At 37.3% G+C, this 144,179-nt stretch overlaps 1 protein-coding gene across 4 annotated transcripts; it reads left to right on the top strand.

Annotated features, from left to right (window-relative positions):
• Window positions 1–29,272: 29,272 nt before the first annotated feature.
• UBE2E3 (ubiquitin conjugating enzyme E2 E3) lies at window positions 29,273–121,729 on the top strand. 4 transcript variants are annotated; one of them, XM_058712455.1, is made up of 6 exons: window positions 29,273–29,419; window positions 30,904–31,122; window positions 32,936–32,986; window positions 115,438–115,570; window positions 118,949–119,096; window positions 121,091–121,729. In XM_058712455.1, exons 2-6 carry the CDS (start codon window positions 30,929–30,931, stop codon window positions 121,186–121,188), a joined length of 624 nt encoding a protein of 207 aa, XP_058568438.1. In that variant the 5' UTR covers window positions 29,273–29,419; window positions 30,904–30,928; the 3' UTR covers window positions 121,189–121,729. The 4 variants fall into 4 exon arrangements, with proteins under 4 accessions (XP_058568438.1, XP_058568417.1, XP_058568426.1 ...); XM_058712434.1 differs by lacking the exon at window positions 29,273–29,419 and adding an exon at window positions 29,507–29,866; XM_058712443.1 differs by lacking the exon at window positions 29,273–29,419 and adding an exon at window positions 30,160–30,272.
• The last annotated feature ends 22,450 nt before the right edge of the window (window positions 121,730–144,179 follow it).

The raw sequence follows: 144,179 nt of genomic DNA, 5'->3' as shown, positions 1-144,179 counted from the left end.
ATTGTAGAAAATGAATAATAATGCAATAATTCTTTTCCATAGAAATGCAAATTGTCTGGTAAAATGCTATATTGATTATTGCTCTCTAGACATTGACTTCTTTTAGCCTGTGTTTTATTTATATATATATTCATTTCAGCATTTCTCATCTGACTATAAGTTGTCTTTTAAACTACATAAAATCTTTGACATGTGTTCATTTTTGTTTGTATGAGAGACATGATTTTGTCCTTTAAAAATCTATCCTTTTGGGGAGTCTGGGGGCTCAGTTGGTTGAGCAACCAACTTCGGCTCAGGTCGTGATCTTGCCATTTGTGGGTTTGAGCCCCGTGTCGGGCTCTGTGCTGACAGCTCAGAGCCTGGAGCCTGCTTCGGATTCTGTGTCTCCCCCTCTCTCTGCCCCTCCCCTGCTCATGCTCTCTCTCTCTCTCTCTCAATAGTAAATTAACATTTAAAGATTGTTTTAAATCTATCCTTTAATACATATATATTATAATTTAAAATAATTCTAAAAATATATTACCTAACAGAGCAAGCAACTTACTGAGTTTAGTGATCTCTTCCTAACCCCGTCCAACCACCAACCACGAAATTCCCTTTGTATATACTTTCAATGATTGTGAGGATTTCAATTCTAATGTAAGACAATGGTGAGCCCCTCCCATTGCATCTAACTACATAAAGTAAAATTGGGGAAAGGAAAATAGAGACTAGACACAAAATAGAGTTGGAGAAGTAAAAATGGGCTTCCCTTTCCATAATGGGACATAAAGTTTAAAGAGAAGAGGAGGAAAAGTAAATGCAGATTTTAAGATTGCCTCCTTGTGACATCTGTAAGGAGAAAGGAAGGAAGCCAAATACATGTTCTTTGGCTTGAGGTGATCATAGAAAGAGCTGAGACCTTATAAAACTGAGTATTTGGAAAGAAAGTAAGAAATACCTGCTCTATGATGATGAATATATTAAATACAGATGACTCACAGTTTTTTCCAGTACAAATATCCAAGTTGTTCTGCGTCCCTTAGTTAAGGCAATAAGGTGGTAAGACAAAGCAGATGAGGAGGCCTGACAATGATGCAGGTGCCTGGAGCATAAGAGTAAATAACGATAGGCACAGAAAATCAAAAAAGCATTGGTAGGTCTAGAAGTGAACAAAAGCTTGTTATCCAGGTTATCTACCATAAAAGAAAATAAATGTATGGATATGGGGTTAAAACTAAAAGAGGGAAATTTTGAAAGTTTTCTATAAGAACAGTAAGTGGGAATTGAATACAGCATATATTATTTAAGGTTTATAAAATATCATTGATGCTGTTCTTATAAATAAATCATGTTTTATCTAAGATGACATTAAAAATATTTAACAACCTTAAGGCAGAAGGAAGACCTATATTGAAGGATGCATGGCCCAGTGGAGCAAGGTTCTGGAGGTCGTTTGCTGTGCCTGACATTGAGCTGAGATCCATGGGGGATGATAGAGAATCCAATAGCCCTCAGGGAAATAACCAAGATTACTAGGGCAGGTGTCTGGCACTTGGAAGGCTTGGGGTAGTGGCTATTTACAAATTGCATAGAATTGTTTTCTATTTTAATTAAAATGCCTCTCTCTTTCTCTCTCTGTCTCTCTCTCTCATAAGTATACTTGGTACTGCTCATCTAAACAGAAAAAAAACAAAGAACTCTAAAAGAACTGGTCACTGCATGCGTTAGGAATGTGCAGAGCTACAAATAAGAGAAACTCTACCACAGGGGCTTAATAGAAATGTTTTTAATGTCATTAAAAAAAACAACAAAAACAAAAAAAAAAACCCACTAAACCAGACTAGATATGAGCATTCCAAGGCTTGGGTATAATGATGCATAGTGACATCATCAGGGACCCAGTCTCCTTCCATCTTCATGTTCCCCTATCCTTAGCCATTCTCATCATGCTTGTTGCCTCATTGTTGTAAGATGATTCTTACCCCACCACACTTCACATCTGTTTCAGGAAAGAATGAGATGGAAAGGTGAAGGAGTAGTACCTATCTCAGGAAATTAGGTGCACAGCAGACACTTGTCTGCCTTTGGCCAGAAGTGTGTCACGTTATCTACCCTACATGCCATGGCAGCATCAGGAAGTCAGTATTTTTAGTGATGCACTTTGTTACCTTGAACAAAATGAGAATTCATTAGTAAGGATTAAGGGGAAAATAAATATTGGTTGGATAAAAATATACTACACTCATCTAAAACCTTCATCAAAACTCGGATAGAATTGGCTCTACCAATGAATTCTTAATGTTTACAAAAAAGTCTTAAAATAGCAAAGTACAGTTCAGTCTGCTACGGGTTTTTAAATAATGTATTGTGTCATTCAGTAAATGTTGTTATTTTTAAATTTCACATCTGCAGGGATGTATGTAATCACAACCTCATGTTTAAGTGGAAGCCATTGTATTACACATAAGCTGTTTCCAAACATGTATAACTAATCAAATTTTTAAGCCAAATTTCTTCATCCATGCAGAAAAAACACTCCTCATTGATGTTCATATAAAAGCTTTTCATGAATGGAAGATTAATTTTGTAGTGTTTGAGGAGAAAGGGCATAATTTAAAAATTGTAAAATTATCTTAGTTGAGGCAATAAAATGTAAAGGAATTTTCAACTTAAAAACATTTTAATTTCAGAGTTACTTGCCCCTTTAAGTTAGTTTTATTTTGTTCTTTGATTCTGCTGCTTTTTAAGGTGATCTTCAGTTTCCATTCTGTCTTTCTCTATTTTTGTTTGACTTAATTTTTTTCTCCATTTCAGAATGGAATTTTTATAAGAGTGGCAGATTTTTTTTTTCCCAAATTGCCCAACATTATGTATCTCTATTCTAGAAAATGGGATTCTCATTTGTCTCTGCAAAGAGGCTTTTCATGGTTTCTAGTGCAGCAAATGCAATTCAATAAGTTATGCTCCCAGTTTAAAAACATCTATGATGAAATAATGTGTAAGAGTTCATTGGAGAATAACCCTTGCATAAAACGTTTGAACATCGCTTATTTAGTCTGAATCCCAGTTTGGGAAGAAAAATGTTTTCAGAATAGATTCCTTTTGGTAACTGTTAATACTGCTGGATCCTCTCCTTTAAATGCAGCAGAGGGTAGAGGGGAATCCAGTAGAGACCAACATACACAGTTAAGACCCTGATACTCACCTATAGCACATCTAGTGCTGTAATGCCTCAATCAAAAACTGAACATTTCTCTGAGAAATAAAACTGGAGGGCAAAAAAGTGACATTTCCAAGAGAGATGTTGGTTCTATATTCAAGCTATACCTATGTTCAATTCAAATCAACTGAAGTAAGTAGACTGAAATATATATTACATTGCTTGAAGTCCATTTACCCTAAATTTATGTCACTAATGACCAATGTGTGGTGGCGATCTCCTTTCCGTCTTTTCCTTCTCAAGCCCAGACAGTGCCTATCTGACATTGAATGGACCCAGTGAGTCATCGAGGTCTGATCAGAGATAACTGTAAACTTGGCCAGAGTTTGTTATCACTGTAAAATGTCCTATCCTGCTAGTGTGAGTATAAGTTGGTTCAACTTTTTGGAAGATCATTTGACGATGCATCAAGAGTCTTTAAAAAACACAGCACTTCTACTTTGTGCTCACAGCTGATCATCTTTGGGTACAGTAGATTTGTATACAGATGTTTATCATAGTATGTTTACAAAAGAAATAATGAAAAAAACCTCTAATTATTAGGTTATTATGACATAACCTAATATATGGGATTATGACCAAAGATAGGGGGGAAAGGTAAAGTTTGAAATAGTATGTATTGCACGATCTGCCTGAGTTTTTATTTTTTTTTTATTTTTTATTTTTTTTAAAATTTTTTTTAACGTTTATTTATTTTTGAGACAGAGAGAGACAGAGCATGAATGGGGGAGGGTCAGAGAGAGGGAGACACAGAATTGAAACAGGCTCCGGGCTCTGAGCTGTCAGCACAGGGGCCCGATGCGGGGCTCGAACTCACGGACCGCGAGATCGTGACCTGAGCCGAAGTCGGCGCTCAACCGACTGAGCCACCCAGGCGCCCCTGCCTGAGTTTTTAAAACTATTCATACAGTAAGACCCAACATAGAAAAATGTTTTCCTGAAAGAAAATTCAACCATGTCATATCTAGGTAAAGTGAGTGCAAACCTTATACACATAGCTGATTAATTGTTTTGATTAAATTCCTAAACATAGAGACGATCCAGTATAGTTATTTTTAAATGGTTTATATCACATTTTCAAACGACCATTCATGAGTGTTACACCAATTTATGTATTTTTATTGTAAGCAAGCCAATTTTCTACTCAGGTGTACCTAGCTTACAAGGTCTTTTTTATATATATATATTTTTTTAAGTGTATCTATTTATTTTGAGAGAGACAGAGATGGTGCAAGTGGGGGAGGGGCAGAGAGAGAGGGATAGAGGGAATCCCAAGGAGGCTCCTCACCATCAGTGCGGACCCCAACACAGGCTGGAACCCACAAAACCGTGAGATCAAGACCTGAGCCAAAACCAAGAGTTGAGTACTTAACCAACTGAGCCACCCAGGCACCTCTATATTTTTCTTAATTGCCCAAATTAGCTACATTAAAGAACATCTTAATAATAAAAAAATACTTATACACATATGAAGATACAGTATTGAAAATGCAGATCAAATAAGATGGAACATCTTGTCCTTCAAGAGTGATTATCAAGTGTTTCCTGGAATCTGCCTGAGACGCACACATTAACCTCAAGTATCTGTCTACCTTCCTTTTTTGACCAATTGGTGTTTCTACTTGCGTCTCATCATCCACCTTACATTAAAGGTGACAAAGGGGCACCTGGGTGGCTCAGTTACTTGAGTGTCAGACTTTGGCTCAGGTCATGATCTCACAGTTCATGAGTTCAAGGCCTACATTGGGCTATGAGCTGTCAACACAGAACCCCTCTTTCTCTGTTCCCCTCTTTCTCTGCCCCTCCCCCGCTCATGCTCACTCTCTCTCTCTCAAAAATAAACATTAAAAAAAAGAAGTGCCAAAAATGGGACTCCCAGGCTACCTCCCACTAGCATCATTTCTATTACCAGCACCATTCTTCTCTCACACTTGAAACCTTTGAGCAATCTTTGACTTCTCCTTTCTTGCCTACCATATCCAGTTACCACTGAACCTGTTCTCTGTCCTTTTCTATTCCCATGGCTCCCACCCTAGCACAGGTTTTCATTACCTCTTTCCTGCGACAAATACGTATTTAGTGCCTACTGTGCACAAGGCTATGATACTGGGACAGAGGCTGTTCCTACCCACATGGAATGTCTAGTCTAGCAGGGTGGATAGATAGTAAATGACAAATTACAGAATTAATCTTACAACTACAACTGTGGTAATGCTTGATGGAAGAAAGTCTGACAATTGTAAGAACAAGTAACTAGAGAGAACATATCTAGTCTGCAGAGCTCAGGTTGAAGATGGCTGGAGGAAGTGCCCTTTTTTTTTGAGCTCTGAAGTGGAGGCATTAACTAAGTGAAGCAAGGAGAGAGTAATCTAGGCGTAACGAACGCGGTGTTCAAGAAAACTGAGGAGGAAAGGACTTGGGGCGTTCAGAATACCGGGACAAAGCCAAGTTAGATGGAGGGCAAAGAGAGGAGGAGAATGGTTTGCCCTGAGGCTGCCAAGGTAGGGTGGCCAGATCATCCAGCCCTTTGTAGGCTATGTACTACATTGTAGACATCAAACAGGATAAAATTTGCCTCTCTGCCTCCGGGTTACAGCCTCTTCAATTATTCTCACCCACTAGAACTAGATATATCTTTCAAAAAGATCTGCTGGAACACATCAGTTTCCTAACACAAAGAAAACTGGAAAAAAAAAAATCACTTAGTAACTCACCACTGCCTATGAACTCAGGGAGACTCTTAGGCTTTGGTGTAGGCTGAATTGTGTCCCCATCAAAATTCATATGCTGAAGTCTCTACCCCTAGTATCTTAGAATGTGACCTTATTTGGTAATAGGGGACATGGGATCATTGCAGGTGTAATAGTTCAGATAAGGTCATTCTGGAGCAGGGTGGGGTCCTCATCCAGTATGACTGGTGTCCTTATAAAAGGCGAAATTTGGGCCCAGACATATGCACACGGCAAGAACAAATCAAGGAACTACCAGAAGCTATGAGACAGTCCTAGAATAAATCATTTGCTATCATGTCCAGAGGGAGCATGTCAGACTTCTGAACTCCACGTGAGGCAATAAATTTCTGTTGTTTAAGCCATTCAGTTGGTGATGCTTTGTTACAGCAATCCCAGCAAACTAGCACCAACTTTTAACTTGAAATTTTTCATTTGAGATAAATTGAACTGTTGTCCTCAGACATACAAGAGGAATACCATCTTTCTTGTTTTCCTTATTTCCTGACTAAAATAATCTCTCTCTCTGCTTATCTGTATCAGTTTTTCCTTATAAAGCCAACCTATGGGAACCCCCTTCTCTTCTGAAGCCTCATATAATTATTTTTTTAATGTCATATTCATGCAACTCTTGTAAGCTACCTTAAATAATTTAAGGGACATAATGAAGTAAAATAAATGGATAAAAAGTTAATGTGGTGTCTAATTGCAATGCGGTTCATTATCTAGTATATGATACTCCATATTGCCATTTTGTTATGGCTTTGTCTTGTCTCTACAACCAAATTGTGTCCTTCATGATCTTTCTCTACTTTTTTGAATCCCTGGAAGTAATCAACCAAACCCTACTTGTTTACCTGAAAAAGGAGCCCCTGACTGACCTCTTGTGAAAGGTGATCTAGCTGATTTCCAGGTAGTAGTGACCGTGATGCTAACTTGACTCTGGGCCAGGTGCTCCAATGCTTACTCTCAGTATTCACCTTCAGCATCCTCTGGGACAATTACAACACTTCTTCTCCAAAGGTCCCCCAGGGCTTTGGAGAACTAAAACTAGATCTCTCTCAAGAAGGGTAAGCTCTCGGGGCGCCTGGGTGGCGCAGTCGGTTAAGCGTCCGACTTCAGCCAGGTCACGATCTCGCGGTCCGTGAGTTTGAGCCCCGCGTCGGGCTCTGGGCTGATGGCTCGGAGCCTGGAGCCTGTTTCGGATTCTGTGTCTCCCTCTCTCTCTGCCCCTCCCCCGTTCATGCTCTGTCTCTCTCTGTCCCAAAAATAAATAAAAAACGTTGAAAAAAAAAATTAAAAAAAAAAAAAAAAAAAAGAAGGGTAAGCTCTCAAGAAGTGTAAGAAAATGTAGGCCTGAGAGGTACATATATTAAAGTGTATTTAATTTCAAAACCATTATTTAAGGAAGAATATTGAAGAATGGGTATGTGCTTTTCATGTTGTAAGTCTAGTTCTATTAAATACGGATAAAGAGCATGGAGCCAATAACATACAATTGCTTTTAATCATGACTGGAAATTTTTGGTATGAGTCAGACACAGGCATTTGTTTATTGCTGCTTTTTCAAGGCACATGAAATTCAAAGTCTTGTGTTCTTACCTATTTCTTTGTTAAAGCCCATCAGAAATAGAAAGAAATTACTATTTCATGATAATATTACCTTAACTGCTAGTTTATTTTAAGGAATCACACCGAACCACCTAGAGACATATGTGAGTGTTATAAGTGGAATACGGTTAACCTGATAATTAAAAGAACATTATTTCCCCTTCAGTTAAGAGATGAAGTCAGATGATGCTAATGGTAATAGTTAAATACAATATCCATAGCAAATGATTGTTTTCGCTTGTTATATTTTGATGGTAAGGAACTTCTGGTTTATGTTGGGAACTAAGGCATTAACCTGACTCTAATTTCAAAATAGGCATAAACCATAACTATTAATTTTTTTTAATGTTTATTTATTTTTGAGAGAGAGAGAGACAGAGAGAGACAGAGAGAGAGAGAGAGAGGACTAGAGGGAGAAGGGCAGGAAGAGAGGGAAGCACAGAATCCAGAGCAGCCTCCAAGCTCAGAGCTGTCAGTACAGAGCCCGATGCAGGGCTTGAACTCATGAACCATGAGATCATGACCTGAGTCATGACCTGAGCTCAACCGACTGAGTCACCCAGGTGCTCCCTGTTAGATAGATTGTGCCCATAGTATATTGTCTCAAAAGCCACCTCTACATAATATACATCCATTTTAAGCATTGAGTTTAAGGAGACAGATACTTGTCTCCCTTCTATGTAGAATCTAAAATAAAAACCAAACTCCTAAAAACCAGAGAACATTTGTGTGGTTGCCAGAGGTAGGGTGGCAGGTGGGGGAATTAGGTGAAGGTGGCCAAAAGGTACAAGCTTCCAGTGATAAGATGAATGAGTTCTGGGGATGTAATGCACAGCTTGATGACTATAGTTAAATATACTGCATATTTGAAAATTGTGAAAAGAATTGACTTCATCACAAGGGAAAAGAAATATAACTATGTGAGGTGATGGTTGTTAACTAATCCTACTATGGTGATCATTTTGCATGTATACATATAGCAAATCATCATGTTGTATACCTTAAACATATACAATGTTATAGATCAGTTGTATATCAATAAAACTGGAAAAAAATAGTTTGAACATTATTTTAAGGGCTTTCTTCTTTGCTATGTATTTTCACCACTGTAATTTTGTGCATTTTAAATATGCTATTTGGTTCTGTTTAAAATATCCTTCATTCATTCCCTTTATCATTAATTCAGGTAGAAAGCATCTGTTGAGTCCCTGTTATGACCAGGACTTATATTAGGCAATCCAGATACCAAATGGAATATTACTAATCCTGCCCTCCAGAAACTTAAGGTCTAACAGGGTAGACAACAAATAACAGTGATAACAGAGGGTGGTGATTGAAAGAAATAACATTTGGCCCTAGATGCTGGTGCATTGAGGAGGGGCATTAGGGTGATAAAAGAAAGCTTCCTTTAAGAAGTCATGACTGATTTTGAGTGATAAATGGGATTTAGTCAATGAAAGGAAAGCATGAAGGAAGTATTTCAAGCAGAAGGAAGATGTATGTCACAGAACAGTAGAAACAGAGTTTGCAATTTTAAAGGCACTTCAAGTTGTTTATTGTAGCTGTAAGGAAAAAGGTGTGTGGTGACCGGGAGAAAAGAAGCTGGAAAAGTTGGCAGGGGCAGACATTAAAAAGATTTGTGAAACAATTTAAGGATTCAGATAAACCCGTTTGTTCCCAGAAGACTAGCTACATTAGGATCACCTGGAACATTTATTGAAGTTATAGATTCCCACATTCCCCCAGAGACCCCTTTAATCAGATGCTGGAAACAGAATTAAACATTATAGTAAGCTGGTCAATGTTTCTAAAATTAGTGTAATATAGGGACTGTTTTTAATAGGAAAAGCAAACTGGAACTGGCCACCAGTATTTCCAAATGAAATTCAAAGAAAAATTGTGGGGACACCTGGGTGACTCACTCGGTTAAGTGTTTGACTCTTGATTTTGACTCAGGTCATGATCTCACAGTTTGTAAGATTGAGCCCTTCGTTGGGCTTCACACTGACAGCACAGAACCTGCTTGGGATTCTCTCTCACTCTCTCTCTCTCTCTCTCTCTGTCTCTCAAATAAAGAAAATAAATGTAAAAAGAAATTGTGAAACCAATAAAATTTAAATCTAATAACACTCATTTCAATTGTGGGATGGAGTTGTTTATTGAGCTCAATTGGAGCTTCCTCATTGACTATGACTCTGCCTCCTGTTGCAGCACTAGATCTTCAGAGTTCAGCATGTCGATATGATTGTGCATCATGTAATGGCTTTATTTATCCCACACTTTTTCCTATTTGAACTACTATGAATTCTAATTGATATGACCCATTTTGATGTCATTTGACCCTCACTTAAGAATGTTTTGAGTATTGAATCTATGTACTCATTAGGATTAAGTTCATTTACAAGTGATCAAAATCCAAATACTTAATTTAAAATGGATAGATGTTTATTACTCTCTTGTATATGTTTGGGAAGGTGATACAGTTTGGTATAGTCTCTACAGTATCAGAGACCCAGGCTTCTTTTGTACTATCATTTTGCCGGCCCTAAATGGACCTAAATGAGCCCTAAATATCTCATCAGCTAAGAAGAGTTCAGGCATGAGAATATATTCTACACTGCAGAATAGAGAAAAATGAAGGAAAAGGATGTGCATTCTCTCACTAAGGATGCTCTCCAGTGGCTGCACATGCCACCTCCAATTATGTCCTGTGGTCACACCTAGCTGCAGGGGATGGTGGGAAACAAAGACTTTCTTAGAGGCTGCCTTTTGGTTCTGTTACTGAGGAAACAGGAACAACTGATTATTGACAGATTATTGGTAGGCAACTTGCAATCTTTGTTATACTTCACTTTTTTTTTCATCTTTAGCCCACAACACAAATAGTTATACTAGTCTTCTTGCATGTTATCATAAACATAAAAATAGACAAGGACACTGAATAAGGTAGTCATTGAGATCATCCACATTACACTTGTTTAAATTGCTCTAGATCATCACGAAAGTAAAAATACAAATGCAAACATATCTTATTCAGTTATGAAAATGAAATGACAAAATGAGATCCAGCTTAAGCAAAACTACCAGTGTTATGAAAATCACAGACTTGAAAATCAATGCTAGACGATGTAGAGCCATTGAAAATTTTTAAGTAAGCTTATGTTAACAACAATATTCTTTCTCAAAATGAGAGAGGCTATGGAGAGCAAGGCCCAAATCTTGGAGGATTTGCTTTTTAAAAGCATATGAGTATAGCTCCTGATTTTGTGATATAACAGCAGAAAGTAAAGTTTGATAAGATCTCTGGAACTTCACAGAAGGTAAAGGAAGAAAGCATCTTAGAAGGCATAGGTTGCAAAGTTGACAAATACTGCTTTAGGAAGACCACTCTGACGGGAGTGTGAAAAATCATTTGAAGATAAAGCCAGTAGGAAGGAGTCCAATAAAGAGGCTATAGAAGTTATACAAAGAGAAAATAAAAGACCTGAATTGTCACTAAAGTGGAAATGAAGAAGAGCGAGTCTTTGTTGACTTAACATTTTCTGGCTTGGACCATGTGAATGTGGATGGTCTTGGTATTTGCCAAGTCCCTGAACACAGGAGGCGATACAGATTTCATTTGCTCTTGTACTAAATGACCTTTGTTTGTTTCAACTAGAAATCACTCTAGTGATGGAGAAAAACATATGACCAAATAAATATGAATTACAAACTGTGGTAAAAAGAATAAAGGGGAAAACTAGTATGCTAAGGGACACTGAGGGGATTTATATATAATAGTGTTGTTGGGGAAATTGTATTTTTAGACATTTATTTTTTAGATAATGACGGAATATCTTCTTGGAAAAGTTCCAAAGCAATGTATGCAGAGAATGGAACTAGGAAGAGAAACTGGTCTTAGGGTTAAAGACTTGGGTTTCACCAGTGGATTGGCATTAGTTAAAACCGTGGATCTCAATTACAACCCAAGAGAAAATGTGTAGGGTTATCAAACTGTCAATTAGTTAAAGAAGAGTGTTTTTTCACTATTGACAATAGCCAAAGTACAGAGTCCACATGTCCGTTGACAGATGAATGGATAAAGAAGATGCAGTATATATATGCAATGAAATATAACTTGGCAATCAAAAAGAATGAAACCTTGCCATTTGCAACAACATGGATGAAACTAGAGTGTATTATGCTAAGCTAAATTGGTCAGTCAGAGAAAGACAAATATCACAAGACTTCACTCATATGTGGAATTTAAGATACAAAACAGATGAACAGAAAGGAAGGGAAACAAAAACAATATAAAAACAGGGAAGGGGCAAAACACAAGAGACTCGAATTTACAGAGAACAAACTGAGGGTTGCTGGAGGATTTGTGGGTCAGGGGATGGGCTAAACAGACAAGGGGCTTTAAGGAGGACACTCACTGAGATGAGCACTGGGTGTTATATGTAGGGGATGAATCCTTGGACTCTACTCCTGAAATCACTATAGCACTATATGCTAACTAACTTGAATGTAAATTTAAAAAGTAAATTAAAATAAAATAATAAAATAAGATGAAATAATAAACTAAAAACAAAACAAAGTAAAATAAAATAATTGTGGAAGAAAGCCATAAAAAAATAAGAAAGAGTGCTTTTTGAGGTAGATTTTAAAAGTATCTACACTGATTAATTTTAATCTGCGAATGTTACTTTTTACATCAGTACAGGGTTTAAAAATAATTTCAGGGGCTCCAGGGGGCTCAGTTGGTTAGGCATCTGACTTCGGCTCAGATCATGATTTCACAGCTCTCATGAGTTTGAGCGCTGTGTCAGGCTTTGTGCTGACAACTCAGAGCCTAGAGCCTGCTTTGAAATCTGTGTCTCTGTCTCTCTCTGCCCTTCCCCCGCTCATGCTCTCTCTCAAAAATATATAAACACTAAACGTTTTTTAAAAATAATTTCAAAGAATTTTCATTATAATATTAGCAACCACAAAAATTCTTACTAATGTAATTTGCTTTCAGATGTTCCATTTGGTAAGTTCGGAACACGGATGGGCAGTTAAGTTTAATGCTTAAAAAGCATAGAATATTAAGGGCTGCCTGGTTTCAAATGTAGGCTTCAGCACTTACTACATGACCATAGGTTAGTTACTTAAAATCTTTCATCCCGGTTTGTCTCACTGTGAAATGGTGTACATTTATGGTGAGAAAAAAATGAGAATATGCAGGCAAGTCTGTAGCACACTGTAGGTGCTCAATTTAAAAATGGTAGCAACTCCAAATATGATTCTTAATACTATGAATATCACTACATGTGGCAGTGGTGGTCATTAGTAACAGTAATAGTAAAAATTGTTCCGTGGCAACTTTCTGAAAATCTGTGGGATATTTTGGGCTATAGAATTATCAGTATTCTGATATTTTCCAGTTACTGCTGTAGTTTTTATATGACCACAAAGGAGATGTGGATTTTTTTTTCTGTGTTTGAGGTAGAGATAGGGGAAAAAGAAAAAGGATTATGGAAGCACTGAGAAAGGTCAGGTAATTGAACACATGCCCTCTGCCATGTGAACTAAAAATCTTAGGATTTTTCAGGCAACCGGGACCCCAGATGCTTGGTGTTGCTAAGAAATGTGATCATTTCTCACTCTGAATACATGTGGAGATTATTTCTTTATTGTAATACTACAGTATTTTAAATATGAAAATGTCATTCAATTTTCTCAGTTATTGACACTGATTGTGAGAGAGCTGAAGATGAGGCAGACTTTAATTTACGTTTTTCTTTCCCCTTTTATCCTCTTTGAGATCCAGATTTATTTTGGCTATATACCCTGAAGTGGGTCGCATGGTACATAGTTCTCCTTTTAATTTTTTGAGGAACCTCCATGTTCTTTTCCTCAATGGCTGTGCTAATTTACATTCCCACCAACGGGTACAGTTTCCCTTTTCTCCACAACCTCACGACACTTTATCTTTTGTCTTTTTGAGAATAGCCATTTTAACAGGTGTGAGATGATATCTCATTGTGGTTTTGATTTGCATTTCCCTGATGACTAGCAATGTTGAGCTTCTTTTCACGTACCTGTTGGCCATTTGTATGTCTTCTTTTAAGACATGTCTATTCACATCCTTTGCCCATTTTTAACTGGGTTGTTTTCATACATATTTTATAATTCACATGTTGAAATCCTGACCCCGAGTCTGGTGTTAATAGCAGTAGGGCCTTCAAGAGGTGAGTAGGTCATGAGAGTGGAGCCCGCACAAATGCGATTTTGTTGTTTGTCGTTATGCCAATCTCCCTCTTTTTAGAGGACTCTAAGACCTTCACACTGAAATCAACAAAACACAGCTAATACAGAGGTTTGCAAATGTTTGATCCTTAGAATAGTGCTGCTATGGAATATTTTTATTGGTCCTTGGATCAAGTGAGGAAGAGAATGTTTTTTCTAAATTAAATTCATTTAAATATTTGCTCCTATATGTTATATTTATCTTATTATTCTTTTGTAAAGCTATGTGACAATATGCTGATGTCATGTTATAATTCTAAGCAGTTAAGTTTAGAATAAGGCAGCAAAATTAAACACTGGGAATTGGCCCTAACAAGTTTTGGAACTTTTACTGGTCTATTAAATTTACAAGACTAGTAACTGTTTACCTAATGCGGATAATCAATCATAAAAATGTTTCTACCTTATCAACCATATTAGTTACTTATTGCTGATATAATAAATTGCCACAAATGTAGTGATTTACACCAACAAACATTTATTATCTTCTTGTTCTGTAGGTTAGAAGTCTGACCTGGATCTTGTTGGGCTAACATCAAGGTATGCTTAGATATCATCCTCCTCTACAGGCTCTGGGGGAGAAAGCATCCCCTCACCTTTGCCTTTGCCTGGTTCCAGAGGCCTCCTGCATTCCTTGATTTGTACCTCTTTCCTCCATCCTCAAAGTCACTAACAGCAGATTGAGTCTCATACCATGTCTTGTTATTCCAACCTCTTCCTTATGTTTCCTTTTCAGACCCTTTTCTTCTGCCTCGCTCTTTCACTTTTAATGATCCTTGTGATTACATTGGGCCCACCTAGATAATCCAGGATACTCTCCCTATTTTAAGATCCACTGATTAGCTACCTTATACATCCACAACCTTAATTTTCCTTTGTCATGTGACCTTAATATTCATAGGTTCCTAAGATTAGGATACGGACCTCTGTTTTTGTGTGGGATTTGGGGGCCATTATTCTATCAGATTAACAAATTTAGCCTAAACAGCAACTGAGAGAGAAGTATTCATGTGGTTTGATTTTGATTATTTATTTAGGATGAATTATCAGCAGTGAAATTGTTGGATATATGCACATTGTGAAGGTCTTTGAAGCATATTTGGCAAATTGCTGTACAAAAACCACCACAGATTATTACACAGAATATTATATCAAATTAAAGTTTAGATTCTAAAATGCATTATTATTTTATGCCAGTACTGCCAGTTAAACTATGACACTATTTTTTATCACTTAGAATTTTTACTTGATAGTTATTTAAAGAATTTTCTTAAATGTACTTGGCCTTGGGTATTTATTATGCATCACGACAGTATGAAGAGCTATGGCCAAGCTCATGCAGTCACAGGCAATGCCAGCCACATCAGAAGTGCTTCCTGGCTGAGAGTGATTTAAGACATCATTGATTGGATGGTACATTTTGATTTCAGAGATGTTAAAACGTGCACATTAGAATCAATGAAATGCAATATATATAGAATCAGGAGATCCTATACTATGATGATTTAACATTCTTGATTCCACTCTTCAGTAGTAACTGAGATAGTCTGTGATGGGAAATGATTCTGGCTTTGCTGAGACATATATTGCACGTTTCCTGTTTGGTCACAGACCCAGTACCTCAGTTTGTGAATGAGCGTGGTGGGTTATGCACTCGAGTCACAGAGCTGGGAATGCACCCATGCAGCAACTCACACTCTCCCTGCCACTCTACATCTAAATTTAAGAATATGCAAAGATTTCCTGTAACCTTCATGAATGTCAAGTCTGTGGTGGGTACTTTAAAAAAATAGCATATATTTAAAAACTAGCATACTAGCATTACTCAGGGGAAAAACAGGCCTTCAAAAAACCTGCTTGAATAATTGAAAAATAACTACCATTTATTCAGGGCTTACCATGTACTGGGTATTATGCTATGGGCTCTGTCAACATTCCCCCATTTAATTTCCCAGGACTAACAACCTTGCACAGAAGATATAAATATGCCCCTTTTATAGGAGAGCAAATTGAGTCCTGGACTAGGTGAATGATATGTTCTAGGAAATATGGCCAGGAGGGGCAGAGCTGGGTTTTGAACCCTGGTTTATTTGAATCCGATCACTGTACTATACTGCCTTCAATATTAATTATATTGTTTCTAGGCAAATAAATCACTGCTTGCAACTTACTGACATTACATTAAAGTTGGGGGAATTTTTCCGTCTCTACTGTGATTCATCCTCCTTGTAGGATAATTCTTTTAAGATAACTCAAGAAAACATACTTTATGAAAATAATTAAACTTCAAGGAGTAACATCACCAAATACAGATTTATTGTTTTTTCCCCTAAATTGAGAATGGCTAAAATCCACTTCCTAAGGACATCACTGCTAACTCCAACTACCATTTAAAAAATATTCATTTTCATCATTGCATCATGACTATACAATGTATGTATATTATATAGTTTTTTAATTAGTAAAGTATTTTTGGTAAGTATTTAAAACTGCTTCTTTGGAAAAGACACAAATTAGGAATAATTATTATACATTGAGATAGAGGGGAAACATTACTGGTATATTTCAATCTTAATAAATAGATCAACACTTCTAAAATCTAGAAATGTACCTCTCACATAATAAATGGAAGTGAAGGGTGCCTGGGTGGCTTAGTTGGTTAAGCATCTGACTTTGGCTCAGGTCATGATCTCCCAGTTCGTGAGTTCAAGTCCGATGTCAGGCTCTATGCTGACAGCTCAGAGCCTGGAGCCTGCTTCAGATTCTGTGTCTCCCTTTCTCTCTGCCCCTCCCCTGCTCACACTCTGTCTCTGTCTCTGAAAAATAAATAAATGTTAAAAATAAATAAATAAATGGAACTGAAGATACGATTTTTGAAGTAATCTGAAAAAAAAAAATAGCCTAATCTGTTCCTACATATCATTGGTGTAAAGCAGTTTGAACAATCACTTTTACTTTTTAATTTAGTAAATAGAGGTTCTTTTCTTCTTCTTTCTCCACTTCACCAATTTTCAGCATCCCTACCTCTAAGAAGTTCTCGACCTTGAGCTTATATTGGAATCGTCCAGGAGACCTTTAAAAAACTACGGATGTCTGGATCTCACTCCCGGAGCATATGATTTAATTAATCAGGTGTGTGACCTGTGCATCAGGATTTAAAAAAATATATATTTATTTATGTTTTTATTTTGAGAGACAGAGAGACAGAGAGAGTGCACAAGCATAAGTGGGGGAGGGACAGAGAGAGAGAGGGAGACACAGGATCTGAAGCTGTCTCCAGGCTCTGAGCTGTCAGTGCAAAGCCTGATGCGCGGGCTTAAATTTGTGAACCTCGAAGTCATGACCTAAACCAAAGTTGAATGCTTAATCGACTGAACCACCCAAGTGCCCCTGTGCATCAGGATTTTTAACAGCTCCCAACCATCACAAGATGATTCTAATGTGCAGCCTAAGGTGAGAATCACTAATAAAAGGGTTAGATAATAGAAAACACATCTGTGAGTGTGAGAAAGAAGGCTGACTCTAACGGCTTATAGTGATAAATTTGAATTACAGATTTTGCAGTATATATTATATCTGTTCCTAACATCATAGATAATTGAGACTTAGTTATGTTGCTAAATACTGTAGGCACTTTATGGACCAAGAAATACAACCAGATCATTACCTCATTGTAACTCTGCTCCTAAAATTATCTTATTTGTTTCTGGAATTCTATAACAAATTTGTGTTTGAATGGTAGCACCAGGAAATTCGATGGTACTACTGTCTTGGAGGAGGGGAGTGGGAGTGTATAGTAATAAGATTTAAAAATTATAACTTACCATCTTGGGCAGTAATCCTGGCCAATATCCTTAAAAGACAATTTGACACACTAATAAAACTTCTGCCAAAATAATCCTTTACAGAGCCAAAGTAAATTTAGGTACAATAAACTGGCCGCAATGCATAAATTTATGAAACAAACAATTCTAATAGGTTATGGGTACTTCTGATATTGCTGTTTTCTCTAAAAACACACACGGGGAAAAGCAAGATTTTGTACAGCAAGCGGTAGAGATGCGGCTAGGCCCCAAATAATAATAATTTCCATTCACACAGAATTTTATGATTTTTTTTAAAGCTTCTTCACAATAAAGTTCTCTATTTGGTTTCTATGGTGATTTAAAGTCACCTCACTTCATGGTAATGTTCTTTCTTAAATAAATGTTTTTACAACTCAAGCAACGTACTAATGAGGTAATTTAAAAGAAAATTCATGATTGGCTGATTAGAAGCTATCATGATGCTGTCAAGAAGGATAAGGTAAGTCACTATGATGTTTATACCTGGCGTTATCACTGTTTCTAATTAGCATATTTACCTTGGGTTCAGACTCTACATCATTATACATCAATACTCCACTTTACATCGCTCCTTAGTGTTATGTCTTCTAAATAGACAATTGGCAACCGCAATAGCAAACACTCCGTAAGAGGAAAATATGACCTCTTAAGAGGAAAGTGTCATCTACTGGGATTTGATGTCAGCGAATGAATATTCATTCAAATAAACATCTGTTACTTCCACAAGCCACTGCAGTAAATCAGTTTTAAGAAGCTCTACGGAGATGAATATCACATCCCCTTCCCTCACCCCAAATCAATCTCTTTAAAATGGGATCTCCTTTGTTTGGATTTTACATCGCACATATTATATGCCAAAACACATTGTAGCTACTTAGCTTAGGCAATGTGGAGTCTATGCATATGCTCCTGATGTCAGTCCCCGATACCGGTTTTTACTTTGTCCATGTTTGCAGCACCTAAGTTATGTAGTTTATTAAGTTATGTGGTTGTGAATGCTGCGATGTTAATCCTTATTTTTAGCCTTTAACAAACAAGTGTTTCCTCTTTTGGCAAATTAACTATCTGTGCACACATGCACAATATATGTATGTTTGTATTTGTGCTGTTTTACTAATTAGACTAAGTATGTTCAGATTAAGTCATTAATCCATACACTGTTTGTACCAGAGTAGGCAGAAATTGCCTGGTGATGGTGAGAATTTTCTCTAGACAACTCCTCTTAATGACTCACTATTATTTTCATACATGCACATAGTTAAATGTACAAATATCGTTTATCAGTGTTTTAGTGGTTTTTTTTTTTCAGAAACTGAGAAATTTCAGTGTTCTATAAACAATTCCTTTCCTGATGTTAGGCCCAAGAGAACTCTTTCTCCTGTTCTAAAAGTGATGAGTCTAATTAAAGTTAAAATATTCTTAAATCTAAATTTTGAGATACTTTTTAACTTAAAAGAAAATGTTAAATTTCAACATGAGATGCTTTGTACTTAAGATTTGGCAATCTCTTCTAATATTGAATTGATGGAGTGCCAAGATTTATTTTCATGATCTCTTGCTTTTTAAGAATTAGTCTACTTTGGGAGACTTTTCTTCTATTAAGAGTCATTGGCCTGCATTTACTGCACTAATAAGGAATAATTTTGAAATAACTTCAGTGGTTTTCACAGAAGTTCAGAGACAGAGTGGGATGATATATACATTTCATTTAATAAATACAATAATTTAAAATTTCAGCCAACATTAGAACAGCCTAAAAGGGATAGTAGAAGAAAGAGACGGGTACGGAAAAGAAAGGGTACGGCATGAAGAAGGAGGATGAACTAGAAGGAGAGAGATTGTCAGAAGAAAAATTGCCCGGAAGGACCACAAATAATTTCTGATTTTTATAGGAGCTTCTTACAAGTCTCTTTCTCACTGGGCAGTCTCTGTCAACTCCACTATCCATAGATTGTCCAAAAGTAACCCCCTTGGTATCCTAAAATCATAGCACTTCTCCATTCTTCACCGGCTATCAACGTCTCCAGCCTGTCCCAGAGGCCCCAATTCTTACCTTTCTGATTATGGGGGCAATGATGATGCTATTGATTCCTTCTCCTCCCTCCCATCCTGTCACTTGGAATGCCATTTAGTTATTTAGAAGTAGCAGAGCATAACGGTCAAGAGCGTGGGGGTCCCGGCCAGGGTCCATCGTTTAGTAGTCATATGACTTTGGGCAAGTTGCTTTAATCTCTCTGTGCCTTAGTTTCTTCATCTGCAACTTTAATATATGATAACAGTACCTGCCTCATTGGGGCTATTGGGAATATTAAATCAGTCAATGTATATAAAATACAGCATAAAAGACAGTAAGTATTATAGAAGTATTTATCATTCAACAAATTTTTAGTGAACTCCAACAGAGTGCTAGGCACTGAGGATACAGCTGTGATGGGAGGGAGTCAGTGAAAGAGACCAATACCTGAAGTACCTTAGCTGGAAGGTTGAACTCTGAGTTATAGTCTCACAAAACAAAACAAAACAAAACAAAACAAAACAAAACAAAAAAAAATTAAACAAAACAAAACAAAAGAATAACTTACTACATTGCAAAAATTAATAAAACTGTTGTTTTTTTCACCATGTAATTACCCTAAGATAGAACTTGTTTTTCATGTACTCAACCAGTGCCTACTTCTTCAGAGCCTGCTTCGTGTGTGTGTGTGTGTGTGTGTGTGTGTGAGAGAGAGAGAGAGAGAGAGAGAGAGAGAGTGTGAGTGTGTCTGTGGTGAAGGGCATGCTATCCACATTCAAAAATACCGTTTTCTTATTTGTTCAACAGGTTCGAAATGTTTGTTTGTTGAGTAAGCATATAAATCCCTCCTTTACATCCTCTGGCTTCTGGTAATGTATTTGAAGGCAGTAAAAGCACAATTCCAAGGCGTTGCTTATCACATGAAAAGTAGGTGAATGACATTCTCCTGTTATTTTTTACGCAAGAAACTTCTGCTCTTGGATTTTGAAGCCCTCCCTCTTAAACTATCGTGCTAGATTATAAACTTTATAGCAGAGATGGTGTCCTATCTTGTTTGGCACGTAACTTCTAGCACTGTGCTTTGTCCTTTAAAAGGCATATGTTCCATTTGTTAGATGAGTAAAGTTTCAGATATGCAAACGATTATATCTGCTAAGTTCAGTTTTGTGGGGGTTTTTGTGAGTGTGGTAAAAATGGCCATTGGTAAGTTATGGACTTCTTAAAATTTTTCTAGGGGCAAAAGAAAATTAATTTTAGAATGAATCTGACCAGGAAGTGGGAATCTCACCTGATGTAAACAACCATATTAAAAATAACATTGATTAAGCGTGGCTGGGTGGTTCAGTCAGTTAAGGGTCTGGCTGTTGATTTTGGGTCAGGTTATGATCTCACAGTTGGTGGGGTTGAGCTCTACACTGGGCTTTGTGCTAACAGCATGGAGCCTGCTTGGGCTTTTCTCTCTTCTCTCTATCTGCTCCTCCCCTGTGCACACACCCACGTGTTTCTCAAAATAAATAAATAAACATTAAAAAATAGATACATAAAAATAACATTGATTATTTTCTGTACAAAATTTTAAACAACTAGAATTTCAGGTATATATTTTCCCAGTGAAATTAATAGTTGCTTTGGATGCATATATATTCATATAGCCAAAGTAACTGGGGGATGTTCTGGGGTGGATGTGGAGTAGGGTGGCTGGTTACTGTAGCCTTTATTTAAGAAAGACGTTCAAATTTTTAAAAGCCAAATTGAATTTTAGCAGTTAATCAATTCGCGTGGATACATATGGCCTTAAATCACTGCTGGCACAAGTCTTGCCATTAAGCACTGTTAGTGTTTTAAAAAGCACTACCAGCTATGTTAGTTAATTTAGTTTGTTCAACAGGACTTATTTATACAATCACGTAAATCATACAGATTCCAGAATTGGAAAGAATCTCTGGACTCTTTCATTTTGCTGATGAGGAAACTGGCATCTAGAAGGCTGAAGCAATGTAATCAGAACTAAAACCTAAGATGCCAGGTTTCGGGGTCAATGACCACGATGTTCTGATTAAGAGCTAGAGAAAGTTGGACCAAATCTGTAACAGTTTTATTTTTCCATCAGTCCTTTTAAATATCTCTGCCAATGGGTCTGAGATTGAGGTTGATTGATTTTAATCTTTGTTGCTAAAATTTAGCTTTATAGAACATATGACTTGATCTGTTCTATGTAGACATTTCATAAACAGGAAGAAAAATTTTACTGCCCTACTGTATAAGCCAGTACTCCTTCTCTGACCATGGTTCTGTAAGAAGTTTGGTGAGAAAATGTGGTCATTTTTCTCCTGACATGTATTTCAGAGGTTAGGGTCACATGCCAAACACCCTTAATTTATTTGAATGTATGATCCTAGTGTCTTTTAATTTGTCTAAATACTTTTGCATTCCTCTGTGGTCGGCCTATACTACTTTTCCTAAAAATCAGATCCATAAGTATATTAGACACTGTAAAAATTTCTGTTCCTTGTTGTTGTTGTTATTCTATCACATTCCCTTCCATTGATTTTGAGTGTGAAGATATGTTGCCCATTCATCCATTCATTCAATTATTCATTCACTCAGGAATTATTTACTAAATATTATATGCTAGGCACTGTATGGGACATAAAAACCAGATATGGTCCCTGCTCTCATTCAGGGAGAGAAACATATTAAAGAAACAATCACACAAATAAATATTTATTTATAAAATGTGATAAGTATTATAGAAAACATATAGGGTATTAGGAGTGATTATAATAGGATTACCAATATTATATCAATGTGTCAGAGAAGATCATTCTCACGCTTATGAACAAGAGAGAGAAAAGGGTGTTACACTTAAAAGAACTTTCTGATGACATCTTTTTGACATCTCTACAGGAGCTGGTGACTAGGGAAACTGGACTATATGTTCTGGTGGACAGTATAGTGGAATAGGGAAAAAATTCCAAAGTTCTATCTCCAGTTCTGTCAAGAGCTACATTTAAGACTTTAGGGAAATCATATAGTATTTCTGAGTCCAAGTTGGTTGTGCTTCTTACCTCCACCAAACACTGAGTATATATTCTTACTAAAAATTAACACTTTTTTTTAACCCACTCATATCATTCTGTGATGTTTATTTTATCCGAGTTATCTTGAGACATTATAATCCAGCGAAGTTAAAATATGCACTCCGACATTTTACTAGGTATACCTTTGAGATCGTCTATAAATGATGACAAACTTCTAGAATTTGGACCCAAAAAAACCGAGGAAAACTCACAACATATTTAGTTAATATCCCCATTTAAAATACATTTATTTTCGGGGTACCTGGGTGGCTCAGTCGGTTAAGCATCCGACTTTGCTTAGGTCATAATCTTGCAGTTCATGAGTTTGAACTGCACGTGGGGCTTTGTGCTGACAGCTCAGAACCTGGAGGCTGCTTCAGATTCTGTCTCCCTCTCTCTGCTCCTCCCCTGCTCATGCTGTCTCTCTGTCTCAAAAAATAAACATTAAAAAAAAAAGTTAACAAAAAAATAAAATACATTATTTTTCTTCTTTAGTTATAAAGGCATTCAACTAAAATGTAAACTTATTTATCATGTCAAATTAAACCATTTTTTTGCAGCCCCACATTAAAGCATATCATTTCTTACTGAATCTCTTCCAAATGGATAACCACTTGTATAATATAAAAAAAAGTAGCCAGAATCACAAGTAAACAGGCCCTTAAACCCAAAATGATTGTTTGCATATTTCTTCCAAATCTCTTTTATACATTTTCCAGACAATCATATTGCACATTTTGTTTTCTGAAGCATAAAGCATACACTTAAATTGATTTTACACTTGAGATACTGTAAAGCATCTCAGAAAAATTTAAGTGACATAATGTTAAGTAAAAACATCAGTTAAAAAGTTGATGCACAACATCTTTTGTTAGTCTTATTAACTAACCAGGACATGAGCTGATCTCATAGAAAAGGATTAGCACGAAAAGGATATGACGGTAAAAATGATACAGTGCTCACTATTTTATATTCATGTATATTCCATTGAGTGAATGGACCATAATTTACTAAAGCATAGCCTTACGTTGGACAGTTTGAGTGGTTTCCATTTTTATATAGTATAAATTACACTGGGATAAACATTGTCAGGCATATGGCATTTTTTAATATTTTGGATTATTTCCTTAGGATAGATTCCCAGAAGTAGAATTACTAGGTTAAAGGGTATGAACATTTTTATGACTCTTGAAATACATTGCCAAATTGCTTTCCAAAAAAAGGTTGTATCAATTTACAATGCCACCAACAATATAGGAAAGTGCTCTTCTCATAATATTCTCACAGGTATTTGACATCATAGAATTTCTAGATTTGCAAATTTTGTGGACAAGAATGTAGTGCCTCACTTTAATAGACATTTCTTAGTGGCTTTTTTGGTGTGTTTTTAAGGCAACGTATTGTTATGAATAACTTCGAATTTCTAACATGTTCTTTAACTGTCTATACTGAGTTGATAATTTTATAAGCCTATACAGAATTATATGTGATTATATTAATCACATTATTTATAAATGTGATTTATAAATGTGATTTATATAACCTTATAGTGCAAACTATTGTGTCTATTTCGTTGTTTCAACTTGGTGCATGTATGAAAATTTTGACAAATTGTAAAACAGTCTGCTTGAATTTTCATTTCTTTTTGCTTATAAATAACAATTTAAAAAACTGTTCATAAAAATATTAAAAAAACTGTTCAAACAGGATTTTCACCAAATATATGCATCCACAATTATTCGTATCTTTTTTTTATTATAAAAGTAGTACCTGCTTATTTACAAATAATTAGAAAAATAATATAGAATGAAAAAAGTTATTCATAGTTACTCTAAAATATAATCACAGTTAACCTTTTGCAGAGTATTTCTTTCAGATAGTTTTGCCTTGCTAGTTGTAAAGATGTGGTACAAATGTATTTGATAGGTATTTATTATGCACTTACTTTGTCCCAGATACCTTAATAGGCATCGAGTCAGGCTCTGACCTCACAAAATAGACAACTCCTGCCCTCATTAACATTGTATCATAATTTATTTTTGTATTTTGCATACTCTTCATATATCTTATTTTAATAACTGCAAATTTCATTATGTCATGCAAATCAGTTTAAGTAATCATTTTCCTAGAATTGGACTTTTCCAATTTTTTAATGTTATTTTTTCCACATTTACAATGTTTCCTTAAGATACATTTCTTCAAATGGAGCAAGTTGGTTAAAGGATATGAACACATATAAGGTTCTTGACACAAACTTCCAGATTGCTTTTCAAAAGGTTAGTACTAACTTTCATTACCACTGGAAATGGACAAAGGGAACTTTTTTTAATTTTTATTTTTTTACCAATTTGCAATGATTATATCACTAAAATTGTTTTTGTTGATTATTTTTTAATTTTCCCTTTTTGATAACTAGCAAGATTTGAGTTTGTTTGTTTTTTTAATAAGGTTAAATAAATGTAGTTCTTTGAAAATTTTTCGGATCATGCTTTGGTTCTATTTAACGTGCTTATATTTTATTTTCATGTGTATGAGCTCTTTAGGGAATAAAGACATGAGCCTTTTTGGCATTTACCCTCTGTCAGAGTTCTCTCAAAGGAGAAAAGCAGGAAATGATCACTGAGGTTTTGGGCCCTGAAGTCCTTGGAGTCCAAGGAAGGTGTAAACACCTTTCCATTTCCAGGGCCCAACCTCGGGTCTAGCACACCGCAGGCTTTCCATCCATGATGCAATGGACAGAGGGCACAGATGTCAAGCAGAGTATTGGATCCTGGAGGGCCAGAGCCACTGAGACTCACAATGGCAAACAAACATGGCTTCTGAAACTAAGTCTGGGCCAAGAAATGACTTCCCTGTAAACCAATCCAGTTGTATGGATAGAAAGAAAAAAAAAAAATTATAGTCAGAGGACAAAAGGATACAAGTACCTGGGTAGGCTCTGAAACAGCCTGAGAAAAAGAAAGGGGTAAAATGAAGGGATATGGAGTGGAAAGAAACGAACAAAAGCATTCTGAACACAACAAAATGAATTTAGTTTTATCCTATCTCCATTATGTTGTGAGGTACACTGCTGGCCGTGCTGTGTGATTGAAAAAGATCAGTTACCCTCACCAAAGCTTATACAAGTCATCAATTCAGAAACTGCTTAGGTGATGCAAATGATATATTCCTGTAAAATTCTTAGTTACACACACATATACTTATGTACACATATAACACTGAGGCTCACGGAAAGGTTCAAGAGAGAGCATCTCCTAAACTAAAGGATTCTGGGGCCTGCCTTTTGTGCCCTTATAATGCCAGGTCCCTTTTGGTCACAAAAAGAGAAGGTTATTATGGCAATATCTGTTGCCATTGGATTCGGTATCTTCTTACCTCTACCTCTCTCAGGGTTGTGAGTAAGAAGTTGGCAGGACCCCATACCAACAAGAGAAAAACAGCAGACTGAGAGGAAACAATCCTCTTGTAGTAGCTGGTGTCTGCTTCATGGTACTGTTTTGAGGGGTCATATGGGACAATTTTTATTGCATACTTTATGGAATAATTTGCATTAGGTCAAATTTATATGCCCTCAGGAGTGCCTATAAAACACGATCCCTAATTTCAAGGGTAGACATGGCAAATACAAGAAGCAGATAAAATAATTACAAACAAAGGTGTCTTGTGAGGAAGAACTGTATGTGAGAAACAATTCATGATTTACAAGTTGCTATCTTACCTTGCAGAACTGTGAGCTGGAAAGAATCACTTGAATGACACGTTTAGTCATTTAGTCTGGTGAATAAAGGCAACTGGGTACCTAATAGTTTGGGGGCAGACCACTACTCTCCGTAACGTTAAGGAGCCATTCATTCTCTTTATGGTGACTTTAACAATATGGTAAATAATACTTATTGAACATCTATTACGTCCCAGTTACTTTGCCCAGAGCATTATCTATATTATCATCCATTCATTCCTTCAGGCCCAGTTCACTGTTACCTCTTTTGACCCACCCAAGATTTATAACCCCAGGCTGAATTAATAATTCCATTACCCATTAATTGATAGTAACACTCTACTAATTCTGTTAACTCCTTTAATGGGCTCCATAGACTACATTTCCGACTCTCCCACTATGTACTGGGCTCCATAAGAGCAGTGCCCATGTTTCATTCCAATTTCCCGGTATCTGGTAGTTCCTAAGTACCATATTCTGTTGAGTGAAAGTGGAGTGGAACTTCATGACTTCAAACACATTGAGGAATCATGGAATTCAAAACAAAATTTTTTTTAAAGTTTATTTATTTTTTGAGAGAGAGAGAGAGAGAGAGAGAATCCCAAGAATGCTCTGCATGGTTAGCGCAGAGCCCCCTGCAGGGCTCAAACCCACCAACTGTGAGGCCATGGCCTAAGCAGAAATCAAGAGTCAGACACTTAACGGCCTGAGCCACCCGGGTGCCCCAGAACCATGGAGTTGTTAAGCAAGAGAGTACTTAGAAACTTTGCAAACTACAAGCTTCTTTTACATGAGAAAAATTACGTGAGAACAGGTAACTTACCAGAGGTCACATAAACCTGGTAGAATGAGATTAGAATCCAGTTCTCTAGCTTTTCAGCCCCAAATAGATGCCACCAAAACACAACTAAATATCTTTATCTCCCAATCTCTTAGCTCCACCCAAATCCTATCAGCAATGGGCCTTTGGACCTTCAGGCTATTTCTGTGATACATATTTTCTAAAAGAATCCACTTTTACAAACAGTTTTTCTTTCTTTAAAAAAATTTTTTTAAACGTTTAATTTTGAGAGAGAGAGAGAGAGAGAGAGAGAGAGAGAGAATGGAGGAGGGGCAGAGAGAGAGAGGGAGACACAGGACCCAAAGCAGGCTCCAGGCTCTGAGCTGTTAGCACAGAGCCTGACATGGGACTGGGGACTCACAAACCAGGAGATCGTGACCTGAGATCTGAGCCAAAGTCGGACGCTTAACGACTGGGCCACCCAGGCGTCCCCAAATATCTTTTCTTTCATAGCTCCCCATTCCAAACAAAGCCGAAACTCCAAATTGGCTGGCTTGTCCTGTAGCATCAGTATATAAGTTGGGGGGTACCTTCTGTCTATATTTACACTAACAAGCTCTTTCCACAAGCACCCTTTGATCCACTCAAATCAAAATGCTTGTCAACACACACACCATACTTTTTATCATTTCTTGAGACATGCTGTTCATTCTGACTAGAGTATCCTTCTTCCTTATCAACCTGGGAACTTTAATGATCTGTTCCCTTTCTGGACTGGGAGCTTCTGGCACAGAACAGAGAGAACTGGCTTTAGTCTCACACAGCATTTGAATGAGTGGATTTTGTGTCCAGCACCTAGTGGCACAGCTCTCCATAAAGCTCACTGAATGGCTCTGTGTTTGGAAAATTACAGAAATGTAACTTACTCTTCAGAGTTGTAAGCAACCCTTTACCAAAACTTTTCTGTTTGGAGGAAAAATAAGTAAATATGTTGGCTCATTTAGTCTTTTTTTATTTCCTTTTTTTTCTTTTTAGTCTGGTTCATCTGTTATGACTGCCATTCTCACCCCCTCTGTGAACTCCACATTCTCCCAGCACCCCTGCCCCTGGACACTTGTGGGAGAGAAATCCACAAATTCCTCTGGGGCTCCATCACTGGAGCAACTTCTCAGTAGCTGGAGGAGATCTGGGCTGCAAACAGGAAGTTTTTGTACTTCTGGCTACCTTATGCCTGGGGCAAAAACTGCAGCGTCCACCTGGACACTGTAAAAGAGAATGGTAGAACAAAACTAACCTTCATTATCCCCATCTGAAGTTTTTTTGTGTGGATGTTCTGACCCAGTATCATCCAGGGATTCTTTTTCCAGAACTGTTGTCTAGCATGCACATCAGAATAGCCCCGCAGGAGAGTCAGGTTTGAGCCCCCCCCCCCACCCCCAACTCCCTTTCTTCACTTTAAAAAATCTGGAGCAGGACATTTAAAATAATGGATTTTGGATTTTAAAATTTTTAAAGCAATCCGAAGGATTGTTGCCTTTGGTAGGCTGAGGGCCAAAGAGAAGCAGAGATTGGTCCCCTAATCTCTAAATCCTTTTTTCCTCCTTCAAAGCCCTAGACCTCATCTTGCCCCTTTGGCTCCCAGGGGGCAAGAGGCAGTTTTCCTCCGCGGGCGTGCCTAGCCTCGTCAACGACACCCATTAGTTTCCAGGCTTCCAGGGCAGAGGTGGACTCCCGACCACGCGTCCAGGGCCCTTCTCCAAGCGTAGGGGCCTCGAGGTCCACGCCGGTCCCAGCGCAGGCAGAGGGGATGTGGCCAGTCCTGGGGATGACCTCAGCCTGCCTGCCCCTAAGGCACCCCGGCCCCAGCCTGCGGGGCGGGTAGCCCAATGGGCAGCCTCGCTCCGGAGGCGGGCTCAGGCCGGAAGCCACCCCGCGGCACAGCGGCCCCGCGAGACGGCGCCCGCGCCCCCGCCCTCTCCGGCACGGGCTCCACGGCCAAGGGCGGCAGGGGCCAGCCCGCTGGGTCCCCGCCGCGCTCTTTGTCCTGGCCGCGCGCGGGCGGACGCGTGCGCCCCCCGGGTGAAGGGAGGCGCGGAGAGAGCGCGCGGGAGCGCGCAGGAAGAGCTCGCGCCCGCCGGGCGTCGGGGGCGCGCGTCCCTCCGCCAGGCAAGCAGCGAGCACGCGCGCCGCCGCCGCGCCCGCCCCTCCCCCCCCCCCCCCCCCCCCCCCCCCCGCGCTCGCCTCGGAACTTGCTGACTGCGCGGCCGGGAGGAGCCGAGCCGGGCGGCGGCGGCGCGAGGCCACAGCGCGCGGGGGTCTCCCGCGTCCCCTCCGCCTCGCCGGGAGCTCGCGCCCTCGCCCAGCCGAGCTCCTACACCCCCCTTTTTTCCGAAGGCGCTGGGCGGCGCCACCCTCCGGCCGGAGCCCGGCACTGCACAACCCCCTCCGACTTTCAATGTTCCACACTCCCCGGCCAGAGCCTCCTCGGCTTCTTTTTTTCCCTCCCCCCCCTTTCCCCCCCCCAGCTGCCTCCATTTCCTTAAGGAAGGGTTTTTTTCTCTCTCCCTCCCCCACACCGTAGCGGCGTGCGAGCGGGCCGGGCGGGCGGCCGAGGTAAGGCGGCGGGGCCGGGGGGCCGCGTGGGGGGCGGCCGGGGCGGCGGCGGCGGCGGTGGGGGAGGGGGCGGGGGCGGGCAGCTTTGTTCGCGCCGGGCGCCCGCGCCGCCGGTGTCCGCGAGCCGCGGCGGGGCCGGCCGGGCTGCTCGCATCACTTGGCGCCCGGCGCGGCGAGCGCTGCCCGCGGCCCCCGCGCGGCCCTCCCCACAAAGGGCCGCGGAGCTGCGTGGCCGCCGCCGCCGGCCGCGGCTCGCCTCCGCGGGCGCGGAAATTTGTTGCACTTCTTGGGGCTTTGTTTGTTTGTTTTGCCTCTGATTTTTTTTTTCGTTATTTTGGACAAAATGTCGGTGCGTGATGTAAAAATTGAGCGAGGAACCTTGATGGCATTGGGAGCTTTGCAGAAGGTGCAGTTTGGATTCTGCTTTTCCCAGGGTGGCAGCTCGGTCTTGGCCGGATGAATCTTCGCTGCTGGCCGTGGAAACGGCTAGAGCAGCTTGTTAGTTGATTTTTAAATTCTTAAGTGTTGTATTTAAAGGCTTACGTGCACAGAGAAGGAATCGCCACCTTAAATAAGCATATGGGCGATTAACAGGGTATGTTTTCCTCTCGGAAAGGGAATTTGGTAGCTTTGACCAATGTCAGTGTGTAAATATTTAGACGTTATTAGTGACTTTTTAACATTTTTCAGCGAGATCTGTTATTTACAGTGTGTCATATGTTATTAATGCTCGTTGCCTAAGTTCCCTGGCAAATCTGCTTCATGCCTTCTGAGAAAGTAGACAATTGATAGATTGTCCAAGGGATGGAAAAAAATGTGAGTGGGTTTTCTAACTTGAGTTCGGTAAATCCTTGAACGCTGGCGTTGTGAGACACATCACCTCCCCTGTAACCTTGCTGTGTGATGAGATAAGTGTGAGCACTTTGAAGTGTTTATATTAAAATGACAATTTTAGGTGAATATTGAGAGAAGAAAATGCTCCTGGTCTATTTCTTGGACTTAACATTTCCCTTCTCTCCTCCTTTTCTCTTTAAAAGTTTTCCAAGAAATAACTTCACCAAGATGTCCAGTGATAGGCAAAGGTCCGATGATGAGAGCCCCAGCACCAGCAGTGGTAGTTCAGATGCGGACCAGCGAGATCCAGCCGCTCCAGAGCCTGAAGAACAAGAAGAAAGAAAACCTTCTGCCACCCAGCAGAAGAAAAACACCAAACTCTCTAGCAAAACCACTGCTAAGTTATCCACTAGTGCTAAAAGGTAATGTGTAAAAGGATTAAGCACATTATCAGGTTGTCTTCCAAATGGTTGGACGCTTTTGTTGGTTTTACATCAGTAGCAGCAGTTCAAAAATACTTACTTCGTGATCACTTTTATTTGCACTCAAATGAGTTGTCATTCTTTAGGTGGCATATAAGCCACCTCCCTAGAATTGTAATTGTACTTTTCAGCAAACTTACTCTCTACTTTGGTAACTTCAGTAAAGAAGTGTCCTTGAGTAGAGATTGGACCAGCGTTTTGACAGATTGTTTGAGGAGTTGGCAAGGAAAATTTGGTGAGCCCAAATTAGCTGGTACATTGAGGATGTTCCTTTTTATGAGTCATACTCTTCTTCATTGAAATTGACACTTCTAGAGATCAGCAGCGCCTCTCTTCATGAAACTTAATGATTAGAAATAATTATGGTTGCTAGAAAATTTGTAAATTCAAGGCCTTAACAACATTTGAGAGCAGATTTAAAATTGTGCTCCCAATTTGCTTTCAGTTTTACAAATGTGACTAAGTCATTGCATCCCAGGTTATTACTTTTTGTAGTTAACTTATGGTTATGCCTCTATATTATTGTGAGTGTAAATAAAACTGAAACATAGCCATTTACAATTTTGGGTGGCAGTTGGCTATTGAAAACTTTCATTGTGGTGGTGACTCTTCACTCTAAAACTTGTGGATATGCTTGACATGTTATTACTCAACAGCAGAAGAAACATTTTGTTGGGTATATTTGAAAGGTCATTTGTTTCCTGTTGGTTTATATTATCTTTGATGGCAAAAAAAAAGATTATGTCAATGGGACTCCATTGGTAGCAATAGGGAGGGGAATATCCATGCATTCTATTAGTTATACGTCATAAATGTTTGTAGCATTATCCAGTATTGACGTTTTGTTGATTTTTATTGATCACAATGAAAGGAAAAAGAAGTATAAAACCTGTTCAAATATTGAGTTCTCTAAGTGATTTAGAAGAACTCTTATTTTTCTGTGGGTTTTCACCTCTGCTATATCAATAATCAAGTATTAATAACTTGAGAATATTTTATTAAATAATAGCAGTCTTTTAAATAATTTAGAATCCTCAATTTGCTGTAATCGTGTTGAGGGACATATAATACACATCTTAAGTTTTGAAAGCATTTTACATTTGAATAAAATCAGAGAACTGTTTTCCCCCTCCTCTTAACTCCAGGCTATATATCTTATTATTTCTTTTCCCCCGAATGTATTCAATTTTAGTGCTGTACTTAAGATTAGGGAAAACAGAATTGGTTAAGTAAGGTCAGAGTCCTTTAGAAGTTTTTCACTGGTCAAGATGTTTGTAAATTTTAAACTTTTTTTTGACACAAAATATTGTCAAAACTGTTACTGTGCTCATGTAATAGCTTGCTAATTCTTACCTCTGTAAAAGTGACTTAAAGTCATTGTCAAAAATTCTAGTGCTTTCCCTCCTCCCTTCTTGTCTCATTTGCATATAAGCTTGAAAAGAGAATTTCTTTGGTAAAAAGTGTTTTAAAATAGATTTTATAGCCTTTATTGAGTATTAGTAGAGGACTATTTCTAAGATCTGGTGTGAATGTCATACTTATTTACAGTAGCAAGTGAGAAAAAAAGCTGCAAAGTTTCTGTTAAGGGATTTGGGTTATGCCTCTGAGAACAAAGAGGAAGCAGCCATGTTAGCATTACTGAAGGCAAAGCGAGCCTTGCATTTAACTGCATGGTGGTAGAGGGCAGTGTAATTCCCCGGTTATTCTGTAGACTATCTCAAATCCTTTTTGTCTGTTCTCATTTCACTAACAGAATTCAGAAGGAGCTAGCTGAAATAACTCTCGATCCTCCTCCTAACTGCAGGTAAGAAACAAATTTTGTTTTGATTTCAAAATGTGCAAAAATAACAAGAGATTAATGTATCGGCTTGGGATATGTGTGCTGCAGAAGAAGCTACGTTTGCTTCTTCTCAGCTTTGCAAGTGCATGAAACAAAAATTGTCTAAGGTGAATTAAACAAGTTTGGGGGAAAATACTCTTTAGCATGTATCATACATTTGGAATTTATGAATATACTGATTTTGTGCTTCTTACTGAGATTAGTGTGAATGGTGCTGATTTTGTTCTGTTGTAACATTGCTGTAGAGTGTTTATTCAGAACTATATTGCAGAAACTTTGAAAATTTTGCTAAGCTTTAAAGTTACTGCTTGTGTGCAATCTGAACTGACCTTCCAAATTTAGAAATTGCTGAATGTGGTGTTACAAAATGTAAATGCAGTAAACAAGGGTATAGTTTCTGTTTGATTTATTCAGTAATGTGTCTTAAGGACAAATTTTATGTGCTAAGCTAATGCTTCTAGTTATTTTCTGGAGAATGCATTGTTGGAATTATTTACATTTTAACCGAATGTCTTAATTACTTGGGAAAATTCTTGGTAATTTTGGTCCTTGAAATACATGTGTGAAAAGCAGTATATGAATTGGAATTTGTAGGAAGAACTCATTTCAGTGAAACTCCTGTAGGATAATTTAAGATTGTCAGTTGGCATATGGTGCATTAAAAGTGACTGGTTGATAATTTTTTCGTTAAACGTTTTTTCAGTTTGTCTTACCTAGTGCTTTGTTTTTCACCAGTGACTATATGGCTTCCAAAATATATCAGAGTTAGAAAGGACAGTTGTGTAGATAATTTGCATAGAGATATGTGCTCCAGGGTGAGAGTGGCAGCTAGAAATCAGGCAGTGTTATGGTCTGATATGAAAATGTTTTCTTGTCTTACCTATATTTTTGTTACAAGTTGTGTTCACTTGAGATGATCTGACCTATCTCCGAAGTCTACTTGAGATATAATTTGGTATAATTCAGTTGCCTCTTGTGTGTATTAACCAGATCCTTAGATAAGATGATCTGATTTATTCAGTGAATTAACAGTTTTGCTCATATTTGTAATCAGCTATGTCAGCTCAAAAGGTAAACATGAATGTAAACTAATTTTAAACAGGTAGTGGTACGTCAGATCTCAAAGTATTAAGAGCTGTGCTGTCCAGTAATGCAGCCACTAGCCACTTGTGGCTAGTGACCACTTTAATTGTTGTCCAACATGAGATGTGCTGTAAGTGTAAAACACACATCGAATTTTGGAAAACTTTGTATGAAGAAGAGAATGTAAAATACCTTACTGGGTTTTAAAAGTATCTGTTACGTGCTTAAATGATAATATGTTGGATATGATAAGTTTTATGGAATGTTTTAAAATTTTACTTTTTTACCATTTTAACGTGGTTAGAAAATTTAAAATTATGTATGTGGCATGCATTATATTTCTATGGAACAGTGCTGCTTTAGAGAATAAATAAATCCTTCCACCTTTCTCAGTGGTTTGTCAAATCTGTAGACATTTAGCGAGGTCAAGTTAAATTTGCTCTCTGAAGAATTACTTAACTTGCAGAGGGTGTTCTAATATTTCTCATTATAAAAGATACAAAGATCTATCAATTCAGAACTCTTAAATGTTTTAAAATTGCATGTAATGTCAAACATTTTTAAAGGGTTCACAAACTAGCATTCGTGCCTAAGTCTAGAGAACCCAGTAGAGAATGTGTTGAATGCCCTTGGAGCAGTAGTGTAATGTTGCAGTTGCTGAAGAAGTATGCTTTACATGTTTAACCCGGGAATGGTTCCACAAGGTCACTGAGGATTATTTTAGAGGAAGTAGAATGTTTCTAGGAGGCAGAAAGTTTAACTCGTTTATTTTTCTCTCTATATACCATATGTTGTTTCCATGAAATGCTTCACCTTTAGTGATCAGTGAAATAGTGAACAAACGTGTGGGCTTGCAAACAATAACCTGGAATACATCATCTACACTTTCCCTTGTCACAACTTGGGATGGTTGTAAAGTATGCAAATTATATATTTCAGTTCTCTAGTTCTTTAATATATGAGTTTATTTGTGGCTGTGTGACTAAAGAGAAAGCAAACAGAAAATGATGAGTCGTAACTGGGAACTGGCAGAAGTTGTGTCTTACTAGTTTGGGGACGTTCTTATTCAGGTGGCCGATGTGCAAAATAGATCCTTTTGTGTCTTTTATTTTAAGTGTCTTCAGCTTTTTGGGGGGTGGAATATGATCTAGTCCTGTCCTTGAGCAGGAATTTGGAATATTGAGTGTTTAGTGGAGGCATTTCAGGATTTTGACAGCTAAGTCTGAATTTGTATTGTATTTGTATCTTCACGTCTGATATGTGACAGATTGTGGTGTTCTTGTACTTCACAGGTGCATGGGTGAGAATTTTAGCTTTATAGTGATTGTACAGGTTAAATTTATTAATTTCTGTTATAGTTAAAAGTGGGATTCTATATTAAATTCTAAAATGTGTGAATTCATATTGCCTGAAATCTATGAAACCTAATACTTTTCTGACTTTGATGTTGGACTTTCATGTGTAGTTAATTAATCAGAATTCCATTAAGGTTTCGAAAATAATTTTTACAAGCTTGTCAGTATTTGACGGATTTAATTTTTCCTCAGGGAAGATATGTAAAGTATATTTGTGTACATTCAGGAAAAAGTTGATTGAAATACAAGAAAACTCAGCAAAACCAAAATTACTCCAATGAGACTAAGATTTCTCTTAGATCCCTTCCTCCCTTCCTGTGTTTTATTTATAAAATATTTTTTTTGTTATGTTATATATTCCCTTAGTACATAGCTGTGTCTAACATGTGTACACCATAGGTGATCTTAGGATAGACTTAACTGTTGAATTAACTGTGTGGCTTTAAACATATTTGAATATATTTCGATAGTAACGATATTTCTTTTCCTAATGGTATAAAAGTTTGATAAAATGTTATTTCCAATGATTTGATGGAATTATGGTTTTTAGGTGTTGGAGTGCCTTAGGCCAGAGCATTCAAAACATAGGGATGTAATATTTATATAGTGGCTTTAGTTTATATTGTTTGCATACTGTATTCTAGATTATGGTATACATAGTTGATACGTCAGTGAGAACGGAGGGAGGTTGTGTTTGGGCATTTTCCTGTTTTTGGAGAAAGTGATTAACTAGAATTGTTGAGTAGTGTGCTCTTAAGACGTTTATGTTCCATCTGTTTCCCAGGGAGTGCCCTTGTCTGATCACAGTAACCCCTTTTACAAGTGGCAGAAGTTTAGGAAGTTGCTGGATTTTTAACTCCACCTCTAATTCTTTCCATTTATGAGAAAGCACAAATGTATGCTCTTAAAATATTCTTTAATATGTTCAGATTGAATCTGTGTTAAAGGTAGATATCAGGGCCATTTGTAATAGTTTTTAGATGTGGGAAAAGCCTTATTTGGAGGGAGGTGTAATAGTAGCAAGTATTTATTATAATGTGTTCACTTGCAAAACCTGAAAAGTACTATAGTACTTGTAATTTTGCTAACATCCTTCTTTTAAAAACAAAATTAATAAAAGAAGCAGTTAAGTTCTAAACCAGAAGTTGGCAACCCCTGATTTACTCCTGTGCCTTACATTGTCTAATGGTGGGTGAACTCTACCTCCTTTTGAGGGTTACCACCACTTGCCACCATTTTCTAGGGTAGCTTCGAACTTTGCCACCCATAGGGTGAATCTTCTGATCAGCAGTGTCTGCATCACAGGTAAGATTGTCAGAAATGCAGAATCTTGCCTCCCCCACTGCAGAAGTACTGAGTCAAAAACTGAATTTCAGCAGGATTCCCAGGGGAATTGTTTGTGTATTAAGGTTTCTAAAGCATTGGTTTGGGTCCGGTCCCTGCTCTGCCTCTTATTATAGCTGTGTTATCTTAGATCAGTTAGGATGTATTTCTGTCTTTCAGTTTTCTTTTTTTCTTTAAATTTTTTTTTTAACATTTATTCATTAATGAGAGACAGCACAAGCAGGGTAAGGGCAGAGAGAGAGGAAGACACAGAATTGAAGCAGGCTCCAGGCTCTGAGCTGTCAGCACAGAGCCCAATGCGGGACTCGAATTCAAAAGCTGTGGTGAGATCATGACCTGAGCCGAAGTCGGCCACTTATCTGACTGTGAGCTGCGCAGGCGCCCCTCTCTTTCAGTTTTCTTAAATGTAAAACGGAGATTAAAATAATCCCCCCTCCCATAGGTTTATTGTGAGGATTAAATGTTAATATGTTTTAAAGTTTGGTAATGGTGTAAATTGGGTCAGTAAAGTGGCCACAGAATGATTAAAGGGAAAGAGGCAGTTTAGCCACATGCCCTCATTCTTGGCTAGCATTCTTTCCAGTGCATCAACATCCTACTATAGGAGTAATTTTATTTTAATCAATTTAACAGCTATTTATTTGAGAACACATAAGCAAAATTTTATATGTATATAACTAAAAGGAGTTCCTTGGAACTTAAGTAAAAAAGAAAACCTAAGAATACTGGGCAAAGATGAGGAAATAGTGTATCCCATTTAAAGGAATATGCATAAAGTTAATGATAATTCATAGAGAATGCTCTGTCTCTGTAGTAAATTGTAATGAAAAATTTTAAAATAAGGATGTTAGTTATTTTTTCTCTTTTAAATATTGTTATTAAAATTTACAGTTGAAGTGAGAATGAAATTATATCAATATTTGGAAAATTAGATTCTGAATTGATGTAGTTTACCAGTTACCTAAACAGCAATTTTTTTTTCCTTGTCTGTGGCTTTGGAAGCTTTTTGTAATTGGTATATGAAGGCAGGTAATAATAAAAATAACACGTGATATCTATAGCTTAGTTGTTTGCTTACACACCACTTGATTTTAAAGCCCCCACATATAGATAGCTTTTTTTCTTGTTTACTTATACATTTGATTTTTGTTATTGTTGATTTTAGTGTGTGCTAGGTAAAGATTCCCTATTTTATAAAACAAAGTTGTATCCCATTTATCCAGTTAATTCCTTTTATTTTCAACTCTTCAAAAACAATCCTAGAACTCCCTTTTTTTTTTTTTTATAAAAGTTAAATCTTATTTGGAAGTTTGATTTCTAAAACAGATAAATACACAGCTACTCTGATTGAAGGTGTTTTCCTTACCACCCCACTGGGGTCATTATTATCCACCCCACTGTGGATATTATTTATTAGTTAAGTTTCTCAAAAATCATGAGGATTTTTTGGAGACTTGGGCATTACTGATAATTTTAAGTGATGTTTTATGTTTCTTGAAGCTCATACTAACCAGCATAGCTGAAATACTAGAGTATGTTAATGCTATATACTGTGATTATTTGCTTGTCTACCTTCTGTAAGAGTAAGTGTTCCTTTGAAAGGAGGATGGTCTTACACATTTCTGTAACTCTTGCTTTACACAGTGTTTTGCATGTGAAGATTTGTTAAATTAATAGATAATCAAAATCTGTCAGACTAACAGGAATAGAACTTTCAGGCAAAATAGTGACTTTGGAGAAAATCAATTAAAAATCCCACATACTCTTTACTTTTTTTCATAGTTAGAATTTTTAATATCATTCAAAGGCATTTAGCTACTGCTTCTATTATAAAAGGAAATTGATAATCATAGTAAGCCTAATTTTTTCTCTCTTATATGCCAGTGCAGCAGGTAGACCCAGTGCTGTTGTGACTAAAAACTTTTTCCAAAAGAATGACGTGATTGAAAACACTATTCTTCCCCCAAAAGGTCACATTTTTATTAGGGACATATAATGTTCAAAGCAGATAATATAGTTAGAAAGTAGGTGAAAACAGTGTGGACGTTTACTGCCAATTGTTGTCTCTTTCTATAGCTAACCAATTGGTATCTCATTCCCTCCTTGAAAGAGTTGCTGTAACAACAGATGGATATGTTTAGCTATGGGAAAATCAGCAACTCTTTCTTGTTTAGAGTGCAGGGGCATTCAGATTGAGAAGGGGGAGTTTGATCCTGCCATTCTCATCGTCCCTACAAAACTGAGATTAAAAACATACGATAAAACCACTTAACAGATCTAGAGAAATAGGATTTTTTTTTTCTTCTTTTGACAGGGAAGTGTATTTGGCATTTTATTAGAATCTGGAAGAAGAAACCTTTTTTAAGTTTTTTTTTTTTTATTATTTATTCATTTTTAAGAGACAGAGAAAGACAGAGCGTGAGTGGGGGAAGGACAGAGAGAGAGGGAGACAGAATCTGAAGCAGGCTCCAGGCTCTGAGCTGTCAGCCCAGAGCCACACACGGGACTTGAACTTGTGAACCTTGAGATCATGACCTGAGCTGAAGTCGAATGCTTAACTGACTGAGCCACCCAGGCACCTCTAGAAGAAGAAACTCTTTAAACTTCAAATCTTTCTTCCGCTTCTGGATCCATGATTCTCAATTGGGGTAAATTTTGCCTCCCTACTCCTCCCTGCCAGTCCTCTGCCCCCCTCCAAAAAAAAAGCCTAAAGAAGAGTTGGCAGTGCCTGGAGACTTTTACTTTCACAACTGGGGGAAGAGGGAGTTGCTACTGATACTTTGTGAGTAGAGGTCACAGATGCTGCTAAATGTCCTACAGTGTGTAGAACAACCCCTCTACAGCAAAGAATCATCTGGACTAAAAGTCAGTAGTGCTCAGGTTGAGCAATCCTGCTGTAGACATTTATTCTGATACCTTGCCTCCTGAGTTGTTGCATAGTTTGCTTTTTACTATTTTCTTGTCTTATTAATAATGACTGCTTAGTACATTGTCCTGCACCTTCCTTAAAGCTGATGGCTCTACCTCTGCTCCTCCTGTACTGTGGTTTACATTTATTGTATATTTTTTGACATGTGTGTGTTTTTTATGTGAAACCACAGGAATGGCTACCTTGAACACCTGCTAAATTATGGTCTGTTGAGGCCAGAAATGCTTTCGGCGGTATTTTTATTTCTTTTCTGTCTTCTACCAGTTAATTATACCCCTGCATGATCTAGCTTTAGGCTGTTGTATCTGTGTTCTACCAGAAATATTGAAGTACAATGCATCAAGGAGCAACACCTTTGGAAAATCATCAAAATACAGTTTTACATTGAATTACAAACAGGTTAGAAAGCCATGCTCTTGATTTGGTTTTTATTTTCATCATTAAGACAGTACAGAGAATATTCACTTCTATTGTTGTTCTAAGTCCACATTCTTTTATTTCCAACCCTTGGGGCCAGATGTGTTTCAGAGTACAGAAAATTTTAGATTTTAGAAAGGGAATATGATGATGTGTTTGCTGTATCTTATGTAACATCCCCAGTGGGATCTTCAAACACATCATATTTCTACACCAAAAATGTATGAATATTTATACTAAATGGGATAAGTAGAAACTACAAATAGTTTCAGGTTAGTTCTTGTTTGGTGTTGCTGCTAAATTATTTTTCTCCAAACTTATTTTAAAAGTCTTTGATTTTTAGGGCTTTGGGATTTCAGAATTGTGGGCAAGCTTGTGTGGTCCTATGCTACCTCTATTACAATGACTATTGACTACAGCCAGTTACAGTGAAAAAGTGTTTTAAAGGTGGTCTGCTTTTCCTTACCTGTCTCCTAATAGTTGTTTTTAGTTTTTCACTTTTTATTTTTGGATAATTGCTTTTTGTTGTTTATGTTGTATAACTTGTATGCTTAACTAGAAAAAATTTAGACTCTTGATTTTTAGAATTCTTTCCCCTTAAGGTGAAACTATAAATATCAGTTCTTTTTAAGTTGTTTGTATATGTTGGATTCCTTTTCCAGTTTATTATTAAATATTATCTTTTAATCCTTTCCTTTTTTCTAAATATATAAAATTATACTGAAAACAAGATGTCCTTTAATATTAAACAGAGAACTTGCCTTTTTTATGTACGCATTTTGTCCTGCAGCATTTGAGTATAATTGGACTGTAAGAGGATATATTAAATTTTGCTTTGTTCACGAACCTAGGCGGCTTATAACCATAAACATATAAAGGTTTATTTCTCTTGCTCATATGAAGTCCACTGTAGGTTCAGGAGCTCTCCTGGGTAGCTCTTCCATGTGTGGACTCCTGATTCGTGCTGCTTGCATCTTGTGGCTCTGTCATTTGAAACATGTGTCCGGACAAAGAGCTAGAGGGTCATGTGCCAGCTTTTAAGTGCTCTGGTCTGGAAGGAAGACATGAATTAATCACATGGCCTCAACTAACTGCAAGGGGGCTGGAAAATGTGGGGGGAGCATATGGATATTCAATGAGAAATCAATTTTTCTGCCACAAAGGATGTATACTTCCAAGAATAGATGGCTTTCATTCTCACTTCAAAAGAGGAGATAATTGGGCATCCAGCCTGACACTGTCCTGGATTCCATAGCATAGTGCCTACTAATACAGTAACTTGTTCAATTCCCAAAAGAAGCCTATAAAGAATCATTCTTGTTAAGATTTCAAAACTGAATCTTAGAATGGTTGAGAAAATTGCTACATGTCACATATGTAGTGCATATATATAATAGATGCAGGGCAAAAATCTGGGTTTACTTTTTGATATAAAAGTAAGCACTTTTGCTTTTGTACAGTGCTGCTTGAGATATGTGGTAAAAACATTCGAGTTGATTGTGGGTCTGTAGGTGCATGCTTAGTTGAAGTGTGTCCCATTTATTCATAGTTTCTTGAAGGATCCAAGAATACACTTCATGTAGGGTTTAGAACCTGGCAAATAAGGTTCAGATGATGAGTTGGAGAAGAAAAGAATTTCCTTGGGGAGCCTGAGTGGCTCAGTTGGTTAAGCATCTGACTCTTGATTTCTGCTCAGGTCATGATCCCGTGGTTCATGATACTGAGCCTGGCATCGGGCTCTTCTCTGACAACATGGAGCCAGAACCTGGCTTGGGATTCTCTCTCCTCCCTTCCCTTCTTACATGTTCACTCTCTCTCAAAATAAACAAACATTAAAAAAAAAAAAGTTTCCTTCTTTGGCTTTGGGGTACTAGACTCTTCTTACGCTTTTTTAAATTTTTTTTTTGAATCATTGAAGCAGTTTCTTTTCAGGGAGCACTCCCCCAGTTGTCATCTCTCCTGCCCTATTCTCTTCCCCTGTAAGAAAGAAGGTCAGGGACTGAGTATGATCATAACGGAAAACGCAAATCTTTGTTCTCTACCATGTAGTTCTTTGTGTATGGCTTTCCTGTGAGCAAAGGAATATCTTCAAATCTACCTCTCCTTTTTTCTCTAGGGTATTGTGAAGCAGTCCATGTTTATGAATTGCTTTGAAGTTGGAAAAATATCCCTCTGCAGATAAGAATTTCTGGCTTTATGGAGAAAAGTCTGAATCATATAGGATTTTAGGAGAATTTTAATACTGATTTCTCAGCAGCATGTGCACTTACTATTTTTTAATACTGGCACTAGATCTCACTTTTTAACAACTTTGGCTTCATATTAGATTCCTCTTAATTTTGTCTTTTTATAGTTCATTTAATCACTGTTTTTCCTAAATTTGTGAATTTATACAGAAATTTTTCCCAGATAGTATGGGGATTTGCTTTTCCCTTATGAGTCTTTTTAGAAAAGGAGCCGGTCCAATTAGTAAAATAAAATAGACCTGATGTTCTCAGGGTGACCTGCTAGGTTTATATAGTTCATTTTAGATTAATGAAACTAATGAGTTTCATGTATCATTCTGTGTCTTGCATTTTGTCTAAAGGCAGTATTAAAGTTAAATTCTGAAGTTTCGACATATTTCTCTCTGTTGACACTTCATTGGTTTTATATATGTGGATAAACAGCATAACCTTATTTATAACACCTGTTTTGGATGTGGTGGTCATAGGATATGATTAACCTAAAAAATAATAGCAGTAAGGCAAAATTTCTAGGATCATTACATTTAAAAAAATTTCAGTCCCCTCTTGATCCTCGGTGTATATAGTAATTATTTTAATTTAATGGTTATTTGCAACAAACAAAACTGAAGGGAATTGCAGTATTTCCGTGTTCATTGTCTGTGGTTTAGCCTGCCTGCTTTGGAGGCATTTGGACCAGTTATAGCATTCCAAAGTTTCTTCGCTGCTTCACTGTCCCAGAGCAAATACACTTTGTCATTCTGTTTAACTTCTAGCTTGTCTGGGGAAAAATAAAGACATCTCTTGTCTGAAATTGCTTTTGGGAGTATAGCTCCACATGTTTTGGTCTGAATGAAAGGCCTAGGGAAACATGAATTTTGTTACCTTTTTATTTTATTTTCCTTTACTTATAAATCATCATGATGATCCTCCCTTTACATCCATGCCTCTCACTTTTTATAAACAACATACATTCCCTTTCTGAGAGTGGTTATTTGTAGTTCGTTTTGCCATTTACAATCTTATAGGTCCTTTACAAATGGATCATTTTTTCACATTAAATTTTAGTAGGTCAGGAATCCATTTATTCAGGGTCCCCAAGAGAATTGATCTTGGAAGATTGTGGCTACATATTTTTTACGGCTTCCTATTGCTTTCTGTAGTCTTCTCAATTTAAACAGTAGCAACAACAAAATATAGAGGGCACCATAAGGCCTTGGCTTTATGGTTTTATTTTTGTTACACACTTGTTTCTAAGGGTATTGGTAATATTTGTTGGATTTGTGATATATATGCTCGTAGTAAATTTACCTGCTATCACAGTGAGGAAAAATCTGGCATTTGATGGGTTTGAACATGAACTTAGATGCATGTGTTCCATGTGGAATTGAGTGACAGTTTTAATTAGTATACCTTTACATTTTCTTTATTTTATTTACACCAGTGTCTGTTTACAATTTTAAAAGATATTTCTATCTTCCCAGATGCTTATTATCCCAGTATCCGTTAGAGGACTATGCCAAGCATTCATTTTCTTATTTTTTAAACCCTAGAATAAACATGTTGCAAATGATTGCTTTCCCTTCCTGCAGAGGTTTCTTAGGTTTTTTTTTTTTGTTTGTTTGTTTTGTTTTTTAATTAACTTTTCATTATGGACAATTTTAAGCACTTCTTTAAGAAAGTAAACACCCTGGTATGATGAATCCCGATGTAGCTAGCCTTCACCCAGTTTTCAGTAGTTCCCAACCCTTGGCCAGTCTTGTTTCATCTATAATCCCATTCATTTTACCCTCCCATATTACATTGAAGCAAATCTCAGACATCATTTCATATGCATTTTTAAAAGACAAGTATTGCACTGTGCATTTTTGAAAGATAGGGACTCTTCACTTAATTCTCATTCTCTTATTTTTGCAATTTAATGAAAGAACTGGGTGGGGTTTCTGAGAGTCTGGATTTTACTCACTGAATTTGTATGGTGTAGTTTAAAGCTTTCTTTGGGTTCAGTATTTGCTCTAACTTCAGGTCTTGAGTTAGGTTAAGAGGCTTGATCCAATTCAAGTTTGATCTTTCTTTCTTTCTTTCTTTCTTTCTTTCTTTCTTTCTTTCTTTCTTTCTTTCTTTATTTTTTTGACACAGTTGCCTCATAAGTGTGCTTTTCTGTCAGGAGATTTGTAAGATCTGATTTTCTTGTTGTGATGTTAGCAGCCATTGGAATAAATCTCTGAAGAGAAACTTACCACATCATTTCTTTGTTTACCCAATGGGGTAAGTTACCTAGTGAACGTAGAGTAAATGCTTAATTTTTTCCCTTGTTTACGTTTACTAGTTTATTTTTAGTGTTTTTTTCAAAATAATAGTTGGTGTCCCTAGTATCCTTTTCAGAATCATTGTGAACTCATTATTTATTGTGTTCCAGATCATTGCAGTACTTCTGTATATTGCCATATAATCCTTATACACTGTCTTAATTTTAAGTAAACTTAAGCTTAAATTGCTGTGCCTTAGGAAACTTTGGGTGTATAAAAATTGCATGGACATATTTGGTGGTAAAAAATAATGCAAATAGATTCAACTTAATCATTGCCCTAGATATTATTTCAAAAGCGGAATGCAGGGGCGCCTGAGTGGCTCATTCAGTTAAGCATCCACTTCGGCTCAGGTCATGATCTTGCAGTCCGTGAGTTTGAGTCCCGTGTCTGGCTCTGTGCTGACAGCTCAGAGCCTGGAGCCTGTTTCGGATTCTGTGTCTCCCACTCTCTGACCCTCCCCCGTTCATGGTCTGTCTCTGTCTCAAAAATAAATCAACGTTAAAAAAAATTTTTAAAAAACAACAAAAAAACGGAATGCGTATTTTAGCTATTGTTAAACATGGTGACATTCTCTTAGCCACACTTTATCATTTGTTAATGGGTAATTAGTAAGTCTTAACGTTAGAATGACTGAAATACCCTTATTAGAACAACAGGTCTGTTTTTAAGTTCTGAATTAAAATAAATCAAGCTGGAGTGCAAGGACCTTTATTAGAATCAAATTAGTTTATCACAAGAAATAAATTTAAAAATCAACCCTGTTGTAATCTAAAATATGCAGGATAAGCAGCCTTCCTTGTCTACTCACAGTGTTTCTCCTCAGGGACCCCCTTGGCATTTTGGTTGGGATTGTGCTTTTCCTTGGAAGACATTAAGCATCCTTGGATTCTGCTGACTAAATGCTAGTGGGGCCCCTTCTAGGGTTATGGCCACCAGAAACCACCTTCTCCCGTTTCCAAATGTCTTAAGGAGGGGGGAAGGGGTTAATCACTTCTAGTTACAAATTACTGGTCTAGGAGCACCTGGGTGGCTCAGTCCAGAATTGTCTTCTATGTAAAAAATAGTAGAAGTTTTCTTCCTCTACCCTTTTTCTTTTCACAGCTCCCCGGAACTCTGAACTCTCATACTAAATTTGAACTTTGTGCCTGAGTTTAACATATGTATTAACACACTCTCTTGCAAATACATATTTGTCTCTTTGAATATTCTTTTGGTGTTTTTATTGTTCAGTGAATTTTATTTTATTTACAGGAAAACCTGCTTACCTGATGGGATTTTTTCTGCTAGCCTATTGCCTCAAACTGAATGTTTCATTTTCTTTTATTTCTAATCTCTTTCTATTAATCTTTCCTGTTTTTCAGAGATTATCTAAAAGCCTGTTTAATTCTGTCATCTTTTCTCTGTATTACCTACTCTCTGGCCTCTCATTCATCTTTATTGAGCCGTGTATACAGCCACTTTTACACTTTTCTGTTTTGTGTTTCTTTCATCGTTTTGTAATCTGGCTTTTCCTCTTCTGTTTTATTTCAGAAATGTCCTCTGGTAATCTTAGCTGTCAGTGTTTTCTTCATAAGACTTATTTGTAATTTCTTTGTTGTTGTTTTCAGTACACACGTTGCTATGTCTCTTTACTTTTCAACTTCTTTTCTGTTGTTTCTGAAATCTTTCTTCTCCTAATTACTCTTTTTTAAGTGTGTAGTATTTCCACCTACACGTGGTATTATTCTTTTTTCACGAGTGTATCTTTTTAATCTCTTCTTATCTCCCCTGGGTACTCATGCCACATTGTGTCAGAGGGCCTTTTGATTACAGAATTTCCTCAGAAATCTCCGGGATTGTCCATCAACCTTTTCTGCATTTGGCTCCTCACTTTATTTTTATCTTCTGTTTTGTATAAAAGCCCTGTGCTCTAGTGACAGTGGGTCTGTTTCCCACCTTCTGGGCATGACATGGGTTTTCTAGGCTCTTCAATCTTTATTTATCTTCTCTCATCCCCTCAATTGGCTTTCATCCTCCGAGCAGTAGTGATCCTTGAAGGCCCATTTCAAGTCCTGCATTTTGTGAAGCCTCTCTTTTAAGAGGCCTACGTATTATTATTTATTCTCTGCTACTTCCTACCTGTTGTCATTTGCCCTTTCTTTCCAACTGGGCACCAGACCTGAGTATGGGTCTCAGGTTTCTGTGTATTTTCAGCTCTTAGTGTAATATTCTTGCATTACATCTTAGAATAATTTTAATGAACTTGTTGGTTGAAAGTGGTTCTGAAACTAGCCAAATTCTCAAAGTTTGGAACACTATGGGAACCCTGTTTTGACCATACATCCTAGCTTATATCTGTTTTCTTGGTGAACTATTAATAGCATTTCTTTTCACTTTCAGAAATGCCCCAGTCAGTATGCTAAATTATTGGGTCATGCTATACTCGGGCAAGGGCATTGTTCTGGTTTGGCTTGGTGAAGAAAGATTCTTGTCATCAATTATTCAGAGCAGAGACTTTGATTTAGTAGTTCCAAGGGTGGCCTGAGAATGTGCATTTTAAGAATGTGAACATTTTAAATGTGCATTTCTTAATTAATTTTAATGGCTAGCTATTTTCTTAAGATCCCCTATACTTCAAATGCCGGTGTCATAATACCAAAGTATTGGCAAAAGTGTATGTAGAGGAGTCTGCTAAACATTAAGACTCTGTGTGTGTGTGTGTGTGTGTGTGTGTGTGTGTGTGTGTGTAACTAATGACTTGAGGACGTGAAATTTTAGTGCAAATGGCTGAAAGCAGAAGTAAATCAGAACTTAGTAAGATGCAACTTTGGAAGAAGATGACTGAGCTAATAACTCCAGAGATATCTCTAAATCTCACTCATATGGTTCTGTTTAAAAAACAAGAAAATAAAATACTTCAACAGCAGTATCTTCAGGTAATTAACAGAAGATGAGTCATTTGAAAACATGAATTAGTTTATTTGTAAAGTGGCTTTAAAAAATTCTTACTTTATACTTTTGTTAAATACCTTTCTCTATAGATTTATGGATAAGATGTTTTAAAGTCGTAGACATTTTCTTATCTTTTATTCTAGAGCATAGGAAAACATGAAAAACTACCTTAAGCCAGTTTTGAGGCAGGTATAATCTAAATCCTGAAGCACGACCCAACACTACCAAAATGACCATTGTCCAATTTCATCTAAGACCAACAGTGAAGACAAGTAGAATTCATTTATTAGGCTATACTCCTCAAACAAAGGGAGCTTGTTACAAGACTGTGCAGAGTGGTGGCTTCCAGTCCTGTGACATATTACTACAATAGGCTGCAGAAGAAAAATTATTGAACATTTTGAAATTTAGAATACAAAATAAAAGCATTTGGTATATTTTACCCGTTCATCAGTTATGGACATTTGGGTCGTTTCCACCATTTGGCTACTGTGAATGGTGCTGCCGCGAACATTTGTCTACAAGCATTTGTTTGAATACCTGTTTTCAGTTCTTTGGGTATATTTCTAGGAGTGGAATTGCCATGTAAGCCTCTGTTTAAGTTTTTGAGAAACTGCCAAACTGCTGTAGCATTTTAGTTTCCCACCAACAGTGTAGAAGGGTTCCAATATCTTTACATTCTGTCAGACACCTCTTCTGGTTTTTTGACTATACGCATCCTAGTGGTTGTGAAGTGGGATCTCATTGCGGTTTGGATTTTGTTTTCCTGATGACTTGTGGTACTGTGCATTATTTGGTATATTCTAACTGACTCCCAGTTTAAACATTGAAGTAGAAAGGTATTCTCCCTTAAAATAATAACTTATGCTTCCTTCCCTTTAGCAAAAAGCCAATTTCTGCTTATTGAAAATACTTGTGAACAGTTCTTTTAATTTGAGGGGAGTAAAGCCAAGGATGCCCCCATTATAGTTTTGTAATAACTGACTATAATGTAAAGTTTGAAAAAGAACAGGTATAAATACTGAGAAGGCGGAGACAGGTAGAACCTCTACCCACTCCCCACGCAAAATGTCCTTTATATTGTAGAACTTTTTTTTTTTTTTTTTTGAGAGAGAGAGAGACAGACAGACAGGAGAGTGTGAGCGGAGGAGGGGCAGAGAGTGAGAAAGACCAGAGAATCCCAAGCAGAGTCCGCAAGGCCAGCCCAGCATGTAGAGCCGGTACAGAGCCCGATCCAGGGCTCCAACTGACTGCCTCCCAGGCGCCCTTGTCCTTTTTAGTATATCCAGGAACTCCAAGTGACTTAGACAGATATAAGTTCAAGTCCCAGCTCCACAATGTAACTGAGATTTTGAGCAAGTTATTTAATAGAAATTAAATAAAGAATTAAGAGAACTTGTCAATGTGGGTAATAATCCTATTTCATCTGTTTTTTAGTATTAGATATTACGTACCTGGTGTATGTTGCATGTAATGGTAAATGGTAGTTGTTACATGGAAAAGTAAACCAGCATGTTTATGAAAGGACTTTGAAAAATGAGATATTTAGAGTCAATTATGTACAAAGATTTTTTTTTTTAATTTTTTTTTTTTTAATGTTTGTTTAGTTTTGACACAAGGACAGAGCATGAGCAGGGGAGGGGCAGAGAGAGAGGGAGACACAGAATCAGAAGCAGGCTCCAGGCTCTGAGCTGTCAGCACAGAGCCCGACGTGGGGCTCAAACTCATGAACCTTGAGATCATGACCCGAGCTGAAGTCGGATGCTCGACTGACTGAGCCACCCAGGCGCCCCAGTTATGTACAAAGATTTAAAAAATATTTCTAGTCCACACGTAGCAACGATGAGTGGGACCAAATTAAAAAAAATGACACACTCTAGTCATTGACTTCTGTGGTAAGACTAAGATTTTTGTGTTCTGTAACCATCTTTTACATTTTTTATTGTCAGCATTTAATACAGTTCCTGGCGTTATGTATCTTTTAAAGTTCTGTTGAATAGAAGTTCAGATTGAGACTTAGTGTATTAAACAAATACCTTTAAAAATACTCTGTTAAAGTAACTTTCCAAAACATGGAGTTAAGATTACTTATTAAGTGAAATTGGAATAAGCAACTAATGTTTTAAAAAATTGTTAATCACCACTTTTCAATATATGCTCCAGGTGGATGAAAATCTTAAGTATATTGTAAAAAGTCAAACTGTTGGAAAACTTTGGAAACCGGGCATATATATTGTTGGTTGTTCCAGAACATCCGCATTATGCAACTCCAGGGGGTGTCATTTATACTGTATTCTGTTCAACACACCACAGCACAGAGTCTAAGTCATACCCTTGGAGTTGTGCAGTGTGGTGGCCATGATTAGACCCCAAAGGTTAACTTTAGTTTTGAATCCATAAGCAAAATTAAGGACATGATTGAAATTCTAATATGTAAAGTAAGAGTTCTTGTGCTGTGAAAAAGAACAAAACTTTAAACACACAGGAAAAATACTTGCATCAGCATTGTAAAGAATATGTATTATAAGGAGCTCATGTCTATGATAAAGATACCATTCGTAACGATCAGGTGAAAGATAGGAATTCACAGAAGCTCTAAAAGAGGCAAAAACTGGAAGCGACATTGGAGGGGTTGCACTACTTGGACTACTTCAAAAACCTGTTGAAAGCTGTGAAGCAGCTATTCAGAAAAATATTTACGCGTGATATTACAGGAAGTTTAGGGGACCACGGGGACCACCGAGTTCTTTCTAAGCTCTGGAGTTTTATAAATAAATTATTACATTTGATGTCAATTAGTACAAAGAAACAAAGTAAAAGATGACACTTTTCCAAGAAAGATATGTGGGAGAGAATTAACTGTATAGCCTCCAGAAAATTGAGAGCTTGCATGTTGAAAGTAGAATTTAAAGAGCTTCTTAAATAGCTGGGGAAAAGAAAAATAAAATTATATTTTGCTTTGAGTCCTGGAAGTCCACCTGCCAGCTCTGAATGTGTAAGGGAACAAGAAGTAGAAATATAATAAAAAAGAGGATTTGGAGAAGGGGTGGGTTGAAAGAGCACCTCAAACACAATGGAAAGAATAGGCAGAAAAGTAGAAAAAAAAGTAGAGATCATGCCTGAAGGATCCTGATATGTAAGGGCCATGAGAAGTCTTTGCAGGGTATTGAAAGAGGAGTTGAGATTTAGAAGTAATGGATTAGCCTGCAGCTTGAGTTGTGATAAAACAGACTTGGGTAACTAATTGACAAATAGATGATTAGCGGCGGGGGGATGATCTGGATGCACTTCAACTTCAAATCTGTTAATATATTTTCAAATGGGGATGAGGAGATTTGACAGTTTTATTTTTGTAATCTTCCAGTAAGATGATGCTCTCCTCGCTATGAGATATTTAGTTACTAAAGAATAAAACTGTGATGTTTGTCCATGTCTCTATGTTTTAATATTGGAAGTTTACAAGGAAGTTGTTTGTACTTTTCTAGCTGCTGCACATGGAGTTTCCAGGGTTTAAATATCATAACAGGCAATACAGTAGAAACCCAGTTGGCATTAGCTGGAAGTATATGTGGCCTTCCACACCTAGCTGGTAGATGGAATTTTAGGAATTGGGTTGACTTAATGGTTGGGTTCTCTAACTACCTCTTGGAATGGATGTTTCCATGAATTTCTTTTAATGAAAATGTGTATCAGTTGTTGGCTACATGATAAAAACCACTAGTACATTAGTAACAGCATAATGTTTTCTGATCTGTTTTCAAGAGTAATCTATATCATATTAATTAACATTTATTTCATATCGTTTGCTGCTGTTAGGAAGGCATCCTGAGAGGTTGTATGAAAACGTGTGGAACAGGGGCAGGAAACATAGATTATGTAAAGTGGCACGTACATTTCTTTGTGTTAAAAACGAGTTTAGAGACAACTACAAATGAAGAAAATTTTCTGTTAAGTTTAGGTGCCATGACTTAAAACAGTGCTGTCTAATAAAAACATAATATAAGCCACGTATATAATTTTTTTTTATTTTCTAGTAACCATATTAAAAATTAAGAAATATGTGAAGTTAATTTTAATATATTTTCATTAACTTGTATATCCAAAATTATTATTTCAGCATATAACCAAGATAAAATTATTAAGGAACTATTTTAACTTTTTTTGGTACAATATCTTTGAAATCTGGTGTACATTTTACACGTGGTGTATTTCAGTTTACACTAGTCACTCTGGAAGTGCTTCCTAATAGCCACAGGTAACTAGTGGCTACTGTATCGGATAGCCTGTATTTAGAATTGTTTGTCCTGTGTCCATCCACATATTATGGATAGACTTGTCTTTTACTCCCTTTTACCTCTTTTTACTGTACATAGATTTCAAGAACTGGGGCACACCCCTGTTTATAAAAGGAAGATTAATAACCCTTTTTGGCTGCAGGTAGATGTGAAAGGTCCAAAAGTTCAGCAGTCAGTACAGAAATGCAAGCTGTTTTCCAGAGGATTTTGTTTTGAAACCCAAATCTCTCTGCCCATGATTCTTCATTATTGGTATCTTATGGTAGTATATGCATGATTGAATGGGAGTCTCTCTGTTCTTTTTTCATTGGCTTCATTGGTTTTCTAAGCTGAAATGTCATTTGTTGTGAGTATGACTTTTTTATATTAAGACCTTCTAAGCAAACATGAGCTAACATATTTATAAATGTTTGATCTTGTTGTAGATAATCTTGCCTTTAGCAGTACTCATGTTTCAGACAACCTTTAAAGAACAGATGTGATGTTCTCTGGACATTTATAGAAGTACTTTGTAAATAACTTTAATTCTAATTATTTATGTCTTTCTAAGAACTTCTAGGAGGGATGACATTGTCTCAGGATTTAAAGTTGACTTAATCTCATTATAGTTGGACTTTATTTGATATAAACTATAAATAAGATAGCATTAGTTCCATTTTTTGGTTGTGATTTTTATTCACTACTCTAATGCCATAAGGCAATTGTTGTTTTTGAACACTAAATTTTAATGTTAAAAAACTTTCTAAAACAAAATTTATTTGTTTGCACATAGTACATGATAAAACCAGACTGTATTTTCCAAGACTTCTGGTCTTCTACATTTTTATTGCCATTTACTTTTTACATGAATTATGACAAGTGTCACCTAGTTGCAGGTGTGCATGCCCATTTGAAACAATAGCTATTACTTACTATGTTAGGTACTTTGTTAGGTAATTTACAGGTATTATTTTCACTTCTCTCAGGGAGATATTATTACCATCTTTTTAGAAATCAGAATAGGGGCGCCTGGGTGGCTCAGTCGGTTAAGCGTCAGACTTCGGCTCAAGTCATGATCTCACGGTTCGTGAGTTCTAGCCCCGCGTTGGGCTCTGTGCTCAGCTCGGAGCCTGGATGGAGCCTGCTTTGGATTCTGTGTCTCCCTCTCTCTCTGCCTCTCCCCTGCTCGTGCTCTCTCTCTTTCTTTCTCAAAAATAAAAAAACATTAAAAAAAATAAGAATAAATCTTTGAGATTTATTAATCTCAAATCTTATGCAGCTTGTCTAAAGACATACTAATTAATGATGGCAACAAGATTCAAACTCAAGTGTGTCTGATCCCAGAGGTCATGTTGTTCATCACACTGCCTTAGATGTTCTGATGGCATCAGGTGTGTGTGGGTAGGGGTGAAAGAGTAAGGATAATTGGTTTAGACGGTACTCTGTGACAAGGAATACTTGTCATTTTATGTTTGTGTTGAATGCACATACTTAGGGCTTGTTTCTTTTTAAAGAGGTGAAGGCATTATAGTCTGTTGTGAAAAAAAGTAATATATATTATGTAGTAAGTGACAACCACCGCCTTTGCTTCTTGGCCTTTTGCCAACTGTAGCTTTGAAGGCTAGTGTTTGTATGTTACACCTTAAGGTAGTCTATATCTTACTGTATAGAAAATGTTTTGAAAGAATTTTAAATAAAACCCAAAGGCTTATATTTGCATATACTTGCATATTGGCAACCTGTAAGCCAAACTCAGCACTGTGTGTTTGTGTGTGTTATTTTTAAAGATTGACTTTGAATGCCTGTATGAAGACTCATTTGGTTGCAGTAGTAGAAAACTCAAACCAAACTGGCTTAAGAAAAACCTGTTTGTAGGTATAACTGAATAATGGCACAACTGAATAAGTTGTTTCCCATTACTGAAAAGTTCAAGATAGAATTGGCCTTTAAGCATGTCCCCGGCATCTGACTTACCTCTTCCATTTGGTTGACTCCATTATGAGACAGATTTTCTTGTTGGAGTCACAAGGTAACTGCTGGTATCACCCAGTTACATCCTTCAGGCTCATATGCAGTGTGAAATAGTGTGAGTCCTGGCTCCAGTGTTTTCATCACAACTCTAATTGCATCTCATTAACACTAATTGGATTCATCATTGAATCAGTCACAATGGGGTGAGTGGAGTGGAGTGAAATGTTATGTACATATGGTTCATGCCTAGGTGACTGCTCTGGCCCCGAGACTCTGTCACATTAACTCCACCTGTATAACTCCATATATAGGTTATGAGAAGGGCTGCAAGTGTGGAATGGGTTACAAGTCAAGTGAATAGAGCTGAGTAGCAAATGCAATATGCATCTCTTTTGGGGTGGCAGGCATTTTCTGTTTCACTGTAGTCCTCACTTTTCCCAGTACGCTGGCTTACTTAACTAATTTACATTACTTGCTTGGCACTTTAGAGCATTTGAATTTGATTCCCCTGATTTATAGCTTCCTGGTATAAGAACTATTGAAGAACTTGTTTTGGTTATATAAATGTCTATTTCTCTCAATTTAACAGATTTATTTTTATAGTTTCAATCTGTGGATATCTGTGTCTTAGATGTTCTTATAAATATATTTGAGTTGTGGAGCAGCAAAGATGCTTATAGGCAATACCTCTGAGATTTTGGGGATTTGGTTCCAGACTATTGTAATAAAGTAAATATCACAATAAAGTGAGTCAAATGAATTTCTTGGTTTCCCAGTGTGTATAAAAGTTCTGTTTGCACTATTCTGCAATCTCTTAAGTGTACAATAGCACTGTATTAAAAATGTCATACCTTAATTTAAAAATACTTTATGGCTTATGAACGCTGATCATCATCTAAACTTCCAGAGAGTCCTAATTTTTTTGCTGGTGGAGGGTCTTGCCTCCATGTTCATGGTTACTGACTGATCAGGATGGTGGTTGATGAGGGTAGGGGTAGCCATGGTAGTTTCTTTTTTTTTTTTCTTCTTTCTTTCTTTTTTTAGAGAGAGCATGTGTGCAGGGGTGGGGCAGAGGGAGAAGGAGAGAGAGAATCTCAAGCAGGCTCCACACCCAGGGTGGAGCCCGACTTGGGGCTTCATGAACCATGAGATCATGCCCTGAGCCAAAATCAGGAGTTGGATGCTTAACCGACTAAGCTACCCAGGTGCCCCCATTGTAGTTTCTTAAAATAAGACAACAGTGAAGTTTGCTGCATTGATCGACTCTTTCACAAGTGATTTCTGTGTGGTATGTGATGCTGTTTGATTTGATAGCATTGTACCACAGTAGAACCTCTTTAAAAGTTGGAGTCCATTTTCTCAAACCCAGCATCTACTTTATCAACTAAGTTCATTCTAAATCCTTTGTTGTCATTTCAGCAGTCTTCACATCATCTTCACCAGGAATAGATTCCATCTTAAGAAACCACTCTCTTTGCTCATCCATAGGAAGCAGCATTTTATCCATTAAAGTTTTATCATGAGATTGCAGCAATTCAGTCACATCTTCGGGCTCCACTTTTGCTGTTTTTAGCACATCTGCAGTTACTTCCTTCAGTGAAATCTTGAAACCCTTCAGAGTCATCCATGAGGGTTGGAATCAACTTCCAAACTCCTGCTAATGTTGATATTTTGACCTCTTCCCATGAATCACAAATGTTCTTGATGACCTCTACACTGGTCAGCCCTCTCCAGGAGGTTTCCAAGTTACTTTGACCATATCTATCAGAGGAATCACTATTTATGGCAGCTATAGCATTCCAAAATGTATTTCTTAAATAGTAAGACCTGGAAGTTGAAATGACTCCTTGACCCATGGGCTGCAGAGTGGATATTGTGTTAGCAGGCATGAAAACAATATTAATCTCATTGTACATATCCATCAGAACTCTGGAGTGACTACATGTATTGTCAGTGAGCAGAAGTATTTTGAAAGGAATCTTTTCTTTTTCTGAGCAGTAGGTCTCAACAGTGGGTTTAAAATATTTAGTAAGTAAGCCATGTTACAAACAGATGTACTGTTATCTATGCTTTGATGTTTTATTTACCAGGGCACAGACAGAATATATTTAGCATAATTCTTAAGGGTTCTAGGATTTTCAGAATGATAAATGAGCAATGGCTTCACCTTAAGGTTGCTAGCTGCATTAGCTCCTAACAAGAGAGTCAGTCTGTCCTTTGACATTTTGAAGCCAGGCATTGACTTCTCCTCTCCAGCTATGAAAGTCCTAGATCACATCTTTTTCCAATAAAATGTTGTTTCATACAACGTTGAAAATCTGTTCTTTCATGTAGCCACTGTCATTAATTATTTTAGCTAGATCTCATTTTCATTAATTATCTTAGCTGCGTCTCCTGGGTAACAGGCTGCAGCTTCTACATCAAGACTTGGTGATTAATTTTCCACTTTTTTTTTTTTTAATTTTTTTTTTTCCAACGTTTTTTATTTATTTTTGGGACAGAGAGAGACAGAGCATGAACGGGGGAGGGGCAGAGAGAGAGGGAGACACAGAATCGGAAACAGGCTCCAGGCTCCGAGCCCTCAGCCCAGAGCCCGACGCGGGGCTCGAACTCACGGACCGCGAGATCGTGACCTGGCTGAAGTCGGACGCTTAACCGACTGCGCCACCCAGGCGCCCCTAATTTTCCACTTTTATGTTACAGAGACAGCTTCTTTCCTTAAACCTCACGAGCCGACCTCTGCTAGCTTCCAGTTTTTCTTCTGCAGCTTCCCACCTCTCTCAGCCTTCATAGAATTGAAGAGTGTTAGGGCTTTGCTCTGAATTAAGCTTTGACTTAAGGGAATGTTGTGGCTGGTTTGATCTTCTGTCCAGACCACTAAATCTTTCTCCATATCAGCAATAAGGCTGTTTCGCTTTCTTATCATTAGTGTGTTTACTGGAGTATTGAGAGACCTGTGACTCTTCCTTTCACTTAACACTTAGAGACCATTGTAAGATTATTAACTGGCCTAATTTCAATATTGTTGTGTCTCAGGAAATAGGGAGTCTGGAGGAGTGGGAGAGAGACAGGGGAACAGCTGGTCAGTGGAGCAGTTAGAACACACAACATTTATTAAGTTCCTCATATTATGGTTGCAGTTCATGGGATCCCAGAACAATTACAGTAGTAACATCAAAGATCTCTGATTACACATCACTATAATAAATATAATAATAATGAAAAAGTCTGAAATATTGCAAGAATTATCAAACTGTGTCACAAAGACACAAAGTAAGGAAATGCTGTTGGAAAAATGGCACTGATAGACTTGCTCGAAGCAGGGTTGCTACAAACCTTCAGTTTGTAAAAAAAAAAAAAAAAAAAAAAACCACACAAAAAACACACAGCATCTGTGAAGCACAGTAAAGTGAAGTACAATAAAGCAAAGCATAATAAAATGAGGTATGCCTGTATAGAGAATTGAATTCATTAGGTTTTGGGAATGACTTTACCAAAACAAGTTTGCTTGTTGGTTAAACCTGAACTAGATGTCTTGAACTGTGTCTGACAGGTTTTTAGAAGAGCCTGTGGCCAAAATTTCGGCCTGTGTATATAGTTGCAACTAAACCAAGAGCTCTTGATCTAAATATCCAATGGATGGGCCGAGGGGTAGGTGTCTGGCATAGCTGGAATGGAGAGGGTCTAAGCCTAGTTCTTCTTTAGGAATAAAATCAGGAGACATTTCCAGAGTCCTTCACTCTGAGCTCAAGCCTGAACTGAAGAGGGTAGAGAGGCACAAGTCTGTGACACTATTTGGGATTTATGTCAACAGGATGAAATTAACAGAGTGGGAGCTGGAGTGGGAGCTAGAATTGAGCACAACTAATGTAGAAAAAATTTCTCTAACAAGATTCTCTTGAACTGGCATTAGATTCAAAGACTTAGGGTTTGCTCAGAGGCATGTTTTCACTTGTTTTAAAAGCACACCTCTCTGTAGTATCTGTATTTACTATATACATATTGATTGTGATTTCAGATTTTATCAGCTTCCACTCTGCCTTTGCAGGTTCCATGAAGGCTAATACCTTTGGGTCTAGAAAGGGCAGGTAAAATACAGTATACCTAATTTAATCTGAATTTCAAATAAATAACAACTTGTTAGTATAAGTATGTCCCAAATATACACAGGATATACTTATACTAAATATTCCTTGTTTATCTTAAATTTCAAATTTAGCCAGTTATTCTATGTTTTCCTTGAATTAAAGTTTTTATTTTGAGATAATTATAGATTTGTGTCCAGTTATAAGAAGTGATTCAGGGAGATCATCCTGTATTTTTATTTGCTAAATCGGGCAGCCCTCTCTGGGTCTTTTCATCATAAGGCAACCCAACCTCCAAACATTTGTATTTCACAAATAATACATACTAATTAGAAACCCTTTAGGGACGCTGTAACACTTCATAGGAGACTGATTTTTGAAAGAATAATCTTTGAGGAAAGATCATAATCTTTGAAGAAAGTACTACGGAAAGTACTTAAACATTTCTAAATTTCAGAATAAAATTAACTTTTAAAAGCTATGCAGAGTTTAGAGTATTTTATATTTAGTCTCCTTTCTAAAGATAATACATAGGAAAGTATTATGAAACAATGAACTAACTTAGCTTGTGGCATCTCTGAGCATGTAATATTTTGAGCCAGGTAGTCTCAGGTCTCTTTTCATCCCTCAGTGTTTCAGAATTGTTCTAACTCTCTTGACCCAGATTTGGCAATCCTATCTTTTCCTGCAGTTTGTGGTGATATCAAACTGTGGAATTATAATTTGATTAAATCAGATCCTATATGCCCACCACCCCTTTCAGTAAGATGAGAAAATGAAGTGATCCTTCAGTTTTTCAGAGTTCTTGAGTCAAATGGGAGCAGCTTACTTCCTTGCCCTTTTCCTTCATCTGGACAGTGGGTGGTATGGCATGGGGAGAAACATGGCCGACCTGTTTCCCACCCAACTGCTTAGTCAATTCCAGCTGTTAGCTCTCCATTGGTAAACAAACCTGATTAGTACTTCTGTTTTGTTTTATAAAGCAAATAGACTGAACTGGGAAAAGAAGAGGAAGTAGAACTAAGTAAAACTGAACTAAATAAAAATTGATCATCTCTTTTTCCTTTGTGCTTGGAAACACCTGGGCTGATAGGTGTAGAACATTGTTCTCTAGTGAGGAGATGGAAATTGGAGCTAGAATTAGGTAGGCCACTGGACCTTCCATTGGATCAGTTTTGGTCTCCAGCTTTACTCCTTCTGCAGGAGCAGCACTGCATCAACCTGTTCTTTGCGCCACCACTCAGTGGTAGGCAGGAGCAGGAATGGAGGCCGGTGGAGCAGGTGGTAGCGCTTCAGGGCTTGGTCTACACCAGCGTTGTCCAAAAGAACTTTGTACAGTGATAGCAAAGTTTGATATCTGCCACATGTGGGGAGTGAGCGCTTTAGATGTCACTAGTATGATTCAGAAACTGACCTTGTAATTTAATTTTACTCACTTAAACGTTTAATAGCCTCATGTGGCTAGTGGCTGCCATATTGTGAATGGAGTCTTGAACTTTTATCCAAACTCCTTACAGGAATGAAAAAGTTATTTTGTGCTTATACCCCAAGCATACACTGAAAGTAGAACCATACAAATACAGTATTTTGTATTCTGAATAGTCTGTAGTCTGGCTTTTTAAAGTAGGACTTGACAAATACCGAGGTAATCCATTAAAGCTTTGGCTTTAGTGATAATATTACTGGTTGTGACGTCATGGGGTCTCTACAGTATAAACGAAGGTGACTGCTATGCCAAACAGGCAGTTATTTTGCATAAGGGTTTTATTTTTCTACCTGAGGTTTGGCTGGATGCTTTGCAAATGATTCTGCTAATATTTATTGAATAATTACTATGTGCCAGGCATTGTTCCAAGTCTATAGCAGGAATGTTAGGAAAGTTCTTTTCACTTTGAGATGAGAAAACTGAGGCACAGAGAATTAAGGTAATTGCCTAGTATCATGTAATTGGTAAAAGGTGGAACCAAGATTTGAACTCAGATTCCCGAGTTTATGTGTTTAACTGCTACATTGCACTGGTCTAGCAAGTTGTTAAAGTGGCCACAGACATTTTGTTTGCATGCATAGAAATTGACTTCTGGTAGAAAAATGCATTCTTTGTTCCAGCTGAGGTCCAAGGGTATATATGTTACAGCCCTGATTGTGTCAGGAAAGGTTTCCCAGTTCCAAGCCGTTGAGGGCAGTTCTACAGGCAGCTCTGGGTTCTAGCAGTGAGAGGTGGACCTGGCTCTGACAACAGTGTATGGGGGTAAAGGAGGGTAGTGGAGAGGGAAGGGAATTCCTCAGTGGCTTTGGGCTGGGAAAAAGGGCACACTTTAAGTGGGTCAGGGAGCAGTGGGCATGCTTAAGGCAGGTCAACTCTTACAAGCAGACATCAAACAGTTACTGAGAGGTGATGGTTTAATTTCTTGAGAGCTTGAAATAATTATTTGAAATAATTGTTAGATTATGATCGTGTTTCACCCTGGTAGTCTTTGACAAAGTCTGTCAGTCTCGTGTTTTTCTTTCCTCATCAGCCTAGGCTATAATTTTTAATGGAATAAGATTGGGTCTTGATGCACTAGATACTATAGTAATGCTAAAGATGGTTATTCTAAATCAGCATTTTTATACGATTTGTGTAAAATGGTAAAAAGGCAAAGGAAGTAGTTATTTCTGTAAGCCAACTCTGACACTGTGTCACCTACCGGCTCCTTTTGAAAGAATATCCTATTTAATCCGTGAGTTTCTTCAGTAATTGTTAATTTAATGCTTAGTGTGATGTTTTTTCTAGGCATGTAATATTTTTGATATTGACAGATTGGGCACATTACAAAACAAGTAACTGAAAAGTAAATGATCTTTTTTATTACTTATCTGTAAAGCTGTCTATGAATTATTAAATTATCATATTGTATTTGTAGTGTATAGAACTGTTTGGAGTCAGTGAACAAATATAATTTTCTTCCTTCAGTATTTATTTTCTTCTACTAAAGTGTTGATTGTGAAAATTTCATATGGCTCCTGTACTCTAAAGTACATGCTAATACTAATCTCTCCAAGAAATGTACAGAGCATTCTTTTTAAGAATTTGTTAATATCTAGAATTGCAAGGTGGTATTGAAGCACATTGGTGCTTAGCTACTTTATAAGCTTTTTTTTAATCATAAAAGTACAATCTATTATTTTTCTTGATAAACTATTCCAGTTTACTACATTTGTTTACTCTTTAGTTGTCCTCTCATGTACTTGCATTTTGATCTTGTACATGTGGTTACTGTTTTCTATTCTGTTCTAGCCAGATACGTGGTTGTAATGTGATTCCAGCCCCATCCATTTTTGTTTTTAAACCCTAGCTAGATCATGGTAACGTTTTATGAACTAGAAACAGAATAAGATGAAAGCCTGCCAAAGAATTATGTCTACTGTATCTCTGGTATAATAATTAGAAGATACCTATTTGTGGTAGGTAGGCTGTATTCTTTTTAGTTCTGCTTCCCTATATAGTTCTTGTGTTCATTCAAAGAAAACAGTAAGTAGAAGGTACAATTTCAGGTGTGTTAGAACTGGTTGTTAACATGTTACTGTACTACTATTTCTGATTTGTTCTATCATTTATAATATTGAAGGGTTATTTTTCGAGGTAGTTGCTTTTAGTTGATTCCTTTTTAAAATAAGACTAGTGGTTGATTTTCTTAGCTGTAGAAGTCAAAGGGATAGTGATATATTTCAGTTTTGCCTATGTGCCTTAATCTTTCTGTGTGCTTTTTGCTAATAGGAAAGCAGATTATTTGCAGAAACTATGCAAGTTTTTAATATTTCTATGAGATTGGAAATTCTCCTTGCTCTGGTGTAAAAATTCTAGTAGGATTGGCACTGTTTTAGTTAGATTTTGGCAATTGTTTTGTAGCTGCCAAAAAAGGACTCAGAAGTTATATGTGAAGTTGTTTTTACAGTTAGATATAAAAGGGAAACAGTGACTAGTAGAGTTTTTCTCAATATCATACTATACTTTCTCTTTTCTGTGTTTGGATAAACAGTGTTTTCTAGTGGGACTTCAGAATAAAACAGTCTTTGATGTTAGGAAAAAAAATCCTTTTTGATAAAAAAGAAGTACAATGTTTTATAGTATTGAATATATATACCTCCTGCTGGCAGTTTCTGTTGCATCCTTTTTTTTTTTTTATTTTACTCTTACATGGATGTGCTTATTGGCAATATTCAAATAATGTCTCAGACTTTTATGTATGTTTGGAGCACCTCTGCAAAAATGAACCTACTCATTTCCTTGTTAGTGAGTGTTGTGAGTTAAAATTTCCTACTGAAGACTTACTACTGGCTTTAGCTGCACATCAAATGACAGGTAGGGCCATTATGGACTTATCCACTATAAGCCCCTCACTTTGTTAGTAAAATCAAAGAGTGATTTAGTGACTTGGCCACAAGATCCTGACTCATTTTTGATCAGAGCCAGAACAAAAGTCCAGATCTCTAGGCTCCAGTCCAGTGTTATTTCTAGTTCTCCTCAAACAAAATTTTCTTTTAGAAAGATAACCCAAGGACTGCAAAGGAACCATGATATAGAAGTGTCATTTATAACTATATTAGTTGCCACTTAATGTTCTTCCATTTTTCAACTTTCATCTTAATGTCAGCATTGTGTGAGCTATAACAGTTTAATCACTGAGATCCTCTGGCAAGTAGTGTTATAAAAATTGGATCATACCGTTATTTATTGTTCTTATTTTAGCTTTTGAAATGAACACACCATATGTCCTCCTTTTAACTGCTTTTAGGAAGAACATATGATAAAGATTGACCAACATTTTTTCTGATTATTTAATTATACTTTATGGACAATTATTTTTATTTGTTTTTAAATTCGCTGAGTATGGTTTGGTAGGCAAAGTGGACTCCATAGACTCTATCATGTTTTCCTGTCACTTCAGTGTTTTCAGAACTAAACTATCATTTTATGTGGAAGGGCAGCTCTGTTTTGCTTCACTGTTAAGTAGAGAACTCAGTTACTAGGTGGGAGGTGGAAAAATTAATTATTTTCTTTTGAGAAAATGCAATGTGATTGGTCACTGGCTACAGATTTGTTTTACCCCCTGCCAAGCATGACATTTTTGAATAATATGCATATTCCTTTTTTATGCAGCAGTGCTGTTAGCAACACCAGTTAGATTAGTTTTAGCAAATCTGTTATATATAATAGTGTCTGCTGTAAATTTGTAATATAACTTAGGTATTCTATTTTGTTTTATTCAGTTGATTAAAAATCAAGATGGTTGTTAGTTACAGTTGTCATTGGAATCAGTATTGTCTTATGATTTACATTATGTCCTAGGTGTGTGTTAGGTACCTTGCTAGCCCTTAAAAAACGAACATATGGTCAAGGGGTTTGTGTGTGTCTGTGTGTATGTGTATACACACACATGCACATGTACACACATTTTCATGGATTCATGTTTGTGTGTGTAATTGATTCTAAGTCATTTATGTGACACCCACACATTATCAGAGATTTAACACTTAATGCCACAAAGTAATCTCTTTGTTATGCCTGAAGCCAGTTTGGAAGATATAACTAGTAAAATGAGTGCAGTATGTTTTATATATACGAATATTTTGTTTTACACACATACCCCTCCCTTCTATTTCTGTGTTATTTATTTGTAAGTAAACCCCTATGTTTTAAATTGAGGTATTAAGCCATTTGATGCATCACACATTAAACTAAAGTTTAATCGTTATAACACGTTTGTAGTTATGAATTTAGAGATGTTGGTAAATGTTGACATTTTTCATTGAATATTTCTGAAGTCCCTACTATGCATCAGACAAAACTTGCTGTCATTACTTGGTGTCAGACATGTAACATTGAACAAGTGAGGCTTTGTCTCTTTGCACATTCTCTTCTTTATTTAGGAAGACATACGCGTTAATTTTTTTTTTTTAATTGCAAAGATGTTAAATGTAACAAAGAAAAAACACTAAGTGTTATGATACACTTAGGGGTTGTATTAGTTATCTACTGCTACTTAATCAATTACCCCACAATGTAGCAGGCTAAAATAGGAAACATCATTATCTTACACTTTCTATGAGTCCAGAATTTGGGAGAGGATTAGCTGAGTGGTTGTGGTTCAAGATCTTCCATCAAGTTGCAGTCATGGTGTCAGCAGGCTGTAGTTATCCACAGACTTGATTAGATTAGAGAATCCATTTTCTCAGTGGCTCACTCACATAGCTATTGGCAGGAGGTCTCAGTTCCTCACTGTCTGTTGGCAGGAGGCCTTATTTTTTCGCCACATAGGCCTCTTCATAGGCTGCTTAAATGTCCTCATGATATAGAACTAACTGCCTCCAGAGTAAGCACTGAGGCAAGCATTCTGAGAGAGAGTAAGAGAGAGAACTACACGGAAGCCTGATTGTCATTTGCGATCTAGTCTTGGAAGTCATACAGCATCACTTCTGTTGTATTCTCTTCATCAAGTTCATTCCAAAGTCCCACCCAAATTCCAGAGAGGAGAGATGGACCGTGCCTCTTAATAGGGACAAGGTTCTAGGAAACCTTTGCACCACAACTATTGATGTGGTCATTTTTGAAAAATACAGTCTGCTGCGGAAGATAGCAAGAGGAGGTGCTGGCAGACCCGTTAATATGCTTCCAGTAGTTCAGGAAAAGATGATGGTGGTGGCAGTGGGGATGGAAAGAAGCAGATACCTGTGAGAGATGTGGCAGAAGATTGGATTGGAAAGATTGTGATTGGAAAGATGTGGATGGTGAAGGAGGTATGTTAGGTATGGCTCCCGCGGGTCTGACACAAGCAGTCACGGGAAGGTAGTGCTGCATTTGGGATAGGGAAGCCTGAATAAAGGCCAAAGTGGGGATAGAGGTTTGGTTTTGTTTTTGTTTTCAGTGATTGTGGTTGTGGTGGGCTAAGTTAGGGGGAAGATTCTAAGTTCGTTTTTGAATGAATTGAGTTTGAGTTACATGAGAGACATTGACTGAAAATGGAATGTTGCTAGTCTGGCAGTCTGGGCTGGAAATAATTGTTTCAAAAAGTTGGGTATATAGATGGCAACTTTAGATGTAGAGGTATCAGTAAAGTTCACTTAGGTGAATGTAGACAGAGAAGATAAATTTTAGAAAAGAGCTCTGAGGAATAACATCTTCTAATGGTTGATTGGAGGAGGCTACATCAGCAATAAGAGTGACAGAATGGCCTGAGAAGTAGGAGGAAAAACCAGAAGGATAGAAGTCAAGGAAACCTAAGGAAGACAGTGTTTCAAGGGTGTATCAAAGTCAAGTGAGTTGCTCGATGGATTTGGCTTCTTGGAGGTGACTTTAGCAAAAATGTTTTTGAAGAGTTGGTGGTAAAGACAAATGGGAGTAGCGTGAAAAATGAGTGGAAAGAGAGGCAGTGGAGATGCCTGGTGAGGCAGCTCTTAAGAAGTTTAGTCAGTGTGGGAGGAGAGGGACCGAGGCCAGTAGCTGTAGAGGAATATGAAGTAAAGAGATTTTTTTTTATATGCAATTTATCCCTTTTTAAAATGGAAGGGGCTCGACACCTTTAAATGTTTAAGGATCAATAGAGAGAGAAAGATGAGGGCAGAACTGTATATATCTTGTCAATTTAGTTTAAAGGGGCATGCAGAAGGATACTTAAAAATTGGAATAAGGTGTTTATGGCCCAATATTTAAAGCCACTCCTACCTGTGGCTGCATCAGGCAGTTTTCAAAATCAGATTTTTACCTAGCTTCACTTTATCATGTAGCTTGTAAGCTTGTATGTGTTCTTCCCAAACTAAATTCTTGGGTTTTTTTTTTTTGTTTGTTTGTTTGTTTGTTTTTGGTTCCAGTAAATCTGGAGCATTTGTCAATAACTGCAGTATTTGTTGAGAAAGATCAGGAATAGATAGTACTTGATGGATTTTTGCAATAAAGATGTACAAATGTAAAACATTATATTACTATTATTATTTTTTAATTTTTTTAATGTTTATTTATTCTTGAGAGAGAGCAAGCAGGGGAGAGGCAGAGAGAGAGAGAGACACAGAATCCGAAGCAGGCTCCAGGCTCCGATCTGTCAGCACAGAGCCTCATGTGAGGTTCAGACTTACAAACCGCGAGATCATGACCTGAGTTAAAGTCAGACGCTCAACCCACTGAGCCACCCAGGTGCCCCTAAAGGATTTTATTTAAAACAAAACAAAACAAAACAAAACAAAAAAGTGGTGAAACAAATGGTAAAGTGTAATCTTGTGGAAACAAGCTTGTGGCAGTGTTAAAAGACAATGTCCACATTCTTGGAAAAATGAACAATTTCCATTAAATGATAAAGGCAAGACTATGTTTTACTTTGCATTTATCATTTCAACAGTTAAGAATTGGTAAAAACAAGCTAATTGGCTTAGAAAGTCCCCAAGAAATAATAGGCATTTAAAAAACAGATGCTACAGATTACGTCAAAAGTGAATGGTAACAAAAAATTGGCAATTACTTAAAAGAATGCAAAGTAGTCTGAAATGGATATAATCAGTAAGCGGTCACTTGGTCCTTGCCCCACTTATTAGAGATAAGATTCACAGAGATTGCAGCTAACTATACTGTAAGAGCCCAAAGTAGAAGTTGGGTCCTCTTCTTGCCCTGTGGAGAATGTTGTAAAATACCAGGGAGCATGTTAGAGCTATGAAAACTAGATTGGAGTAATTGCCAGTGAAGATTAAAATTTGTCCAGTTAATCTAGTTTTATCAAGTTACAGAAATTCGTAGGAAGATAAAATATCTACATGCTGTCACTGGCATTCATATGCAGGCTTTGAAATGAGTGGTAGTGAACACTGTAACGTGTTTCGTGTTCGAAGGACTGAATTTTAATCCTAAATTTGCTACTCGTTTAGCTGCACAAACCTTTACCTTCTCAGTCAGAGCTATGACAAAACTCAGCTTTATTAAGCAGCAACTGTGTGACAGGCAGTGTCATTTTCTTAGTACTTTCTCATTTAATCCTTACAAGCGCCCGATGAGGCTGCCCATGTCAGCTCCATTTTACAGATGAAGCTGGGTGAGTTGACAAGTGATAAAGCTAGAACTCAAGGCTGTTGACCCCCAGACTGGTGGTTTTGATATGGCATTAGTGTGTCACAAACTTCATCCATTTTGTACCATTTTAACAACTGTTGTCTTATCAGTGTGTCACTATTACTGTTATTTGGTATTTTTCTTTATATATATTTTACTTAAATTTATTTCAGAAGGAAATTGCCTGATAAAACTAAACAACTGGTATGAAAGACTGAAAAGGGAAGGAGCTCTCCTTCCTTCCCTAGAAAAAAATAAAGAAGAAAAAGTTATTTGAAAGATAGGAAGAACCAAGGGACCGGAGAGAGAAAAATCTCTCTGAGTTGGAGGCCAGAGCCTGGAAATGTCAGAACGTTTCAGAGAAGCAGGTTTGGGACTGGCAACTTGGATCCCATTTGAGAACTGTATCGCATACAAGAAGATGGGAATAGAGTCAGGAGCACCTGCATTTGATTTAAAAGAGTGCGGTGGGCGGGGTACGGCGATGGGGTGGTGGTGGGGTGGGGTTTAGGAGACAGAGTTGGGCCAGGAGTGGCACCTGGATTATCAGAATCTGGAACGGAGGGGATGGAACACTTTCTGGGAGAGGGAAGGATGGTAGAGCCTGAAGAGGGGACACAGGGATTGGGAAGTAGGGAAGAAGCAGTGGACTGGGAGCTCAGATTAAAGCTAGGCGGTGGCCAGAGCTCTCCAGAGATCGAAGGACTGCTCAGGTGAAGGCTGAGGCCCCGGGGGGGATCAGTGGGACAGGGAAGGGCAGGGACAGTTGGAGAGGTTCCAAAATGAAAGCTTAGGTGTGGGTACATCTGAGGTTGGGACCCTAGAGGCTGAGTTGGGAGCACAGGGGTGGAGAACCAAGTATGATTCTCTCCAGTATTAAACCAACTATTTTTCTCCTAAGACTGGACCGTGAGTAGTACAGTTCTAGGAAATTTTCTTCAGAAGACCATTTGTATACTGTCTGAAATCAACTTTTTTCAATGTGGTAGTCATATGTACACCACCCTTTTGGTAAATATGGTTACTTGTAGAGTTGATTCATCTGTCCCTTGTAGCTCTGGCTTTCTCCCTTGACCGGTTTTGTGTAGAGGTTCCTAGTCTCTTGTGTTAACATGTTTTTATTTATAAACAGTGCTAAGTAAAAAAAAGGCTTAAAACTTTCTTTAATAATACTTTCCTGTAGCTTGCCTTGTTTTTCAACTCCCAGCTAAAAAGGGGGGCTTTCATAATCAGAGGATAGGAGCAGGGGGAGGGGGGATAGTCTGCCTCTATAAAGAGAGTGACTGACCTGAGACACTGAGTGTCCCACTGCTTCAGGTTTTCTGGGTCACAGGAATCCCCCCTCTCATGTTGTCAACAGTCATCTTCCAGTTCCCTCTCAGTTTGGTTTACTTTTTTCTCCATTTTCTTTCTACAGTATTGACTTTCTGCCTTCTCTTTCTACATGGAAGTTCACCTTAGTTTTTGTTTCTGTCCTTTTATTTTTACCTAGTTCTGTGTAAGGAGACTGCCAAGTTGACTGTGCTTTGGGTTCATTGGTGCCTATTGGACTTCCTTTTGCTTTGCTTTTGGTATTTCATTGGCCGTATTTTCTAAAATGGCTATTCTTGAATAACTAATAAAAAGATTATATTACAGTAGTACTTTATGACACTAAAATATGAAGAATACCATTTATATTTAAAGATTCTGCCTCTCTGGGAAGAATGTATTCTGGCGTTGTGTATGCATACATACATAAATACATATCACATGTAAGCACCCATGTTTACAAATGTGGTTAATATTTTCATCTGTATAGGCACCTGGGTGACTCGGTTGGTTAAGCAACTTTGGCTCAGGTCAGGATTCCATGGTTCGTGAGTTCAAGCCCTACGTTGGGTTTTGTGCTGACAGCTCAGAGCCTGGAGCCTGCTTTGGATTCTCTGTCTTCCTTTCTCCGTCCCTCCCCTGCTCGTGCTCTGTCTCTTCCTGTCTCTCAAAAATAAGCATTTAAAAAATGTGTTCATCTGTATACATAATATATTTGATCTATAGGAAGATGTAGTGTGTACTGTACATCTACAGGACTGTTGTGTATTTCTATACATGTGTATATATATGTGTGTATATACATGTATTTCAATGTAGATGTTTAATTCATTATTAGCTTTTGGGCCTAAGGACCCAAAAAGTGTAGGTAGTTAAAACTGTGTGCCTTTCTTATTGCTGACACCTTTATATTTTGTTTCAATTTCTCCCTTTCTCCCTTTTTCTTTCTTTCTCTTTCTTTCTTTCCTTTCTTTCTCCTTTCTCCTTTCTTTCATTTTCTTTTTCTTTTTTTTTGAGAGAGAGTGAGAGAGAGAGAGTGTGTGTATGTGTGAGAGGCAGAGAGGGGGACAGCAGATCCAAAGAGGGCTCTGTACTGACAACAGAGAGCCTGATGTGGGACTCGAACTCATGAACCTGAGCCTTAGTCCACTTAACTAGTTGACCCACCCAGGCACCCTTTGTTTCAGTTTCTAATGTTCATTATTTTACTAGACCTTTTAATATAAGCAGGTTCTGAAGAGCTTGAATAAGGAAGTTATTTTAATCCCAGGAGTTAGTTTAGGTTTTCTCATTCTTGTTTGTCATTCAACCAGGATTCTTCATCTTTGATTTGATACAGTGGTAATATTTCAATAAATGATCATAGTGTTTGTTTGTTTTCCCTCAGTATGTGGAGGATCTAGAAGAGCTCATGGCTTTTGTATAGGGGAGAATTATTTTCCTGAATCAGTTGTCTAGGCTAGAAGCAGAAGAGATCTAGGTTTCCTGGTCTCGGATTTTTCATTATAAAATGAGGAAGTTGGAAACTAAAATTTTGAAGTTCCCTTGCTGCTCTAAAATTGATGAGAATATGGGTCTGTGAAATTCTTAGTTGACAGACAATTAAATCATGGAGCATGTTCAGCCAGTGCTCAAAATTTTCTGCCCATAAATGTCACTCAGAAGCATATTAACTTTGCATTAATCTCTTTCCCTCCTACCAGTATAAACTTTCAAACTTTGAAAATACAGTGTGCAGTGGCATTCTTAACTTATTGTTTCAGGTTGTTACTTCAGAAAACACAGCATAGATTTTATTTTAATTTTGCATTTTGAAGAAACAATGGCAACCACAGAACTCCGAGGAGTTGGGAACTTCATTTGTAATTATAGCAAAACTCATTTTCATTGCAGGGCATAACGCACCAGTAATTTTTTTTGGTCTACTTAATTGCTATTAGGTGGGGGTTTTTTTGTTGTTGTTGTTGTTGTTTTCTTTTGTATTTTTTTGGGAAGTTGATGTATTACTTTCTTTGGGCTCCTGAACAACATACCCCAAACTGGATGGGTTTAAACATAAATTTATTGTCTCACAGTTCTGGGGGCCCGAAGTTCTCAAAAGCAAGGTATGGGCAGGGCTGTACTCTCTCTGAAACTAGTCGGGGAGAATCTTTCCTTGCCTCTTCTAACTTTTTGGTGTGCGCTGGCATCCCTTGGCTAATTGATACATCATTCCAGTTTCTGCCTCCTTTGTCACATGGCCACTTTCTTGAGTGTGTCTGTGTCTCTTCTCTTCTTATAAAGGTGGAAGCCGTATTGGATTAGGGGCCAACTTTCCTTACGTATGATCTCAGCACATTTCTGCAATGATTCTGTTTCCAAACATGGTCACATTTTGAAGTACTACAGGTTAGGACTTCAACACATCTTTGGGGGGAGGGACAAGACACAATTCAACCCATCACAACTATTAAGATTATGCTCATAAATAATAATGTACTAAAACCAAATTATTGTCCTTTTACTTGTCATTTCCTAATTCTTTCAACACTGCCACTACCACCTTTCCATCTGTTGAGCAAATGTTACCGAACTTTTTTTGTTTCTGGTGTCTAAGACCAAATAAAAGCCCTAGTGTAGATGCAGAGGAAATGTTCAAACTAGTTTTCGTATAAGGCTGAGAGAACTTTTGGTGAACAGTTAAAAGTGGATTTCAATGTAACGCATAAAGAAAATATTAGTCATAGGAACTAGAAAAAAATTTTTTTTGAATGTTTACTTATTTTTGAGAGCGAGAGTGTGTGAGTGGGGTAGGGGCAGAGAGAGAGAGGGAGACACAGAACCTGAAGCAGGCTCCAGGCGCTGAGCTGTCAGCAGAGTCCAATGTGGGGCTCGAACTCACGAACTGTGAGACCATGACCTGAGCCAAAGTCAGACGCTTAACCTACTATGAGCCACCCAGGTGCCCCGGAACTGGCAAATTTTAAATTCACCTTAATATATCCAGGAATTCCTTGATGTTAGTATAAAATCTAACTGGGTAGATTATAATTTTTATTAACTTTTTAGATTTAGAGAATGATAGAAGGCAGAAAAGAAAGGGGGAATTTTATCCTTCCCTGTTTCATAGTATTTTATTTAGAAATGTTTTAGTATTTTAATGTTTCTGAAATTAATGAAAAGATTGTTGCATACTTTGTCAATAGTTTTATAGACAACCATGCATAAAAAAGCAGTAATTATTTGGAGAAAGGTGGATTAATGGGTACAGGAATAAGGAGTAGATAATTGCGTCAGCAGTATACCAATCTTTGTGGTCCAGCCTGTATAATAACATAGTTGCAACTAAAAAACATAAATCAGGATTGTGGTGCTTTTACTGGCAAACAAGATTATTAATCTCAGTGGAGTGTTGTTTTTTTCTTGATATTATATATCCATTTAAATTATACTTTTCTTAATCTACATTTTAAAAATTATTAAAATAATTGTAAATAATTCTTACAACTTTTTTTTTAGTTGTGTATGTAATGTATTAATATCTGTGGTCATGGAATTGAGTAAAGTGATTAGTGATATTTGAACTGATAGATTCCTTAATATTCTTTTAGACTAATTATTTCTATTGGTTTATATTTCATCTTTTTCAGGAACCATATGTAGGTTGGAAAATGTTTTTGAAATTTTTTTACTTAAATGATTTCCAAGTGCATCTTCAGATTCAGAGTAACAGTCCTGAGAATCCATGACATTAGTGTTGCTTGTATGTGAAACCACCAATTTTTCTCTTTTGATCAGTTGTTTTATTAAGAGTAAAAGCTACCTTACCTCACTTACAACTTTTACAAAGATAAGATAATGTGTGTATCATTTTGGAAATCATTAGGACGCAGTACAGATGGGGTAATATAGCATTAACAATGACATTAGAACTTAAGTGGGAATGTGTATTGAAAGCTTTCAATTAACGTTTGTTATGGTAATACTTTAAGTCTAGGAATCATGGACCACCTTTTTTTTTTTTTAGTTTTTTTAAATGTTTTTATTTTTATTTTAAATGTTTTATTTTTTAAATGTATTTTATTTTTGAAGGAGAGAGAGAGAGAGAGAGAGAGAGCGACAGAGCATGAGCGGGGGAGGAGCAGAGAGGGAGACACAGAATTTGAAGCAGGTTCCAGGCTCTAAGCTGTCAGCACAGAGCCCAATGTGGGGCTCGAACCCACAAACTGTGAGATCATGACCTGAGCCGAAGCCGGACGCTCAACCAACTGAGCCACCCAGGCGCCCCATGGACCACCTTTTTTAAAAAGAATGTTTGTTATCTGATAGTTGGGAAATTTAAGCATTTCGGTAAGACTTGAAAATAAGATTAATTTTGCTAGCTCTTTTCATTTCAGGAAGATTTATCAGATGGTTACAAAAGGAGATCCATTTGATTATCATTATTTGCAGTGGTTATGTTGCCATGAACATTGAATTGGTGAACACTGAACCATTCCTCCTAGAAAAAATACAGGGTTAGGTTCCTGTGAGCCTCTGGTTACATTTCATTAACATGTCAGTATATGACGTATATTCCTGGGTTTCTCTCTCTCTCTTTTTTTTTTTTTAAGGTTGTTTTGTTTTGTTTTGTTTTGTTTAGAGACAGTGACAACAAGAGGGAGAGAGAGAATTTTAAGCGTGGAGCCTAATGTGGGCTCAATCTCATGACCCATGAGATCATGGCCTCTGCCAAAATCAAGAGTAGGATGCTCAACCAGCCAAGCCACCCAGGCACCCCTATGTTTTTGTTTAAAGACACCATATTTAATACATATTATTAATTCATTAATATTGAACCCACGGCCAGTAGCACTATATAACTCATGCCTCAATGAAGCCTATTGATAGAACCATGTGTATTTTCTCTTAAGGTGCACCAGAGCTTTCTTCCACGTAGGTACACTAGGCAGCACTTCAGCACTGTGCTTAGGGGCCATTTCAAACAGTGAAAAGCACAAAAATGCGAAAAATGTGGTACTGAGTAGACCTTGAAAAGAATACCAGCTTACAGTATGAGAGCTGAAACAAGAAGGCAGAGTATTGCCTTATTCTACCTCAGCTGGGACTCAAGTTTTCTGCCACTCTACATATGCCTCGAATGACTGAAAAAACACCGCTAGTGTTTATTTGGAGTATATAAATACATTTTCGGGAGTCGGTGAATTCAATTTCAAAATCCATGAATGAATGAGGATCAACTATATACGGAACAGTGAAAGAATGATGAGTTAATAAGTTATTAAGTTGTTATGGTTGGATTCAGATAATTTTTATCTTAATTTCCTAAATTTATGTTTATGGTAAATAGTACATCCTCCTTGTCTTCTGATTTCTCAGTGTAGCAACAAAATCTCTATTATCAGTGATATTTGTAATGAACAATTTAATGCCTTGCCCTTTTCTTTGATGATGAGGAATCTGGAACTTAATCATGAATTACTGTATGGTATGAGAAGGAAGACAGAGGACTTTGATCATTGTAGTGAGCATGCAGCATGCCTTACACTCCTTTACTCAGTTATAGTCATGCTCTTTAAGTAACCCCACTCTCCCAACCTCCAGGTATTTCTGGGTGTAAAAATCAGGGACATTCAGTATAGTAAAGGGGTTAAGAGCATGGGCTGTATGTTAGTATCATCTCTTACTTGATGTGTGCATTTAGGTCTATTAAGTTCTTTGTGCTTCAATTTCTTTCTTTCTAAAAAAATTTTTTTTGATGTTTATTTTTGAGAGAGAGAGAGGGACAGAGGGCAAGCCGGGGAGGGGCAGAGAGAGAGAGAGAGCAGGAGACACAGAATCCTAAGCAGGCTCCAGGCTCTGAGCTGTCAGCACAGAGCCCAACGTGGGGTCTGAGATCATGACCTGAGCTGAAGTCGGATGCTCAACCGACTGAGCCACCCAGGTGCCCCATATTATTTATTTTGAAAGAGAAAGAGCACAGGTCAGGGAGGGGAAGGGAGAGAGGAGAAAATCCCAAGCAGGCTCCCTGTGTTGCCAGTGCAGAGCCTGACATGGGGTTTGATCTCACAAACCGTTGAGATCATGACCTGAGCCGAAATCAAAAGTTAGATGTTCAACCGACTGAGCCACCCAGGCACCCCCCAAAGGATTTTTTAAAACATAATTGTTTTATTTATTTTTTTAAATTAGGTTGTCTTTTTATTGTTGAGTTGTAGGAGTTATTTATATGTTCTGGATACAAGTCCCTTATCAGACATATAATTTGCAAATATTTTCTCCCATTCTGTGGGCTATTTTTCATTCTCTTAATAGTATCTTTTGAAGAAGTTTTCAATTTTGGTGTTTGTGCCTATTTACAAAAGCAAAGTCCTAATCCTCTCTTTGTTTTATTTATTTATTTTTTATTTTTTAACTTATTTTATTTTTTATTTTTTTAAATTTACATCCAAATTAGTTAGCATATAGTGCAACAATGATTTCAGGAGTAGATTTTTTAGTGCCCCTTACCCATTTAGCCCATCCCCCCTCCCACAACCCATCCAGTAACCCTCAGTTCTCCATATTTATGAGTCTCTTCTGTTTTGTCTCCCTCCCTCTTTTTATATTATTTTTGCTTCCGCTCCCTTATGTTCATCTGTTTTGTCTCTTAAAGTCCTCATATGAGTGAAGTCATATGATTTTTGTCTTTCTCTAATTTCACTTAGCATAATACCTTTCAGTTCCATCCACGTAGTTGCAAATGGCAAGATTTCATTCTTTTTGATTGCTGAGTAATACTATGTAGTGTGTGTGTGTATGTATGCATACATATGAATACATACACACACACTATGTTGTGTGTGTATGTACACACACACACACACACACACACACACACACAACACCACATCTTCTTTATCTGTTCACCCATCGATGGACATTTGGGCTCTTTCCATATTTTGAGTATTGTTGATAGTGCTGCTATAAACATGGACGTGCATATGTTTCTTCGAAACAGCACACCTGTGTCCCTTGGATAAATACCTAGTAGTGCAATTGCTGGGTTGTAGGGTCGTTCTATTTTTAGTTTTTTGAGGAACCTCCATACTGTTTTCCAGAATGGCTGTACCAGCTTTCATTCTCCAAAACATACTTGTTTTAATATCTTCTTCTATCTTCTTCCAAGATTAGTCTTTTGACTGACTTGTTCTCAGAAAATGGTTGACAGTGTATATATAAGATTGGTTCTTAAAGTGAATTATGGATTAAGACTTCGTTTAGGGAAAAAGTGAGACTGTCCTTCCATCCTGCCATCCTGTCATCCACTTGTCTTCTATGAAAAATAATACAGAAAAGTGTTCAAAAAAGAAGATTTAATATTTAGTATTTTAGAAACTGAGTTTCAGTCATCATGGAGTGAATGAGCAGTAACCAAGATAGGTAAAGCTACAGTAAAATAGAATTATAGAACTATAAATTACACTTTGCATTTTTTTCAATTTATTTTCAAACTTTATATTTTATATATAATGATTTTGTAAAGAGTAATTGCAACATGTTGCTGGGTAGATATGAGTCAGTGTTCTAGAAATCTGTTTTTCTCTCAGCATTTTATTATGAAAATGTTAAAAACCTACCACAAAACTAAAAATTTTACAGTGATCACCTGTATGTAGTAATTCAAATACAATTTCAAAAATAGGTTTTTGTGATATATAATATTATTTCACATTAGCTCTATCAATAGAAGTAGAACAGTAGCAGAATAATTCTCATATTCCCATTGGCAGGATAGCCAATTTAGAAAAAATAGTTTTATTAACTAGAGTTTTAGAATCCTGCATAACCATTTTATGTGGCTTCAGTCATTCACACATGGTCAGGGTTCTTGGGACCGAATGTGGAAGTAATCTTGGAGAATAAAAAATAGCAAATAATTTTTAGGGACAACACTGTTTAGAGGTACACAACCAGACCACTTTGCCCAGGGTACTTGAATTCATCACCATATTCACTAGCCTAGACACTCTCCTAAATAGAGCAGAAATCCTGTTCTTAATAACATATAGTCAGTGAAGTGAGTTTGTTTTCTGAACATGTTTTCATTTTTATTACCAGCATTTTATTTACAAATGAATAGACTTCATGGTGTCATTATGTTGATTTTGTCATTGAAGATGTTAACTATTTTTTTCCTTGGTATTTGGTGTTAAAATGTGTTTAGCCTTGTTAGGCAAAATAACTTGAATATTTTTCTACCTGATTTATTGTGAAAACAGGTATAATTGCCTGGAATGTATGCGTCTTATGGTACACTTTTTGAACAGTTATCTTAGAGGTACTGTTAATTATGGTTGTTAAATACCACATCACTTTCTGGATTTAAGCAACTACCATGCTGTGTTATTGAACTTGTCTCAGAAATTATGGAAATACATGGTCATTATATTAAATTAATTCTGGATTTGAATCATATTATTGGCTATTAATAATATTTGAGAATCACATCTACATACATTAGCAGTAGAGATGCATTTTATTGACAATCTGTTAGAGTTAATAAAAAAGAAAAAAAAATTTAAATTCACACCTTCTCTTCTGTGAGAACAAGTCTAATGTCAATGTATAGCCCTTTCTTTTTTGTTTTTAAGACACTCTAAGTTCAGTTTTATATGGAAACAGTTTTCAAAGGAGCAGGAAATGGATTTATGGAAATTTTCACATAAACTTGCACTCAACATTTTGTCTGAAATGTGTACAGATTATTTTTAGCGTTCACAAAAATGTTAAAATTTGAATAATACCAAGAAGCAATTTTATTTCATTTAGAGAGTCCATAGAATAGTTAATAAAATGGTGATAGAACTGAAGAGACTTGGGGCGCCTGGGTGGCTCAGTAGGTTAAGCGTCTGACTCGGTTTCAGCTCAGGTCATCACCTCACGGTTCATGTGATTGAGCCCCATGTCCAGCTTTGCACTGACAGTGCAAGCCTGCTCGGGATTCACACTCTCTTTCACACTCTCTGCCCCTCTCCTGCTTGCTCTCTCCCTCTCTCTCTCTCTCTCTCTGTCTCTCAAAGTAAATAAATAACTTAATATTGTTCAAAAAAAGAACTGAAGAGACAACTGAAGATCTTGTAAGATCAAGTGTGTTGGGATAATGAATACATAAATAGTTCTAATTAAAACATCAGGAAAAACTGAAAAAGCAAACTCAAACCCTTTGAAAGATTAGTCAAAAATTTGGAATATAATGATTTGAGGCTAATATTTGTAGACATTTTCATGGAAACAGAAAAACAAGTTTTTGAGTATTCCAGATATAAAGTACATATTCTATAAATTGTTCTGGTGGGTGCTTGGGTGGCTTAGTTAAGTGTCTGACTTGGCCTAGGTCATGACCTTGCAGTCTGTGAGTTCGAGCCCTCCATTGGGCTCTGTGCTGACAGCTCAGAGCCTGGAATCTGCTTTGGATTCTGTCTCCCTCTCTCTCTGCTCCTCCCCTGCTCACTCCCCCCCGCACCCCCCTCCCTCTCAAAAATAAATAAGCATTAAAAAAATTGTTTCGGCATTTTTTTTGGTAATCTGAAATTTTTTTTTTTTTTTTTTTTAATTTTAAGAAGACACTGAATAAACCATAGGTAACTGCTTCAGTTAATTTCCCTGAAAAGACAACTATACTCTGTCATGGAGCATTTGGATTTCTGCTGATTTCTGTATGTCTTTTGTTCGAAGGTAGGGAAGAGGGGTGTGTGTGTGTTTTCTGTCAGTCAGTTATTAGATCTTTCAGCCATTTTTTGATAATCCATGGAAATGCCCTCCATGGAGAAACAAGAGGATGGAAAAGCTGCATCTAATGAGGACTAGATGGGATTAATTAGTGTTCTTCAAGTTGCAATAATGCCATTAATGTAAATGTTTGTCTCTGGCCTCTTTGTAGTTGAGACACATATGTCTTTTGCGTCAAGCACTGTTGACTGTGTTTAATTAAACCTGTGGTAATGGCATTACTGATGTATTGTACATATATTGTCAGTAAACTTCTATTAGTTTGATATTGATTGAAATCCATGTCTAATTTGAGTCTGTTGACCATATGGCATTTTGTAGAATTTTTATGGTTACTGCGTAGGTAAGGTTGATAACCAGTTACCCAGGCAATTGTTATTTTAAATGTTTCAATTTGAATTTTACTTAGCAGTCAAATATCTCTGTCCATGAAGCTAATTATTTATTTGTAAGATTTGTGAATGAGAATTTTGCACAATATTCAAACTTCTAATTTTATCTAGTCTTTCTAATTTACACTTCATTTAGGAATGTTCTTAATATGTCTGTTAAATATTTATTTGGAAATTTTTTTGGTAATCAGTATCTGTGGGGCACCTGGGTGGCTCAGTCAGTTGAACATCCAGTTCTTGATTTTGACTCAGGTCATGATCTCATCCTTTGTGGGATCCTGCTGCACATCAGGCTCTGCTCTGCACTGACAGCACACAGCCTGTCTAGGATTCTCTCCTTCCCTCTCTCCGCCCCTCCCCCACCCACATGTGCATTCTCTCTCAAAATAAATGAATACACTTTAAAAAAATAATAAAATGTTATCTGTAACTTTTAAAGTTAAAGGTTATATATTTTGCAATGTATGTGAATTTCAGATTGGTAGCAAATAATTTGTGTGTGTGCATGTATGTATAAATTAGATCTTAAAATGAAAGATCGATTGTAACAAAAAGTGTGGACAAGTTTTATAGTCCTAATGCCCTGCTTTTGGTTTTTCTGGATAAGATACTAGTAACTATCATGATCAGCCAAACCTCTTGTTTAAAATTGAGAGGCATGGTTAACCATAATTAAAAATGCCAAATAAATTTGAAAAGAGAGCTATTTGACCTATTAAATGAGAAGATTTCACCAGGAATTCTAGATGTCAAGTCATTTAATTCTGAACTCTAACTTAAAAAAAAAAAATACAAGAATTCATTTGTTTGTAGACTTTAAAAAGTTTTTGTTGCTCATATATCACTGAGGCTAGAAATTTTTTTTTATTTGAAGGTCTGAGGAAAAAAAACTCATATAATTATGAGAAGCAGGAGTACTAGAGAATATTGTATCTTTTACAAGTCTTGTAGATTGACAGAAAAGCCCCAGTTCCTATTATTATTTTTAAATACGCTGTTGAAGCTGAATGTAGTTCAGCTGACTTTTATTTTCTGTCTTTCACTCCAGCATCACTATAGCTTTACTTTCTTAGTCATTTCATTCTACAGAAAGAGTATACTCTTTTATTTTGTATGTCAGTATACTTTTAAGTATTTATGCAGCACATAATGTATAGAAAAGAATAAGTGTCACAGGTTATGAACATAATAATAAACATTGATAACTTCTTCACTTTTGAACCAGAACAAATCATTGAATCTATCTATAATGTTCATCTTTATCCAGTCCTGTGCTTCCCCTCATCCAGATGAGAGCTTTAAAAATTACTTCCTTACTCTTTTAAAAATACAGGTTCTTGGGCACCTGGGTGGCTCAGTTGGTTAAGCATCTGAGTCTTGATTTTGGCTCAGGTCATCATCTCATGATTCATGGGATTGAAGTAGACTTTCTGCAATCTTCTTATCTTTATCATTGTTTTTTTTAAAAGGTTTTTTAATGAGATATGTTGATGTATAACATATTAGTCAAGTTGATAAAAATGATTTGATATATGTACATATTACAAAATGACACCACAGTAAATCTAGTTAACATTGATAATTGATAATCAAACATCTTTTTTTCTGATGAAAACCTTTAAGTCTCAGCAACGTTCAATTTGAAATATAGTATTGTTAACTGTAGTCACCATGCTGTGTATTACATACCCAGGGCTTACTTGTTTTGCAACTGGACGTTTGTACCTGTTGACCACCTTCACCCATTTAGATCATTCCCCATTCCCCTTGTCTCTGGAAACCACCAGTGTCTTCCTATATTTATACACTTGTATATTTATGAATTTGGTGTTTTGGTTTTAAGATGCTACATGTAAGTGAGATCATATGCTATTTGTCCTTCTGTGTCTGTCTTATTTTACTTAGTGTAATGCCCTGACGGGCCATCCATGTTGTTGCACAGGATAAGATTTCATTCTTTTTTATTGGTGATTAATATTCCCTTCCATATATAAACCACATTTTCTTTATTCATCCATCAGTGGACACTTCGTTTGCTTCCATGTTTTGGCTGTTGTAAGTAATGCTGCAATGAACATGAGATTGGATATATCTACTGAAGTTAGTGTTTTCGTTTCCTTCAGATAAATACCCAGAAGTAGAATTGCTGGATCATATGGGAGTTGTATTTTTATTTTTTTGAGTAAGTTCTGTACTATTTTCTGTAGTGGATGCAACAATTTATATTTCCTCCAATGGTGCACAAGGATTCTCTTTTCTCCACAACCCCAACACTTGTTATTTTTTGTCTTTTTGATAATAACCATTCTAACAGGTGTAAGGTACTCCCTCACTGTTGTTTTGATTTGCTTTTCCCTGATTAGTATATTGAGCTTCTTTACATGTACCTGTTGGCCATCTGTCTTTGGGAAACTGAATTCAGATCCTCTGCCCATTTTTAATCAGATAGTTCTTTTGCTTTTGAGTTGTATGAATTCTTTATATATTTTGAATATTGACTTCTTCATTAGATAGGTGATTTGCAGATATTTTCTCCCATTCAGTGGTTTGCCTTTTCATTTTGCTGATGGTTTCCTTTGCTGGGTAGAAGCTTTTAAATTTGATTTAGTCCCACTTGTTTATTTTTTTCTATCATTGCTTTTGCTATTGGTGACTGATGTCAAGGAACTTAACTGTGTATGTTTTCTTTTAGGAGTTTTATGGTCTCTGGTCTTACCTTCTTGTCTTTATCCATTTGAGTTGATTTTTGTATATTGTGTGAGATAACGGTATGGTTTCACTCTTCTGCAAGTGTTTGTCCAGTTTCCCCAAGCACCATTTATTGCAGAGACTGTCCTTTTCCCACTGTGTATTCTTGCCTCCTGTGTTGTAAATCAATTGACTAAACATGGATGGGTTTATTTCTAGACTCTGTTCTGTTCCATTCATTTCATGTGTGTATTTTTATGCCAATACTGTACTGTTTTGATCACTATAGCTTTGTAATAAAGTTCACAGTTAGGAAGTGTGATGCCTCCAGCTTTAATCTTTTTTCTCAAGATTGGTTTGGCTATTTGGAGTCTTTTGAAGTTACTCCATACAAACTTTGGAATTGTTTTATTTCTGTGAAAAATGTCATTGGAATTTTGATAGAGATTGCACTGACTCTGAGGATTGCTTTGGGCAGTTTGGACATTTTCATAATCTTGAGTCTTATAATCCATGAGCATGGATTATCTTTCTATTTATTTGTTCTATTTCTTTCATCACATCTTAATGTTTTTATTTTAAAGGTCTTTCACCCTCCTGGTTAAATTTATTCCTAGATACTCTTTTTGATGGCAACTGTAAATGGGAATTATTTTCTTCATTTCTCTGCTACATCATTGTTAGTGTATAGAAACTCAACTGACTTTTGTGTATTTGATTTTTTTTTGTATCCCGCAAATGAATTTACTTACTAGTTCTAACTGTTTTGGTGTAATCTTTTGGGTTGTATTTATATGATATCATGCCATCTGCACAGAGGCAATTTAACTTCTTCCTTTCTGGTTTGGATCCCTTTTATGTCTTAATCTTGCCTAATTGTTCTAGCTAGGATTTTCAATTCTGTATCAAATAAAAGTGGTGGGAGTAGTTATCATCTTATTATCATAAAGGAAAAGTTTTAACCTTTTCTTCATTGAGTATGATGTGCTTGAGATTATTGGCTATATTATGTTGAGGTACAATCTCTATACCCACTTTCTTGAGAGTTTTTAATCATAAATGGATGTTGAATTTTATCAGATTCTTTTTCTTCAACCATTGAGATGATAATGTTTTTTTTTTTTTTTTAAATTTTAGTGTTTATTTTTTCCAGAGAGAGAGTCAGAGCGCAAGTGGGGGAGGGTCAGAGAGACCACAGAATCTGAAGCAGAGCTAATAGCACAGAGCCTGATGTGGGGCTCAAACTCACCAACTGTGAGCTCATTACCTGAGCTGAAACCCAACAGTCAGCCCAGTAGTCAGATGCTTAACCAACCGAGCCACCCACGCGCCCCAAGGTGATAATGATTTTTATCCTTCATTTTGTTAATGTAGTGTATAACATTGACTGATCGAACCATCCTTGCATTCTTGCAATAAGTCTAATGTGATCATGGTATGTGATTCTTTTAATGTATTGTTGAATTTGATTTCTTCATGTTTTGTTGAGGATTTTTACATCTATATTTATCAGGGTTATTGGCCTGTAATTTTCTTTTATTGTAGTGTCCTTGTCTGGTTTTGATATCAGAGTATGCTGATCTTATAAAATGACTTTGGAAGTGTTACCATCTCTTCTATTTTTTGGAAGAATTTGATAAGGATTGGTATGAATTCTTCTTAAATGTTTGGTACAATTCACCAGTGAAGTCATCTGGTCCTGGACTTGTGTTTGTTGGGAGGTTTTGATTACTAATTCACTGGTAATTGGTCTGTTCACATTTTTTATTTCTTCATGATTACATCTTGGGTAGGTTGTGTGTTTCTAGATATTTATGCACTTCTTCTTTTTGTCCAGTCTGTTGGTGCATAATTGTTAATATTAGCCCATGATCCTTTGTGTTTCTCTGGTATCCATTGTTATATCTGCTGTTTCATTTCTAACTTTGAGTCTTCTCACTTTTTCTTGGTGAGTCTGGCTAATGGTTTGTCTATTTTTTATCTTTTCAAAAAACCAGCTCTTAGTTTCAGTGACTTTTGCTTTATCTTTTAACTTCTGTATCATTTATTTTTGCTCTGATCATTGTTATTTTCTTCCTTCAACTTTTGGTTTAGTTTGTTCTTTTTCTAGTTTTTTGAGGTATAGTTAGGTTTGTTTAATTGACCTCTTTCTTCTTTTTTTTTTTTTAAGTTTTTTTTTTTTTTTTTTAACATTTATTTATTATTGAGAGACAGACACAGAGCGTGAGCAGGGGAGGGGCAGAGAGAGGGGGAGACACAGAATCGGAAGCAGGCTCGAGGCTCCGAGCTGTCAGCACAGAGCCCATCACAGGGCTCGAACTCACAAGCTGTGAGATCATGACCTGAGCTGAAGTCAGATGCTTAACCGACTGAGCCACCCAGGTGCCCCTGACCTCTTTCTTCTTAATGTAGGCACTTATTGCTATGAACCTCTTTCTTAGAACTGGTGTTGCTGCATTCCATAAGCTTTGGTATATTGTATTTTCATTTTTATTTGTGTCAAGGTATTTTTAAATTTTTAAAAATTTATTCTTTGACCCAGTGGTTGTTCAGTAGCATATTGTTTAATCTTCACATTGTAGTTGGAAAAGATGCTTGATAGGATTTCAGTCTTAAGTTTATTAAGAGTGGTTTTATGGCCTAACATGATTTATCTTAGAAATGTTCCATGTGTGCTTGAAAAGATATATTTTGTTGCTTTTGGATGAAATGTTCTGTGTATGTCTAAGCCCATCTGGTCTAATCTGTCCTTTAAGGCTGCTGTTTCCTTGTTGATTTTTGGTCTGGATGAACTGCCCATTGATTAAAAGGGAGTATTAAAGTCCTCTACTGTTGTTTTATTTCTGTCTATTTCTCCCTTTGTACCTGTTAATATTTGCTTTACATATTTAGCTGCTTATGTTTGGTTTATAAATATTTACAAATGTTGTATCTTCTTGTTGGGTTTTCTTTTATCATCTAATGACCTTCTTTGTCTCTTAGTGCATTCTTTGTCTTTAAAGTCTATTTTGTCTGATTGCTTTCCATTTGCATGGATTCTTTTTCCATCCTTTTACTTTCAGTCTCTGTCATTATATTTAAAGTGAATCTTGAGAGTGAATGTATAGGGAGCTGTGGGTTTTTTAGTGCAAAAAGTCTTTGCTTTTTGATTGGAGAATTCGGTCCATATACATTTAAAGTAATTATTGATAGGTTTGGACTTACTGCCATTTTGTTAATTGTTTTCTGGATGTTTTGTAATTCCTTTGTTCTTCTCTTGCTCGCCTCCTGTGATTTATTTCCTGTAGTGATATGCTGTGTGGTTACCATGAAGCTTACATTAAATGACTTCTAACAGTTCATTTTAATAGCAACTTAACTTTGAATGAACTCATTCTAAGTGTCTACCTTTTTACTCTCTTTCCCCATGTTTTATGTTTATGTTACCACTACTTAACACCTTTTTGTCTTGTGTATCCATTAACAAAGTATTATACTTGCCACTACTTTTATCTTTCAAACCTTCAAACTAGATTCCCAAATGATCAACTGACCACCTTTACAACAGTGGAATTTTCTGAATTTCATTTTATATTTGCTTTACAGGAAAGATTTGTACTTTCATATGTGTTTCTGTTACTAATTAGCACCCTCTAGTTTCAGGTTAAAAAAGAAGTCCTTGTAACGTTTTTTTGTAAGGCCAATCTAGTGGTGATGACTCCTTTAGCTTTGACATGTCTGGAAAACTCTCTTATTGAATTCTGAAGACAGTTTTCTGGTAGAGTATTCTTGTTTGGCTCTTTTTTCTTTTCTTTTTTTCTGTGAGGACTTTGAATTATATCTTTCCAGTCCCTTCTGGCCTGCAAAATATCTGCTAAAAAATCCACTTATGGTCCTAGGGGTTACCTATCCTTGTATGTTACAAACTTTTTCTCAGACTGCTTTTAAGATTTTCTCTTTGTCTTTTACTTTTGACCTTTTAATTATGATGTGTCTTGATGTGGGTCTCTTTGAAGTCATCTTATTTGGACCTTTTTGGGCTTCCTGGATCTGGATATCTGTTTCCTTCTCCAGGTTAGTGAGGTTTTCAGTCTTTATTTCTTCACAAAAGTTTTCAGCCTCTGTATTTCTCTCTTCTCTTTCTGAGACTCCATAATGCAAATGTTAGTACACTTGATGTTGTCCAATAAGTTCCTCAAGCTATCTCCACTCTTTTTTCTTTCTTTGTCTTTTTTTTTTTTTTAAACGGTTGTGGTTGCTCTGATTGGATGAGTCCTACTGCTTTGTCTTTAAGGTGGCTGATCCTAAGGTCAGCTGAATACCCACCATTGTAATTTTCAGTTCAGTTACTATATTCTTGAGCTGTATGATTTGTTTGGTATTTTCCTTTCTTGTTTTTTTATTTGAAAGAGAGAGAGAATCCCAAGCAGGCCCCATGGTCAGCACAGAGGCCAACATAGGGCTTGATCCCATAACCCTGGGATCATTGCCTGAGCCCAAATCCAGAGTTGGACACTCAACCTCTGTTTGGCATTTTCTTGTATATTCTCCCTTGGAAGTCTCACTGTCTTTATGTATTGTTCTCTTGACCTCAGTGAGTATCTTTATGACTGCTGTTTTGAACTTTTTATCACTTCTGTTTCATTAAGGTCTCTTTCTAAGGTTTTTATCTTCTCTCATTTGGAAGATATTCCTCTGTTTCTTTATTCTCCTTGACTTTCTGGGTTGGTTTCTATGCATTAGATAAAACAGCTACCGCCCCCCCCCCCCCCCCCCCAGTTTTAAAGGAATGGCCTAGTTTAGATGAACCCCATTGTTAAACCTTGCCCCAGCTCTTAGTTGTCTTTCAAATCTTGTGATTGTCCATTCAGCCTGCTTTGTTCTTAGTTGCTTTCAGTAATTCAGGGTGTGTTAACATTTGTCAGTGTTCCAAGGGGGAGGATCTCAGCCAGCACATGGATTCAGGTTGATTAGAAGCTGGGCTTTTAGGTAGTATCTTTTAAAGTATGCAGTTATACCTCTTTTCACAAACCACTGGGAGATAGATGTTCTCTCTGCTCTCTCTATACTGAGCTCTGTGGTGATAGCCAAATAAGAACTTGTTTCTTTGTTGACTGCCATCTGTTGAACCTGTCAACACAAGCCCTGCTGGCCATCAGAGCTGGGCTGTCAAGGGGGTACCAGACATGTGCGTAAGCTCCTTTCTAGGAGATACCATGACCTGGAGTGAGGTAAAGGGAGAAAGTGAAGATGGTGCCCACTGGCCTTTGCAGTTTTTTGGAGAATATTTTGGTAGATAGGTGTTAAATTAGATGCCTGCCCCTTAGAAGCTTTCAATATAAGCACTTAGGCCTCTTTCATGGAAAGACTGGGTATTTCAATCAGCTGCTTCTCTGGGTCCTGTGGTGTAGCCTCCATGAATATGTGTGAGCCTCTTAAGACCTGATTCTTAGTTTGCAGTAACCTTGGGGGTATTGTGGATATATGTCCTGTTGGCTTTCAGAGCTGATGTTTTGTGGGCCCATCTCTTAGGTGCAGGTTTTAAAATTTTTTTTTTTTTTTTTTTTTTTTTTTACGTTTTTTATTTTTGAGACAGAGAGAGACAGAGCATGAACGGGGGAGGGGCAGACAGAGAGGGAGACACAGAATCGGAAGCAGGCTCCAGGCTCTGAGCCATCAGCCCAGAGCCTGACGTGGGGCTCTAACTCATGGTCTGTGAGATCATGACCTGAGCTGAAGTCGGACGCTTAACCGACCGAGCCACCCAGGCGCCCCTCTTAGGTGCAGGTTTTAAATGTTGTGGTGCCAGATGTGGGGTTCAAACCTTTGATCTTAAGGGAGAAGCAGCCCTTTGTTTTTCAGGGAGAAACTCAGTTGTGAAGTTTCTCCTGATGTGAATTTCCATACCAGGGGGGTAGCAATAGCAAGATCATGTCTCAGCCTCTTCTACCCATTTCATTGTGGGTTTTTTCTTGTTCACCCAATGTATAGGCGTAACTCCGCTAGATTTTAGGTTTGTTTCAGAGAGAACTGGTCCATAGGTAGCTGTAGTTTCAGTGTGCCCGTGGGAGGAGGGGAGTTCAGGATCTTCCTACATTGCTACCTTGAGGAGAAACTCCCTTTTCTCTTAAATCTTGTTTCATGGTTTGAGTCATGGCATGTAGATATATAGTTCAGTAAATTTTACTGCTGTATACCATTTTATTATGTGAATATACCGTGATATAGTCTACTGTAGTAGGGAATATTGGGTGTTCAATATTTTGTCATGAGGAATTTTAATGTGAAGATTATTTAACATGTGTTCCAGTATATGTGAGTAGATTCTTTAGTTGTATATCTAGGAGTGGAATGGGGGTGCGTGGGGGAGGGGCACAGAGTATGTATTATGTTCATCCATACAAGCTAATGCTAAGTAGATCATGCACCATTGTGCGATCCCATCAGCAGAGTGTAGTAATTCCCTTTGCTCTGTATGCTTTTTAACACTGACAATTTTCAGAGCTTTTGACTTTTTCCTAATTCATGTGTGTAAAATGGTATCTTGTCATGGCTTAATTTTGCATTTTCCTGGGTGATAATGAGGTTGAACATTTTTTATGTTTATCTTCCATTCCAACTTTTATTTCTGTGTAATGAACTTTGTTTCTGCCAGTCTCTTGTATAGTTAGTCCTTTTTTTTTTGTTTTATTTTATTTTATTTTTTTAATTAACCCCTTTTTAAATGTCATGGTTAAGAACTGTTTACCTGCTCTAAGGACTTGAGGATATTATTTTATATCTGTCAAGAATTGATTCTTTGGACAGTGTAAGTTAGTGGTCCAATTGTATTTCCCCATCTGAGTGACTGTTCTAGTATTCTAATACTGCTTATTGAATTCTCTTTCCAGTGTCTGCAGTGCCACCTGTGTCATTTCATGGTTCTGTATATGTGTGTTACTTTTTAAAATCGTTTTTTATTTTCATTTATTTTATTTTTTCCCTCTTTTAATTTTTAATAATTTATTTATTTTTTAACTTACAACCAAGTTAGTTAGCATATAATGCAACAGTGATTTCAGGAGTAGATTCCTTAATGCCTCTCCATTTAGCCCCTCCCCCCCCCCCCCCCTCCAGCAACCCTCTGTTTGTTCTCTATATTTAAGAGTCTCTTACATTTTGTCCCCCTCCTTGTTTTTACATTATTTTTGCTTCCTTCCCCTTATGTTCATCTGTTTTGTATCTTAAAGTCCTCATATGAGTGAAGTCATTTGATACTCGTTTTTCTCTAATTTCACTTAGCATAATACCCTGTAGTTCCTCGCACGTAGTTGCAAACAGCAGATTTCATTCTTTTTGATTGCCGAGAAATACTCCATTGTATTTGTGTGTGTGTGTGTGTGTGTGTGTGTGTGTGTGTGTGTGTCTGTCTATATAGGCTATTGTCAGTAGTGCTGCTATAAACATTGGCGTGCATGTGACCCTTCGAAACAGCATCCCTGTATCCCTTGGGTAAATACCTAGTAGTGCAACTGCTGGGTCGTAGGGTAGTTCTATTTTTAATTTTTTGAGGAACCTCCATACTGTTTTCCAGAGTGGCTGCACCAGTTTGCATTCCCACCAGCAGTGCAAAAGGGTTCCTCTTTCTCCCCATCCTCGCCAACATCTGTCATTGCCTGAGTTGTTAATGTTAGCCATTCTGACAGGTGTGAGGTGTGGTATCACAGGTGTGTGGTTTTGATTTGTATTTCCCTGATGATGAGTGATGTGGAGCATTTTTTCACGTGTCTGTTAGGCATCTAGATATCTTCTTTGGAGAAGTGTCTATTCATGTCTTTTGTCCCATTTCTTCACTGGATTATTTCTTTTTTTTGGTGTTGAGTTTGGTTAATTTCTTTATAGATTTTGGATACTAACCCTTTATCTGATAATGTCGTTTGCAAGTATCTTTTCCTATTCCGTCGGTTGCCTTTTAGTTTTGCTGATTGTTTCCTTTGCTGTGCAGAGCTTTTTTATTTTGATGAGGTCCCAGTAATTCATTTTTGCTTTTGTTTCCCTTGCCTCCAGAGACGTGTTGAGTAAGAAGTTGTTGTGGCTGAGGTCAAAGAGGTTTTTTTGCCTGCTTTCTCCTCAAGGATTTTGATGGCTTCCTGTCTTGTTTTAGGTCTTTCATCCCGTTTATTTTTGTATATGGTGAAAGTGGTCCAGGTTCATTTTTCTGCATGTCGCTGTCCAGTTTTCCCAGCACCACTTGTTGAAGAAACTGTCTTTATTCCATTGGATATTCTTTCCTGCTTTGTCAAAAGTTAGTTGGCCATAGGTTTATGGGTCCATTTCTGGGTTCTCTATTCTATTCCATTGATCTATGTGTCTGTTTTTGTGCCACATGTGTGCTTCTGTGTTGAGCTCTTCTGTTTTATTGATCAAGTTGTCTGTCCCTGCACAAATACTACATGATACTGTGTTAATTACCATAGTTCTCATGAGTCTTCATGCCTGGTAGGGCAAGAATCCACATCTCTACCAAGAACTGCTTAACTCATGCATATAATTTGAGAATCATTTTATCAACTCCTTGAAAATTTCTTTTTGCAGTTTTGATTGAAATTTTATTAAATATGTTTATCAAATTAGGGAGAAGTAAAAATTTTAAAAATGTTGACTCTTCACTGTACATGAACATAGCACACTAATTTAGGATTTCTTTGATTACAGTTACAATTTGTTCTCTATAAATACTGCATTTCTGTTAGATTTATTGCTAGGTGTTTAATACTTTTGATGGTATTACAAATTACATCATCTAAAAATTTCAGTTCCTGTCCTGCTATATAGAAATTAAGTTGATTTTTTTTTTCTGTTGTCTTTGTATCTATATCTAGCACCCTTACCTACAGTCTTATCAGATCCAATAATTTGCTTATGTACTTTTTGAGCTTTCTGTGTAGACAATCCTGTTATATCTGAATGACCGTTTTCCTTATTTTTTTGAAACCCTTTTCCATTCTGTTCTTTTTCTTACTGTACTTTTCAGGTCTACAAGGTCATAGGTGTGCCTCCTGTCTTGTTCCAGATTTTAAAAAAGAATGATACAAATTTTCATCTTTGAATGTGAGGTTTCTTGTGAGTCTTTATATAAGTTAATGAAAGTCCTGTCCCCCTTTTTTTCTAATTTTCTAAGAAAATATTTTTTTTTGTTAGTGGTGTTCCTATGTAAAATATTTATTGGTTATTAAATTTTTCAAATGTTTATCTGCTATCAAGAAATAATCATGGTTTTCCTTTAATCTGTTAATATGAGAAATTAAATTTGTATATTTTTATGATGGCAAAATAACTTACATCACAGTTTGGTTATGGTATATTTTCCTTTTTAATCAAAACACTCTTGTATATGGTCTGTTATTAGGAGTTTTGCATCGGTGTTCATTAATGAGATTAGCTTTTAAGTCTTTTTAAAGCCTTTTTAAATATCAAAGTTATATTGGCCTCAGAAGAGTTTTTTGGAAATTTGAATGATCTGTTAAAATTTGTTAGAACTCTGTAAAATAATACTTGGAACTGGAAGTTTTGCGTTTGTGGTGGTTTGTGGTGGAGAAAAAGGTAGAGGATAACTACCAATCAATTACTTCATTGATTATAGCAATATTCTCATAGTAGCTTCCTTTTGGTAACTTAAATTTTTCTAAGAGTAGGATCATTTGTCTAAGATTTATGCATGTCTGTTGTTTTGTGCCGTCTCTCATTCAGTATTAGCTTTATCTATTTTATGAGTTTTAGCCAAAAAAAAAAAAAAAAAGTTTGGTAAGTTCTTTATAGATTTTGGATACTAACCCTTTATCTGATATGTCTTTTGCAAATATCTTTTCCCATTCTGTCCGTTGCCTTCTAGTTTTCCTGATTGTTTCCTTCGCTGTGCATAAGGTTTTCATTTTGTGTTTTTGTTGATTGTGTGTTTTGTGTTTGTGTTCTGTTTCACTAATTTATACTTTTACCTTTGTAACTTCCTTTCTTATTTATTGTAGCTTTATACTGTAGTTCTTTTTGTAGTTGTAGGGTGTTTAGCTTGCTGATCTTCAGCTTTTTTATTTTAAGCCCCCACACTGTAACTTTACCTGTAATTACTGGTTCCTCTCATACTGTGATTTTAAATGTTTGATGAAATTTGCTTTTTGGCTTAACACATGGTTAGATTTTGTAAGTATTTTCAGTACTTTGGGAAAAATGTGTCTTCTCTAATTGTTAGGTGTAAGGTTCTATATGTCTCCATTATAGAAAGTTCTGTATGTCTGCATTAATTGTGTGGTGCAGATATTCTATATTTTCATTTATTTTCCCTGCTTGACTTATCAAAAACAAAACAAGAAGTATAGGAAGGTATGCATTTGTCTCATCTTTCCTGTTAGCGGTGTATCTTGACAATATTTTATTAGGTAAAAGCAAGTTAAAAATGATATGCCTCACGGGCGCCTGGGTGTTCATTAATGTCATTAATGTGTTCAGTCAGTTAGGTGTCTGACTTCGGCTCAGGTCAGTATCTCACGGTTCATGAGTTCAAGCCCCGCGTCAAGCTCTTTGCTAACAGCTCAGAGCCTGGAGTCTCCTTCGGATTCTGTGTCTCCCTCTCTCTCTGCCCCACACCTGCTTGCTCTCTGTCTTTCAAAATTGAGTTAACATTAAAAAATTTTTTTTTAAATGATACGCCTCAATAAATTGGAACATTTATCTTCATAGCTTTTGTTTTTTTGTCTTTTAAAAATACCATATTACTGTATGTATATGTAAGTGTGTGTATGCCTGTGAATTCAGTTTGACAATCTCTGAAAAGTGATCTGTTTATATTTATTGTGTTGTAGGGTATGTTTCTGCCATCTACTTAGTGCTTCCTGTTTTTCTTTTTCTGTCCCTGTCTTACTACTTCCTCCCCTTTTTCTTTCTCCCTTTGTAAATTTATTGAAGACTTTTTACTTGTTTATTAGGTGTTTTTACATTTTTTTTCTATATCCATTTTGGAAGATATACACTATTTCAGTTTTATTATAGTTCTTTTGAAATTTTACCATGCCTACTGAAAGGAGTCCTAAGTTAATATGTTAGTGCCTTCACCTATAATACAGGACTATGGAACAGTTTAACTTGGTCAGCTTCTTCCCTGATTTAAATGGTTCCAGACTAATGAGTTTTTAAATGCTGTTGTTTCTGTCTAAAGCAAAAGCCGACTTGGAAATGCCATGTAACCTGTTCTTATCGTCCAGAAGTTATTTTCTGCTTTGGGCAACCTGTATTAGGCGGGTACCCCATTAGCCAGACCTGGAAACCAAAAACTGCTGATGATCACTCTTCAGAGGTTTTTATTCTTTTGAGGAAGCAGAAGCTTCCAGTGCTACTTGGAGCGCATTCTATGCCCAGCTTTCCTTGGGAGATGTCTCTGACAATATGAAGCTTTGTGTTGAAGTAGTATCTGATGAAAGCTAAAGTGAACATCATTATTTAAAAGAAAAGGAAAACAGAACTTGGCCTTACTTATTCATCTGGTAGCAATTGCGTGAAATAACACATATTCAACATTAATATTTAAGTGTAACATTTATTTTTCTGGAGAGTCAGCTTCTGCTATCTGATAAAAATGTATATTATTCTTGCATATAAATAGACTACAGAAAAACCTTTTGGCTAATTTATTCAAATGGCTCCTGTCATAGGGAATCTCTCTAGTGTAGATGGTGTAGATAAAATAATGAAGTTTCAAAAAAATATCAGAGTGAAACATGCTGTGCTTTTGAATATGTTCTTTGTATCTTAGCACTTTCTCATTTGTATACATTTTTTTAACTGAAAAGCGTTTTTTTAAAGCTAATATTTTTCTCAAGAAAAATTCAGTCTGAAAAATAAAAGAAAGTTTTAAGAGTATCATTATAATTTGAACCTACAAAGAAAATGAGATTGAAAACATAAAATTTTTAAATTTACTTCCTTATCCCAACTATAATTCAGAACCATTGAAATTTATGGGCAAGCATAATTTTAGGCTTATCAAACTCTATCTGAAACTTCCTGGAACTAGCATGTCATAATATTATTTTATGCCCCACTCAAGTTATAGTATATACACTCCATTGTACTTCAATTCTGTTTGTATTGATGTTTCATAAGAGGTATTGAGAAGAACAAAATATGGCTTTCAACAGGTGAAATGCTTTGAGTAATAGAAAAAAATCAGAATTTGAACTTAAACACAATTTTGTCATTGTCATGGAGATTTTTCTAAACACATTTAAAGGATATGTGATAACATTTTCACAGAAGAAATTTTGATACTTACAATTTATGAAATGTAGAGAAAAAAGAAAAGTGCTAATATTTAGATAATTTTAGGTAGATAAATTCTGGGTTATTTATTTATTTTTTTAAGTTCATTTTGAGAAAGCACAAGTGGAGAGGGTCAGAGAGAATCCCAAGCAGCAAAATTTTCACTGACAGTGCAGAGCCTGATGTGGGGCTCGATCCCACAAAGTGTGAGATCATGACCTGGGCCAAAATCAAGAGTTGGATACTTAACTGACTAATAGATAAATTCTGTTTAGGTAAATGGCAAAATCTCATTTGGAAAAATTACATAATATCTATAATATAAAAACCATTCATAAGCTAAGTAACTTAAGTACTTTAGAATTAGTATTCATAATTTTTAATTTATGTATATTACAGAAAACTGTTTTGTTTCAGTATTTGTATGTATTCTCTTTAAGGAACAACACCATTTTCAGTAGTTTTTAGTGAAACCTATAAGTAAAAAATTCCTAAGGTACCTATTCTGTGATTTGTATAATGCAATATGTACATGGAAATGTATGCAGGTAGGTATGTAGATAGATACAGATAATTTAAGAGTATATAAAATTTAAGAGATAATTTAAGAGTATATATCGTGATCTATATATATTATCTCTTTTTCTGAGGTATTTTAGTCATTATACAGTCCTTATAATGACTTATTTTTCTTTATATGCAACAGTTGTCATTTTATTGAATTTTTTTTTTTTTTTTTTTTTTTATTTATTTTTGGGACAGAGAGAGACAGAGCATGAACGGGGGAGGGGCAGAGAGAGAGGGAGACACAGAATCGGAAACAGGCCCCAGGCTCCGAGCCATCAGCCCAGAGCCCGACGCGGGGCTCGAACTCACGGACCGCGAGATCGTGACCTGGCTGAAGTCGGACGCTTAACCGACTGCGCCATCCAGGCGCCCCTGAATTTTTTACATGTTTTTATTTATTTTTTTTTTTTAATTTTTTTTTTAATGTTTTTTATTTATTATTTTTTGGGACAGAGAGAGACAGAGCATGAACGGGCGGGAGAGGGGCAGAGAGAGAGGGAGACACAGAATCGGAAACAGGCCCCAGGCTCCGAGCCATCAGCCCAGAGCCCGACGCGGGGCTCGAACTCACGGACCGCGAGATCGTGACCTGGCTGAAGTCGGACGCTTAACCGACTGCGCCATCCAGGCGCCCCTGAATTTTTTACATGTTTTTATTTATTTTTTTTTTTAAATTTTTTTTTTTTTAATGTTTTTTATTTATTATTTTTTGGGACAGAGAGAGACAGAGCATGAACGGGCGGGAGAGGGGCAGAGAGAGAGGGAGACACAGAATCGGAAACAGGCTCCAGGCTCCGAGCCATCAGCCCAGAGCCTGACGCGGGGCTCGAACTCACGGACTGCGAGATCGTGACCTGGCTGAAGTCGGACGCCCAACCGACTGCGCCACCCAGGCGCCCCTGTTTTTAAAGAGTATGAATTAAGTTTTAGATAATTGTTATTGCTAATACAAATCTCCGTACATTTTCAGGGTTCTTGCACTGGGGACATTGGGGCAGGAGGAGGCTTACATAATAGCCATATAAGCTGGTAATGAATTCTTTTGATCTTTCAGTAGTCAGCTGTCGTAGAGTTCAAGATTGATTTTATATGAAATTGAACTCTTGGTATGTGATAAAGTAAGCCTCCGGTGTTGTAGCTGATATTAACATAGTATATTCATTAAACAGCAGAGATAGAATTGTCATGTTTTTTGGATGATATCTTTGAAATGTCACATTTTGTAAATTGAAATGGATAGAATGGAGGGACTGGATTGTGTCTGGCATCATTTTGGACATTCTGATTTTTGGAAATGGAAAAAATGAGGGGATTCACACTACCTGATTCTGACACATGCCATATAAAGCTACAGGAATCACAGTAGTATGGTATTGGCAGATGGATAAACGTAGATCAGTGGAACAGAATAGAGAGTCCCCAATAAATCTACACATAACTGATCTGCTGACTTTTCACAGAAGTGCCAAAATATTCTTGTGGGGAAAGATTTCAACAGATGATGCTAGAATAACTGAATACCTATTTGTAAAATAACAAGCTTTGACCTTTGCCACTCATCATACATAAAAATTAATGCAAAATGGGTAATAAGTCTAGATGTAAAAGTTTAATGTGATAAAACTTCAAGAATAAAACAAAGTTGTTATGTCCTTAGATTAAGCAAAGATTTCTTAGGACACAAAAAGCATGAAATAAAAGAAAATGGGTAAGTTGGACTTCATCAAAATGATTTTGTCGAGAAAATTAAAAGTCAAGTTATAGACAAAATATTTGCAAAACCTGTATCTGTTAAAAGACTTGTATTTAGAACATTCAAAGAACTCTTACATCTTAATTGTGAGAAAAGCAAATTCAAAATGGGCAAAAGATTGAATAGGAGTGTCACCTACAAAGCTTTATAAATTACAGTGATGCTTAACATCATTAGTTGTGAAGGAAATGCAAATTACAACCACAGTGAGATACAACGACACATGGACTTTAAAACAAGAACAGATCACACCAAATGTTGGGAAGGATGTGGAGCTGACCTACATTGCTGTTGAGGTACAAGGCAAAATGTTACAGTCACTTTGAATAATAGGTTTGCATTTTGTTGTTATCAACACACAGTTGCCATATGACCCAGTACGGTGAATTGAATTGTGTTCCTCAAAAGTGTATATTTAAGTCCTACCCTTAAGTACCTCAGAATGTGACCAATGGGGACACCTGGGTGGCTCAGTTAAGCATCTGACTCTTGATTTCAACTCAGGTCATGATCTCACGGCCTTGAGCTCAAGCCCCACATTGGGCTCCAGCTGAGCTGTGGAGCTGGCTTAAGAAATTCATATTCTCTCTCTCTCTCTCTACCCCCCCCACCCCCCCATCCCTCTCCCAAATGCGAGCCACTCCATCTTCTCTCTCTCAAAAAAAAAAAAAAGTAGGATCATTGCAGCTGAAGAGAAGTTTATATTGGAGTAGGGAGTTCTTAATCTAGTGTGACTTGTGTTCATAAGAGGAGAGAGCCACAGGAGACAAAGAAGGGAGAGATGGCCACATAAAGACAAAAAGGGAGAATGCCATATGATGATGGAAGGTAGTGGTTAGAATTATGCAGTTGTAAACCAAGGGCTGCCAAGGATTACTGACAGGACCAGGAGACGAGGAAAGACCAGATTTAGTACTAGAGACTTCAAGACAGTGTGGCTCTACCTACACCTTGAAACACTTCTTGCCCACACAATTGTAAGGGAGTACATTTCTGTTGTTTTAAGCCACCCATATTGTGATACTTTGTTGTAGTAGCCTTATTAGGAAGCTAATACACTCAGTAATACCACTTACGGGCTTTTACTTAAGAGAAATGAAAGCATACTTCCACAGAGATGTACTTGAATATTTATAACAGTTGTGTGGTCCTAATTGCCCAAAGCTGAAAACAGTCCAGTGTCTACTAGTTTGTTGAACGAATAAATAAATTGTGATGTATCTGTGTGAGTGTATGAACTGCTGATACACACCACAACATGGATGAGTATAAAGGGATTATGCTAAATGAATGAACTCAGTTACAGAATTCTACATGCTGCATGCTACCAGTGATAGGACGTTCTAGAAGAGACAAAACTGAAATGGCAGAAAGTAGATCAGTAGTTCCTAGGAGCCAAGGGGTGGGCAGAAGAGATTAACTGAGAAGGAACACCACAGAACTCTTCTGAGGTAGTAGAAATGTTTCCTATCGAGATTGTGGCGATGTTATAAGATTGTATACATTTGTCAAAACTCATCATATTGTTTACTTCAAAATGGTGAATTTTATTATAAATAAATTATACCTCAGCCAAGCTGATTAAAACAGAAGAGTATAATAAATGGTTATATTGAGCATATAATGAACACCCTTTTAGGCTGAATGAAAAAACATTGGTCTTAACATTTACAAACTACTTTTGGCTGATAAAATTTAACAGCATCAAGTGCAGAATCAAAAGTGCTGCATCTCAGTAACTTAGAAGTGAAGATAATGTACTCTAGAAAAGCCTTCTAGTGACAATCATAACACTAACGTCAAGGAGTTGAATAAAAGTATCTTTTTAGTATTTATTAATTTTGAGAGAAAGAGCAGGGGAGGGGCAAAGAGAGGGAGAGAGAGAATCTCAAGCAGACTCCACAGTGACAGCACAGAGCCTGACACAGGGCTCGAACTCATGACTGTGAGATTATGACCTGAGCCAAAACCAAGAGATGCTTAACCAACTGAGCCACCCAGGCACCCCAAGGAGTTGAATAAAATTTTAATGAAACAGTGGAAGAAAGCATTATTTGCAAGTTAATTTATTATTATATTGGGTGATTTAAAATATCTGTTGCTAAACTAGTAAATAATTTAAGTGGCCATGTGACGGTTTTCTTGGCATTCCAAAAATTGATACACTTAAGTTGGGAAAAACTTTTTTTCTCCTTTTACTGGGAAAATGGCATGCAGTATATTTAGGCGTGCATACAGCTTCCTGTTCTACCCAGTTGAACACAATTGATACATCCTCTTCTCCTTCCATGGGTCATTGAACTGTCTCTAGTTCTGCACCTGTTATACTCCATTGCATTTAACCATTTTCATATCTGTAAACTTAGGTGGCATCTTATTTATCCTTACCCCAGTCTACAGTACCTGGCTTCTGGTGTACATAAAGTAAAAAATTGGTGGATAGGACAAAACAATTTTTATAAAGAATTTTGTGCCATGATGCCTTTTATAATGTTTGACATCTGTTCAGCAAGCATCCACTGAGTGTTATGTGGAAAACATTATACTAGCTGCTTTGGGACATACATAAATGTTGTAACATCTAAACTTTTAAGGTTAGAATAAAATGTAATCTGTGTTTAGCGTAAGGTGTGATACAAAGGATGAGGATAGGTAATCTCACTAGAGCTTTTAGGTGGATCGCAGCTTAAAAAAATACTAGAAAAACTGTTTAGTCTGATGACAAAGGAAATCACTTCAGCAGCTATTATTCAAAATAATCATAGTTTAAATGTCATTTAAGAAAACATTTCCTGGGATTTTTATAAAACCATTCTCCTTACTGTCATATTGTTAAGTTGATCAGAAGAGTTGGACTGTGCAGTAAATGAAATACTCTTTACCTTAGGGGAGCGGAAGACTTGAATTTTCATAAGTAGGCTCTTGGCGGTTCCTTCTGATGCTTCATCACAATTCCTTTTCTCTAAAGAAGTACAACGAAGATTCAGTGGCGTTTTTTGTCTGTTTTTTACCCTTCGAGTAGGTTTTGGCCCTCATACAGGGTGTCAAATGTGAGACAAAACCTTTACCTCTCCTTATAGGAGCATTGAACAGGAAATAGAAGCTTAGTGTGAAATATTTTTTATATAAATGGTCAGTATAGCTCCATACTATTTGTTAAAAATGGATGCCAGAGTTTTCTGTGAATGCTGGGAAATACAAAGATTCTTAATACGGTAATGGCTGATGCTTTCATTCCGTGAACTGAATGGAAACCAAGCCTTGGACCTGAGGCATTGTGGTCCATGGGAGCTGTGGTGTGCCAGGCGGCGACTTCATCCCTACCACCACAGAGTGGAGGGTCATACCGGCTTTCCTTTGCACTACTGTTGCCTTAGTACTGTACTGGTGACTGTCCCTTAGGCAGTAGAAAGCAGTTGCAAATGAGGAGTTTTTATGAAGCCTTCTGCTACATTGGTCAAAACTAAGTAATGTTAGTAATTAGAAATTAATATTGGGTTAATATTAGATAATTAGAAAATTAACATTAGTTTACTAGTAAGTAAACTCCAGGCTTTATTCATATTTTATCAGTTTTTCACAAATATCCTTTTTTTTTTGATTCCAGGGTCCATGCGAGGATACCACATTGAATTTAGTTGTCCTGTCTTTTGGTCTAACATGTTCATTTTAAGCACTTTTTAAGTTTTACAGAATATATGCTGAGGAAACAGATTATGTGCTGAACATCACTCAGTCTTTTCCTATTAACACAAGGCTGTTATTTTGAAACATGTTACTATTCTGTGCCTTCAGGGGTTGTTTACACGTTTCTTGTTTTTTGCCTTGACCTCAAGCTGCTGTGCACTTCTTCTAGTTGGTCTTCTGTCAGTGTGCCCTAACCAAAAAGCCAAATAGCAGTGTGTACTGGATAAGTTCAAAAAGAAGGAGGAGTCCCTTTTAGCATTACAGAGGGCCTTCTGTTTATTAATGAATTCAGGTAAAGAGTATTGAAGGAAGTAGGAGTGATTAGGGAGGGAGAAGAAATGGTTTGAGCAGAGACTTGAGGAATTTTTGCAAGGATTCTAAAGGACTTCCATGACCTTCGGATACAGTTAGTTTTATGCCTACATAGATGGTGATAAAGTGCCGTTACAAAAAACAAACATTTTCTCTGATTATAAAAGTATAATTATTATAGAATATTTGCTAAGACACAAAGGCAAAACAGTACACAATCAGCTATGAGTTTACTGTAGATATAACCACTGTTAATGTTTTTATTCATATACATATATTACATAGGTTACTACTGGTATACAGTTTTGTGACCTTTCTCACCTTAATCTATCATATTTTTCCATGCCACTAAATAACCTTCAACACTTGATTATTAGTTATCATTGTTCTTTGAAAACCACAAATGATTTAACCTAATACCTTTTTGTTGGACATTGAAGTTAGTTTGAGTCTCACTACTGTTATATTGCTTTCAGCCTCCTTATGCAAAAATCTTTGTCCACATCTGTGTTCATTCTCTTAGGATAGTTTTTAGGGAAGTTGTACTCCTTTCTCCTCCCACCAGTTGTGGATAAGCATGACTGTCCCTCCTGCACTTTTGTCAAGTGCTATATAACTTTTGGACTTTAGAAGGCCCAGGTTTGTTTTGAAAATTTTTTTAACTTCGTTGAGTTTCAGGTGACAATAGGACAGACAAGTACAGTGTCTAGTACTTGAGGAAGCAGAATGATAAATGCAAATCTATAATGCTACAATTGAAGATTCAGAAACTATGAAAGAGGATATGTCTAAGCAATAAATATACATAGGATGGGTGATGGTATCTGTGGCATTACATATAGCAAAAAGTAGGAAGCCAAAGGCTGAACTGCATTCAGGGAAAGCCCAGATAATGTGGGATGGAAGTAGAGAAAAGAATCTTTCAAGGTGAGAGGGAATGCTGGAGATGATAGACAATGTGGGTTTACATTAGTAGCAGGTTAAATTTTCTGTAAGGCATATCCTAAAGAGTATTTGTTTTTTGCTTATTGTGTAGCGGCTGCTTTTGTAATACCAAATTTCTGACCCAGTCTCAGTATTCCACTATTATACCAGTAAAACTATTCTGTGTCACATAGATTAATGTATTCTTTTCTTAAAAAATACTTTAATGTTTAATTTTCGAGAAAGAGAAAGAGAGGGAGGGGAAGAGAGAGGGAGACACAGAATCCGAAGCAGGCTCCAGGCTCCGAGCTGTCAGCACAGAGGCCAGTATGGGGCTTGAACTCATGAGCCAAGCCATGAGATCATGACCTGAGCTGAAGTTAAACGCTTAACTGACTGAGCCACCCAGGCTCCCCTAGATTAATGTGGTCTTGATCTTCCTAGTGAATCTTTGCTTTTTTAGGTGATAAGGTATTACTAAAGTCCTTGTATGGCAAGTACAGGTCTCAGATTGTTCAATTCTGTTTTAAAAGTATTTTATAGCACAACGATCCTATAGTAACTAGTGATGTTACTGGTGAATGTTGTAGACTTAATAATTATATATTGCATATCATTAATAATATATTTTCCCATTATGTAGAAATTTCTAAATGTTGAATGTAATGAGAGAGAATTTAATAGATATTTTTAAGTAGGATTTTGAAATAAGATTTTACCTATTTTGATAGCTTTGCTTCGTGTTTATGCTTTTAAGTCTGCTTCTGCTTTATAAGCCGAAAGGGAAATGGCGAGACAGCATAGAGCAGAAAGAGCAAGGATCTTACTTTTTAATGGCAAATATATCATAGGCAAAACTACTTGTGCATTATATGAGTAAGAATATTTTTGAGACCTTCCCTTATTTGACCAATGTTTGGAAAAAAGTTGTATTCTCCTGGTTATCACTGCAGCTTTTTAAGGTGTGGTGATTAGGGAAGTTGTCCAGGGAGGTTGGCATGCACCTGGCTGAGCCCACCAGAGTAGCATTACCTTAGTAAATTCACTATAATCCAAAAACTGTAATGAGTTTGGCAAAAATTGTTAAAGTCTCTTACATCTGTCTGCCCAGTAGGAGTAACAGTTATAGAGCCCAGATAGTTATATCATACCTGAGAATTGGAATATGTTCTTATGTTTCCATGCTTTCATTTCCCATTCTTCCTGCGTATCAGATCTCTTTCCCCCAGTTGTCTTGAATCTCAGCTGCGCATTATATCACCTGGTAAGTTTTTAAACTTCTCTAAGCTTGGATTACAGCTGTGTTGATTAAATCAGAACCTCCTAGGTAGGGCCTAGGAATCAGTAATTTTTAAAGCTCTGTGCGCAGCCAGAGTTGTGATCCATGGTTTTAGATGTGGTAATGCCATTGGTGAACTTAGTAGCTCTTAAGGGGTTGCTTATTAAAATCACCTGGAAGATTTCTCCACCTTATTCCTTCCTTTTCCCCTTACTACTTGAGTGAACCAGTGTTAACTGATGGGAGTATAGCCCATGCCTTAGATGTGTTAGGACAAAAAACCCAAAGGATCAATATGTTAAGTACTGTTTCCTTGTGCTCTTTTTGGTAGATACTTTGCTTACATAAGTGACTTTGCATTTTTCTGGTGTTATTTCATACTGATAATTTTATGTTGTTTGTTCACTATTTGTATATTCTCTATGAGGCGGATGTCATATCTGTTCTGTTCATCACTCTGTTTTTAGTACCTGTCCGTGCCCAACACATAATGGGTAGTACTCCGTAAGTGTTACAAGAATGAATCATTAACACTGAGTTTTGGGAATACCTCACTGTTTTATATCTATGTGCACTACCTGTATTCTTAAGCTTTATAATTACATTATCCACTGAGGAAAAAGATCTTATGTAAAGCCGAACATAAGTAGGAAAATAAGCTTTGTTGAATTTTGAAAGTCTTTTTCAGGTTAGGGATTCTGTGTGGACATAAGTTTTGAACAAAGATGCAGCTCACAACACAAACATTTCCTGGTAGAAGTATGCATTTGCATACCTGGCCTTCATATCAAGTGTCAAAGCAAAAACATAGAGAAAAACTAGTGAACAAACAGGTACGTTTAGAGTCTGCGTTTAAACTTCACAGTAAACTAGACTAGAGCTTGGCACATTTATCATCTTGTTAGTTGTATCTTACCCAGTCATAGTCTGTCTTAAAGTATAAGGTGGAAAATAAAAATGAGATGATCCAATCAAATGTGATTGATTGTGATACGAATTCACAGTATATTGGCAAAGTGGCTTAAGTTTTGGATGAGCCCTTAATTTTACAATGTACAAAGAAGGAAGGTACTTGAGAAAGTGTAAGTAATACTAGCTAAGATATCTAAAAGCTCTTATTAAATCTATGTTATTTCAGGGGCGCCTGCGTGGCTCAGTCGGTTAAGTGTCCACCTTCAGCCCAGGTCATAATTTTGCAGTTCGTGGGTTCGAGTCCCACGTCGGGCTCTGTGCTGACAGCTCAGAGTCTGGAGCCTGCTTCAGATTCTGTGTCTCTCACTTTCTCTGCCCCTCTCCTGCTCACACTTAGTGTTTCTCTCTCTCTCTCTCTCTCTCTCTCTCTCTCTCTCTCTCTCTCTCTCAGAATAAATAAACATAAAACAAAATTTTTTTTAATAGATCTATGTTATTTCAGGATTAGGGGATCTCTGGCACCACAATTCTCCAGTTTTAAGTGTGAGGATAACAAAACCTATCATATAAATTCACTCTGCATATTTAAAATCCTTTTTGGTTTAGATGTTCAGTGATACAAAACTCACTGGGATTTTTCCCCTTATTTTTTTAAATTAAATGCTTTTTGCACAAGTAAATAATTAAGAATAGAAAAGAATATACAATGAAAAGTAGGTTCCTTTTTATTCCACAGCATCAGATCCTTCTTAGAGGAAACCACTATTAGCATTTTCTTGTGTATCTTTCTAGGAGTCTGTTCTTATTGCCAGCATACACATGGCAGAAGGCTTTTGTAGTTTATACCTATGCTCTGCACCTTCCTTTTTTTTTTTTTTTTAATTTAACCTGTATCTTGGAGATATTTCTAGATTACTTTTTTATTTTCCTCACTGTGAGTTGGTATGATCCCCATATCTTATCCTTACCAGATGAAGTCTTCCTTACTTTTTGATATCCTTTTTCAAACCCAGTTTGTTCTTACATCTCTTCAGGTAATTAATCTCTCCTTTGCTTTGCTTCCATTTACTTTCTTTCTCCTTCTCTTATATACATTTACTACAGGTCTGCCTTTTGTGACACATGATCTCATCTCATGTGTCCCTTATCTCAGTTTGGTCCACCCTACCTGCAAGACCTGAATTCCCACCTAAGTACCAAGGTTTCATAAATGTGTATGTACAGCCCAGGCCTTACCTCTGAGTCTTAGATACATATATCTCCTCATTGAGATAGCTATTTCTTGTATATCTTTAAGATGTCTTAATCCCAGTATGTCCAAAATGAGCTTTGTTTCCAGGGTCCCTATCTTAGTAAATGGTATCTATATCCATCTCAGTTGGACCCTCCAAAAAACTATGAGCTATTCTTGATATCCCTTTCTCATGTCCCATATTGCAAAAACATAACTTCAGTTGATTTTTAACTCCGAAATCCCCCCTCAAATCCATCCTTTTCTGTTTGTATCTAGTACTGATTTAGTCCAGCCTGCCATCTTCACCTGGGTTACCACAGTAGTCCACCCACAGCCCCTCTGGCCCTCTTCCAGACTATTCTCCACACAGCAATCTGAGGAAGTTTTCCAAAATGTGAATATTAGTATGACCCGCTCCCATGCTTAAAATGTTTATTGGCTTTCTGTTGCTTTTAGGATAAAGCCAAATACCTTTCATATAGCCTGACAAGGTCCTGCATGGACATTTGTTACTACTTCCCTCTTTAGTTCATCTTTTATTGCACTCTCCCCTGTTCTCTTTGTTTCTAACCATCTTTGGTTTATTTCTAGTCCCTGCTATGCAACCTTGCTCCTTACTGCCTCAGGGCATTTGCATTTGCATTTGCATTTGCTATTCAGTCTTCCCCAGCTCTTCCCTTTTGCCTTCTAGTAAACACCATTAGGTGTTTCAAATATTATCTCAAGCATTGCTTCCTTTGTGAGACTTCCCTGATCTTCCTAACTAGGTCACATTCCCCTGACACTGAGCAAGGTATAACTCTCCTTTGTAGCAAATTTTCTATTTTATTTGTGTGTGTGTGTGTGTGTGTGTGTGTGTGTGTATGCGCGCGTTTATTTGATTAATATCTTTATCCCCAGCTAGATGGTAATCTCCATGAAGGCACTGGCCATTGTGTCTTTAGTTTCCAGTGTAGGTGCTCAGCACAAAATAGTAGACACTTAAATCTTTAGTGAATGAATGAATTTATTTCTATTTTCTCCATTGAATCTTCTGTAGAAAGTATACAAAGTACTGTAATTTGATATTGTAAAATCTCAGAGACATTTTTCAGATTCAAAGTGAATTCATATGCTCAACAAGGCACAGTATGGGTTAATAAGCAGTAAGTACCATCATTTTTCACCAGACTTCACAGGTCTTATGTTTCCTGGAAAGAGGTCATTCTGGGGGAGGGGATAGGAAGATAATAAGATAATGGTGAACTGCTTAGCAGAAAGCTAGACCAGTCTTTTTAGTTAGTAGAATTATTTCCTTGTATTGTTTCCTAAGCCATCTCCCCTCTTCCATTGTTTTGTATCTCTCCCTAGTAAGTTGTGAACTTCTAATTATGCTCAACCTAGAGAAATAGGGCTATTTCCAGAGCACTCAGGAATAGCACCTGTTGACTTAAAACAAATTGCCCGAAGTTTGGAAAGAAATAGAGAGATGTGGTTAAGCTTGCATTTGTTCTCTAGATATACTTGCTGTGTCTGCCTTCCTACGAACCCAGAGACTTCAGGGGAAGCTTCTTAACTGCTCTGAGCCTTGGCTTTCTCATTTTTGAAGCTGGGATAGTTACAGTGTCTATCTCATAGTATTACTGTGAGGAGTAAATGAGATACATAGCATTTAACATAGTGACTCCTGGCAACATACAAGTGTTCAGTCAGTGCCGGTAGTTGCTGTTGTTGCTGAAGCTGCTATCACAGCACATGTTTTCCCAATACAAAGGTTGCTTCGATTTCCAGTCTAGTTCACACATGTCCATTTAGTATTTGAGGTACTTTAATGTAGTTAAATTTCTTCTTCATGCTAGAGATACTCCAAAGCCCTGACCACTATTGATAATCTTGTTAAAGTGAACTCCTCATTGATAATTTAAGATTATCTTTGTTTCCCTTCCTGCAGCTGAAAGGTAATAGAGTACCTGGGAGGGGGAAAAAGGATGGTGGGTGTTTGAATTAGCAGTTTGTAGTGGAGGATAGGTATTCTTGGTGGCCTTCAAAAGTTATGGGGGAAGTGGTTTAAATTGACTTTTGTGAGCCAACATTGAAACCACCATATATATTACTACAGTTAAAATGTGTTCAAGTTCCTAAGTACCTGATTTTAAAACAAAATTTTGGAAAGCATCCCTTTGTAGGTTGGAAACTTTTTAATAGACCAACACTTAAATACTTTCTACTTCTTGCTTTAATATAGAAACATCTACTTCATCTAAGCTTTATGTGTATTTTTTAAATTAATAAACTTTATTTTTAGGGGTTCCTGTGTGGCTCAGTCAGTTAAACATCTCTTTTTTTTCTTTAAATTGTCTTTAGTTTTGAGAGAGAGCCTGCGAGGGAAAGAGGGGGGCGGGGAGAGAATCCCAAGCAGGTTCCTCACTGTGTCAGCACAGAGCCCGATGTGGGGTCTGACTCACAAACCGCGAGATCATGACCTGACCTGAAGTCGGACAGGTAACCAACTGGGCCACCCAGGCTCTCCAAACGTCCGACTTTTTATTTCAGCTTAGGTCATGATCTTGCAGTCATGAGATGGCACCCCGCATCTGTCTTTGTGTTGATCATGCAGAGCCTGCTTAGAATTCTCTTTCCCTCTCTCTGCCCCACCCCTGATCTCTCTCAAAATCAATAAACAAACATTTAAAAAATAAACTATTTTTACTAGCAGTTTCAGTTTCATAGCAGAATTGAGCAGAAAGTACAGAGTTCCCATATACCCACTGTCCCCACATGCACAGCCTCCCCACTACTGTTCCACAGTGACATGTTTCTTACAGTTGATGAACCTATGTTTGCTGCATCATTAATCAAAGTTGATAGTTTGTGTTAGGTTTCACTTCTTGGTGTTCTTCGTTCTATGGGTTTTGACAAATGTGTAATGACCATTGTAGTATCATGGTATCATAGTTATATTGTCCTAAAGATCTCTTCTCTGCCTGTTCATCCTTCCCTCCCCACTAAGCCCTAGCAAGCACTGATCTTTTTACTGTCTTTATAGTTTTGCCTTTTCCAGGGTGTCATATAGTTGGCAATCATACATTACGTCCTTTTCACATTGGCTTCTTCCACTTAGTAATATGCATTTAAGTTTTCTTCATGTCTTTTTATGGCTTGATAGTTCATTTCTTTGGAGCCTTGGATGATGCTCCATCATCTGGATGAACCACAATTTATCCATTCACCTTGTTGGGTCGTTATGAATAAAGCTACTGTAAACATCTGTGTGCAGGTGTTTGTGTGGACCTAAGTTTTCAATTCATTAAACACCAAGGAACACAATTGCTGGATTGTATAGTAAGAATATGTTTAGTTTTTCAGAAACTGTCAAACTGTCTGCCAAAATGGCTGTACCATTTTGCATTTCTACCATCAGTGAATGAGAGTTCCTGTTGTTCCACATCCTTGCTAGGAATATATTGTTGTCAGTGTTTTAGATTTGGGCCATTCTAATAGGTGTATAGTGTTACCTCATTGTTGGTTTAATTTGCAGTTCTCTAATGACATGTATCTAACACCATAGATTAGGTGGCTTTTTTTTTAAGTTATTTATTTTGAAAGAGAGAGCAGGGTAGGGGCAGAGGGAGAGGGAGAGACAATCCCAAGCAGACTCCATGCTCAGTGCAGAGCCCAACACGGAGATCCATGTCACAAACTGTAAAATTTCGACCTGAGCCGAAATCAAGAGTCAGATGCCTAACTGACTGAGTCACCCAGGCGCTCCTAGACTGGGTGGATTATAAGCAACAGAAATTTATTTCTTAACGTTCTGGAGGCTGGGAAGTCCAAAATTTGGTGTCTGGTGAGTACCTGCTTCCAGATGCATAGATAGCGTCTTCTTGTTGTGTCCTTCCATAGCATAAGGGGCAAGGGAGCTCTGGGGTTCTAATTTCATTTAAGAAGGGCACATGCTCATAACCTAATAACTTCTTGATAGCCTCCCTCCTAATACCAACACTGAAGGTTAGGATTTCAACCTGACTTTTGAGGATACACAAACATTCAGTCCATAACAACATATGATATTGAACGTCTTTTCATAAATTCATTTGCCATCTGTATATCTCCTTTGGTGAAGGGTCTGTGGAGGTCTTTTGCCCATTTTTTAATTGTGTTGTTCATTTTTTTATTGTTGAGTTTTAGGAGTTCTTTGTATATCTTGGATAACAGTCTTTTTATCAGATGTGTCTTTAGCATATATTTTTCCCCCAGTTTTTGGCTTCTCTTTTCATTCTCTTGACATTGTCTTTTGCAGTGCAGAAGGTTTTAATTTTAATGAAGTCCAACTTTCAGTTATTTCTTTCATAGATTGTGCCTTTGCTGTTGTCTCTAAAAAGATATTGCCATACCTAAAGTCACCAAGGTTTTTTCCCATGTTATTTTCTAGGAGTTTTTATAGTTTTGCATTTTAGAGTAATTCTTTGATCCATTTTGAGTTAATGTTTGTGAAGGATATAAGGTCTGTGTCTAAATTTTATTTTATTTTTTACCTGTGGATGTCCAGTTGTTCTAGCACCATTTTTTTGAGGAGACTGTCTTTATCTTAGCTCCATTCTATTTCCTTTGTCAGAGGTCACTTGACTCTATGTGGGTCTATTTCTGGGCTCTCTTTTCTCCTCTATTGATCTGTTTTTCTGTTCTTTTGTCAATACCACATTGACTTGATTACTGTTGCTTTTATAGTAAGTCTTGAAGTTGGGTAGTGTCTGACATGGTTCTCTTTCAGGATTGTGTCAGCTATTCTGTTGCCTCTCCATATATAAACTTTATAAATCAGTTTGTGGATATCCACAAAATAACTTAGGGGGATTTTGAGTAGGATTGGATTGACCACATAGGTCAAATTGGGAAGAACTGACATCTTGACATTTGAGTCTTCTTATGCATGAACATAGAGTATCTCTCCTTGTATTTAGTTCCTTTTTAGTTTTATTTATATTTTTAATAGATTTCAGTGAGGGTGGATAAGTCCTATTGAAGTTATGCCAATATGGCATCTTTAATTCAAGGTCTTTCATTATGTAACCCATGCTTCAGTAGAAACTTTGTATTAGTAAGATTTTTTTTTCATTTTAAATGCATCCTGCACACATAGAAATGTTCATTTTAGCATTTTAATTATTTAAAATGGAACATTTCACCGTTACACCACAGTTTTCATAGTTCTGTCAAGTCTTGGCTTAAGTCATTGTTATGTCCTTTTCTCTTTGAATTTAGTTCAGCTCAAGGTAGAACTTCCTGCCTTCGGGATAGAAAGCATATGGAATCTTGGCATTTAGTTTGGTAGGGGTTAAAAGGTTGTGTGTGTGGGAAGCATTGTGTTAAAAAATGCATTTTTGTAAAATGAGTCTATTATTAAATTGAGCATTTGAAACATTGTATTGGGAATTATTCCAGTGCTGGAAAAAGACAGTGTTAATGACCCTTGCAGTAACAGTAATTGTTGAATTAATATTCAAGCAGTGAGAAAATGAATTTTGCTGAGATATCTGTCCTCATGCTGCTAATGTTTAAAATTATATCACTTGTTAACAGTAAGAGCAGCTAGTAACAAAAATTTTAGGCTAAGTTTGTCACTCAATCTAAACTTTCTCCATGCTTTTTACTCTTGTTGTTTTGTGTAGAACGTATACTAGCTTATGGGAAATACGGTATTTAAAAGGAGGGATGGATGTTTGTAGGGGGGAAAAAAGCAATAGAATAAAGGTACTTCTCATTTTCGTAATAATATTTAAACAAAAAATTGAGCTCTCATTATGGAATTTAACAGTCTTTTCTGTTGTTTTTTTGGTATTTGTGCATAGTGAGGTGTCAGTGAACAATTTTGTTTCTGTTTTCTCATAATTTGACTCAGAACTGGAATAAATTTTACTTTGCTGTATCAGTGAAGTAAAATAAATGAACCCTTCTTTACGGAGGGAGGTAAGGTAAGAAAACGTTCCCTTTCCCTTCATTCTCCTCCTTCTCCTTCCCCCTGCTATTAAACTTTCTCTCTGAGATCTCCCTTCTCACCTTGGGCAGATCCCATAGCTCTTCAGTCACTTTGAATTGCCAAAATACTTATAACTTTTAAGGCATAAAAGTACCATCCACTGAAAGAAGCCTAGTCTACATCTTATAACCTCATGGAGCTTACATTCTGGTGAGAGAGACAGTAAGATAAATAAGTAAACTATATGTTAGAGAGTGATAAATTATATGGAGAAGAAAATAGGAATAATAAAATATGTGGAGATGATGTATGACATTTTTAGATAGAGTGGCCAGGAAAGGCCTCACTGAGAAGGTGACTTTGCAATCAGGACCTGCAGAAAGTGATGAATCCAAACCATGTTGCCATCTTGAAGAAGAACATTCTAGGCAGAGATACATCTGTGCAGAAGCCCTGAGGTGGAACTGTACATTGTGTGTTGGAGAAACAGGTTGTTAGAGCCAGTTGAACAGGGAAGAGAGAAACAGATAAGAAGGATGATGGTGATAATGGTGGCAGCAAATTATACTGTGCCTTGTAGGTCAGAAGGCTTTGATCTTAACACAGAACAGGAGGGTGGTAAGCCTTTGGAAAGTTTTGACTAGAATTACATGATCTGACTTACTTTCTGCCTGTTGCCTTGCCGGCTTGTCTTTTGCAAATAGACTACCATGGTGGGAGTAGGGCCATAGGTGGAAGCAGAGAGGCTATTGTAACTAGCCAGAAGGGGATTCTGGTATTTTGAATCAGGGTCAGGTAGAATTTTGGGTTTGTTTGAAGATAAAATCAATAGAATTTGCTGATACACTGGATACAAGGTAAAGTGTTGTTAAAGAAGAGGTCTTTGCTTTCGCCATGAGGAACTAGAAGAATGGAGTTGGCATTTAACTGAAATAGGGAGGATTGTAGGAGGAGTTAGAACATGAACTCATTTTGGGACATGTTAAATATGAGGCAGTTTTCAAAATTATTAGATTCAAAATATTATAAAGACTGTTTAGTAAACATTTTAATGTGTAGTTCTGAAATTCAGCATAAAAACATAGGCTGGAGATACAGATTTGGAAATTAAGAGCCTACTGGTGCTTTTGGAAGCCATAAAATTGCATGAGATCAACAAAAGGGTAGATATGAGAAGAAAAGACAAGAGGTCCAGGAACTGAGTTCTGAAGGACTGACTCTATTTATAGATTAGGGAGATAAGGAATAGCACTAGTAGTTGAGAAGAAAGGACCAGGAGAGTTAGGAGGAAGACCAGTATGTTATTCTAGTAACAAAACAGAAGTTTATATCCAGTAGAAAAAAGTGATCGAATGTGTCAACATGTTGCTGGGGCAGTCAAATAAGATGAGTATTGAGAAATGAGCATTAGGTCTAGTGATGAGGTCACTGGTGACCTTTGATAAGTGCTGTTTCAGTGTAGTGATAAGGAGTATAAAGCCTGTTAAGAGATCTTTGAGATGGGAGCTGGGAGGGGTAGAGTAATAGAGGTTTATTTTTTAATAAAGATTGGGGAAACGTTATCGTGATATTCTTGTGAACATCATTCCCCAGAGAGGGAAACACAAATGATCTAGAATGGCATGTGGAACTACTGGAATGTTACCCTTGTGTAAAACAGAGAGAATGAAACTAACTAGTGAAAAGGTATGAATAGCACCTGTCTTGAGATTGTCAGCATTTATCACTCATTTTCTCCTCAGCTGTGAAGCCTCAGTGGCAGACCAGAAGGCAGCCTGTAAAAAATGCTTTGCTTGAATTTGGGTGGAGCCAGTTCTTGTATCCAACACCTTCCTCCCCCCACCCCCACTAAGAATGTCTTGATTTGCAGGTGGCACCTTCTAAAAAGGCAAAGGGTGTCCTTATTCCAAATAAGGCAGCCAGCACTAGGGCTGGGTTTTAGCCATTGCTTGCCTTAGGCTCAGTATTCTTGGAGCATTAAAAGAATCATACTACCATAAGCTTTGGCCTTGCCCAGTCTTCTCTAAGACAACAAGGGAAGTCACATTTAATATTCTGCTGTAATAAACATTTCCTTTGCCCTGGGACAAAACAGTATAAGTGAGAAGAAACCAAATTTAAGAACCAATACGAGTTTGGTGTAGGAATCACAGCTCTTACTGCCAACTGGCAGAGGGGGTTTAAGATGTACCATTTACTTTCTGTGTCTTGGTTTTTTCAAGTATAAAGAGATGGGATTGGCTTCAACCAGATTCTTTTCAGTCTGAAATTCTGTGATTCATTAAAAAGTATAGTAACCCCACTCCAACTTCTTTGTATTCTCTGAAGCATAACATAGTTCTACTAAGAACTAAGAAATCTTACTGAGGAACTTTGTATTATGGTTTGTTTTTTTATTATTGTTTTTGTTTTTTAGTTTTTTGGATAACAGCTCCCTTTGGGTTCTTACACAAATAGATATTAGCAAAATTTGACCGGAAATTAAATTAGAAATATAATACAGCACATTGTTGAAGACAATACAGACTAGTTCACAGACTTTGTCCAAGTTCTTTCTGAGTCATTTTGTGACTGTGGGACATATGGAAAGTTGTTTAACTCTCAGAACCTTTGTTTCTCATCTAAAAATAGTAACGTACTAATAGTACCTACTTCATAGATTTGTAAGGAGAATTAAATGAGTTATGCCGTGATGCTTTGAACAATGCCTGGCTTGCAATACGGATGGAGTAAATCTTAACTAATGTTGTTGTTATTATTATTATTATTATTATTATGACTACTACTATTATTAACATTACCAGTGTGTGACATGTATAGTTTAGAATCATTTTAGTGAAGCAGCTCTACCATAAAAGTTTCTGACACTATAATTTCATTTTATGATGATTACCTTAAGCCACCAAGGGAAAAATTAACTTGGAAAAGGAAATGCTGTTGAATCAGGTTAAACCCTTTTTTTGTTTGTTTACAAAATTAGTGCTCAATATTATGTTTTTAGTTACAATGAAAATTCACTTAGGGAATATACTTGATTCTCAAATGATGACAGGACAGTGAGCCATTACTGTAATTAGTTTCAGTTGCTGTGTACACTGAAGACGTATAAAACAGTATTTATGTTAAAAAATATTTTTCCCTAAATGGGCCAAAATAGTGAGATTTTATTGTTCATGCACCTGCCTTAAATATAGGTTTTTAAAGCATGCTGCAAATATTTTGATTATACCATCAAGTTTTCTACATCCTTTCTGTATGGACTATTTTTTAGAGCATAGGTTTGATTTGATAGCATCACTTACCTGATGTTTACAGTTCAGTTTGTTTTACAGAATTAATAATACACAGTTATTTTGACTATACCTGAAAGTCCTATTATAATTAATACAATAGGTTGATTATCAAGTGGTTGATTTATCAATGCTGGTTTACCCTTATTTTAAATCAAACATGCAGATCATTTGTAAACTAATAGGTCAGTTTAAAAGAAGAAATGCTCGGGGCACCTGGGTGGCTCAGTCGGTTAAGTGGCCGACTTTGGCTCAGGTCATGATCTCACGGTCCGTGAGTTCGAGCCCCGCGTCGGGCTCTGTGCTGACAGCTCAGAGCCTGGAGCCTGCTTCGGATTCTGTGTCTCCCTCTCTCTGGCCCTCTCCTGTTCATACTCTGTCCTCTCTCTGTCTCAAAAATAAGTAAACGTTAAAAAAAAAAATTAAAAAAAATAAAAGAAGAAATGCTCTAGATGTACATTAGTTCACAAAGTCAAGATAATTTATGATGTAAAGGTTAGGGAAAAATGGAAGTCTATAAGGTAAATTTGAAGAGAATTTAAGGAATATTGGGTATGCCTTACCAGCAAATAATTGTGAGTTTAGATTTTATTTGAATTATCTTTCTTGTTTGTATTTTATAAATGAAATGATGTTGTTGAGCATAATGCAGTGTACCTGGGAATTAGTAGCATCGAGCATTCAGACTTTGCTTTTTTAACATTCCCTAAATGTGGGACTAAAAGGAACCAGGGCTCCTTGAGGAAATGGCTGATTCCAAGCCTGGGATCCTGGAACAGTTGTTGTGCCGTGTTACGCCGTGAAAGTAGGGAAGTATTTATAAAAATACAGCAACTTCTCACAAGAATAGAGGGGCCATTTTGAAGGGGCACCCACTAGCCAAATTTGGGATAATTTGAGCATCAAAACAATTAAAGGCAGTAATGAATTATATAAATCATTAAGAAAAAAAAAGAGAGAATCCATGAGACCATGTGAATAATACACACATTCATACAAACGGGAGAAGAGAGGAATCAAGGGCCAGCTGGTAAATGTAGAGTAAATGCTGAAGTTGGAAAATTATGATTTTTATCACCATCATAGTAAAGTTTAGTTCAGTCAAGAATCACAAATGGATGTTAAATGTAGGGGAGAAATTTGGTTGAAGAGCAAAGGTTGCTTATTGTAGGAAAAAGATAGTAAGTAAGCAGTAGGAAAATCAGATGTCGCTTGAGCCAGGTAATGAAAATTAACAACACCGGTTAGGGACAGGTGAATGAATACCTTGGTACTCTGAGAACACATCACTTCTGCACTGTTGTGGCCAGGAATGCCCTGTCTGCATCTAACCATGAAACATCAGATAACTCCAAAAAGATGAGCATGCTATTGAAAGAAGTAGGAGATGATGGGGAAGGAGGATGACTGTATTCACTAACAAAAATGTTAATGTTATAAAAGTCAAGGCCAAAAAGTTCCATCTTAAAGGAAACTAAAGACACAGGCCATAGATGATCTTAAGAGTAGATTCTGTGTCTGGACGAGAATTAAATTTTTTTAAAAGTCATGGTTGTTGGGTCAGTTGACAACATTATTTTGCAGGTAATTGGTTAAAGTGTTTTTTTTTTTTTTTTTTAATTTACAGAAATTGTGGCTGTACTCTGATTATATTGGAGGGTAATATAGGAAATGTGAAAACTTAAGTATTTATGGGGAAAGGGCCAGATGCATTCAGCTTACTCTCAAATAGCTCAGAAAAAAAAGCCTTGGGTGTCAGTGTGTATGTGCACATACATACATACAGAGAGAGGGAAAGAGAGAGGGTGTGGGAGGGAGGGAGAAGATGAAAAAGCTAGCGGGGCACAATGCTAACAGGTAGTTTCTGGGTTAAGTTATACAGGTGTTCTTTGGTTTTGCAGTTTTTCTGGAAATTTGAAATGTTTGCAAATAAGTTTATACATATATGTATACACACATTGGGACTTAGTTCTTTTACTTTTCATATTTATCGCTTATTGCTCTAGGTTGCTAATTTACCTTTAATACTTAATTGGTTTAAGATGTTAACATTTATTGCTTATAGATATACATTGATTTTTAATTTCTTTTAAATAGTGCTGGGCCTAAAGGAGATAACATTTATGAATGGAGATCGACTATACTTGGTCCACCAGGTTCTGTATATGAAGGTGGTGTGTTTTTTCTGGATATCACTTTTTCATCCGATTATCCATTTAAGCCACCAAAGGTAAGAACCTACAAGTCCATTCTTTAATCTTCAGCCTTCTCTAAAATTCTAGAGGTTAAATATGTACTGATGTAATCATTTTCATGGCATTGCTTTTCATGAATTGATATGGAAACTCTCTTATAACCAAGAATTTTGAAACTGACAGAAATTGCTTTCTGCCTTATACAGATAACTTTATAGTCAGCAGAAAGAGTTTGTTAATTGTAAATAAAAATATGCCACTTTGCACACCAATAAAGGAGATAAATTTTAGATTTATGTTATAAGGGAAAATATCCTATGAAACTTCCTGGAGATACCTGTCGGGATTAAAAGTAAAGCTGTTTGACAACTTGCAGAAATAAGAATTAAGTAAGTTGAATTTTGTGCTCAATACCATCTCTTCACAGCAAAACTGGAAAACCGCAGCAAAGAAGAAGGAAACGATTACTCAAAAAGCTTGCTTTGTGCCCTATGTAGATAGGATGTAATAATGAGAATGAGGGTGGGCTGGGTGGCTTAAGCCTTAGTTGTCTCTCAGTATGAATTTAGATGGGTAACACAAGGGTCGAGTTGTGCCTTGGCAATTATTTTTCAAGTCTTAAATATAAGTTACCTGAATGGTTTCCTCCTCTTCTCATTATAAAATGGTCAAGCCAGCAGGTAAAAACTGCCAATATTAAGCCTGAACATAATTATGGTCTAGTTACAGAGACTTCTGACATGTCAGGGAAAAGTATATTGTTATCAGGCCTTTAACTATGATGAAATGTTTTTCTTTTCAACATAGTTTCTTATGTCCCCTACACTATTTAAAACACATGTAGCAATTTAATGCTTGTGTGCACATGCATGCTTGGTGAGGGTGGGAGAAGAGAGAGAGTAAAAATTAAGGATTTTTTTTTTAAACCCAGGGTTATTTCTCCATTATCTAATAATGTAACAACAGTTCCACCTAGTGATATCTACCTCAAAGTACAGACACCAAGGTTCCCTATCACCTAGAGGTATTTGCTGTCTACTGGAATTACCAGTGTTTCGAATACTATACTGGCTCATCTGAATTTAAGATCTGTAAATGATTGTCTTATTTAATGTTCCCAAGTATGTAGAGTATGTCTTGCTAGATCAAATAAAGGAACAAAGCCCCCATGTTAATAATGCTACAAATTGTATTCACATTCAGAATGATACATGTTAAATGCTGGTATATCATTAACTGCTCAATTTGCATTCAGTGGTTACGTTTTCTGTATTACAGAAAACAAAACCTTAGCAAAATAGCTCATGGCTGTATTTATAAATAGTGATACTTCTACATGCCTCATTTTTCTTGAAATTGTTTTTATATGGTAGCAAAATTAGCAGAAAAAAAGTTTGCAAGGTTTATTTTCTACAAAACTATATTTGTATATCAGGGAAAGGAAAAGAGTTCTATTTTTCTTTTTCTAACAGGTTTCAAACTATAGTTCTGTATATGATTTATCAATTGTTTTGGTTAATATAGTGGTTATGTTTTATTTTAGCATGTTACTTTTTTTTGCTGAAGTCTCAGTATTTTAATTTTCTAACCTTTCCATGTTGGTTCATTTTTCTTGCCTGAGATATCTTACACAGTATTATGAAGCATTATTCGGATCTGTAGTTGGACAAGTGAAAAAGAAATAATACCTCTGCTCTTATCTTGGTGTTAGGTACAATTATTTCTATACAGTTCTGATTATTTTTGAAGTTCAGATAAAGTACTGAACTTCTACGAAATAGTACAAGTTTAATTATCTTCTGTTCATTGATTATTAATAGCTGAAAGGATTCAAAGTTATTTATTGCATCATGTTTGTAAACTACACATATCTATTGAGTACTCAGCTGTCAATGATCTAAACATATTATTCCCATATTCTAGAACAGAATTGTCTGATAGAAATACAATGCAAGCTACATGTGTAGTTTTAAATACTCGACAAGCTGCATTAAAAAAGATAGAGGGACGCCTGGGTTGCTCAGTTGATTGAGCATCTGACTCTTTGTTTTGGCTCAGGTCATAGTCCCAGGGTCCCGGGGTCCCGGGGTCCTGGGGTCCTGGGATTGGGCTCTGCTGAACCATGCTCATTGTGGAGCCTGCTTAAGATACACTCTCCCTCCCTCTGCCCCTCTTCCCTGCTCACGCCCACTCTCTCCAAAATTTAAAAAAAAAAAAAAAAAAAAAAAAAAAGTGAAATTAATCTTAATAACATTTAACCCAGTATACCAAAGATACTGTCATTTGAACATGAAATCAATGTAAGAGTATTGTTAATGCGATGTTTTACATTCTCTTTTTGGTACTGTCTTTGAAATCCGATCTGGTATGTATTGTACATTTTTAGCCCACTTCAACTAGCCCACATTTTAAGATCCATATAACTAGTATATGTACTTTATTAGACAGGTTCTAGAAGTACAGTCTCTTCCTTCTCCCTTACTAGACCACTGCTGTCTTTCTTGTTTTTAATTAATTATGCACCATTATCAGAAATACACTTTTGAGGGCTTTTAATATTTTCTTTCTAGACTCCATGTGGGTGATCATAGTACGCTGCTAGTTCTAAGACATCAGGAACTGTTTTGTTTTGTTTTGTTTTGTTTTTCTCTGCAACTCCAAATTAAGAATTAACCACCCTGTTAATGTTTGTGACTGTTTTTGAAACTTGCCAGTATTTATTCCTATGATTTAGTCTCTTTTTTCATATATCTCAGAGATATATTAGTTTCCTTTATTCAGTACCTTAAGTACCTTGCTTGTTTTATTTTATTCTCTTAGTCTAATAAGACATTGAACTAGCTGGAGAAATGAAAAGCTGAAAAATAGACTGGTGATTTCATCAGCCTTCCTTTAAATCTTTGTCCAGTATTTTCTGATACATGACAGGATATTAGCAGAGTTGATACTGATCTTTTCTACTAAGAAACTGATGTAACTTTTGTCTTATGGTGAAAAAAAAATTCTTCACCAGTTCCTTCTTTCCTTTGGCAGTAAAACACTTCTCACTTGCCATGTTTAAACAGAGGGCTGTATGTGCACGTGTGTACATGTATGTGTATATGGTACATATATGGTCATAGGTACCTATAATTATTGTATCATTCATTTAGAGAAAACCATCCAAATCAGCTACTCAATTTGGTGTGAAATCAAGAAAGTTCCTGCTCTACTGGGTGAAAGAAATGTCTTTCAACTGAATTAAATAAATTGAAACCATTTACTTTTGATATTACTTCCACCTAGTGTTTAATTAGCTCTTCAGTCAAATTATTTTCTATTTAGTATCTGTGTTACCCTTCACTTTTGTTGGTGAGAGTTTTAGTTGGTGATAAAGCATTCATTTTCTTTGTTTTTAATGGAACTGTCCTTAGGTTACTTTCCGCACCAGAATCTATCACTGCAACATCAACAGTCAGGGAGTCATCTGTCTGGACATCCTTAAAGACAACTGGAGTCCTGCTTTGACCATTTCAAAGGTTTTGCTGTCGATTTGTTCGCTTTTGACAGATTGCAACCCTGGTAAGCAAATCTTTATTAACACATACAGTGAGGCTACAAAAACCAACGTGTTTTCTTGGTTACCTTAACTGAGTTGAGAAAGTAAGTGCTACTGGTGGAAAGATCAGCCTAAAGCATTTTGCAAGGAAATGATCAATGCCATTTCAGTTAGATAGACCAGAAGTTTCACAATAACTTTCTTGAGTTTATTAATGGCGTGCTACCTAAAGTTACTTTCTTTCTGTCCTTGATGGACTTTTTCTGAATTAATGTAGCTCTACAGATCATATTTGCCAGGAGTAAAATAATGACTCGGACACCAGTGCATCCTTTCCTTGCTCCTTCCATGCTGCCATGTGCTTTAAAAGCTACCAATGAGTAATGAAGAGCTTCTTGTTCTCCCTTCTTGGCTTACAGTTGGTTGTTTTAGGTGTAGTAATAGTGGATATTAAAATGATAGTTGATGAGATAGTTGGACTAGGATTATGATTATAGAAATGCAAAGTCATTAATATATAATCCATAACATTTTTAAGAAATGCATAGGGGTGCCTGGGTGGCTCAGTCCATTGAGCGTCCCACTTCGGCTCAGGTTATGATCTCACGGTCTGTGAGTTTGAGCCCCACGTCAGGCTCTGTGCTGACAACTCAGATCCTGGAGCCTGCTTCAGATTCTGTGTCTCCCTCTCTCTCTGACCCTCCCCCGTTCATGCTCTATCTTTCTCTGTCTCAAAAATAAATAAACATTAAAAAAAAAAAAAGGAAATGCATAATTGCCATGCATTAACATGTGTAGTTGACTTGAGAAAGTGATGTTTAATCCTGAGATCTTGCATATGTTATCTGTCTAACTAAGTGGTCATTTTTAAAGAAGTAGAATTACTCTTTCTAAATATTGGGCTAATCACCAAAGGCTTTTACTGTTGTCTGAAACCCAACAGTTATACATATGTCAAAGGTAGAAAAACAGGATTGAAAAGAGTGAGGCAGCTCTAAATGAGCTGATAGAGAAAGCTTTCTAAGATATATTAAGTGGAAGAGCAAGGCACCGAAGAAAAGTACGTATGCGTAACAGTCCTGTTCTAAATGCGTGTACGTGTGCATACTGTCCCTGGATAGAGATGCTGTTAGCAGGTGACATCGTTTGCTAGGTAGAGAAGCTTCTTGAGTAATTGGGAGTCGGGAGGGAAGAGGGCTTTACTTTTCACTGGCTTTCTTTTGGTGCACTTCAAATATTATGCTGTATGTACATATTTACCTTTTTGAAAACCAAATTCAGAGTAGAAATTTACAGCTCAGATTCAGTTTTTAGTTTAGAATTCTGTTTAAGACAAAATGACAAGTTTTTAAATGGAGAGAAGGATAAGGATTTGAATCCTACTATTGCAGAATGAAGGAAACATTCTGAGTAGCACTATGTTATAAGATTTGAGTTTTTATTTAAGAATTGCATTGAAAAAAAATTTTTTTTAATGTTTATTTTTTGAGAGAGAGGGAGTGAGTGAGTGGGGGAAGGGCAGAAAGAGAGGGAGACACAGAATCCAAAGCAGGCTCCACGTTTCAAGCTGTCAGCACAGAGCCTGATGCGGGGCTTGAATTTACGAACCACGAGATCATGACCTGAGCTGAAGTTGGATGCTTAACTGACACCCAGGCGTCCCTATAAATTTCATTTTTAAATATCCATAAGAAGGTAGAAATATAATCATCTTAGCATTACTGAATAAAATGCCAAGAGTGAAAAATAGTTTTTATATTTTATTAAAGGCATACATTTAAAATCAAATTTAGTAACTTAACATGCATTGTTTTTAGTTAAAAGGGCTTTTTAAAATTGAATATTAAAATATACAGCTGATTATGTGATGTTAAGTATTTTAATTTTGAAAATTTAGCCATTATATATCTGTCGAGGTGCTGCCTTGAAAATTAGTGTTTCGATTTAATCGACTCTTAAAACTGTGACATTAAGACTCCATATAATATATCTTTTAATGTTCTTTCTACTTTTTCAGCGGATCCTCTGGTTGGAAGCATAGCCACTCAGTATTTGACCAACAGAGCAGAACATGACAGGATAGCCAGACAGTGGACCAAGAGATACGCCACATAATTCACATAATTTGTATGCAGTGTGAAGGAGCAGAGGGCCTCTTCTCACTGTGCTGCAAATCTTTATAGCCTTTACAATACGGACTTCTGTGTATATGTTATACTGATTCTACTCTCTGCTTTTATCCTTTGGAGACTGGGAGCCTCCCCAAAAAGGTAAATGCTATCAAGAGTAGAACTTTGTAGCTGTAGATTAGTTATGTTTAAAACGCCTACTTGCAAGTCTTGCTTCTTTGGGATATCAAAATGTATTTTGTGATGTACTAAGGATACTGGTCCTGAAGTCTACCAAATATTATAGTGCATTTTAGCCTAATTCATTATCTGTATGAAGTTATAAAAGTAGCCGTAGATGACTAGGAATTACGTCATTTGTATTAAACCCAGATCTATTTCTGAGTATGTGGTTCATGCTGTTGTGAAAAATGTTTTACCTTTTACCTTTGTCAGTTTGTAATGAGAGGATTTCCTTTTACCCTTTGTAGCTCAGAGAGCACCTGATGTATCATCTCAAACACAATAAACATGCTCCTGAAGGCATAGTTTCCTGTCGTAATATTTTAAGTCAATCTTGTTAGAAGGTGTGTCTGAGATGATTGTTGATGAAATAAAAATGCGGATATGAAGATTGACTACTAAGGACCAGTACAAATAAATGAATTGTTAAATTGAAAACATTTGAAATCTTGTTAAATGTGTAGAGTTTTTTTTTCCCTTTAAGTACCGATGAGAGAATATAATGAGCTTAAAGATGCAGCACTGGGTTTTAAACCATTGATCTCAAAACACATGAAGCTCTACTTTGATAAGACCATATTTGAGCACAAGATAATATGAAATCCTGCCTCAGGAATCTGGTATTATCTTATAGAACATTTTGTTTCCAAATTGGTGATGAACATCCACCATTGGACAATATTGTCAAATAACTTTAATCTGATACTGCTTCTGTGTCGGTGTATTTTTTACTTTACTTCCAATCCTGTCTAGCTTTTTTGTGGTGTATGGTGTGCGTTACCATTCTTTTTGTGGCACTTAGCCAGCAGATAGAGCTAGAGGCAGAGTTGAACATAGAAACCATTGTTTGCCCTGAACGTGGACTAGAACTCTGGATTAGTGTGCAGATGCGGCATTATTTCTCAATTGGAAAAAACAAAACAAAACCAATTTTAAGGGTTTTACAGATCATATAAATTCCTTGTTTTTGGTTACAATTATTAAATGTTAGATTTCTTATAGGAGTTAATTACTTTGCAGTATTCAAGTTTGGTAAATACTATAAATGTGCCTTTTTTATTTTTTTTTATTTTTTTTTTTACTACAATAGTTGTTGAGGTAATTTTCTGGTCTTGTAGCCAAGGTTGTGCAATATGGAGCAGATGTCTTTTCCAGTCCTAAATATGGAGCCTCTTAGAGTACCATTTTAAAACTTATAGAATGGAGTTATTAGCATAAAAATACATTGCTTCAGGATCATAAAGTAAAACATTTATAGTTGCATACACCCTTACTAAGAATAGTGGACCTCCTACTTGAGTATTGGTCAACAGAAGTCTTAAATTAGTATAAAAATAAAAGTACATTTATATGCCTATTTTTCACTTACACCCCTCCCCCCCCCCCCCCCCCCCCGCCCCAAATATCTCCATATTACAAAGGAACACTAAGCAAATAGGTAGTGTTTTGAAGGATTCAGGCTTGGATCTATGAAAACCTCTGAGCCTTGACTATTTTAGGTGGTCATAATCTATAATGGAGTTCAAGTCAATGTGATGAGAGCCGGGGACCTTTTATGTAAGCTGTAAGGTTTTCTGTGTAGGTGTGTTGCAGAAGGCTATTTTTTCCCCTCTTCCAGTAATGTACATTCTGCATCCTAGAGTAATGAACTTCTGTCTTGATGCTAGAAAGGCTTTCATCATACTGAATATTAGGATGTTTAGGATGCTGTCATTGGACTTTGTTATTTGTTAGCACCCTAATTACTCCCGCCAACCTATTTTGCTATTTGTAGGCTCTACCCCATACTCACTGGGGACAGAGAAGAGGGAACTGGTTCCCTAAAAATATTTGTGGCTCTTTCACAAGCTACCTTTGTGGCCTTGAATAAAACACTCCCAACTTCTTTTGAGTTTTATTTTGTTCATCTATGAAACGAAAGTTGAATTTGATTATTTTCTTCAAACTCAGTAGTTCTAATCCTGTAACATTGTTACACTTGTTCTGCTTTCTCTTTCAGGAAACAGGCTACAATTTCCAATGGACTGAAAAATAATTATCGTTTGGTTTCTTCCTATCAAGTTACCTTAAAATTCTGAATTTTTTACCTTGTTTTCTATTTCTGGAAAACTGTAGATCTGCTTTTTAGTCACATAAGTATTCATCTATGTATACTACAAACAGGGTAGGTTTTAGTCCCGTGAAACTTTGCTCTAAGATGTAAACTGTGATGTTTTAGAACCCAGATTTTTTTCTTATCCATTAAGAACAGTTTTTACAAGTAAAAGTCCAAATGTCACTTTGTAAGTGTTCAAGAGTAGGCAAGGCACTGAGCATCCCATTGAGCCTGGAGTGTTCTGATTATGGTCATGTGCCCTCAGAGGAGCCATGTGGTATATACCACTGCAGGCCAGCACCGCTTAGTTACTGATGCATCTTATCTCCTTTAATATCCCCTAAAGAGCTTTAGGACAGGAGACACTCCAGTGATCTTTGGTTGACGGAGTGAAACTGATGCATAGACTGGTTAAATAACTTGCCCAGATTACACAGCTAATATGATGAGGAAGTACAGTCTCCATTCTTCACCATGTTTCAGTGCATAACATCACAGCTCATATTGATTATATATATGTATATATGTAAAATTAGATATACATAGGTTGATAACTTCTGAAAATGACTCTATGGGATAAAGTCAAATTTGCATTGTATCAAATTCTTATTTTAATACTCTATTTTAAAGTTTCAAATGTGACCTTACAAAAGAAGATTTTATTGATTGATTCCAGTGAATGTGAGGCATGTTTATTTATCTTCTACTTTAGACATTTGTCATAGGAATACTTTTAACATTACTAATTTCCCTTTTTTAAATTGGGAACACGAGGGGTGCCTGGGTGGCTTAGTTAAGCGTGCGACTTCAACTCAGGTCATGATCTCGCGGTTCGTGAGTTTGAGGCTGCTTCGGATTCTGTGTCTACTTCTCTTTTTGCCCCTTCACTGCTCATGCTCATGCTCTGTCTCTGTCTCTCAAAAAGTGAATAAACATTAAAAAAAATTTTTTTTTTTAATTGGGAACACGAGCTAAAGTTATCCTTTTTGAAAAGAGTACACACGAGTGGGGGAGAGGCAGAGGGAGAGAGAATCTTCACTTGATCTTAGCCAAAAGTCTGAGAAGTGATAGGGGGAGAGAGAATCAGGGTCAATATCAGGACCCTGGGGTCATGACCTGAGCTGAAATCAGAATGCTTAACCAACTGAGCAACCCAGCCGCCCCTAAATAATGTTATCTTAATTTTTTTTTTTTTTTAACCATTCATCACAAAAAACCACATTAGGAAATTTATATTGATAAGTTTGTCAAACATTTAATAATTACCTGTTTCAAAATAACAAAGATGTATTATTTGTCTAGACATTAGACATTGCCTTTTTTTTTTTTTTTTTAAAGGCAGGAAATCTTAAGTCGTCACAGGGATAAAATTCTTTAGGCACTTGTGGTTTGAATTGACCCATGTGTATATGCTACTGTTTCTAATAAGAACTGTGAGGTGTTGCCCACTAATTTGTCCAAGTACATTCTTATAACAATATAAGAATGACTATAATGTAAAATTTAATTCAGTTGTAGTCCTATGACTTTGTATATTAAGCTGTGTTATGTTAATGCAGTACATTAACACATTGTCACTTGACATTTATATTGTGATCTTTAGACAGAATTATGGCATGATATGAAAACATTATTTTTATAAAACCACTGCAGATTATTTTGAGGCTGAGATAATGAGTCTATAATAATTACATTTTCCACTTATTGAAAGTTAGCATTCCTTATTGAGATGAGTAGAGTATATAAATAAATAGTTTTGTTTCATGTCTAAATAAATTACTGTCTTTCAAGTTATATTAGACCATTCAGATGCTAAGTTTGGGGGGAAAAAAAGGCAATAGATTACTCAGATACAGGTACAAGGACAGTATAAACCTCCCTTGCCATTACTTATCATTAATTTGGTTGTATGTGAGAGAGAGTGATTCGACTATGATTAGGCAGCAGAGCTCTGCATCCTAGCCCTGGATATATTCAGAAACAAGCAGCACAGTGACATAGGAACGGAATTGTTCAACAAATCTAGATATTACCAATGAGTATATTTGGAGAAATTTAAATTCAATTTAAATCTATTGCTTCTCGGCCTTTTGGCTATGATCAAGTGTAAATTCAATTTAAATCTTCCACAGCTATAGGTTACCTTGTTGAAATCTAGTAAGCTAAAGCCAATTATGCCAACCTACCCAGCACAAAACATGAAAAGCAGGCTTTTTCCTTCCCTAAGTCCTCCATCCCTAAAGTTTATCTCAAGTCCACATCCTTTCATGAAGCCTTTCTGTTTTACTATCATATACTTTTAGTCTGTCTGTTTCAGAGAGCCCATGTGCATAGACCTCAGATATAATAAAAGGAAGTCAAGCATGTGTGTATTTCCAAGTGCCAGGTGCCTTCCTCAGGAAGAATCCTTCTTTTTCTTCCTTTTTTTTTTTTTTCTTCCAATGGTGGGGGGGTGGGTAGGTGGAGGTTGGTTATGCTGTACAACCCCTTAACTGACCTCCAGTTCATTCTACAGATTTTGATTGTTTACTGATTGAAGATCCTTTCAGGCACTATGATGCATACAGATGAATACCTTGTCACATCCTTAAATAGTTCATCATTTTCCTGCCCAGATAAGATTTTTGCCTCATCTTAGCAAAGGAGAACACATCTTTGCTAATGTGTTTCCATTTTCTGTTGAATGAGAAATTGAACAGATGTCCCTGCTGATTTAGTTATGAAAATATTAGTATAATCGGTAAGTTTTACCCAATCTATATGATATTAAACATACTTAATACTTTTTGATGCTTTTAAACGAATTACTGTCTTTCAAACTACTCTTAGTACCCAGTGTCTGCAGCATGCATTTTGGCATTTTATTACATTCAGTTTAACACCTTATACACATTTCTGGATAGCGAGCTTTTGGAAGATAATAGCTATACTCTTTGTCTCTGTTATCTCAGCCTAATATCTAACATGATATATATTTGCTGGATGAATTAATATTATGGGTATAAATCTTTTCCAGAAGGTTATCCAAAGACCACGTGAAGCAAATCAGTCATGTCTTCTTTAATTCCCCCTTATACTGATTCAGTGCTTAGTATGTAGTAGATGTTGGACATAGTCCTGTCAACTTGAAATAGAAGTTTCAGTGGGTTGTTGCCATAACCCATAACGTGTTTATAATGGAGAATGAATTAATCTTGTAATTTTAAAAGACCTTAAATATACCAAAATGCTTTTTGTCCTGTAAAGTTTACATAATTTTCCATTGCCATAACTCTCTTCTTAACTGATCTATTTCTTCTATTCTCTTTTATTGGTAAAAAGAAAAAAGATACAAAGGAATACCTGCTTACAGTATTCTTTGAGGAGACTGTAAGAGGAAAGTGAAAAGTTAGAGCCTTTGAGAAAAGTTCTGTTAAGAGAAATATTTCAGGGGAAAAGAATTAGTATACTATATAGTATGGAGGGGGCAGTCCTTGAGCGTTGAAAGGTGGTTATTGAAATACGGTCTCTGTCTTTTTGTTTCTTTTTCTTCCTCACTTCTAGCTTCTGTGAGATAAGGGAATAGAATAAAGAATCAAAGGGTCCATTTTTTTTCTTTATTGCCCCGTTATTTCTGCATCAAAAGATATACTTGAAAGGTGACTGGGTAGAAGCTCCCTAATTCCAGAAATGTAATTCCAGCAACTTCTCGCACACCGTAACATGAGTATTTCACGGATTGGCTGAGCGAACTCAGGCAGGCTGCCTGTTGCTCCAGGCCCACCTCAGACCAGGAGGGGAAAATGGTAAACTGTGGAGAAATGGGTTACGGAGAGGTATTGGGCACCAAGAGATGTCCCGACAATCAGAGTGTTGTGACAAATCTTTACATGAGCATTTCATGTTTTCATCTACAAAGTGAGGAAGAAGAGTAATTATGAAGAACACGAGGGAGTGAGGGAATAAAGCTACATGTCGAGTACCCCTGTTCTGATTCCTTAATCATGTTTTCAGAGCACTTTTGCCGTCTGCTGAACTGTGGCCACTCAGCTCCCAAATGGTAAAAGTCCTTTTAAACATACATGTGAGATGATGTTCTTTTTAATGACACGTTTCATTTGTGTTTGTATGTGGTCTGTCTTACTTGATCATGAGCCCCTAGAAATCAAGGATCCAGTTCACTTAGTTAATAAGTTACTAGTTGTATACTCTCCTAAATTTATTTTAGGTGCTCAGGATTAGCAGTGAACAAAGCACACGAAAATCCCTGTCTTTATGGTGTTTACTTGACATTGCAAGGAAACAAAGTTTTAAAAACAAAAACCATGATGGTAAGTGTTATGGAGAAAATGAGAGCAGGGCAGTAAAAGAGGGAGGGTGTTGTTGGGCAGGGGAAAGGGAAGGTTGCAGTGCAGTCATAAAATGGGTAGTCAGAGAAGATCTGATCCAAAAGATGAATCAGGAGCTAAAGATGGGGATAAGCCACATGGTGGAAGAGTATTTCAGGCAAAGGGAATAGCAAATGAAAAACCCTGTGTTGAGAGCATGCCCAGTGCATGCACAAAGCCCGCAAGAGTTGGGAAGGTGGAGAAGAAAGAAGAAGCAACTAGGAAAAGCGTGGAAGGCAAGTCAGGACCATGACAGCTGGACCGACCACGTAAGGTCTTATAGTCCGTTGTAAGGAGTTTGGGTAGTATTCTAAATAAGATGGGAAGCCATTGGAAGGTTTGTTTTTTTTTTTAGCTAAAAAGTGGTAAGATAAGATGTGTTTTAGTAGAATCTCTGATTACTGTTAGGGAAGGGCCTTGGTGGAGGAGAGTAGGAGGGGGGAGAGCAGGGTAAGGGCTAGTGATGACTCCTACCTGAATAGCATTAGTGGGTGCTAATAATACATGGTAAGAAGTGCTCAGATTCTGATCGAAGGTAGAGCTAACAAGATTGGCTAGTGATGCATTTAACTAAGTGGTGTGGAAAAGGAATCAACATTTGGCACCTAAGCAAATTAAGAAGGCTGGAGTTGGAATCAACTAAAACGAGGAATCTGGAGGTGGAGCAGGATTGGGGAAAAGTGAGAGCTGTTCTTTGACAGGTTAAGTTTGAAATGCCTCTTCAGTATGCATATGGAGGTGTCAGAGCAGCAGATACACCAGTCTGGAATTCGGGAATAGTTCTGTGCCAGGCATGTACATTTGGGACTCAAGAGTGGATAGGTGATACAGCTGTGAGACTGTATGAGATCACTGAGGAAGTCAGTGCTGCTAGAGAAGAAAGAAGTCTGGGCACTCCAAACATTAAGCTGAGGAGGAGGAATCAACAAAAGTGCAGGAAGAAGAAAGAAAAGGAAAATCCCAGGAACGTGTGGGTACCTGGAAAGGAAGTGAGGAGTATCATGGAGGTGGGAGTGATCTACTGGATACAGGGCAACTGCTAAGTCAAATAAGCTGAGGACTGAAAAATGCCCATTTTATTTAGCAGTCAATGGGTGGTGGGCATTGGTGACTTTCACTAGCACAGTTTATTGGAGTGGTGAGGGCAAATGCTCAATTGGAGGGGGTGCCACAGGTAATGAAAGAGAAATTGGAGACCCCAATGTTGCAGTAAAGTAGAGAAATAGGGAATAGTTGGGAGTTTTGGGGTTTGTTTTTTTAACATAGGAAAAACTGTTCATGGGAAAATTGAAGCCGGGGGAAACGAATGAGTGGGGCAGAGGGGCAATGTCCTGGAGAAGATCATCCACTATGCTGTTTGCCGAGGGTGTTTCCAAAGTTCCCTGCACTTGCCTTGGACATTTCTCTCTGACTAGACTCGAGAACTCTTTGGGAAATAGTACCCCCACTTACAGCAGTCCAGGTCTTCACCAAATTCTTGAATTCTCCTAGGTAGGCAGGAGGGAATGGGATCTAACACACAAAGGAAGTGATTGTCCTTTGCTGGGAACTGCAAAATGTCATCCCATCCATAGTTCACAGGAAAATCGGCAAAGGACAAGCGGATAGGTCCAGGCTGGAGGGTAGATGGAGGAGGAAGCTTTCTTGTTGCTTTTATACCTCCATGAAATAGGAGGTGGTTATTGGCTGAAACTGAGCTGGGAGAGGACCAGAGCTAATGTGCTTGTGTGACTCCTCTGTGCCCTGGAGAATACATGTATGATTAAGTGATTTTTTTTTTTTATCTAGGTGGGCTTTCAATTTCATAGTTACATGTTAATAATGAAGCAGTTTTAACTCCAGTAGCATTTGGAATGGCTCTTTTTATCCAAATATGGTCAGCAATTGTTAGTTGGTTTCAGTCTTAAGCACCTTAATATTTTCTTTCCTTTGATCTTCCTTGTCATTGAAGGATCTACCTTGATACCAACTTTAGAGGAATTTTAAGTATTCATTGAATGCTAAACTGCTATAAATGGGAACAGGAGAAATTTAGGTCTCTTAGGGAGCTCATCATAGTCTAGTTGAGAAAAGGGATGTCCTAGGTAAGTACAGAGAGCTTTGGAAGCACCTCTAGATGATGTGGCAGAAGACTTCTGCATTGGGCAGAGCAAAATGGCTTATTGAAGGTCCTTTCTTGCTTACTCAGATGAGTCTAGGAAATTGAGCATTCTTTACCCCAAGTCTGCTTTGTGGATGTGATGGTCAAAGAAAGACATAGTCACACCAACCCCCGTTACCCTGACTTCCACCCTAGTCCCACAGTAAACAGTTCCTGAGTAGTTGCAGGCCTTCATCCTGTTGGGCCCCACCTTACCCAGGAAGTAGGGAATTTGAAGAGCAGGTTTCATTTCCAGAGAACCCATAGGGCAGTGAGCCATGACCAAGGCCCCCACCTGGTGGGCTTTCCTTTCCCTGCTACAGTCCTGACTTTCTGCTCCCCAAGGTTCATACATAACAAAGGGGACATAGCTTATTTTCTCTGAAAACCCAGTCAGGCCTGATCCATGATCGATGCAACCGCTTAATTTTGCCTAGAGAGTCAAGAGTTAACAAATACTTACAAGTTAACTTTTTTTTTCCTGATTGAGTCTTGCTGAACACTACCTTTGCTGTGATTATTATTGTACATTTAAACCCAGTTGTATTTATGATCTGAAATTAAAGAAATAGGGTATGCCTCTTCTTTCTCAAGTTCATCATAACAATATCCTTTAGAATATTTCACATGTACTCTACAGGCTAATTGCCTTTTCTTTTTCCCTTATTTCTGAAGAACATGTTTTCATGGTCTGTTCTCCTTTCCAGTTCTAGCCTCTTTTTCTTTTTTTTTTTCAATTTTAATTTCTAAGTGCTTAGATTTAGCCACGTGTTCTAGTCCTTGTCTTATTCAGGCCCTCACAGTTATCCCTTATCTATAGGAGCCTTTTAAGTTAACCTCTTGTCCATACAAAGGACTCTGGTCTCTTCTTCACACCCCTATCACATTAATCTTCCCAGAGTAAGCTCTTTATCAGGATACTCCTTGCCCATAAGACACGTTTGAGTGGTTGCCCATTGTTTACAGAATAAAGTCCAAACCCCTTAGAACCCTGGCTTTGTGTCATGACCTCCATGTGCTCCCGTGATGAGTCCAGCAGCATCTATTTCAATAGCAGCTTCAGATGCCCTCGTTCTGTAGTGAAATCCCAGGGTCGCTCTTGCCAATGGCAGCGGTTCCATCTATCACTTAAAAATATTTTCTCAGAGAAATAGCAATAGTGACTTATTGAGAACACTTCCTTAATCCTCTGACTCTTCAAGGCTTTCTGCTCCTAGGACCACAACTCGTTTGATGCTCTGACATTTTTATAATTTCTTTTCCAAGTAGCGGTTCAAAGTATTGACGCATGCAACCTTGTTGCTGGCCATGTGAGGTTTCAAGCATCAGCAAATGGATTGCTTCAGATACACCGCAAGGCACACCAGTATTTGAAATCTGAATTGATATACTTGGTGCTTCAAGACAGATGGTGCATTGCTTCTGTGCCTAAGAGCATTTGGCAGTGCTGAAATTGAGCCTTCTGTTCAGTCCAGAATAATTCAGTGATGAGTGGGCAACTTTGTACTTTTTTTTTTTTTTCTGGATTTGAATATTTGGAAATGTTTTTTTAGCTTACATGTTAACTGTAAGCACCTTCATGAAATGACATTACAGGTGTAGTAAGTACATAATCAGTGGATAAGCACCGTGTATCAGTTTGGCATACGGCTCCAACTTGTTTTTATTTTCATTACAGTGATAATGTTTCTACTAAGATTAACAAGTATTTGGCCACATTTAAACACAGGCATATAAAACTTTGCAGATTTAAAGTTAACTGTTAGCTAAGCTAATGTTACTTAAGATCAAAAGGGAAGCTTTCCAAATGTTGCTGAAGGGAGTTTAAAGGAACAGAGGTTTTTTAAGTCTCATATTGGTCATCTGTCCTCGGTTTCCGTTTATTCCCCCTGGTTAACACCTCTTCTCAGGCACCTCACTAAGACAGCATTTCCTTATTTAAGGCCTGGCTGGAAGACTGCATTGAAAAACATCTCTAAAGCCCTATATTTTGTTACTTAAAATTAGAAATCGTTTTGTATTCTTTCTGATGTGCAGCTTGTTAGAGCCTTCTTGGTGATTAGCTAGAAATGTACTTTTTCTCTTCATAACTCTTTCATAACTCTGTAGTTATCATTTGGGGAATGCTGGGTGTTAAATATAGGATGCCAGAAGCTCACAAGATAACACTCCAGTGGGGATCTCACGAAAAATAGCAAAGCACCCTATTCTGCACTCGGTCATGGGTTACAGTGTTGATGGAGGACAATGATGGTTGATTTAGAAGAGGGTGCTACTATACCGCGGAGAAAATGTCCAGACCATTTTAAACTTTGGGGGAAAGGTATACTCTTCTGAGCTTGGGGTTAAAATATTGTATTGCCTGCTCTCATATGCTGGAAGGATAAAGAGATCAATAAAAAGTTTCTTCAGAATCTGTAAATCAGCCTTGTCTCTGTTTTCTCTACATTTCCTGGCACGCCAAGACCATAAAGGCTGGTGGATTCTGGTGGTGGGGATATTAGTATTGGGTCTATAATGTTACTGTAAATTCTTTTTCTGACATTAAATGCGTTGTGTACACTTACCCTGACCACAGCTCTCGGTCTTTTCACATCTCCTACCCATGGACCAATCTCTTATATAGTAAGTTGCCTCTGCTTTATCATGTACACTTTGCAGATGTCTGGAAGACCCCCTTCCTGTCTACCACAGAGTGGCATATGCATAGTTTGGGAACACGGAACTAGAAGAGTGATTTAGGACACACACACACCCCCTCCCCACGATGACTGATGACCTCTCTGAAAATCACTGGACTCTGCTTATTCAACACAGTAGGGATTGTAAACCTTAGCTCCAAAGTTGAGGTCCTGCCCAGGAGTCTTTAAAATCACGTTTTCCAAAACAAAACTGGATCCTCAAGTGGAATCCGTATTACATATATATGAAAACTAATTACCAAGCGTTGTAGCCTGGCATTTTGACACTTTCTCTTGAAAGAAATGGATATGGAGGTCACAACTTTTAAATACAACTTTTAAAGTTGTATTACCAGTTAGTGTAATTAGAAGTCACTGATTTATCACAATAGTTTGCTTGTGGGTAAAACACCCAATAATTATTTCAGTTCGTACTGTGGGTCTTAGGGATACTGAACTCTGCAGCCAGAAGTTTAACCACCACCCTGTGGTAGAGTAACTAAGCTTTCAAATTTCTTAATGTCTTGCTCTGTAGGTGTTCCTTTTTTTTTTTTTTTTTTTTTAATGTCTCTGGGCCTGAATTTTCTTAATTCTATAATTGAACAAAACACAATGAATAACAATGCAGAAACATTTAGTGATGGGGAAAAATGAGTGGTAAAATACTGGGCATCATAAAAGCAATCTGGAAAGACTTTTTTAAAGCAGCAAAACAAGACAATTGCAAATTGTATGAATAATTACATGTTTGAGTGCAGCATGAAGCTTCACTATTAGAACATTGTTTTTGCTTGTGCTAATAGGTTGTGTCGCATCTTTTTTTGTTGTTTTTTGTTTGTTTTTGTCTCTGGGCTCTGAAGATGGAAGTTTGCTATTAATTGCCAAGAGGGACATAAGTGAGTATATTTCTTCTTTTAAATTTAACACCACCAATAACAGATACATATTTACTAAAGAATGTTTGATTATAATTAAGATTGAATCTTAAGCTGCCTTAAGATTCTTCTAGGATTTTACATGTCACATCTGGTCTAGTCTAATCATTTCTAGATGATTCTTCCGATTCCCAGACATCCACGAAAGAGTGAAGAAGTTAAAGAATTTAAAAGCATTCTGGGTGTGGTGGGAACAAACTCATGCACATTCTTCTCCAGAGACAAATCACACATTTCCTGGTCCTGGAGGTTTCTTTTAGTTCCATGCTATTTCCTCCAGACCAACAGTAAGATGTTTCCACCCATTTTCCTTTCTTTTCTTTCTTTCTTTTTTCTTTTCAGAAGAGGTGTGGTGAAGTGTCTCCCAGAACCAGAGGCTAAGCACACAGCAGTTTAAAAAAAAAAAAAAAAAAAAAAAAATTATTCCAGCTTTCAGAACTCTTCCTCTTCAACCTTTCCTGTTCATTGGAATAATGAAGCCCTTAAACAGTGGTGTAAAGAAGTCCCATCCAGTGGTTGGAGCTCTGTAGAAAACAAGGAAATGGGCTGGTGTAGATGAAACCGTCCTTTCCACATTCACTAAAGGGGGAGGAGGGGACAACATGTACATGTAACTAGTACTGTAGCAGACATAATGTGATTGTGACAACCTTCCAATGAATATTTGTGATCTTAATTTAAATACATGTTAGAGTATGTAGGTGCCAAGTTGACTTTCTCCTAAGGCCACTCAACATGTATTTCCTGTAGCCTTTGGAAAGGACAGACCTGAAATGCAAAGCCATAATTTGCTGATGGTGCTACGTATTTGTGAAAGCTCAGGGTAATAGAAACACTTTATTTTATATTTTTGTTGCAAAGTAAATGCAGTATATTTAGATGAGCGTGTTTAGATAAATGCTTAGTGATGTGCCAAAAAGCTTACACGTGTATTTGCTTAAAGGAACTTTTCCTCTGGATTTAATAAAATGCTCACCGCAAAGAAGTACAGAAATTAATTCAAGGGACATTATGAAAAACCTAGAAAGTCTACTCCCCCCACATTTACCTTCTCCCCTTCCTTGCCAGCTCTTCCCTGCTTTCACTGTAGGAGGAAAAGAGCAGGTGAATACACAGTTACACATCCTCGCTCTTTTAAACTGAGTCAGAGGGAGGGTTTGGGGGATATCTCACAACAGCAACACCAACCAGATCTTTGCCACCCCCTCATATCATCCCGTAAACTTTTCAGTTTCTTGAGAATCGGTCAGTGTTTTCACTTTGGCAACAAAAATCTTAGTATACAAGAAGTGTACCTTTATTTTTTAATTCACTTATATTTTTTCTTGATGCTTTGCATAAAGACCAAAAGAAGAGCTTTTGCTTTTCTCAGGTCCCACCAGCACTGTGAAGTTATTTGGGGCTCTGCAGTGTCCCATGGCGCACCATAAATCTCCACTAGATGTCAGTGTGTCACTACACGAAACTGGTTCCGCGTGCTTTTCTAGATCCATTCTTGAAACGTACGGGGTAGGTGAACTCATTTTTAATTTTCAATGAGAATGATACAGAGAAATTTTAGCATATAGGTTAGTAATAAGTTATATTTGTCCTAATCAATATTAATAAAAAATGAACCCTTTTGTCTGAGGATTGCAGCATTCTTCACTTGTATTCTGATGTTGCCATAATAGCCTCAAAGAGACAGATTGCAAATATTCATTTTACATTTTCCAGTAGAGTAACTTGAAGTGCAAGAGGACAAAATGGCCCAAGACCACGTAGTCGGCGTCTCGCGGACCTAGGCTGGTATTTCTGCAAACACAGAACCTACTCTACCTAAATAGTGCTGTTTAGGTATGGAAGTGTACGTACGTGCAGATTCCCCTTCGTCTATCGTTTGTATTAACTACCTTGCCTATAAAACAGGTTCAAGAGGAGTGAAATAGGAAAGAATCATTGTGGTTATCGGTTAAGTTAGTATGGGGATGTTAGAGATATAATTTTAAGATTTTAGCAGGATGATACAAAGACGATGTGCTGAACCAAGACAATAACAACTATATTTTCCATATACTGTTTTAAAGATGATGAACTCACCTCATGTGAGAGTCGTCTTAGTTCACGTACTCAAGTGGAGAGGGAAAGAAAGGCAGTTGTAATTTAGTTTTCAAGTTTTAAGGTCTTGGGTATTTGGGGATCATGAGGCATATTGTAGGTTTTACACTGTATAATATCCTTCAAGAGGAGTCTACATATAATCCTGTATATTAGTATTTAAAGTGGTTTTTCCCAAATTGTATAAATAGGCAGATTATAACTATGTAAATATTATGTTTGTAGATAAAGATTTAAAGAATACACAGAGAAGATGTTAGGGTGGTGGATTTATGGGTGAGTTTAATCTTCCCCTTTACGTGGTAATATTGTTTTTATAATAAATAAAGAGAAAAAATGATTTCTCCTTTATTGTCCATCTTTTAAAAATTGGCCACAATCTCCATTTCATAAAGGCTTGTTTCATATCAGTGAGGTACGTTGTAAACCATTGAAATTCAAGAAGATTTGGTTTGGTTTATTTACTTCAAATATGTCAGTTAAATCAGAAACCAAGCTTAAACTGGCAGTACAGGGTCATATTTTCAAACTTTACTGTGAATTTTAATTGAAAATAAATGATTGTCCAAACCCCAGGAGGCTGTTTGCTCTAGTTTTGAGTGCATTGTCAATGTTAACTAAATATTGATGCAGAAGTGTCTATTAACTGTAGCTCCCCTGAAGTCTGTGTTTTCATTTTAAAAGCTTCAAGATTAAAAGAGTTACAGTAAAGTTAGAGAAACTTTCAAAATTAAAAATCCTAAGAGCTATTGATTTTGCATACGTGAACCAGTGTTTTGATCCGGAACTTCTATATATCAAATCATGCATGGATCAAACTGAGATATAAAATAACTTCACATGTGTGAAAAAAAAACTTGCACTTTTGTGATATGGATCATTTCAAGTAATAACACAGTAGCCACCATTGAGTTATATATCAAATTCATGGGCAATAATAAAACTTACACAGCTGATCAGTGATTATCAGTTGGAGAAGTTGGGCATGTGTATCAGAATTGCCTAGAAAGGTTTTTTTAAACTGTGTGTATTTCCCGGCCACCGTCTCCATCCTGTAACCGTGATATTTGGAAACCTGGATTTCCAGATTTGGCAATGGGGTAGGTGGATGGAGGAAGCAAATGTGCGATTCCAGGACTCCTCAGGGTGCTGCAAAGTACCGGTGCAGATACTATTTACTGATGCAAAGTCACCCCACCCCAGGTGTGTGCTCAGTTTAATTCTTGGACTGCTCGAGCCACGAGAATGTTACAAGCCTAAAACACAGCGAACACTGGGCTTGCGGTCTAGTTGCAACAAATCTAGGTGATTGATTAGTAGAGGTGACTGGAGTCCCATTTGGGGGTGAATTCTCTGTTTAATATAAAGGAATCCAAGTGAAGACAGAGACCAGCTCAGCTCATCTCTGGCCTGATCTGTGGCGTATCAAAACTATACTTTTCACAAAAAAAAAAAAAAAAAAAAAAAACAAAAAACAAAAAAAAAACTATACTTTTCACAAAATCTTTATTTTCTCTACAGTTTCTCGCTGTGCCTAGAATCTTACCATTAGAGATTCATTCTTTGGCTTAAAATATAGTCACCTCCAGAAATCTTTTCTTTTTAATACTGATATTTACAGGAATCCGTAACACGTTGAGTTTTATCAGTGAGTATACAATAAAGCTCACTGGCTTAGAAAAATCACTCCTCATCCCTGTCCACCCTTGGCTAAGCAAGTTGTTGGGTAACTGGAGATCCTGATGGAGGAGAGAGTGAAAGAAGCCCAGAGCCCTGTGGCTACTGCTTAAGAGCAGGTAGGGCTGATTAAAACCTCCTGAGAACAGAGGAGGTTGCCAACTAAAATGCAGATTCTTGATTTTGTAGGGTTGGGGCAGGTGTTTCTGCATTTCTAAAAGCTCCCAGGTGATGTCCATGCTGCTGTCAGTGGAGGAACTTAAACTCCTTCACCTGTTTGTCTGTAGCAAGTCCTTTCACGCAGCTTGTGGGGGTCCATTAGACCAGAAGTTCTTGCACTTGAGTGCAACCAAGAATTACGTGGAGAGATTGCTGGGCCCCACCACAGAGATTCTAATTGAGTAGTTTGGACCACGGATTCGTCTTTCTGACTTCTGATGCCAAGAACAGACTTGGGGTAGCGGTGCTTTCGACAACATGTTCACAAGGCGTGTCTGCAACTCTCGCCGAGCTGGTACCCCAGCATGTGCTGAAATTCTGAGTTGTGGGTGCCTCCTGACATGCTGCAAAGGTGAGCCCAGTATTCTTATTTTTGCCAAAACAATATCAGCTAGGAGATGTCATTTAAGCTCTCATGATGTTTTTTTTGTCTTTGTAAGCTTAGCCACACACAGTAAGATCAAGGTTTTGTATTGATGCCTTTCATACTAATTTATAGGAGGATAAACAACATAATTTCAGTAGGCACAGACCTCAAAATTATTTATGTCACAGATTCCTGGCCGTGGTGGGTTGAATTTCTTAAAATCTCCAACTTGCTTAAGGATATCCAACGGGAATTAGGAATGATACTGTTTTAATTTTTTTTTAATGTTTATTTTTGAGAGAGATAGAGACAGAGTGTGAGCGGGGGAGGGGCAGAGAGAGAAGGAGACACAGAATCCAAAGCAGGCTCCAGGCTCTGAGCTGTCAGCACAGAGCCCTACACAGAGCTCAAACTTAACGCAAGATCGTGACCTGAGCTGAAGCCGGATGCTTAACCAACTGAGCCACCCAGGCGTCCCCAATACTATGTTAAATGTTGCAGGCTTGTCTTGGAAAACCTCTTCAAAACTTCGACAGAAATATTTTAAGAACTTGAGAATTCTTAAATTTTTTTCACTTTCAAAGTTCGTATCTCCTTAGAACAATGCGTATTCTATTTTTTGTTAAGTTAAAAGATAAATAGGCTAAATATAAAAGTATTATAACTTAAGTTCCCTTGAAAGGAATTTCAGTCGTAATCATTACTGCAACAACCTAAAGTACAAAACTGTTACTCAGATTTTTGTTTTCTAACTAGCGGCTCCCTTTCCATTTAAATCGGCTCTCTTCAGTCTCTCTGAATGTGCTATCATCATCATTATGAGGAATGTGGTTACAGCTCCTTACTCTACTCTTCACAGAGCAGTATTTGAAAATAACTGCTTCTGCTTAAGCGTTATCACAATTTAATTTGTCTCAAAGATTAAATATGGTAAACGTAATGTTTAAAAATACATTTTAAAACATGTTCAGTATGGAGATCATACCTTTTTCATTTTCAAATTCATTTTATTCCTTTCATGAATGTACAGCCATTCAATTTGAGCTACCGTGTGCTGTGGTTTGTGGAATTTCTCCATGGGCACGAACTTAAGAACGTTAGCTTTCCTTATTGGGCATTGGTGAGAACTGTTAATAACAAAGCAACGCATGCCACACCTGGGTGTTAGAAGCGGAACTAGTTAAGAAACCCTGATTTCCTAACAACTACTATATGAAACTGCAATAATAAGATCCATCAAATATTGCTTGTTAGAGGCTGGTTGCTTAGCAGTGCTAATCTGAACAAATCAATCCGGAGCACATTTCTTTTCCCTACATATTTCTAGAATCCTATAGGTCATCTACTATGGTGAATGGATTTCTTCAATAACTTTCAACGCTAACAGTTCAGTTACATACTGTTCTATTAGTATAAAAGATTTTCACATGGGAAACTGTCTCCACCTCACCAACCCACTTAGGCCAGTTTCCTTTGTTGTATGTTTTTTAAATTTATTTTTAATTTATTTTTTAACGTTTTATTTATTTTTGAGAGAGACAGAGTGCGAACAGGGGAGGGGCAGAGAGAGGGAGACACAGAATCTGAAATAGGCTCCAGGCTCTGAGCTATCAGCCCAGAGCCCGACGCGGGGCTCGAACTCACAAGCCATGAGATCGTGACCTGAGCCAAAGTCGGATGCTCAACCGACTGAGCCACCGAGGTACCCCTCATTTGTGGTTTATATGGTTTATAAAACCAGGCTCTTTTCTTAGGAAAAATCAGCTTAGTCTGCAATTAGGATATTTTCTCATTTGGGTATCTAGCTAGCTGACTGTCTGTCTTCCCCACCTGAGCATCTCAACAGGTGACCACAAGGACCATGCCTTCTTACTCCTTCATTGCATGCCCAGGGTCTAGCATGCTGATAGTAGCTCAAGAAATACTTACCAGTTACTTGCTGTTAAAAATGGCCTTATACTCATACATAACAGACATGATTCCCCTAGGTCATTGGCCTTGGGGGCCCATCAGAAGATGAGTCAACAGATATTTTGTGCTTTGGTCCCTCAGATGTCTCTCTAGTTAATAAAGGAGATGTTTCTTGGAAAGTTCCTTCTGTTGAAATGCAGCTACCTGGACTTTTTCTGATGAACTTCTCAGCGTAGGCCTGAGAACCCACTGGCCGTGGCCGTGGCTACTGCCGCTGCCACCCCACCCCTGTGTGGTGGGTGCCAGCACTTCACACAAAGGCTGTGTCCTCCGTGGAGGTGGGAGCTATCAAGGCTGGCAGAGCCCAATTTCTCCTCCATATCATGAACCCATGCTTCTCCTTTTCTATTCCCGATTAACTCAGCAGCCCCCCACCCTTCCCTGTAGCTGGGGACTGTTGAAAATCTTGTTTGTCTCATGCTAGACTACAAATAGGCTCCTTGGAAATAGAGTTGTCATTTTTCTATATTCAGTGTCTAACCTGATGACTGTCACATTTTCGTGCCTTTAATACATTCTTGTGGATGAAGCATAATTGAGGGGCTAGTTTTTCGACTTCAATGCTAGGAACTTGAGGTTTTGGTTTTGTTCCTTCTCCTGGTAAAATTGACCCTCCCCCCCCGGCCCCCCCCCCCCCCCCCCAGCCAGCCCATCATCAGAGGGGCTAGCTGATGAGGCACACTGTTCCGGATGCTTCTGAAGCTGCTTTAGGAGTTGTTTCTTACCATTCTCAGCCCAACCCAGGCTCAGCATTTTCTCCTTCCTCTTTCAGGGAGGTGTGTGCTCATCAACCAGGCGGTGTCCTACCTAACTGTGTTCTAGATCCTCTGCCCAGCCAGCCATGTGTATCCCACTCGCTGGCATAATTTCCTGTGGGAGAGGGGGTGGGGATTTTTGACTAAAAAAGTGCTCATTCTTACCTTAAAATGTGACATGAAGGAAGTAGAAGCAAATGTTTTGCATTAATTTTATTTCTACATTTAGTATTGTTGCTATTTGGGAGAGGGTTGTAGATCTAAATTGCTGTGAGTTTTATGAGTTTAAAATAAAAAGATGTTAACTAGGTCTTGCATTCATACAGTCTGGAGCCATTTGTACAGTTTTGATTTCTTTTTGCTTTTAATGGGACAACTTTTAGACCTTGGGAACATTGCTGGCTTTTCCACAACCTCATTTTCACGAAGACAACACCTTCCCTTTCTCTGAGTACCCTGGTACCTTTTTCACGGTCTAATTCACTTATCTGGATTGATTAAATCTTTTAGTTTTATGTTGAGTAGACAGAAAAAATGAGTTGATAGTTACCTTAAACAAGGTAACAAGATTTTGTTTTGTTTTTTCACTTTATGAGAAGTAAACAAAATTTGATGAGCTAAAACAAATTTCAGTATTACGTAGTAAGACTGGCCAGATAGTGTGGCAGTTAAGAACATGAGCTCTCTACCTCATGTTTGCTCTTTAACCTTGGGTAAATTACTGAACCTCTCTGTGGCTTAAATATTTCATTTGTAAAACGTAATAACTAGTGCTTCTTTCATAGGGTTGCTGTAAGGATCGGATGAGACCAGGGCTGCAAAGAGTGTAGCACAACTCTGCATTAGCCTGGCACAGAGTAGGTGCTCTGTCAATGCCAGTAATGGCTTTTGGATGTACACAGTATCAAACAGCTCCTGATAATCTTTGTTTCCAGCAAAGGAACTCTATTGCCTAGACAGTCTGACTAGCCTTGCTCTTTCTCTAGCTCTAATCTTGTGATTAACTGTACCTACTTCACCCTCTTACAGGGGACTTATTTCTTTAGTTGGCATAAGCATTTCCAACCATAAATGACCTTTTAAAAATGCCATGGAAGAATAATAAAGCGGTAGGGAATTTGTGTCCTAGAAAATCCTCCTCATCATGATATTACAGAAGCATCAATGCTTCTACCAGAGTCCCAGGACACATTCTTGTAGTAACCTCACGAAGCTGTCTTTGATTTGGCAAATGTTTGAATAAATCTCTTAATCATTGTTAAGTCCATTTATGATGGACCAGTCTCTGGGGCCCACACATGCCGCTTTTCTCTCCCTGCCAGTTTTAAGCTAGCCACCGCTGGGTTTATAACTGTGCTCTCAGTCATTGACATTCAAGACTTCACAATTAGGTTCCAGGAATGGGCAGCAGCGAGATGAAAGCAACAACATTCTTCTTGGATTTCGTTCCAATCATCACTTTATATTTTGTGTAATTGTACTTTTTTATATCTAGGTCTACCTGTATATGAATTTTGAAAACCAATTGATTGGTTTCTGAAAATCGCTTAACAAATGTTTATTGGTTTCCTAACATGTAATTCGTGGTGTTTAGCTTTCAGAAACTATTTGGAGAAACCAAGGTAGGGAGATAGAGTAGCTATGTCCCAAGGTAGGTCATTTGAAATGTTTTTCTTTCATTCATTCATTCATTCATTTAAAAATTTTCTTTTTTTTTTTTTAATTTAAATCCAAGCCAGTTAACATATAATGTAACGATGATTTCAGGAATAGAATTTAGTGACTCATCACTTACATATAACACCCAATGCTCATCCCAACAAGTGCCCTCCTTAATGCCCATCACCCATTTAGCCCATCCCTCATCCACCTCCCCTCCAGCAACCCTCAGTCTGTTCTCTGTATTTAAGAGTCTCTTATGGTTTGCCTCCCTCTTTGTTTTTATCTTATTTTTCCTTCCCTTCCCCTTTGTTCATCTGCTTTGTTTCTTAAATTCCACATAGTTATTCTTAAATAGGTAATTCAGGTTTTCCTTCTTGAAAAGAAATATTTTTTCTCTGGAAAGGTCTCTTGATTTTTTGTTTTCTAGGTCTATTTCTAATTAGCATAGATGGTCTTTGTATCTTAATTCCATTTGTTACCTACACTCAAGGGAAGCTCCTTTACGCACACAAATTGAAACCATGGCTTTATCTGTGACCCAGGAGATTCATTTGTCTTTCCTAAGAGGTTAGCCCCAGGGAGAGATGGGAGTAGGCTGTTTTACATGGGCAGCCCTAGGAGTCTCAAGAGGGCAGAGGCAGGTATTGGTGATACACATTAAAGATGACAACCATCTTCAGCACTCCACCAGAGCTTGTGTTAAAAGGTCACTCGTTAACCCCTAGAGAAAGGGTCCAGAGGAGGAAGGAAGGGGAGTAGAAGGGGAAGGATATTCTAGATAAAGGATGCACCAAGTATAAACATCTGCGATAGAGCAGTTGGGAGTCGGTAAGGTTTTCAGGAGCAGAGCTGGTAGACTTGGTGGCTAATTGGATAAGACACGTGAAAAAGGGGGTGAAGTTTTAAAAACCACCCTGAACCTTCTAGTGTGACTTACTACACAGTCATACGGTTAATCAAGACAGGAAATGCTACTGAGAAAGGGAGTAAGAGAGGGTGAGAACTCACTACTTCTGTGCCTTGTCGTCTCCATATGAGATTTCTTTGATTGCTTAAAACACACAGACACACACAGCGTAAGAGATTTTACGGAGACTAATTTGCCCAAGGTGGGAACCTTCAAGGGGCAGAAGCAGGATGCAAACTCAGGACGCTGTAACTGCAAAGCCTGTGGCCTTTTGTTACACCATAGTAAATAGGAACACAAGCCACCCTATCTTAGAAAGGATGTTTCTTGTGCTGCTAGTACTGTGCCCCAATTCTAAAAATGATCCTATGGGGGTACCTGGGTGGCTCAGTTGGTTAAGTGTCCGACTTCGGCTCAGGTCATGATCTCGCGGTCCGTGAGTTCGAGCCCCGCATCGGGCTCTGTGCTGACAGCTCAGAGCCTGGAGCCTGTTTCAGATTCTGTGTCTCCCTCTTTCTCTGACCCTCCCCTGTTCATGCTCTCTCTCTGTCTCAAAAATAAATAAATGTTAAAATAAATAAATAAAAAATAAAAATGATCCTATGTATTGAAGTGCCAGGAAACCAATCATTCTTCCTCAATTTGCATCAAATGCTAACTCTTTAGTTAGAGAAACTTATCCACACAATTGAATCACTAAAAATACAGCACTGAAGTCCTTCCTTACATAGTACAGCATGCTCTTTCTCTCAACATGATTACCTGCCTTAGAGCCCAGATTGACTCAGGTCTGGAACAATACTGGGGTGGAGAGGGGGCAGACCAGCAACATTATTTCCATTTCTCATTGTAGAGAGCATAAGACCTTTGCTGTCTGAGATC

The sequence above is a fragment of the Neofelis nebulosa genome, chromosome 2 (genome assembly GCF_028018385.1).
Source record: "Neofelis nebulosa isolate mNeoNeb1 chromosome 2, mNeoNeb1.pri, whole genome shotgun sequence".
In the NCBI taxonomy this organism is placed as follows: Eukaryota; Metazoa; Chordata; class Mammalia; order Carnivora; family Felidae; genus Neofelis; species Neofelis nebulosa.
Note: the sequence above shows the minus strand (reverse complement) of the source record. Positions and strands in the feature narration are given on the sequence as shown.

Coding starts and splice junctions, on each gene's coding strand:
- UBE2E3 (XM_058712455.1), top strand. CDS start 30,929: ATGTCCAGTGATAGGCAAAGGTCCGATGATGAGAGCCCCAGCACCAGC. Junction 32,987..115,437: donor GATCCTCCTCCTAACTGCAG/GTAAGAAACAAA, acceptor TCTTTTAAATAG/TGCTGGGCCTAAAGGAGATA. Junction 115,571..118,948: donor ATCCATTTAAGCCACCAAAG/GTAAGAACCTAC, acceptor AACTGTCCTTAG/GTTACTTTCCGCACCAGAAT.